The sequence below is a fragment of the Haliotis rufescens genome, unplaced genomic scaffold (genome assembly GCF_023055435.1).
Source record: "Haliotis rufescens isolate VD_foot unplaced genomic scaffold, xgHalRufe1.0.p SCAF_24, whole genome shotgun sequence".
Lineage (NCBI taxonomy): Eukaryota > Metazoa > Mollusca > Gastropoda > Lepetellida > Haliotidae > Haliotis > Haliotis rufescens.
Genome location: NW_025963935.1, coordinates 6,703,476 through 6,818,554, shown reverse-complemented (window position 1 = coordinate 6,818,554; position 115,079 = coordinate 6,703,476). Strand labels below are relative to the sequence as shown.

The window sequence follows — 115,079 nt, the reverse complement described above, 5'->3', positions numbered from 1 at the left end:
AACTGCTGTTAGTCTACCTCAATGACTATATGTCTAATAAACTGCTTTCAGTCTATCTCAATAACTATATTTCTGAAGAACTGCTTTTAGTCTACCTCAATAACTATATTTCTAATGAACTGCTTTCAGTCTACCTCAATAACTATATTTCTAATGAACTACTTTCAGTCTACCCCAATAACTATATTTGTAATGAACTACTTCAGTCTAACGCAATAACTATATTTGTAATGAACTACTTCAGTCTAACGCAATAACTATATTTGTAATGAACTACTTCAGTCTAACGCAATAACTATATTTTGTGCTACTACAGTAAACTACGGTTATAACGAACTTAAGAGGACCACTAAATTTAGTTCGTAATAACCGTAGTTCGTATAAGCACATATACAGTATATCTACAGCAAACGGACAGGGTAAAAAAACAGTTCGTTATATCCGTTAGTTATAAGCGTGTTCGTTATAAACGTAGTTTACTGTACTATTATTCTACCTCAATAAATATATTTGTAATAAACTTATTTCAATCTACCCAAATAACTATATTTCAAAATGAACAACTTTCAATCTTCCCCCAAACCTCTATTTATAATGATCTATTTTCAGTCTAATTCACTAACTATTTTTCTGATGAACTACTTTGGCTTCCAGATTAAAATCTCGAACATAGAGAAAGAAACGCCAAATTGAATTTACGTTTGTCTTTTTCTCGTAAATTACTATGCCGAGATTATTTATGCCGTCTCGTGAAAAAACAAAATGATAAAAAATATATCTATATGTGTGTGTGTACATGGCGGCATGTATTTAGTCGTAGGTTTAGAAAGCAATCGATATTCATTCAGCGATATATACATTTGACATAAACTGCCGGGCAAAAGAAAGTCTACACGTGAAAATGTACACACGTTACTAGTCTGAAAACACTAGCCTGTTCTGATATACCAATTGCTAGGAAGCATGTAATACTACCCGCATCAAATACATCGATATCGAATAATCATTTCTTTTTTGTTTAAATTTTCAAATATATGAGTGTATACTTTCTTTTGTCTGTCCTTTTATGATTTTTGTTGCAAAATATATGCAAAATACATATGGGAAAATGTCCTTATATAGCGGTAATAACGAATGGTGAATAATGATGGCCGTCATATAGGGTTTCAATACACACACAAAAAAAGAAACGCACAGGTAGTATGTAGTTTACTGAACTTGAATACACAAAAAACCCGGTATATAAATTGGATATGTTATTGGAAAATGTTGGTGGCCTGATATTCGACAAACGGTATGTCAAAACGCAGCCATTGTCGATTTGTATTGTCTTAAGCGGCTTGTGTTCACACTTGTTAAAAAATGTCATTGAGGAAAACAGTAAAGCAAGATGCACGTGAAAGTTATGGCATTCGTAACTCGTGGTTGTGGTTATAAAAAGGCAAGCATGAGCCTATAAGTTGTCATTCAATTGTCAACATTTTTCAAGTTCGAAAATGCCGAGACAGCGCTGTCGATGGGAACATCGCCATTGGCCGTATCCAAAGAGGGGAACCGCAATCCTCTGTTGCACGCCACTTCAACGTCCACCACAGCACCATTTGCCGCCTTTGTAACCGATACACACAGTTCAATTCCACTACAGACGGGCCGAGAACCGGCCAACCAAGAGTTACCGCCCCTGCACATGATCGCTACATTCGACTGTTCCACCTACGTCATCGCAATGCCACAGCTACGGAGACTGCAGGACGCATCCCTGGTTTAAGGAGTATATCGGACCAGACTGTTAGGAACCATCTTCGCGAGACCGGAATCCGACCCAGAAGAGTAGTTATCGTCCCTGTTTTGTAACAGATCCATCGACAGCGACGCTTACGTTAATGCCATACCTTAAAGTCTTGGAATTTGAGAAACTGGGGAGGAGTGTGGTTTAGTGATGAATCACGATTTATTCTTCACCGGCGAGATGGAAGACAACTCAGTGCCGATGAGATGCAGAGCCGTGATCGCTGCCCGGGGCGGTCACACGAGATACTGAGTTCAGCGCAACCTTGTGACCTCATGTGACATGACAATGAACAGATTTCAATGCCTTTGTACAATTGACAAACAACATGTGACTATCGAGATCCAAAATTTCATATTCGTATCTATGATATTAAATTAATTATTTCGTCTTTATAAGGTACATTAAATTTACTAAAAATCTACCTGTGCGTTTCTTGTTTTGCAGAGTGTATATCTTCTTCTACATTATTTAGTAACCATCGATTTTGAACGGAAATATGTTTTGGCAACATTTTTCTTTACAAACCATAGTCAATCTGTCATTATCGATGGTGTAGTGAGTGAGTTTTTAGCTATTATTTTTCTTTTTCATTCTCTTCGGAAGTAATGAGATCAGGTATTTAAAAAATGAAATATTGCTGGCATACATAATGACATATATATTCTTACACCATATGATTTTGCTCTGATACTACACTATATATTATTTATTTATTCTGTAACCTGGTATGACTGACTAACAAGCCACACGCGGCTTACGTTAAATGTGTCCAAGTACATAATCCGTAATTCAATGAAAGAAAGTAGTCAAATTACGTAAATCCTAGCTTCAGCTTGTTAAAAAATATAACAGGATTTCAGCACCCTGCTCTCAACCAAATACAGACTGAATGCCCGAGGAGACTGAATGCAATTGTGACGGATACATTGGATCTTTAATGTACCATTTTGTCGTACTAGCTTGAATATACCTGTGCCTCCTACTAATCTGAGCGCTTAATAGATACTTTGTTTAAAAAATGTATTACACAAACAGCGTGTCCATTACCATAACCACAGTTTTGATACAATAATGATATTGTGTTTATCTGTAATGGGCGAAGTCCGCACCCTATAGCATGCTCAAATCGATACATCATGGTTTTGTGTGCTCTCGAATTTCATCCTAAGCTCCCTTGGGTGTATACGACCAAAGCTGCCTTGGGAGACGCTAGAAGATTAACAGTCACATTTCAACCTCAGGCTACCGGGTACCCATTCACTGCTGGGTGAATAAAGGCATGTTTCAAAAAGTATCTTGCCTAAGGAGACACCACATGTGCTTCGGTGTGGGGCAGGACCGAATCCTAAGAAACTCTTAGGAGTCAAGCTGCTGAACGCGCTCATCCATCCAACTACTCTCCGCAACCAGTGGTACTTAATTTCGCCTGATTTGCGACGTGCTGAACACAGGATCGTCATCTAATCGAAATTGCATTTATGTTCTCGCTACAACATATCCATCCCAACGTGAACACATAAAGATATATCTTCATTGAGATCAGGTTATTGAAATACGTATGTTAAAGTATATTTAATTGCCCCTTGAGACATTTCAAAAGGTTGTCGTTTGATTTATATGCTTGGTTTGTATAGAGGTTGACAATCGAGACCTTGAACCACAAGAACTGATTTGAGTTGTCAGCTTTTATTTAGCATTTATGTGACAGCATATCCACGGCAAAGTGCATGTGTCCTTGTACGGCGACACATCCCGCCTGCAGCATGTATGACCTGACACTGACCGGCGCCTGACATGGCCTCACTCATATATTGTCTCGCGTTTATGACTGTCACTGTATTATCACCGTTTACCCGATGTCCTCGCTACACACTGGTTATATACACTGACCCTAGCAGTAGGGTAAGTGACGTTTCTCAGAGTGGCAGGTTTGTCCTGAGTCGTCCAGGAATCGGAGGTCAGGGTCGTGACCTGCTGATTGCAAGTCATCGTATCCCGGTGGATCTTTATTCATGCTATCAACCACTCCCACAGACGTCATCTAGCTGGAATATGTACTCGTACATAACGTGCATTAGTGTCAAGTATTGGAATAGTCAGGCATGAATGTAGACAAAGGTCTCACTCACAATTACCTATCAGTAAGAGAGAGCAGTTCATGGATGTCTAATTCTTTATTATGAGGAACACAACATTTTGGAATGCAAGGATGCAAAAAACATATATATGTAAAAAAACACAACAGTGAAAAAAAATATGGAAAGGTGGAAAGGCAACAAGCTATGCCAACAGTTAATTAGCGCTGATAAGTGATTAGCAATGGACAAACAGACACCAGGGCCCACTTGCACAAAGCGATCTTAGCGCTTAAGATGATCTTAACTCCCATACTTTAACATAGGCTTACAATAGTCGTAGCGCTAAGATCGCTTTGTGCAAGTGGGCCCAGGAGTTAAATTAGTACTGACTGATAATTAGCAATGGACAAACAGTACGAAAATCTGTACTTTACTGAGAGAGTGTTATCCCAAATATAACATTTGTTACATTTGACCTCTTTCTAAATGACATTGTGTGTTCATAGCTTTCGGCCATGGGAGCCATGCCAATTTACACTTTTCAGAGGGGTACACAAAGTACGTGATCTAGACTACCAGTTGTCGGACTTTCATTGCTGTTGAAGTCTCGGTGGCTGAGTGGGTTAGATCGCTGACTTTGTGTGCTGGCGATTAGGTGCCTCAGTCTGGCAGTGTGGGTTCGAACCATCCCGGACGGGACTCAACCCCCCAAAAGTACGAGAATCTGTACTTGACTAAGGAAGCGTTATCCAAACATTTGTTACAAAGGGAAGCCAGTTGGATTAATTAGCCTTGACGTGGCGATATGCGACTGACAGATGACGGCACAAATAATTTAAATCAATAAGTCCCAAGCACCGGGCAGGTACATTCCCTGTTCATGGCTGTCTAATACATATGCATTACATATAGGTGGAATATGCATATCTAATAACAATGAATACGAAACATGAAAATAAAATGTATTCACAATTAAACTGGATTTTGTTTTTAAAACAATGATGCATGTTAAAAAGAGCTATACCTGCATATCTACACATATGAGCATAGTAGCATGATAGTGACATAGGCTTGTTCAGGAATACTATTAATCACGTGTCCGCAATCTGCCCAAATCGGCCCGCTGAGGAGGCTGCAGGGACAATGACGACCTAGCGGTTTTGGGGTTGGCTGCTTGTGCCAGTCTGGGTAATAGTGCTAGCCCACTGAGACACCATGCCGCAGTTTAACACGAATACCCCACTCAGACACAATATACTGACTCCGAGCCGACCAGTCTTTGTTTTAGCCCCTTTATGCCGAGCGCCAGGGTAACAACATGTACCATCTTTTAACGCCTTTGAGTTTGACGCGGCCGGGGATCGAAACCCTACCTTCTGCTCTCCGGACGGACGCTCTACCACCAGGCCAAGGAAGTGGTATTTTAGCGGTTCTAAGTTTAAAGGGGACCAACACGGATGTGCAGAGAACCTAACTGGGTTTCAAGGTGAACTGTATGGGTTTGGACATGACCTATGTGCGTTTTAAAGGGACCAATGTGAGTTTTAAGGGGACCTATGTTAGTTTGAAGATGACCCATGTGACTTTTAAGGGGACTTATGTGGGTTTGAAGAGGACCTAGATGGACTTAAAGGGGACCTGTTTGGATATGAAGCGAACCATTTATGGATCTAGCGTGTGGTTACAGTACTAGTCTTACTAACGGTGCGTCAGAGTTTCTTGAACGTCTTGAATTATATGATAGGGGTGTTGATTAATAAGCATTATTCCAGGTCGATTATCCTTTGACGTTTACAAAGGGCAATCTGAAAACACTTCCCGACGTTGCTGCGGGTGAAACAGTTGGATTTATATGAATTACTCATACCGTAACAATACAGATATAAGTTTTAACGGAATATCTGGATACTGATATTGTCTTACATAGGGTATTTATCATCAAAATCGCTGTGCAGAGTTGCGTCCCTTGGGCACGCCAGAAACCTATGATTGTGGGTTCGAATCCCGGTTCGCCCCGATTATGTTTCTAGGTTTTTAATCACCATACCCGTGCTCGTGGGTTTCACCGAAGAGGTAAACGTCTGAGACCTGAATCACTTCGGGCTTTCCTCCCACATTAAGCTGACACGCCGCGATATAACTGGAATACTGTTAAAAGCGGCGTTAAACCCAACTCACTCACTATCATCCCAAACTGGTTCCCACGGGAGATTTCGCGCCCATGAGTAGATGTCGCTGTAATGAAATTGCATCACAATGCTTCGAAGACCAATGCGACGTCATTGTTACTATGACGTCACAATCAAATGACATCACTAATGGCTCTGCTACTGAAGCTGTTAGCAGTATTTTGTACACTTACGACACTGCTTATTAGTGTCTACAAACTGAAAAAGTTGGAAGAATGATATTGAATGATGAATAAAATCTCACCCTTGTGTCTTTTGATATCAAATATATCAACACTTGTCGATAAAAGGCAAGCCTCGGAGTTTTGAGCTTTTAACGACTCGTGTAGATATATTTGATATCAAAAGACACTTGGGTGACACTGTCAATCAATAGCGTATTCTCTGTCGTGGGGTACTAAGTCACTGTATATGCAAAAGGATATGTTCTTAACAGAAAATTGGGGGCGGTCGGGTAGCCTAGTGGTTAAAGCGTTCGCTCGTCACGCCGAAGACCCGGGTTCGAATCCAGACATGGGTACAATGTGTGAAGCCCATTTCTGGTGTCCCCCGCCGTGATATTGCTGGAATATCGCTAAAAGCGGCGTAAAACCATACTGACTCACTGACCACTCAACAGAAAATTGACAGAAACCGGCTTGCCATATTGCGATTGTCAGTTCTAGTACTGGAGGAGCAGCACCAAGTAAACCTCTTGACTCGGACGTATGGTTGTATGGAAGGTGATACTCTCAACATCTATGAGAACATTGGGGGTGAGGGAAGATGTTTAATGCCCGTATTTAGTTACCGTTATATTCCAGCACCGTGTGTAGGGGAATGTGTGAGGTGAAATGGTGTTTAACGTAGCGGCAAAGATTATTGCACTTGTAGAGCGACGTGCATGTACTACGTGGCTTTTTGTGCTACTCCGGACTAATGACGATTTTATATTGCTAGCTCACTGAGATACCATGCTGCAGTTTAACATGAATACCCCACTCAGACACAGTATGCTGACCCCGAGCCGACCAGTTCTTGTTCTAGCCCCTTAACGACGAGCGCCAGACAGGGTAACAACAAGTACCATCTTTTAACTTATTTTGGTATGACGCGGCCGGGGATCAACCCCAAGCCGACCAGTTCTTGCTTTAATCCTTTAATGTCGAGCGTCAGGCAGGGTAACAACAAGTACCATTTTTAAGGTCTTTTGGTATGACAGGATCGAACCCCGGACCTTCCGCTCTCCGGGCGGGCGCTCTACCACTAGACCACGGAGGCGATGTGGGGCATGTGCGACACACATTCCGATGCTGTTAATCATAAATGAATGCGACAAAACCCTTTTAAAATTCATAGGAAATCCCGCCTAAAGCAGAGTCGATTGTACGATTCCAGTTATATAATGAGCATGTGTTTATGAATCACTATAATGTGGGGTACTACCAGGTTTTCGCGTAAAAGAAGTGTATCCTGAAACACCGGTACTACCTGTCATAAACACATGCATAGGCAAGTCAACTGTTCACATGAAAAAACACGCGAACATAAGGTGCAATTCCAAATAGGTAACTGATGCTTCAAGTTTGGAAATTTCCTACCGAAAAACATTTTGAAAACTTTGCTGAGGCCTCAATACCGTAGCCTTGCTAAAAATGAGTCGTTCGACGCTCTTTAAATTCTTGGTAAAAAGAACATGCGTGATTGTATCTCAAAATTTGTAATATTTCAACAGCGGAGGCGAGGCTGGAGCTGCTGGAATATTGCTCGACATAACGGGGAAGTTAATGTCATTCCTCTTGTCACAGGGGCACGGGTGGCCCAGTAGTCTAAGGCGCCGCGATTCGCTGTGCAGAGTTGCGTTCCTTGGGCACGCTAGAAACCTATGGTTGTGGGTTCGAATCCGAATCCCGGTTCGCCCCGATTATGTTTCTAGGTTTGTCAGCACCATACCCGTGCTCGTGGGTTTCACCGAAGTGGTAAACGTCTGAGACCTGCATCACTTCGGGCTTTCCTCCCACATTAAGCTGACACGCCGCGATATAACTGGAATACTGTTAAAAGCGGCGTTAAACCCAACTCACTCACTCACTCACTCCTCTTGTCATACAGTCTTGTGGAGAGTGTTTTGTCTCTCTGAATCGTTATGCATGAATCTAAATATAAAGCAGGTTAGGCGGTCTCACTGACCTCCTTCATTTCTAGTTCAGTGGAAGGGAATTGGACATTTGATGGTTTTCCGATTCATATGCATAAAGAAATAGACCCGCACAATTGGTGTCCGCCCACTTCTTGCCTAAATGTCTCACCCCAAAATTTTACATTGGAGTTATCAGTGAGTGAGTCAAGCAGACACTGTTTTCTCAGTAAACTTCGGATGGCGGTTGGCCTCATATTTGACAAATTGACCTGAACCTTTACTTTTCTTCGTGGCTTGTAGCTTGTCTGCGTTGTTTCAACGCTGTTTGTTACAGAATTTCATTTAAATCAATTGAAATCATCATAATTCGGGAGAGAGCATGACATGACGCAAATCATATCCCGCGAAATCAGGAGATGAGAAACTATTGTATTCTCCACGTGGCCTCCCGTCATCTAGCTACCGTCATCTAGCTACCGTCATCTAGCTACCGTCATCAAGCTATCGTTATCTAGCTACCGTCATCTAGCTACCGTCATCAAGCTACCGTCATCTAGCTACCGTCATCTAGCTACCGTCATCTAGCTACCGTCATCTAGCTACCGTCATCTAGCTACTGTCATCTAGCTACCGTCATCTAGCTACTGTCATCAAGCTACCGTCATCAAGCTACCGTCATCTAGCTACCGTCATCTAGCTACCGTCATCTAGCTACCGCCATCAAGCTACCGTCATCAAGCTACCGTCATCTAGCTACCGTCATCTAGCTACCGTCATCTAGCTACCGTCATCTAGCTACCGTCATCTAGCTACCGTCATCTAGCTACCGTCATCTAGCTACCGTCATCTAGCTATCGTCATCTAGCTACCGTCATCTAGCTACCGTCATCTAGCGTAAATCGTAGGCACGTCCATCCTGTAAGGTGTCGAAAATAGAGTTAACGAGTTGCGTCCCTTTGTTGCGCCATGATCCGCTAATCGTGGATACGAATTGATGCCCAGAGGTCCTTGATTAACAATGACGACCTAGCGGTTTGGAGGTTGGCTGCCATGCCGCAGTTTAACACGAATACCCCACTCAGACACAATATACTGACTCCGAGCCGACCAGTCCTTGTTTTAGCCCCTTTATGCCGAACGCCAGGGTAACAACAACAGGGTATTGTCTGTACAACTACTTGTGACTATCCCTAAAGTGTAATGAACATTAAAATCTGCATCACGTCGGGCTTTTCTCCCATATGCTTCTCACACGCCGTGCTATAGTTGTTGTACTGTTCAAAGAGACATTAAACCAAACTCATTTAGTGGTGTAGGGGGCACGGGTGGCCCAGTCGTCTAAGGCGCCGCAATTCGCTGTGCAGAGTTGCGTCGCTTGGGCACGCCAGAAACCTATGATTGAGGGTTCGAATCCCGGTTCGCCCCGATTATGTTTCTAGGTTTGTCAGCACCATACCCGTGCTCGTGGGTTTCACCGAAGTGGTAAACGTCTGAGACCTGCATCACTTGGGGCTTTCCTCTCACATTAAGTTGACACGACGTGATAAAACTGGAATACTGTTAAAAGCGGCGTTAAACCCAACTCACTCACTCACTTCGTGATGTATGAGATCACCACCAGACAGGGTATGGCGCACCAGCAGGCTGTATATTTTATAACCGCTTCAATTATTATCTTTCACGTGCCTGCAAAAATATAACGCCCATAAAACCGAACCTTAATAATCCTTCTTAGTCTTTTTTATCACTTAGTCTTTTTTATCACATTCTTACATCTTAACAATTTATATCGTGTTTTGTGCGTTTAGTTTGCTTTGTGTTAACATTAGATTTTATATATGTTCATCAACATTAAAGGTGCAGTGAGTGAGTGAGTGAGTGAGTGAGTGAATGAATGAATGAATGAATAAGTGAATGAATCAACAACAACAACATCATCATCATCATCATCATCATAACAACAACGTTAACAACAACAACAACAACAACCACAACCACAATCACAATGATGATAATAATCCATTTAAATGACGCTGTCCTGGATGCATAAGCATGCTCTAAGCGGTTACACATTTAATACCCCGGTCAATCGATCAGTGTGCACAAAACAATCATTCTCAGCTCCCGGGGGAGTATACAACTCAAGCTGCCTGTAAGGCGCTAGAAGGTTAACAACCACTCATCCTACCGGGTACCCATTCACTGCTGGGTGACCAGAGGCACAAGTCGAGCCACTTGCCCAAGGAGACACCCCTTGGGGTATATTTGCTTCAGTGTGGGGCAGGACTGAATCCCCAGAAGCTGCCGAACATGGTGTCCGCGACCGACGCTGCTCAACTTCAACTGATTTGTGACCTGTCCGCTGTGCAGAGGACCACGTGCCACTACAATAAGCTTACTAATATTTACAGTCAACACTTTTGTCACACATGGCGTCTGGTTGTCGTGACAGAGTCGTTACGTAACTGACTGCCACTAAACATCGGTTAAACAGTACAGTTATGTACCTGACGGGACTCACAGCCGTGTTATTGCTGTAAAGGATGTGTCTTCAATGACAAGGTTAATCGGCCTGATTAACCTAACACACAACAGGTCAGATTGTATACACTCTTCAAAAAAAGAAACGCACAGGTCGGTTTTTAGTAAATTTATTGTACCTAACAAAGTCGATATATCTAATTTAATACTATAGATACAAACATGGAATTTTGTAGCTCGATAGTCACATGTTGTCGTTGCATATAGGCATTAAAAACTGTTCATTGCCATGTCACATAAGGCCACAAGGTAGCTCTGAACTCAGTATCTCGTGTGACCGTCCCTGGCAGCAATCACAGCTCTGCATCTCTTCGGCACTGACTGGATAAATGTACGAATTCTGTCCTGCGGAATTCAGCGCCATTCTGCTTGTAACGCGTTGGCCATTTTTGGGAGTGTCTCTGGCGTGTTCTGACGTTGACGTACACGTCGATCGAGTTCATCATAGAGGTGTTCGATTGGGTTGAGTACTCGAGATCTCGACGGCCAGGGCAAGGCCTTGATGTTGGCATTATTAAGGTAGTCTATCGTGACACGAGCTGTGTGCGGTGGGGCGTTGTCCTGTTGAAACAGAACCCTCTGGCGGTCAGTGATTGGAAGGAGGTGAGGTTGAAGATTTTGGTTCACGTAGCGATTTGCTGTCAAATGTCCCTGAACCACAACTCGTGGTGTAGGATATGGTCCCCCACACCATGCCACTACCACCACCAAAATTGTCGAATTCACGTTCAGAATGTGGGGCAAAACGCTCAATTCGACGACGATAAACACGTTGTCTTCCATCTCGCCGGTGAAGAAAAAATCGTGATTCAGCGCTAAACATCGTTTTCCTCCATGACATTTTTGAACAAGTGTAAAAACAATGCCGTCCAAGGCTTTGCAAATGGCGTTTTAACGCACCGTTTGTCGAATATCAGGCCACCAACATTTTCCAATAACATATATCCAATTTATATACCGGATTTTTTGTGCAGTCAGGTTCAATAAACTACATACTACCTGTGCGTTTCTTTTTTTGAAGAGTGTACATTGACCGGTATACGTATCTACTGTATGTTCTGTATCTCCATTTCCTTCTTTGGTATATATTCATTAAATGGCCGAGGCTAAATGGTCAACTCACTTACCAAATCACTCACTCATTCAGCGTTATTATTTGGTGATGCCTCTTGCTTTTTTAACTCATTTATGCATAGGTAAGAAATCCAATAATTGCAAGGATAAGAAAGAAACTAGGCCAGTTCACGGCCATATCAACATGCCTGATGGTAACTTTGAAATATTACGTTTCCAGAGTGTCAAGAAGGGCCCTTATCCTACCTCGTCCATTAATATTTCCACTGGCCCCAAACAGGCATTTCATATACCTCGTCCTCAGCAAGTATTCTCATTTACGATTGTCGTTCTGCGCATGTCTCACATATGTATTCCAACAAACATGTACATATAATTCACACTGGACCACGCTAGGTATTATGATATTACACAGCACATTCGCACCAATCATACTAGATTTGAGTATGACTCATAACAATACTGTACAGCTGCGCATGCGCATGCTATCAACCACTGTCTTGTCGGTTAACGTTAGAAACCTTCCTAGCTCTTGTGGCTCTGGAAACATATGGTTAATTCAGCGTCATGGCATACCACCAAACTATATTAATTGTTTTTCGTAAACCTTGAAGGACATGTACATTCAGAACTGGCATGCGCCTCTGTCATTGTCTGGTTAATAAACGTGTTATTCTTTGTTTAAGAAGCGTTTTGTTATTGAAGAATATTTATTAAATGTAAACGTTAGTAAATTCAGAGTACAACGTACAAGATTGCGTTGTAGCTCGCATGAATTATTTATTGAGACTTGCAGATATACAGGTATTCCATGTGACAACAGAATTTGTCAGTGTTGCAAATTAAAAAAAAGTAGAAGACGAATACCATTTTGTTTTTGTTTGCCCTACATATTCGGAGCAACGATGTAAGTGTATTAACAAGTTTAGCAATTCTATTTAACTTTAGTTAACTCATGTCAACAGACAATGTTATACTTTTACGAAACTTATCCATGTATGTATTTCACGCTATGAATTTTTGAAAATTGGTGCATAACAGTTTGTTTGAAATGCAATACATTCATTACTGGACATTTTGTACCATATCTTTATACCTCAGGCTTGTGTCCTTCAAGTATGCGAAGACCGCCCCCGTGGTCTAGTGGTAGAGCGCCTGCCCAGAGAGCGGAGGGTCCGGGGTTCGATCCCGGGCCGCGTCAAAAGCCGTTAAAAGATGGTACTTGTTGCTACCCTGTCTGGCGCTCGTCATTAAGGGGCTAAAACAAGGACTGGTCGGCTCGGAGTCAGTATACTGTGTCTGAGTGGGGTATTCATGTTAAACTGCGGCATGGTATCTCAGTGGGCTAGCACTAAAAATCGGCATCAGTCCGGACTAGTACAAGCAGCCACACAAACACACATACACGTGCATGCACGTCGCTATGTAAGTGCAATAATCTTGGACGCGACGTTAAACCCCATTTCACCTCAACAAAGTATGTGAAATAAATATTGATTTTCTGCTCCAGACTCGAGCACCTACAGGTCGCTGTGTACTGCTGTAAATCAAGGATATGCGAGATTATTGAATAAATGTGTGTATCATACATATTTTTACAAGTCATATTTCATGAGTATCCCCTGAAACATACATGTATCCATTTATATATTCATGCAATAATTTCTGTGTGCCTCATTATCGTGGGTAGAAACTCTTTAATTTAATGTTTTTGTGTCGGTAAATAACAGAGCAACAAAAATACAGACAATTCATCTCAACACGTCGTCCTCGCAGTGGACATTAAGAGCCCGTGAAATTCAAATTTTGACAGCTTGACAGATTACCTTAATGCATAGAGCCGTTGCATTCAAGGCTCCATGACAGGTGGTGACACATCAGGCAGACAGGTGACCTAGCTGCGCCGTCTCAACTATTTTGTATGTGCATCGTGTACTGTGAGATGAAAGACCTGCGTATACATGTTTATTAAGCATCGACAATTACATTACACATATATAAATAATGTTTCCTGAATTAACATAACGTCTTGTGATCCAGCTGACCGTTGCTTTCTGTCTGGTTTGGTCACGATTCGATTTTTTTAACGGACGGGTGGTCAAGACGTCTAAGGTGCGAAATTGCTGTGTAAAACTTTGTCCCTGGGCCTTCGTGGTTACGAATCGAGGCGCCACGGCGGGCCCAGTTGTCTAATGTTCCTAGGTTTGTCAGCACAATGCCCGTGCTCGTGGGTTTCGCCGGAGTGGTAAACGTCTGAGACCTGCATCACTTCGGGCTTTCCTCCCACATTAAGCTGACACGCCGTGATATAACTGTAATTCTGTTAAAAGCGGCGTTAAACCCAACTCACTCACTCACTCACTCAAGCAAAGTTCACATAACTTGGCATAATATGTGTCATTGAACGCAGTGTCGTGGTGGTTGTTCTTGCTAAAGCTACTGGCTTGTTCACGAAAAGATCCACTCGGGAAAATATAATTTGTGTATATTCTATATGGGTATACAGTGTTGTATTGACACATTATTTTCTTGACATAAGGACAATCTGAAAGCACTTTGTGCCAAAACTGAACAGAAGGAGTAGAATACTGTAAAAGTGTAGGGATTGATTTTAGCCCAAAGGGAGTGATCTGGGCCTTTAGTGCAAAATACGATACACGATTAGTAGCAACAAGTATGCTTATACCTTAACAGCCTTGTTTGGGCGGTCGGGTAGCCTAGTGGTTAAAGCACTCGCTCGTCACGCCAAAGAACTGGGATGGAGTCCCAACATGGGTACAATGTGTGAAGCCCATTCCTGGTGTCCCCCACCGTGATATCGCTGGAATATTGCTAAAAGCGGCATAAAACCATACTCACTCACACTCACTAACAGCCTTGTTTACACTTATAACACAACCCGATGACCCGACCTGACTAGTCTGTCATACAAACGAAGCAAACGACGAAAGCAAAACACTGCAAGTCTATTGAAGTTTTATCTAGCAAGTCTAGATTTTCTGCAGTATGGACTGTCACTTAGACATGCAGTCTTTTTCTATCATATTTAAAAGGGATATCTGTTTATTTTCAGTTCAGAGACTCAAGTTGAACAGGCTTCCGAGTGTTTTAGCTTCCATGCCACGTGGCTCACCCAAATGGCGCAATCATGGTAAGTGTAACATGAAGCAATGAACGTACGCTCACATTTTGCCACTACCTGACTATCTGAACATGTTTTCCCAGACGATTTGCACATGTCTGTGTCGAAGGTATAGATATACTTGTTTGGTAAATTGGGGGCATGGGTGGCCCAGTCGTCCAAGGCGCCGCGATTCGCTGTGCAGAGTTGCGTCCCTTGGGCACGCCAGAAACCTATGATTGTGGGTTCGAATCCCGGTTCGCCCCGATCATGTTTCTAGGTTTGTCAGCACCATACCCGTGCCCGTGGGTTTCACCGAAGTGGTAATCGTCTGAGACCTGCATCACTTCGGGCTTTCCTCCCATATTAAGCTGACACGCCGGGATATAACCGGAATACTGTTAAAAGCGGCGTTAAACCAAACTCACTCACTCACTGTTTGGTAAATGGCAGTGCTTTCTTCTTAAAGCGCTATTGTCTGGTCCGTAACGTGATGGTGTGGATTGTTAACAGGCCACCATAGCATGGCAGGGGCGCTACTGTGCAGCGTCAGACCACTGACAAACACTTACTTCGAATTCTATACTCAACAACAAAAGTCCCTTTGACACCAATATTTTAGTGTAGTTTTCAAACAAGTAATGTTTGGTTTTCAATATTGTAGTAAATTGTAGATTGTAGACGAAGATGTGTTGCTTGCATGGCAAACAGAGGTGGACACACACGCTATTGATTTGTAAATTCACATTTTGGCATGTTCATGTTTTTTTTATGAAATCACACCTTTTCTGAAGTCAGTTTGGCACATTCAATCATTTGAACACTTACAGGAGTCATTTATCTGTTGCAAACCGAAATTGTTTCAGATTTGGTAAAAAACATAACTTTGCATTCAATCTTATTCAATGTCACAGGAACTTTTGTTGTTCAGTATATATTCAGACTGTGTGAGTGGTGGGTTTTACCGGTGGGTAGGACAAGCAGGCCCTTTTGCGAACACCTGATGTCATCACTGATGCCATCATCTGCATGAGCAGATTATAGGTGTTTCGTCATCACAAATCTCATGCAGTCATCGATACTTTTGTGTGGTATCTGTAAAAACACACCCACGTAAATGACGTATCACTTGAGACAAGACTAATGTTAGATTAATGTTTATTTGTTTGTTGTTTAACGCCGCACTCAGCAATATTTCAGCTGTATGACGGAGTTCTGTAAATAATCTAGTCTGGACCAGCCAATCCAGTGATTGACATCATCAGCATCGTTCTACGCAATTGGTATACCCTGTCATGCATCAACCAAGTCAGCGAGCCTGACCACGCGATCCTGTTAGTCGCCTCTTACGACAAGCATAGTCGCCTTTCACAACAAGCATAGGTTACTGAAGACCTATTTTGCACTTGAAAATATAAAACGTCAACACCAAAGTGACATTAGGCTCGATTTTTATTAGGAGAATCCATCGGGCGTAAAAGACCGACTTATATGAACAGATCACTTAAATTCAGCGATGATCAGGTGTTGGCAAAAAAGGGTAAGCGTGTCCTGATCTACCGGTAGCACCTGCATGAACACTTTAGTCTTTGTCTGTTTCCTTTTGCCGCACAGCAACCACCCTGTCATGTCACGGCCTTTGACCGATCGAGCCTTGACCAGACAATATAGCAACATGACGGCGCGCTTACACTGTGGCTGACTTAACGAGGTAGACCTTGCTCACCCATGAGGATGTTATTACGAAAAGATGTTACTGTGGACCTACCTGACCATACATGCGAGCGCTATGTTGCCTGTACCCCCTGGGCGCTCTGGCCTCACATAAATTATTGCACAATACAGGCAATTACGGAAGCCTTTTAGCGGCGTTATTTGAAACAAGTCCTGTAGTCCTTGCCAAACTGCCCAATAGCTGAGGTATCATAAGGACTAGGAGACATTTGACCTATTCAAGGGTTTTGCCATATATTATCACTATAAGGACTAGTGGACTAAAACTGTAAGTTTCTAAAAGTTTCTAAATCTGATTTTAGGGCTATTTGGTTTTTTGGTTTTTTCTTGAAATTTCAAGTTACTAACTTGAAATTTCAAGATGTTACATGTATGTTGAAATTTCAAGATACATACAAAGTATCTTGGAATTTCAAATTAGTATCTTGAAATTTCAACTTATCTTGAAATTTCAAGTTGCTACTGCTTTTTTCATTTATCGGTGGTAATGAAAAGAATATAATCTATAATATCTATCTAAGAGAATGTAACATATAGAGCGACAGCAGCCGTCTCGGGATACACAAAGATTTCTTGCCACTAATAGATCGTTCTGTCTGTAACAGCTGTACCCTGTATCATTGATTTAAGTTCCCTCTAGGGTTAGGGTTAGGGTTAGGGTTAGAATATACACGAGACTGATTATTCTCTCCAGCTGACGTTTTGAGTTTACACGACTGCTGATTTCTTCATCCAGTTTGTGTTGCTTTCCGCATACACGTAGAACCGAACAGCTTTCTCGGAGTCATAGACCCTTTTGGGAATTGTAGAATGTGTTTCTTTGGCGGATCCTATCGGAATCGTAAATCATGCATCACCAGTACATTGCTGTTCCTTGGCTGTGTCTGTTTTTACTTCACGTTTAGAAAGCATCACATACAGGTAAGACATAACATGGGCTCATTGTGGACCATATCCGGCTTTTGCATTGGACGAGAGGTGGGTAACGTGAAAGCGAAATTAAGTTGATACGTATATTGAACTCAGAGTGAGAGCCATTGTATTAACGTCACCCCAAGTTCCGACTTCCATAGTTGGACCATCTCTCTATGAAGGTTCATATTCCAATGAACTCACACAAAGTGAAAATCAAGTCTTAAATCTGTTTGACACATAATTATACTGTCCTTCCCAAGATGGTCCAATTCATCAACGATGACTGATAAATGTTACCGCCATAGGTCCAAAAACAACGTCACGTGTCGGCCATTTTAACGTCTTGCACTTCATGTACACATACGCGATAAATCACAAAGACCAATCAAGATCGAAGAGTGGTTTATTTCATGATAAAACATTCTTCTATCACGACATCATTTTTGGAGATTCAAACATGCGCTCGAAAATTGATGACGCCGTAAATTGGACGGGACTTTATTTTTTAGAGGGAAATGTCCTGTGAGTTGTTTCCCATAGATGTAGCTTGGCTATGCGCATAAACGAGGAAGATATATGACAATCAGTATTTGGAGAAATGGTACAGATAATCGAAGCGAGGATCGTGAAAATATGCGGGAAATACCCAGCTGAATCCTCCTGTTCGTAAAATGGACTTGCGCGACATTTACGCGGCCGGATTCTATTCAGGGAGTCATCCTTTTTAAAATCAGAGTAAATATGTTTAAAGCTCGTGCATTTTATCAACACCCTTAGAGAGGTTGTACATTATGTTGACATCTCATAAAAGAAGTAAACAACTCGTGGTCGTGTTTATCGTACAATAAAACACTGCAGGGACGAGGCGGTAAAAGGTTCGATTATACCGTAGTCATTTATGCATTAAAGACTCTCAGATGTGTGGCCCCGGTTTCGTCATATATCAAACACTCGGTTAAAAGCAGATCTAAAATTATGTAACAAAACCGACCCAATATACCCTATTCCCCATTTCACAATCAAATCAATAAATGTAATTATTCAAATATTTTACTTTCGACAATAAAAGTCGAAAATAAAAAACACGGCAGGGACAATAAACTAATCAGGACTTGGCCCCTCAGGGTTTGGGGTGTTCCCAAATTGCTCAAAACTGAAATTTGGTGAGGATTAAGGGGATAAGGGCTTTGGGACTATAGTCAGTTCCTGACGGGTGAATGCTAGTTAGCTCAAAAGCTGAATCTCAGAAGCTTAAGATAGCATTTGACAGTTGAATTTTGAGTGAAGACCTATCACCTAGAAACGTTTTGATTACTAGTCGAGTGTTGCGTTGTTATTTGTGCACCTGCCACTTGAATATTGAGTGAACACCCATCACCTAATTGTGTTGTGATTAGTATAAACTTACTTAAAGTGACTAGGTATATCAACATGAAGTTACGAAGTGTAGGTCAGAACCATTATGGCAAACGCTCGAGTTAAAGTCAAGTATATTCCTAACACTAAGGATGGTAGGATATTGGCTCATGCTGACTATCAATATAAAAAAAACAGCCACAAAGACACGACATATTGGAGATTTGTACACCATATCACTGGATGTCCAGCCACGCTGAAGACGAAGAATGACGTTGCAGATATACTAGATAAGTTTAAGTACCTCCACAACCACCACGCAGACCGGTCAAAAGTAGACATTAGGGCCTTCTTAAGCAACATGAAGAGGCGTGCTTGTGAAGAAGTGATTCAAGTTACATACTGTACAAGAATATACCAATAAGCGATGGAACAGACTGAACTATAAGCCCCGTTTGTTCAGCCAATGAACAGGTACATTATATATTCACCTTAATAGAAACTGACTGTTTCTTTTGTTTCTTTTTTCATTTATCGGTGGTAACGAAAATAATATAATCATAATTTAGAACAACGGTTTTTGATAACAGCCGCTTGAGACCGTACATGAGGCCCAACAAAAACGTCTGTGATAGTTTTGGCCTATTCTTAGCTTTGGCAGAGAAGACAAAAATTATATCTACTTATGATGGACCAACAATGATGTTATAGACATGACACCACTAGCCATTGTCAAAATCACTAATGCTATAAACAAGGAGTGTACCCTGAGAGTAAAAATGATATGGACCCATTATGATGTTATAGACGTGGCATAGACGTGTTATAGACGTGGCACCACTAGCCATTGTCAAAATCACTAATGCTATAAACAAGGAGTGTACCCTGAGAGTTAAAATGATATGTGTCAATATTTGTTTGTATAACACGGATTCATTTATACTTGATCTGCAGACCCGTGAAGATCCGGGGTAGAATAGGTCTTCAGCAACCATGCTTGCCGTAAAGGGTGACTATGCTTGTCATAAGAGGAAACCAACGGGATTGGGTGGTCAGGCTTGCTGACTTGGTTGATGCATGTCATCGGTCCAAATTACGTGGATCGATGCTCATGATTTTAATCATTTCATTGTCCAGATTCGTTTATTTACAGACCGCCGTCATAAAGCTGGAATATTGCAGTGTGTGGCGTTAAACAACAAACATACAACACTTGATTTGTAGTTTCAAAATGAAAAAGGCATTGTTTATTTGTGTGCAGCGGGTTATTATTTTCTTTTGGTTTGGAACATAGTCCGAGTGAACGCTTATATATCCTGATTCTGTGGCTCACAATATTGGTATGAGTGTGCCATCCATACACGCAAGCACATGAGCGAATCTACCAACATAATTATAGGAATAAAAAAAATGTCTCAAGCTTTATGTTATAGTTACTGATTCCACAATAACCCCTTCCAATGATATGAAGATACACTGAACACTGACAAATTTCCCACCGAAAATGTTTTGTTTTCAGCAAATTGAGTTCAGATCCCGAGCGAGCCCCGGGTTGCCGTTGCGTGCTGATTCCCAAATTGCAACACAGAAATTGGTACGTATAGTTCTACATTGTCAAATCATTAAAAAAACACACACAAGATCAATGAACAATACATAAATTATACTGAATAGACAGGATTAGTGTTACAATCACAAAAGTCAACACAATGTCTCTAATATGTGCTTACAGCGATAAATACCTAAGCACTCAGGAATTTCCAGTATTTGTCACAGTTTTGTGAATTGCGTTAACATAAAAATAAACATATTATACTGACGTCTGAGATCAATAGGATAAAAATTACCAAGCCAATTTACAGCCAGGCTCTTCTCACTTGATGAAACTTGGCCAAACTGATCATCAAGGTTGAAATTAAAGTGTCAAATATTCTTAAAGTGAAACACAACACAAGTCTCTGAGAAAATGGCATCACAAGTCAGTATCTCGTGTGTCCGCCATGTGCATTGATGACTGCCGTGTAACTCCGATACATGGAATGGATGAGGCGGTTGATGAGGCCTATAGGCACTTGAGCCCACACTCTAAAGAACGCCTGTCGCAGTTCAGCTGCAGTTGTCGGCCTTGGTCGGACGTCATTCAGCCGTCTTTGAATCTCGTCCAACATGTGCTCAATGGGATTTATATCGGGACTGAGGGCAGGCCAATGCATGGTTCTGATACCATTCCGCTGGAGGAAGTCTCTTTTTGCTCTCGCAGTGTGGGCACGGGCGTTAGCATGCTGAAACTCGTGGTTGCAGCGAAGTGCCAAATGAGGTATGGCGTGTGGTCTCAAGACTTTATCAATGTAGCGAGCTACTGTGACACCATTGCCTCTCCCTGGACTGATGTTCTGGAAGACCACAGGGCCGACCCTCAGTGCAAGATCAATTCCACCCCACACCATGATGCTCTGACCACCCCTAGAGTCTCTCTCAACAACACAAGCATCCGAATAACGTTCCCCACGGCGTCGCCAGACTCTCTCTCTGCCATCTGCTGATGAGATACAGTGACTGCTCTCGTCTGAGGAGAGGATTCTCCTCCAATGCTGTCGGCGCCAATGCTGGTGCTGTGTTGCCCACTGAAGACTGTGACAGTGGAGGTGTCTGCTCGTCAATCGTCGATGCACTAATGTGTCACTGGTGTGTCCCCATGGTCTGTCGAGCAATTTCCACAGCAGTAACAAAGCGATCTTGAAGATGCTGTCACACAATCTGACGATCCTGACGTCGGTTGGTGAACCTTGGTCTTCCACTACGTGGTCGGTCACCTGTAGTGTTGGTGGTCTAGTACCGTTGCTGGAGCCTGTATATGGTCCTTATGTGGACTTGAAATGCGTTGGCTACTTGCCGGCCCGTTTGTCCAGCTTGTAATCATCCAAGGGCTTGGTGTCGCTGATTTCTTGCCAATCTTGGCATGTGGTAGGAATTCAATAACGAATGAATGTTATCCGATCTGGCTGGATTTTTATAGGGCAAGAACTGGGGAACGCATGTGTATTTCAATTTGCACGGAACTCACGTGCATCGGATTACCATGGCCGTTGCCGTGATGCGTATGGGCGATCGGTTTTATTGTCATCTGCTCTGTTATTTTATCATCAAATTTATTTTTTCTGCACAAGGTAATGTTAAGTTTTAGAAACTTTGACAAAAATAACCTAGATATTTAAATGACAACTTTTCATGCAATGTTACATGGGGTGACGAATCTTTTGCGGGTGAGTATATAATATTCAGCTCACATTAATAGTGCTTTGCTGCTCTTTAAAAATATTTTGACACTTGTTTAAGTGAGCCTTACACTAAGCTAGGTAACGTTGCTCACTGATCGTGTTTGATATGAAGGGCTTATATAATTAAATATGCATTGTTTAGCAAACTGTGAATGAGTAGATCACACAAACACAAATATTGACTTAAGTTCATTATTACAAACATATACTCATACATCGAAGGGGGTCACATATTCTCACGATATTACGACAGTGTGCTGTCCAGAAATTACTCAAATGTGTCAAGCGTCTCACGAAACAAGCACTTAGGTTGATGCATGTTATCGTATCCCAATTGCGTAGACCGATGCTCATGGACGTCAGTCACTTGATTGTCTGGTCCAGACACGATTATTTACAGACCGTCATCATCTGGATGGCATATTGCTGAGTGCGGCGTTAAACAACAAACAACCAAATACACTTATAAATTAACCTCTTCCGCGAGATCAAGAATGATTTCGTGCTGAAAACCCCACCATCATGATAAGAGACACCATTTGGCGGAGCCTCAGACGAGTGCTTGTGTTACCCAGTGCCACCAGAAGGATTAAGACATCAGGCAAACAGTTTCTCAAAATATTTGAATGAAGACATCGTTTTCGTAACTGTATGATAAAGGTTGCTTCACAAAGAATAAAAAAAATGGTACAATTGGCGAGTACTGGCCAATCAATACGATGAAGTAATTTCAGCAATATTCATGTTCCTGATCAGTATATAGTTTCTATATCACATTAGATTCATTAAATGTAAATGCGAGACCATGTGAGCGGCAGTACACTCATAACGTTGACACACATAACCACAATAGACCCGTATATTGTGCAAGGTCTGAAAACAGTGCGCGCTGCGGGCTGGTAAAATAAGTTCAAAACTAAGCCAAATAATGGCGGAGCACAGCCACAAACTATGTGATCCCCCTGGTAATCAGACCAGTACTCCGAAAAAAACCCTGATGAACAGAGACAATTGGAACTATAAAAGAGAAAGATCGATTCAACCAACATAGCGGACGACAACAAGCATGGCCCAGACACTGGCTCAGACGATATCACGCTGAAAACAAGGGTCCTGAAGGTACAGAAAAAATCAGAGAATTGATGTCCCGCGAGTACAACAAATAATGCCATAACTTAAATCAGAACACAGGTCCTCTTCGAAGAGGCGTCAACTCTACATAAGGAAAACTTGCAGTAATGGAAACTCGATTAACCAGAATAGAAAATGAGGTTCTGGGGCACGAACGCTATCAGTTACCATTCAATCTACTCTTCTATGGTCTTGACGAAATGCGAGGCGAACAATTGAAAGAAATCTTACAGTCTTTATATCTACTAACTTGAATTTGAAAAAAACAAAACAATAGAAAACTTAAACAGATTGGGTAAGCCAGTCTCTCTCGTCGACGAGACACAAAGACAGAGAGCGATTATTTAAACTATAACCATTTCGAACTTTTTGAAGTTACAACAACCTTGGTTTGGGTAAACAGGATATAGTTGAAACAGTTATTCTCCTTGTTCCCACATGCTGAATGGGAATGAATAAAGTATAACATAATGCAAATTTCAATGACTTAATCTAAAGAGAAAATAAAAGCTAGACATTGGAATGAAAGAGAAGTGACTAAACAACTGTCAGTTCATGACACCGAACAGGTAAATGTACGAAGTAGAGATGAAACACTACAGCAGCAATATGTAAAGCACAAAATAAATCAGAAGATATATATTATTTAAAGGCAAAAGTTTATTTTATTAGAACGAGAAGTAATTGTTTAAGAAGGTGAAAAGTGTATAAAAAATATATTTGAATAATTTAGAAGAATGTCACAAAGAAAAAGTAAAGATACCACAAATAAAAACTCAAAAGCGGATGAAATATCAATTGAAATGCTCCACCAACTTCATATATTCTATAAAGATCAACATTCACAACAGAAACTGAATTGGCAAATGACTGAGGTGCAAAAGGAATGTTTGGAATTTAATCTAACAGAAAAGGATTTACGACATTCATTGTGTAACATTAAAAGTAACAAGTCCCCAGGATGGCAAGGGTTGTGTGCAGTGTTTTCTCTACCTTTTTTGAGGAAATCTCAAAAAGCCTTTCTTGAATTATGTCAACCATTTCTTCCAAACATATAAGTTAACAATATCTCAAAAGAGGAATTATTACACTTTTAGATAAACACGGAAAAGACACGTCAATGATTGAAAACAAGAGACCAATTACATTGTAAAATGCATATTATACAATAATTGCAAAGCTGTTACAAATAGAGAGAAACAAGAAAGAGACTAAAGTCTCTCTTGCCAGTTCATCCTCTCAAATTGGGTTCATTAAAGGCAGATATATTAGGGAGGATATTAGATGTTTGTCAGATCTGTTGGAAATGTACGATGATTCTGAAAAAGGTATTATTGTGTCTTCAGATTTTCAATAGGCTTTTGATTTTAGGGAAAAATGTTTTGAAAAGTTCAAATTGGACGGAAGATGTGTAATTTGGTTTTCTATTTGTTATTTTTCCCCAGAAAGTTGTGTTATTAATAAAGGTAGTTCTACACAATATATTCTTTCAGTTGTATGAGGTAGGCAAGGCTGTACCTCAAGCCCATATATTTTTATTACATGATTAGAAGCCTTCAATATAAAATTATCGAACATTAATGATATACGAGGATTTGTATAGGTAATAAAGAAATAAAAGGATCTATTTTGCCAAGATACCAACTTAACTCTTAGATATATGAAATCAGTTGAAAAAGCTTTTGAATATTATGATCAAATTCGAAATAATAATACCTTGGCTGCAGAAAATCTAAGACCGTAAATATGGCCATCTAGAAATCTAACAATATACGGAGGGCTTTACTTTCTAAAGGAAAAGGCTGCTCTTGATTAATATATCGAAAGTAGTAGGATGCATGTACTATACTCAATAAGAAAGGAAATTAATGCTGAATCACTAAGATTACTTGGAATTATAAACGAGAAAGGGTTAAAATAACTACTTAAATAAACTCGAGTGATAATTGAGAAGCATCAATATTTAAATTGAAAAATATGTTTAAATCCCTATGTCTTGCATGGATTCCAAGATCTTTTTCAACAAAAGGTTGTTTGAAAATTATTCTTGATTTGCCTTTCAAAAGAGTAGGGGGATTAAACTACAGGTATTGGTTCCATCATCTTATGAATATTCAAAATCAGAAGTCCTGGACCACGCGCATATGGAGGGTTTGTTGTAAAAGCGAGGTTAGTATCCATGGTAATGAAAGCAAACAAAAGAAAAAAGAAAAAAAGCTTTCAAGATGCCCATACTACACTACTAAAGCTGGAGAAAGAAAAAAGAAAGTCAGTAATTCTATTGCTTTAGTATGCAACAAGTTAACATACTGAGACAAAGTTTGTAACGTTGTTTTTTCTTACCCTGTGATTGAGTTTCATCAATTTATTAAAACAGGAACTGCTTAACACATTCGCCAGCAAGTGCTTACATCATGGTATTCCTATATTTGTCATCGAACCATCCGTACTGCAGCACCTGTTGTCTGCCAATGAGTCGGAACCTCCCTGTATCCTGTGCGCGGCCGGAGATGTCATCTCACTGGGGGTGTTTGGAGCAGACTGGGACAAAGGGGTATGTTAAAACCATAACACATTGCAAACTTTATTGAGGGCAAAGACACTTTTCTCCATCAATATTACCGGCCCATGTAAATTGTCAAGTTGGACACCAGAGCCTTCGTAGCTCATCCAAAATGGTTCATGCCAAGAGCTCGGACTTTGTAATATGTTACCATGTTGTCTGGTCCATCTGCACTGAATTATCTTGCCGAATAGTTAATTGCTGGAATATCTTCTCATACTCAGGTGATCTTTCCATACCACTCTTGATCACTTAATAATTTACTGTTGATAATTTGATTGAGTGAGTGAGTGAGTTAAACGTTAACGTCGCATCAATATTTCAGTCATATCGTGACGATATATGTATATATCCTCATTTAAAAGAAGAAGGTATTTTCCAAAAACACAAAATAAAATTGGCTATAGATCGCCAGCAACCAAAGTCAGGCCACCATACTAGGGACCGTGGGGACTTACGAAACCTCCTCGTCCTGCTCGGTTCCGCAGCAGGATTTATACCTTTCCTTCAGTTGCTGGTGATGTATGCAGTTTTAGCCATCAATGTAAAATGACAAATATACTACTTTTACTTTTATAAGTTGGGGGGACACTAACCATCTAAGTTACTATTTAGCAGCTCCAATAAATATAATAATACACTTTTTAAATCAACATTTATGAATCAATTCCATTTCCCTTAAAAAGCACAATATAAATGAGAAATAACATTACTGGAAAGGTTCGTGGACGTTTTATAATGAAATATGTATCCCTTGTGATGGAAAAAAATCAATACAGTCAAGAAGGACATGCTTGACCGTGATTCGTTAATCATAAGTTTACAGACAACCAAATGTTTTCCTATAGACTTCTAAAGTAATGTTATAATTTTTGTTAAATAACTAAGCATTCAACAGCTATTACCTGTACGTGTGTGCACAGTTTGGCCTTAGAGCAGCAATAAAAACATAAAAAAATGACCAGCTTAGCCAGCGCCTTTTCCGAGTACAGGAAGCTAAACACACCACCCCCAGTTTTGCACCAAATGTCACCTACTTGAAAATAGCTGTGGTCACATTCAGCATAAGTCATCATGTTGAAAAAACAGTTATAAATATAGAAAAACATGGTCAGTTTTAATAACTGGATGGATGTACATTTAAAAGACATGAAAATCTTACAGAATATCCTCCAATCACAGCCTGCGGATATCTCTCGTTATGCACAAAAGCTGCACTGTCCTAACTGGTTCTGATTTGGTGTAGTAGAACCATAAGGGATACAAAACGGAGGATCCCCATCTTTCAATAAATATTCATGTTTATATCTGCTATGACCATCATCACGTTATGACGTCTTGAACTCTTGACTGACAGCCCAAGTGGGTGTAACCCAGTAGAGGGTTTAATTCCATGTAATGTCTTAATATCTACGTGGGTGCCCCACTTCTTTTGTACTAGATATCTCATGATTATAGATGTATAGCCAATGTATGGGATCAGAAGTGATATCACAGATTTGTTGAGTGCTGCTTTTGCAGAAGCATTAGCCATTGTGTTACTAATGATTCCAACATGACTAGGTAACCAACAAAAGACGATGTCATATTGGCCAGTAACAAGATCATTAAATACATATTGTTTTTAAATCAAATAAAAGAGGATTTTTACAGGACATATTTTTAATAGCATAAGGCACGAAAGAGAATCTGAAAACATTATGCACTGTTTCTATTTGGATTGGTTATTGATATATTTTAGAGCTCTTAAAAATAGCATTTGCTTCTGCTGTGAATATGGGCCTATTATCTGGTAATCTTGAAGATATTCAATCTCATTAAAATCAGATCTGAGTTTTCGCTGCCGCTAAACAAAGATCTGAGGACATACCATTATTGGTCACGTCAGAACGACCTTTCGCGAACTTTGACCGACCACTGAAACGAATAACAAGAAGTCGACATCTGCCAATGAGAAAGCAACTTTCTCGAGCTTTACGGCACTCGTATCAACCTGGCGACTTCTGACTACGCTTGAAAAATATGTTGACACAGTTCTCGATTAAAATTTTGAAAACAGAACAAACGAACAATCCTGAATGTCTTATATATGGTTGCGATTGTATGGCAGTGCTTTCCGCGTACTTTGCAACGCCTCCTCCATTCAAATGTTTATCCCACGGAAGCGAGAGTCATTTGACAGAATCAGTCGTACGGGCCGTAACCGTCGTTCGGAATATCCCGTGTTTACATTTTTTTAAGGTTGCATGATTCGAAAACGCATTCCGACTGTCACTTTCATGATCTGGTAAGCAAGGCTTTGATTGGTCGGATGAAAGATCGTTCTGACGTGACCCGTAATGGGATGTCCTCAGATCCTTGTTTAGCGATAGCGAGAACTAAGATCTGATTTAAATGAGATTGGAAAATATTATTCCGGACCCAATGACAGTGGCACTAGCAACTGTGCCACCATCCTTGGATCCTCCTGTAAATGTAGTGTCACATGTGTTTCTTAATTGATTGTATTCTTGTTGATAAATTAGTCGGTTTGTTTCTAATTTGTTTAAGTTTGGTTAATGTCAAACCTCCTTTTGACTCTACTAAATGGCCAAGGAGGCGATGATAAAAGCTGAATGGGGGCTATATCTTGAAGGTTAACATGCGCAAATGAAATGTCTTTTTTATTCTGATTCCGAGTGGTGGGATAAGAGATGATTTCTTATTGTAAATATCTTCGTAAAGACGATTAAATACTCAAAAGCTGGATATAATTTGGTTTAAAAATAATTTAGTGATGTATTGTAAAGATAACTTCAGACGGCGTTGGTCAATGGGTAGTTCCCCCGCTGCCTATGAATGGGAGAAGTTCTAAAGGTTCCAAAGCAAAGCCTAAGGCCTTGATGATGAAGAGTATCTAGTTTTTTGTAAATTACTTTTACAAGCTCCACTATAGACGATGGAGCCGTAATCAAGATTTGAACGAATCAGTGACCTGTACAAGTGTAAGAGGGTTAGGGTCTTTGAAAGGCATTTAGTAGTGATATACATAAGGAAGAGAATTATATGGATGTCAACTTCGTTATTATGAGGAACATAATAAAGTAGTTGACATTAATATATTCTCTTCCTTATGTAAGAGTGTTTTCTGATCCCTTACCCACTCTGAATTAGAAACTTCTTTCAACAAATCACCTTCAGGCATTTGCTTTAAGGTATTTTATATAAGGAAGTTAAATGGCTGTCAAAAATAGGTTCCAATAACTTGGCCTCCTTTACAACTTTGATAGGGGTGTCATTGGAAAATAGTTCAGGGTCCTTATGTGGCTTACATTGTCTGCAGGATTGTATACAATTATTTTTCTATTTCGAAAATCTGTTTCTAAAGAAACCACTTGTGAATTTTAGACAGATTTGTAACTGCCTCTCTATTGTATGCATATATTTTTTACCACGACAAGAAATATTAAGATCATCCAAGAACAGTGATCCATCTACTGAATCAGTAAACACCTTTGAAAGACTAAACATTTTAATATTAAACAATCTGACAGACAGAATTGTTGGACGCTCTGATACTGATAATAATGGCCAGACAAGGTTGAACCCTCTCGGACTTGTAATTGCCTATCTGCAAAACTGTGACATAAGATGACGTAAACGACCACAATAATATAAAATCCTTTAAATTGCCATGCTTCCAGGTAATATAGCATACTTTCGCAAGATCAAAGAAAATTTATATTGATACATTTACTACAGCAGTTTAACAAAGGATTCTAATCATACAATGATCAGTTTTGTACTATTTGTAGCTCATGTAATGAAGATACTTCACTTCAATCTCCACCGTTTGAATCAAGACTAACTTTTTTATTATTTTCCTACTGTTTCTGATATCTCTCAAACTCAGGGACGTAATTTGATGATGAAGAATATTTGGCTAAGGTTTTGCCAAATTTATTTGCATTGTCAGATTTATCAGTTGTCCCCTTCCTTAGGATGGTGTACATATGTTTTTTAACCTTGTTTTTTTAATTTTTCAACCATGTTCCACATCTTGGACGTAGTTGTGTGTAAATCAATTTTGGAGACATAGTTCCTGCAAGAAAGCCATTTATTGTGTTGATAAAACGTCGTGCCTTGGCACTAGTAGTAATCTTAACTTCATCTAAGTCCTTGATTGTTTATATTCATTATTAAACCATGGTTTACGAATAGAAGGATTTGCAGAGGACTTAGGAATTGTGAGGTCGGTAATTTCATTCAGTTAAGCCTAAAACAACTGTATGGGATCTGATACATTTCTGAAATTGTCAGGTTTTAATTTTTCAGCACATACGATTTCGTACACGGACAAATTCGCCTTTGTAAAATTCCACCGTGATCAAGGGGGTTATCATCCGGTTTTACAGTTTTGAGGATAATAGGGTAGGTTGCTTGGTTGATTGTTTAACGCAATATTCCAGCGCTTTGACGGCGGTCTCTTAATAATAGAATCTGAACCAGACAATCACTGGATTGTCTGGTCAAGACACGATTATTTACAGACCGCCGTCATATAGCTGGATTATTGCTGAGTGCGGCGTCAACCAAACCAAACCAAACCAAACCCAATAGAGGGTTATGCCAATATAAATCTCCCATCATGATGCAGGGCTAATCGTATAGATTGCTATTTTAAGAAGCAATTACATGTATGTATCGCTCATCAAGCTAAACATTTTAGGCTGAAGATATATTTTTCGTCACAGGAATCTCTCCTTCTAGAATTCATTGACCTTGATATTGTACTGAATGAAGTGACCGCTCCTGATCCCCGCCTGTTGTCCTTGGAGTGGATCACTGTCTCCAGTGTTCCTACACATTACCTCATCCGCCAGTCGGGAAGCCTTCCTCTGCATCTGGTGGTATTCTACGAACGGGACGACAACTACTGGTGGCACAGTTCGCTTGAACCCTCGACTACCTCGAACAGTCAGATCTTTCACGGATTCAACACTACGTTTGGAAACAGCGCAGGAGCATATGACAGGTACAAGACGTGTCTTTTACTACATGGGCACATTGCAACAGTCAACTCATGTGTTGTATTTATAGTATGACTCGTGCTACAAACAAATTTCAAAATCAAGTATTACATTTTGAGTGAGTGTGTGAGTTGGGTTTAACGCCGCTTTGAACCGTGTCACGGCGTATATCGCCCGAGAGGAAGATTTATTTTGCTTTGGGAATTGTGCTCAACATGAAGGGGAAGACATTGCACATGAGGGTTGTTTGACTGATTTGTAAACAACACATGTACTAACATTTATCTTTATAATGTTTGGCATTTGCGATTTATTTGTCGTTGAATATCTCATGAAAATAATGCCCTGAAACATTTAATATTTATTGTCATCCAATGGAGAGGCAGAATTAAAGCCCTACACTGGCATTTAGAAGTGATACACATAAGGAAGGGAATTTATGGATGTCAACATCCTTATTATGAGGAACACAACGTTTGGGAGTTTATACTTACTCCTTCATCAGGTAGGACAGAAACTACCGTATTCGACGTAATAAGCGCCCCGCTCTAATAAGCGCCTGCGGCAATATTTGCTAATATATTGGCTAGTGAACAATCCCAACTTGCACCCCTTCCGATTGATCAATGTACCCAAGACTTATTTATTCGCGTATATTACGGACTCCTGTGTTATATGCACCCTTAATTATGGGCAATTAAATTCTCGAAAATATATCTGTCGTGTATGATACGCCCAGAATTTTCTTTTGTATCACTTCAGGCTGTCAGCATAAATCACGAAATTTACGATCTTTCAACTCTGTTTTTTTTCTCACCAAAATTATATTCTAACGAGAGCCCCCTATTGCTAATTTTAAGAGTGCCCCGGGCGCTTATTACGTCGAATACTGTATGTTTTCTTCTGATCCTTGCTGTCTTTTTTTCATATTAAAGTTTTGTTATAGAAACTATTATGTAACTATTTTGGGAAAGGGTTATCTAAGTTGTGAAAACTTGTGCCTAATCCTTTTCCTTGTGAATTAAATATATTTAAATCATAACTAGATTCGATGTCCGACTGACGACGGTGGACGGCATATGGCTCTACCTCCCGCACCCAGTAGGGGAGTTCCTGGCCCAGATGCCGAGGTCCAAGTTCATTGAGTGTGACTATCAAGGGGCGCAGACATATCTCAGTAAAAACCCTGCAGAAAGAAATCTACTAACATTACATGGGGCAGAGGTCCTGTACCAAGCGAAGAGGGTTCTGGATCCTCTTGGCGTTCCTTTCTGGCTAAGTTTTGGCACTTGTTTTGGTGAGAGCATCTATATGGCATTATGTTACGTCACCAACCATCATTAAAGGTCCCGTCGTGTGTGTGTGTGTGTGTGTGTGTGTGTGTGTGTGTGTGTGTGTGTGTGTGTATGTGTGTGTGTGTGTGTGTGTGTGTGCAAACAAACAAATCAAACACTCGGTTCGGGTCACTTTCACCAAAATATACAGCTATACAGATGAAAGTCTAATAAGAAAGCTTCTGGATGCTTCCATAGGAACTCGATAAAAGTTTCAATATCTTGTGTGACATTCTCCGGTGGTCAGACAGGCCTGGGCCCCGTTCCACAAAGCGATCGGAGCTCCCATACTTTAACATAGACTTACGGCAGTCTCAGCGCTAAGATCGTTTGTGGAACGGGGCCCTTGGCACTAAGCTTTATGGATAATGTAAGCCGCCCGATGGCGTCATTGGAAACGCGATTGCACTCCTCCAATAACGAACGTTCCAACTGTGGACCTTGGTTTATCTGTCTCCCAAAATGATCCCAAATGTATTCTAAAGGTGAGAGGTCTGATGAACGTGACAGCCAGCGTCACTAGGGTACATTATTTATATTAAGAAAGCCCTGGATTATTCGAGCAGTGTGGGTCTGGTATTGTAATTTTGAAACATTATCGCACGTGGTTATCTTCTGACACAGGGAGTGAGTAAGTGAGTGGGTTGGGTTAAACGCCGCTTTTATCAGTATTCCACTTATAACACGGCGTGTCAACTTAATGTGGGAGGAAAGCCCGAAGTGATGCAGGTTTCAGACGTTTACCACTTCGGTGAAACCCACGAGTACTGGTATGGAGCTGACAAAGCTAAAAATATAGTAGGGGCGAACCGGGATTCGAACCCACAATCATAGGTTTCTGGCGAGCCCAAGGGACGCAACTCCGCAAATCGCTTCGCCTCAGACGGCTAGGCCACCCGTGTCCCACTGACACATGGAAGGACCCCTCGAAGAACAGAGTTCGAGACCACTGACGTTTATTATGCAGATGTTGACAGGTTTCTTGCTGCAAGTCATCGCCTTGATATTTGTGTTTTATTGTGCGGCGTCCCAGTCACGTCAACGCCAATGATGTCACCGTCAGGAAGCGGTTGACCAATCGCCACACCTTACACTGTACGGTCACACGTGGTTAACGGCACTGTGGCCTGTCCCTCCTTTTCGGATCCACCTGTATGCATATTTCATCTCGCGCTATCATAAAAAAATACTTTAAACAATCAAAATATGTTGAGTGTCTTTGTACAAACGTTTTCAGCCTGACTTCAGTTTGCCTTACTTAAGGTTTGAAACCTATTCACAATCTAACATTACGTGGATCGATAATGTGATATCAATCACTGGATTGTCTTGTCCAGACTCGATTATTTACAGACCGCCGTCATATAGCTGGAATATTGCTGAGTGCGGCGTTAAGCAAGAAACAACAGCAATATAACAGTATATACTTTCTTTTGATCGGCAGTTTATTTCATATATATAATCAAGATGTGACCAGGCTACACTTATAAGAAACATACAAATAATGAGTTTTAAGCTAAATTTCTAATACACAGATTTATGTTTTTCCTTTCCTTTCCAAAAAGCTAGTCAGTTAAAACAGCACCAATCTGATATAACAACTTGTATTTTACTGGACCTCCGTTATGCATAAGAGATTGACAGTGAGTGAGTGAGTGAGTTGGGTTTAACGCCGCTTTTAACAGTATTCCAGTTATATCACGGCGTAGATTGACAGTGAACCGGACGTTGACATTGTGCCAAAATACATACTCCAAACATTGTGTTTATCAGGTTGGTATCGACAGTGTGGTTTCATTCCCTATGCCGGTGATATAGACATAGAGATTCCCATTCAGCGCTACAGTACAGGCATCGTGCCGGCGTTTTTGGAAGCCGGATTTCAACTCCTGCATGTCAAGGGGAAGGTGAGCCTGTATGTTCTTTTTTTAACTCTTCTGTTCTTTACTGTATTTTATGGTATTATGGTTTCAACCTGTTCTTTGCCTTATTTTACGGCATTCGGATTTTAACTCTTTTTTTACGGTATTTTACGGTGTTCGGGGTTAAACTCATCCTTACGGTGCCTTTGCATGTGTTTGTGATGGGTGCCAGCGGTGGGGCAGGATACGCTCCCCATTTCGGGAATACCTAGTATCATAACTATTTGATAGCGATTCATAAACACATCCTCATGGTATCGATTATACAATTCTATTGGATAGGGAAAGGGTTTTGTTGCTTTAATTACGGTGTTCGCGTTTCAACTCTTTCTTTACGCTATTTTATGGTGTTTGGTTTTTAACTCTTCTTTACCATATTTGAGTATTTAAGTATTCTTTGTGGTATTTTACGGTATTTGGGTTACATTTCCTCTTTATGATAATGTATTTTGGTATTCCATTTCTGACTCTTCTAAATGGTATTTTGATATATTCAACTTATAGCTCTTCTACACGGCATTCGATTTTCATCTCTTCTCTGCAGTATTATATAGTATTCGGGTTTCAACTCTTCTTTGTGGTATTCGGGTTTCAACTCTTCTTTACAGTAATTTAGTGTATTTGGATTTCAACTCTATTTTACGCTATTTTATGGTATCTAGGTTTCAACTCTTCTTTATGGTAGTTTAAGGTATTCCGGTCTCAATTTTGTTAAGGTATTTTAAGGTATTCGGATTTCAACTCTTACTCCTGGGTATGTTACGGTTTTCAGATTTCAACTCTTTCTTCAGGGTATGTTATGGTATTCGGATTTCAACACTTTTTAACACAATACACGGGAGAGGAACGTCCAAACACCGCCATCCAAAGTGGAAATAAACAAATAAAAAACATGTTGACAATACGGAATCTCTGAACTGTGAATAAACCAATTCTGTCTAAGCCAGCTGTCATACAAAATCTAGCCGCCCTACATTAAATGTGTGTAGTTCTTCCCACTGACAAGGCCTCAAAAACATAACCATTGTATGTAGCATCACTATATTAATTGTTTGATCAAAGAACTTGGTACGATTGACATGAAAAATGCCAGTTATGAAGTCAGGGTGTTAACTGAGGAAGAAATCTGCCAAACTCAAGCATCATTATTTTCAATTTTTTCCTTGATGCTAAAATCTGACGACATATCTATTCCTCATTTGTACTGGATGCTAAAGCTCTATAAACATTATGGCCAGGCACGACTTGAAGAAGGAGAAGACGAAAAAGAAGTCTTTAATTTGTACCAAGACCACTGGCCCATATACAATGCATACATTTGAATTATTGTGGTGCATGAAAAAAGGTAAAGTCAGGTACAAATTTACAGATTTACGTAATATAAGTAAAATATTATTCAATTAGTAAGGAATGTTAACGTTTGAAATATCCGTGCAAGTAGTAGATTCTTTTCTCACTCCATTGTAGATTTCTGATAGTTTCGAAATGGCTTTTAAAGCTCATGGCATCAAGATCGATGTGTGCTTCGTGTATGAGGAGAAGACCTATCTATGGCTAGGAGCAACCGACGCCCTCAATGGCCAGAAGTATAAGTGAGTGTTAAAAATACGAATCTCCTACCCCATCCTGCATAATTCCATTTGTGCTTTTTCAAAACGTGTTTCATAGCTTCTAGCCTAACTATTTAAAAACTGACTTCAGTATATTTTCCTTGTGTATTGTACTGTGTTAATCTGCGTGTGCACATCTGGGTTTGTGTCCATACATGAACACAAAATAATAATATAAATATAATATGCAGCACAAGCCCCACCCACTCTATTATCAGCCACTCATGAAACAGTAGTCTTCTAGTGGGCGTGGCCTATTTTTCAGGTTTATGAATACATAAAGCACAAACAATGCTTGGTTAACCAATCAAATGCCATGGAATCACTTCCAATTATATGTATGTATACAAGACGTTTTGCTCAGTGGTTCACTGGCCTTCATTTGTAGCTTCTTAAACATTACGGGGGCGGTCGGGTAGCCTAATGGTTAAAGCGTTCGCTTGTCACGCCGAAGACATATGTTCGATTCCCGACATGGGTACAATGTGTGAAGCCCATTTCTCGTGTCCCCCGCCGTGATATTGCTGGAACATTGCTAAAAGCGTCGAAAACCATACTCACTCACTCTGAAAGATGACAGTTTGCAGGCAACACTTATGGCTGAGATGAGGCTGATGTCATGTTGACCTTTTTACCTCACTTACTCACACATGATGCTCATCACTGCATGCTACTGGGGCCTCATGCCTATTGGGCGGCCCTGCTTTGGTTGCTGGTGGTCTTTAGTCCGTTCTGCTGGTAATTAATGTTGATAGTATTTAAATACGTTATACTTCTAATAATATCACTCAGGTAGAAGGATATAAGCATGACTATTATTCCAGATACATTCTTCCAAAGTTTGACACTTGCTGGACTGACTTCATGGGTTGCCGACTGCGCATCCCCTGTCCTACTCTGCCCTACATCACTGCCGCCTATGGCAAGAACTGGAACACTTCAGTGAAGCAGTGGGACTGGAAGGGAAGCGCGGGTAACGTGCAGAAGAACGGGGTCTGGCCAAAGGAAGAATGGCAAACTGTGATACAGAGGTGGTGAGGTGAAATGGGGTTTAACGTCGCGTCCAAGATTATGCACTTATATAGCGACGTGCATGCACGTGTATGTGTGTGTGTGTGTGTGTGGCTGCCTGTACTAGATACCTACCGCAGTTTAACATGAATACCCCACTCAGACACAGTATACTGACTCCGAGCCGACCAGTCTTTGTTTTATGCCGAGCGTCAGACAGGGTAACAACAAGTACCATCTTTTAACGTCTTTTGGTATGACGCGGCTGGGGATCAAACCCCGGATCGAACCACGGAGGCGATCTTTGTGATACAGAGGACATACCAGTTGGTCAATCAGAGCTACTGTACTGGAGGTCAGCTCACCATTAAAAAGAGCAAACGAGTCTGCATGTCTTCATAAAAATATTTTTACACATGTTCCGTGTCTTCAATTCAATCTGGAAACACGACAGATCGACGAAGTTCACTTATTTAGAAATAACAAGCCTAGGCAGGAAAATAACAAATGACACATTTTCGGAACAGACAAGTATATGAGATAAATAAGTATTCGCTTCCTGCCGCCATGCCACATGGGATATCACTAGCTTATTTGTCATTTTATTTTATCTTATTTGTTTAACATTCATCAATGAGTTTAAGAGATTAAAATTGATGGAAATCAGTTACTTTTTGTATATTTGTCCTCAATTTGTGCAAAAAGCGTATGAAACAAATCTGTCTATATTTCACGCTTGCAGATAAAGTACTGTGACACTTTAAAATGTTGAAACAAATTGCAAACTTTTATCATTTTTGTGACAAAGAAATGGAACATTTATTTGGTCCATCGGGATGTAATAAATAAAGTGACACATGTTTACTGTATTCGCACGATATCCACCGTGGAAGGTATTGATTGTCATAAACATTCACATGAAGGTTGGGCTTTCTGGGTATGGCCCTTCCTCTTTTATACATGGTGGATGATTACGTTCAACAATATTCCAGCTACACGACGGCGGTCTCTAAATAATCAAATCAGGACCAGACAATCCAGTGATTGATATCATGAACAACGATCCACGCAATTGGGATACGATGACATGCATCAACCTAGTCAGCGAGCCTGACCACCCGATTCCGTTAGTCCTCTCACAACAAGCATAGTCGTCTTTATACGGCAAGTTAAAGACGTATTCTAACACTCATGTTCACGTTTGGATCGCTGATTGCTGTCATTTCGTATCTTCGTATCGTCAAGTGATCTTGTTCCATCCTCATCCTCGATCCTACATAACTTAATGAAGGCAAGAGTACAGAGGCACGATGCGTTGACACGAAGGCAAACCAACTCACTCACACTCGATCAAACGCATAAATTTATTTGACGTTACTTAACTATGAACACGTACAGGGACATAAAAGAAATCCTTTATGACTGAGTGAGTGAGTGGGTTGGATTTGACGCCGCTTTAAACAGTATTCCTGTTATATCACGGCGTGTCAGCTTGATGTGAGAGGAAAATCCGAGCTGATGCAGGTGATGCAGGTATCAGACATTTAGCCATGAGTAAGGGTGTGGTGCTGAAAAACCTAAAAATATTATTTGGGTGATCCGTGACTCGAACCCACAATCATAGGTTTCTGACGTGCACAAGGGATGCAACTCTGCAAAGAGTATTGCGGCGCCTTAGACGAATGGATCACCCGCGACATAACATTGTTCACAGTTACCAACATGAACAAAACAGTTCTTGGTGCGCCTTCCATGATATAACTGGAATATTGGCAAAAACAGTGAAAACCTTCACTCACTCATAATTTAATTCAAACTTCAAAATGTTCGAAAGAAATATGTCTATGTGATGTGCTAATGAAATGGCTTTTTCTTTTGGATAATGTAAGGGAATATTTCATATTATGACCGCCCTCGTGGTCTGCTGAATAGAGCTCTGTCCAGAAACAGGGGGTGGCGGTTCGATGCCCGCCCTCGTCATACCAAAAGATGTTACTTGTTGTTATCCTGTCTGCCGCTCGGCAATAAAGGAATAAAACAAAGACTGATCTGTTCAGAGTTGGTATACTGTGTCTGGGTATTCATGTTTGAATGCGGCATGGTATTTCAGTGGACTAGCAATACTCTGTACAAGAACAATGACCACACACGTACGCACGCACGCACGCACGCACGCACGCACACAATCATCTTTAACGCAAAAAATACAATTTTACTCCTCTGCATATAATTACATGAACAGGAGTTCGAGATGACACTTAAGACTTGTGTCATCTTGACCTCCTGTTCATGTCGAGCAAATGTTTAGTGAAGCAGAAAAGCATAAAAAAAGAATTCCTGAAGTTTAGAGACATACTCCCACCCCGAAAAATACTATATTGTTCCACTCTTTAGTAACAGCACTGCCGAGTTCCTATAGAGTTGCCGGAGGGAGGGGGTGGAGGGTGGGGATGGGGTATGCATTTAGTTCCACATGTTAGTTCTGGTGGCCAGACTCCATGCAGACAATAGTCTCCTCTCCTGCTCTATGTAGACATCAACGACCCTGGCTCGATGAGGCCGTACGTTATCGTCCATGAGGAAGTCCGATCCGATTGCACCAGCATAGGGTCTCACGAACACAACCCTAATGTGGTCCCTGTAGAACGCACCTGTCATCGTTCGGCGCTGTAGGACAAGGAGACCAGATCTGCTACCCAGAAATTATGATTGAGCCACCCCCGAAGCGGCTATGTTCGGCTACGTTGGAGTTCTGAAATCTGCTTGTCTACGCCACACTCGGACACGACGATCTGTGAAGTATGACACTAGCTCGATTCTTCAGTGAAATGTACTGGAACCCAGTCCTGGTCTATCCAACTGACGTAATCTTCAGCACAATCAAAACGTGTCTGCCTACGGGTCATTGGGATTCGAATGCATGCCCTTCGTGATCAGCCTTACGGAGACGACTATGCACTCTCTGAGTAGGAACGTTAACGTCACATGCGTTCCACAGGTCGTTTCTGAGTGTGGTGGCAGTCACGAAGTGATGACGTTTTGCTCCAATCAGGAGAAACCCGTCTTCCCTCTATCTGGTGGGGCGCTGTCAACCACGTGCATGTCGCTGGATGGCTGATTCCAACGTCTGGTATTGATTCCATTTCCTGATTACACTTTGGATGAAGCAAAAGACGTTTGCAACGTGACGTTTGTTGACCAAGTTTAAAGTATGCCAAGTTTCATCTGCTTAAATATTCGGTCATTGAGGGGGCACACGTGCATTCAACTCTTGCTGTCCTCAGTAGCAAGTGTTACTGTGCTCTCTGATATTGATGTGCAACATTTGTCACCATACATCCAAACACAGTCATGTTTACAAGCACCTCGTGCATATCGTGCCCATGACCGCATGCCTCTGTCCATTCGTTTTGAAACTGAGGTGTTACCAATCATTATGTACCAGCATATTCTAATCTTTGTGTATTGGGGCGGTCGGGTAGCCTAGTGGTTAAACCGTTCGCTCGTCACGCCGAAGACGCTGGTTGCCGTGATATTGCTGGAATATTGCCAACAGCGGCATAATACCAAACTAACTTCCTCACTCACTTTTCGGTCATAGCCCATATCGTCAGATAAACCCGGTTGTCAGCTACGCCGTTCGTCAGATACCCCATTAGTCAGCTACTCAAGTTGTCAGATGCCGCAGTTGCAGGTACCTCAGTTGTTACACAGTGGATAAGAGATGGCTTGTATATGAGTAAATGAGATTTACCTTTTGTGGTAAAGGACCAGTCCTAACAGACTTAGCTTAATCCTGAGGTTGAGATGACAAGACTGCGACAGTATACTGTTCAAAGATCAGTCCATGTATCATCTTGACGGCTCTGACTGTCGTGCATCGGTTGGCCGGCGTCCAGGAGAACGTTTTAGCGACGCTTGCGTTACTCAACGTCGTCAATGTGGAGGTGGAAGTGTAATGGTATGGGGTGGCACCACAGCTCAAGGGAGAACATACCTCATCATTGTTAATGGCAAGTAAAATGGTACAGGCTACAGGGCAACATTTTCGAGATCATGTTCTATCCTTTGCTGCAGCAGGATAGTACAATACCCGCCAACGTGTTGTACGGCCGTCCGAATTTTCCCGTCTCCCGCCAGACCCGATATTCATTCTGACGTGAAATAATAAAATGTTTTCCTCGCCACAGTGTAAAACTATGGTACGATGTGATAACAAAAATACAAATAAATAATACTACCATTGCACAAAAACCCTGGCGAGCTTGATCTTTCTTCAGCTATGTTTATCAAAAATTCGCTTCCGAAGCAAAGCGACTAGATCAAAGTGATAAATTAATTTGAAGACTTGTAACAAATAACAACTTTAAAATGTCAAGAAATAAGTTACACAATTAGAAAATTAGTTTATGCTAATGTTGCTATTATTTGTTTTACATGTTATTTCGCTCGCCCGACCTCTTGCTGATTGAGGCTGGAGATGAAAGAAAACATAAAAAATATGGACTGCCAAACAGACGTTTTAAGGCGACATAAGATTGTTGATTGTTTCTCTAGGCCCCTTCCCTGTAGAACATGGCTGGGATGAGACGCCTACGACAGGACCAGAACCAGCCGGTAATGCTATTCAGTTTTTCCAATCTTTGGTTGATATTTGGAAGAACATCCCACGGGCTCATGTGGTGTCTTCAATGCGCCGCCGCTGCCTCGCCTGTATCAACGCAAATGGTGGTCACACCTGATACTGATATTGTTGTAAGACATTCCCCAGGGACGGGGGCAGGGACGATAACTCATGGCAGAAACAGATATAAACATAGCCCTCAAAAAAGTCTAACACCAGCCCACCAAGATACAGATATATTCAGTGTATTCATAGATTTGTAAAATGGCGGAAGTTTCCGGAGAATAGGGTTCCACTGCAACATTATTTCGCAACCTGCCACGAAAATATCAAAGCATTCGCGGACCTTGTCAACAACGATGTTATATGTAAATGAAGTGTAAGTGATGTACATGAATTATTTACAGCCTGTTACAGAGAGGACCCGTATCTTGGATCAGCTGCTGTTTGACACTTCCGTTGTGCCATCCTCACATACCATCCGGTGCTCCAAACATTAGCTTCGTTATCACTTCAGGATGTGGTCATTGAGGTGATTTATCGTACAAGGTAGTGACATAGCACAGGTGTAAAAATATACCTTCATTAGTCATTAGTGTGAAGCTAGGTTGTTAGGTCACTGCTGTTTTATGTGGCGCGGACAGACCACGTGTATGTGATTAAGAAACTTTAATTTAGAAACACTATTTATAATTTACTTCAGTGTGAAAGACTGAGTATTCTGAAGTTGAGAAAAGTTATATTTTCACTGATGTGATTAACTCGTCAATCGAGACCGTTCGTTTCACAAAACGCCATTTTTCTTATTTGACCAGTGTGTATTCTTTCGCTTCCAACAGCGGTCTCCAAGTTTTCAAGAATATTTTCTGTTAATGCTGATTTTGTATATAGTGATATCTATATGTATGATACAGAATTTGTGTACTACTAAATATTTTTTGTACCTTTTGTTTATATTATTTTAAGATTTTGCAAACACGAAACTACCTTTTGAGTCTCAAATACAAGGGGTGGTAACCGTCCTTGTGTGTTAGGTAGGGAGAATTTACGATTCAAGGTTTCACATTTGTAAAAGAATAATAAAAGTTCCGGTAGACAACTTCACGAAAAGTATATAATAAATAGGATATTTCATGTGTGGAGTGAAATGCCATGTTTCTCTCATCTCGTGACGGGTGAGAAGCAGATTTTTCACAAGTGGCTACGTCATTCGTGAACATATCTCCTCCCCTACCCCGTCACGAGATGAGAGAAACATGGTATTTCACTCGACACATGAAAGATCCTCCATATATTTTTACCGATTAGATGTTGCCTTTTGAAAGAGTGGTGTTAGACACGCACGTAAAAGGTGAACAGGATCGACATTGAAAGAAGCGCGTCAAAAATATTTTGTTGTTGTTGTTGTTCTAAACATAGAAAAGGTGGTGGTGGTGGTGAAGGGAGGGTGGTGGTGAAGGGAGGGAGGGAGGGAGGGAAGAGGAGGGGGTGGGTTCTTGGTTTGGGTGGGAGGGTCGTCAAAGCAAAGGATGATAGTTGTCTTTTGGGTGAGATGGGTGGCCCTGAAAAGGGCCGTTTTGAAGAATATTACTTCTTCACCCACAAAGGGGGTGTGCTCCCTCCCTTCACCACCACCCTCCTCCCTTCACCGTCCTTGTGTGATTGGTAGGAAGAATTTACGTTTCAGGGTTTTACATTTGTTATGGAATAATAAAAGTTCCGGAAGACAACTACACAAAAAGTGTATAATAAATAGGATATTCCATGTGTCGAGTGAAATATGATGTTCCTCTCATCTCGTGACGGGTGAAAAGGATAGTTTTCACTCATAGCTACGCCACTCGATGTTACCATGGTATTTCACTCGACATATGAAATATCCTCTATATATTTTCACCGATAAGATGTTGCCTATAGCAAGAGTGGTGTTAGGTGCGCAGGCGGTAAACACCATTGCGATACTCTTACAATATGTACAACCAATGCAATAGTATTGCTTCAGTGTGACGAGTACTTCGAAGGTCCAGCAATGTAGATTTCCGGTAGGGCAGGATACGCTCATCTTTTCCCGAACTCCTGGTGTCGTCACTACTGGGTTATTGATTAATAAACACCTGCTCTTGAAAGTCGGAATCGTAAAATCGATTTTTTTATGAATATGAAAATGGCTTGGTCGCTTTGATTTACATTATGAAAGCTGAAGTCGTAGGTACCAAAGCCAAGATTCAACAGATTCTGTGGGACGCTCTTGTGAAATCGGGAGTTGCCCTTGATCGTTTTCGGACGGATAATATGAACACTACGTTGACAGTGTGAGGGGCGTTGTCCATGCAGTCAACACATAGTTAAAGGGGAAGTGTACACGCAAAAATCACTTTCTTTCTTTTTCTAAACAAAACGCAATTTTAGAATTAGTTAGTATCTGTGTTTGAAAATATACACTCATTTTTTCTCACAGTGAAAGTAGGAAGCTCACAATAGTGTTAAAATGATATGCCGTTATGAGGCCTTCGTTTTACGAGCATAATAGGCCTGAGTTATCCCCCTTAGATTATGACGTAATTGGTGCTAATTCAACTGGGTCCCTGTCTATTCTCAACGCAAAAGATATCAAGGACCAGTTTTTATGTAAAACAACATGGTCTACGACACACTCCGGCGCAGTGGTGACTCAGTATAACACAATTCTGGCTGGCATCTGAGACGCTAAAATCACAAAACTGTACCTACACCACGTGAAGCGGCTCTAACAAAGCATGATGACGTCATAATGTTTATCAATTGGCACCAATGACGTCATATTGCAAGGGGCATAAGCCATGGTGTTTTTGTTATGGAAATAGAACACTTAGTAAATGTGAAAAATATAAATCGTTTTAATGCAAAAAATATGTTAATTAAATATGATGTTTTTATATTTTTGTCTATGACACTTCTATGTTAACACTTTTAATGTGGAAAAAGTACAAGAAAAATTGGTTCATTTCCGTGTGAACTTGCCCTTTAAACATAATGTGTCCACAGGTTAAATCTCCCTATAGTAACAGTCCGTAGGGCATGCTCAACGTCTTGTAGAATCTGTCTTGTCAGCAAAATACAATTTTCGGTTCCTTCTTTCGAAGCTGCATGTTCAGAAACAGTTTTGAAATAACCTGTCATATGAAAGTATACCGAGTTTGTTTTTATGTAATTAATTGTAACTGTTGTTAATTTTGATGTCTATTTAACCTTGACTCATTTTTGCAACAATTTGTAAAAAGCAAATTGCGACTGGGTAATGTTGTGTAAAAATAAATTGGTTCAAGAAAGACTTGGTTAGAAATAAATTTGCAACCACACGTGTTTGAAATGAAGGGCCAGTGCAGTTAATTTAAATATCTAATAAAATCAGCTGAGACGTATAATTTCGTTTGCCCCCCGGTTTATCATGTCTCATGATCAGTCACAATAATCTGGGGGCACGGGTGGCCCAGTCGTCTAAGGCGCCGCGATTCGCTGTGCAGATTTGCGTTCCTTGGGCACGCCAGAAATCTATGATTGTGGGTTCGAATCCCGGTGCGCCCCGGTTATGTTTCTAGGTTTGTCAGCACCATACCATACCAGTGCTTTCCTCCCACATTAAGCTGACATCCCGTGATATAACTGGAATACTGTAAAAAGCGACGTTAAACCCAACCCACTCACTCACTCACTCTAATTAATGAAAGGTGATAATATTTGTTTGGTCCTCATGTAGATACTGATCTTTACAACAGAACAAGAGAGGTACACAGTACGACTTCATGTTGGCTTTGAATAATATTTACTGAGGCAGTTTTCCAGAATTTCACGGAAATGTACACGCGTTTCCAAGGATACATGTATTTCCCAAGCCATGTTTATTCTTTGCTTGTTGTTTAACGCCGCACTCAGCAATATTCGAACTGCATGACCGCGGTCTGGACCAGACAATCAAGTCATTGATGTCATGAGCATCGATCCACGCAATTGGGATACGAAGACATGTATTAACCAAGTCAGCGAGCCTGTCCACCCGATCCCGTTAGTCGCCTCTTATGACAAGCACGGGTTGCTGAAGACCTATTCTAACCCGGATCTTCACGGGTCACCATGGGTTGCTGAAGACCTATTCTACCCCGGATCTTCACGGGTCACCATGGGTTGCTGAAGACCTATTCTACCCCGGATCTTCACGGGTCACCATGGGTTGCTGAAGACCTATTCTACCCCGGATCTTCACGGGTCATATTACGGTAAGCCTTATGAAAACTGACCAAATTAGGTTTATAACACATACTTAGTAATTATAAATTTATACCCGATTTTTATACAATTTGTGACTCGATTAAAGCTCAAAAAACGTAGATCAATCCTTAAATAACTGAAGGTTGGAGTCCTTATAGATATGAAGAATGGTAGATAAGGAAAACCTATTACATGGCTTTGACACGATGAATGCAGGGCAATTTTCCGGCCTGTTGATTGAACAGTGTTGACCGATGAGTTGATGCGAGATCGACTTAGCAAAGTAAATTTGTGCTGGAAGTACATGTTTGGGACTGTTCGAGACAACCCTTACTTCGACACATCCGATTTGTCACATCAGAGATTAAATAATGACAATAAAGGTGAGGTGACGTGAAATGGGGTTTCACGTCGCTTCTTAGATTATTGCACTCAAATTGTGACGTGTGTTGAAGAAAATAGAAATGGAGATAGAAGAGTGTAGATCTTAAAACAAATGTCCGAAATTCTTTAGTACTTTTGCATTAATATAACAATTATCGGTAACACAGGAGATGGATAATAGCTTTTGCCTGAAAGGCATATCAATTAATTTGTATTTGTTTGTTTTATGCGACGATATACAACTCAAAGTTTGCAAAAGCGAACGTCACGAGCGAACGCTTTAACCACTAGGCTACCCAACCGCCCCCAATACATAAATGTTAGAATATGCTGGTACATAATGATTGGTAACACCTATAGGACCTCAGTTTCAGATCGAATGGACAGAGGCATGCGGTCATGGGCACGACATGCACGAGGTGCTTGTAAACATGAGTGTGTTTGGATGTATGGTGACAGATGTTGCACATCAATATCAGAGAGCACAGTAACACTTGCTACTGAAGACAGCAATAATTGAATGCACGTGTGCCCCCTCAATGACCGAATATTTAAGCAGATGAAACTTGGCATACTTGAAACTTGGTGAACAAAACGTCACGTTGCAAACGTCTTTTGCTTCATCCAAAGTGTAGTCAGGGAATGGAATTAATACCAGACGTTTGGATCAGCCATCCAGCGACATGCATGTGGTTGACAGCGCCCCACCAGACAGGGGGACGACGGGTTTCTCCTGATTGGAGCAAAACGTCATCACTTCGTGACTGCCACCACACTCATAAACGACCTGTGGAACGCATGTGGCGTTAACGTTTCTACTCAGAGAGTGCATAGTCGTCTCCGTGAGGTTGATCACGAAGGGCACACATTCGAATCCCACTGACCCGATATCACAGGCAGATACGTTTTGATTGGGCTGAAGATTACATCAGTTGGACAGACCAGGACTGGGCTCCAGTACCTTTTACTAATGAATCGAGCTGGTGTCAATACTTCAAAGATCGTCGTGTCCGAGTGTGGCGTAGACAAGCAGATTTCAGGTCTCCAACGTAGCCGAACATGGCTGCTCTGGGGGCGGCTCGATTATGATTTCTTGGTGGGATCAGCAGATCTGGTGTCCATGTCCTACAGTGGGGCACGATGACAGGTGTGTGCTACAGGGATCACATTGAGGATGTGTACGTGACGTGAGACAGTATACTGGTGCAATCGGACCGGACTTGATCTTCATGGACGATAACACACGACCTCATCGTCCCAGGGTCGTTGATGTCTACATACAGCAGGAGACCATGGCCCGCATGGAGTGGACAGTCTGGCCATCAGACCTTAGCCCTGTCGAACACATGTGGAACTAAATGCATACGGTCATGTAATAATGAAATAATCACTAACATTATCCACAAGAAAACGCCATGTCCTTCTTTCAAACATTTAAGTTTGAATTAAATTATGAGTGAGTGAGGTTTTTCACTGCTTTTGTCAATATTCAAGTGATATCGTGGCAAGGGGCACCAAGAACTGTTTTATTCATGCTGGTAGCTGTGAATTTCTTTAGAACAATGTGATGTCGCGGTTGGCCCCGTCGTCTAAGGCGCCGCAATTCTCTTTGCAGAGTTGCGTCACTTGTGCACGCCAGAAACCTATGATTGTGGGTTCGAGTAACGGTTCGCCCCAATTACTCTTAGGTTTATCATCGCCATACCCTTGCTCACTGCATCACTTCAGGTTTTCACACGCCTTGACATAACAGGAATACCGTTTAAAGCGGCGTCAAATCCAAGCCACTCACTCAGTCATAAAGGATTGCTATTATTTCCCTGTATGAGTTCATAGTTAAGTAAAGTCAAATATATTTACCCTTGTTTTCGAGTGAGTGAATTGGTTTGCCTTCGTGTCATCGTATCGTGCCTTCGTACTCTCGCCCTAATTAAGTTATGTAGGATGGAGGATGAGGATGGAACAAAATCACTCGATAATACGAAGATACGAAATGACAGCTATCAGCCATCCACCCCGTGAAGATGCGTGTTAGAATAGGTCTTCAGCTTGTCGTATAAAGACGACTATGCTTGTTGTGAGAGGACTGACAGGTTCGGGCGGTCAGGCTCGCTCACTTGGTTGATGCATGTCATAGTATCCAATTGCGTGGATCGATGTTCATGATATCAATCACTGAATTGTCTGGTCCTGATTCGACGATTATTGCTGAACGTAATCATCCACCATGTATAAATGAGGAAGGACCATACCGATAAACCCAACCTTCATGTGAATGATTATGCTTGTAGGTAGTTTCAATGCATCATTTACACAATCATTACCTTCCACAATAGATATCGTGCGAATGCAGTAAACATGTGTTTCTTTATTTATTAGAACCAGATGGACCAAATAAATTTCAAGGTTTTTTTTCATCAACATGAGAAAAGCCTGCGATATGTTTCAACATTTTAAAGTGTCACAGTACTTTATCTGCAAGCATGAAATATAGCCAAAAACAGTTTTGTTTCATACGCTTCCTGCACAAATTAACAATTATGAAACAAGTAACTGATTTTCAGCAATTTTAATCTCTTAAACTCATTTATGAATATTACAAAAATAAAATGACAAATAAGCTTGTGATATCCCTTGTGGCCTCCATCGCCAGGCGGGAGTACTACTGTGCGGTGTCAGGAAACGAATACTTATTCATCTTATGTACTTGTCTGTTCCGAACCTGTGTCATTTGTTATTTTCCTGCCTTGGCGTGTTATATCTAAATAAGGGAACTCCGTCGGTCTGTCGTGTTTCCAGATTGAATTGAAGACACGGTACATGTGTAAGATATATTCATGAAGGCATGCCGACACGTTTGCCCATTTTAATGATGAGCTGACCTCCAGTACAGTAGCTCTGATTTACTGATATTGACCCACTAGTGTGCCTTCTGTATCACAGTTTGCCATTCCTCCTTTGGCCAGACCCCGTTCTTCTGCGCGTTACTACCGCTTCCCCTCCAGTCCCACTGCTTCACTGAAGTGTTCCAGTTCTTGCCATAGGCGGCAGTGATGTAGGGCAGAGTAGGACAGGGGATGCGCAGTCGGCAACCCATGAAGTCAGTCCAGCAAGTGTCAAACTTTGGAAAAATGTATCTGGAATAATAGTCATGCTTATATCCTTCTGTACACATACATATAATTGGAAGTGATTCCATGGCATTTCATTGGTTAACCAAGCATTGTTTGTGCTTTATGTATTCATAAACCTGAAAAATAGGCCACGCCCACTAGAAGACTACTGTTTCATGATAATAGAGTGGGTGGGGCTTGTGCTGCATTTTATATTTATATTATTATTTTGCGTTCATGTATGAACACAAACCCAGATGTGCACACGCAGATCAACACAGTACAATACACAAGCAAAACATACTGAAGTCAGTTTTTAAATAGTTAGGCTAGAAGCTAGGAAACACGTTTCCAAAAAAGCACAGATTGGATTTTGTAGGATGGGGTAGGAGATTCGTATTTTTAACACTCACTTATACTTCTTGCCATTGAGGTCGTCGGTTGATCCTAGCCATAGATATGTCTTCTCCTCATAAACGAAGTATACATCGATGTTGATGTGATGAGCTTTAAAAGCCATTTGGAAACTATCAGATATCTACAATGGAGTGAGAAAAGAATCTACAACTTGCAAGGATATTTTAAATATTAACATTCCTTACCAATTGAATAGTATTTTACTTATACTTACGAAAATCTGTAAATTTGTACCTGATTTTACCTTTTTTCACGCACCACACTATTTCAAATGTACAAATGAGGAATGGGTATGCCAGTTGCCTTGGTACAAATAAAAGACTTCTTCTTCTTCTCCTTCTTCAAGTCGGGCCTGGCCATAATGTTTATAGAGCTTTGGCATTCAGTACAAATGAGGAATGGATATGTCTTCAGATTTAAGCGTCAAGCAAAAAGTTGAAAGTAATGTTGCTTGAGTTTGGCAGATTTCTTCCTCAGTTAACACCCTGACTTCATAAATGCATTTTTCATGTCACTCGTACCAAGTTCTTTGATCAAACACTTAATATTGTGATGCTACATACAATGGCTGATATTTGAGGCCTTGTCAGTGGGAAGAACTACACACCTTTAATGTAGGACAGCCAGACTTTGGATGACAGCTGGCTTAGACAGAATAGGTTTATACACAGTTCAGAGATTCCGTAGTGTCAACATGTTTTATTTTGTTTATTTCTACTGTGTTTTTTAGGAAGGCGGTGTTTGGACGCTCCTCTCCCGTGTATTGTGTAGTGAACTTTTCTTGCAATTTGTACTGCGTTTACGTTGAACACATGTATACCATAAAATACAGAAAAGGAAGAGTTGAAACCCGAATACCATAAAATACAGCAAAGAAAGAGTTGAAACCTGAATACCATGAAATACCGCAAAGAAAGTGTTGAAACTCGAATACAATAAAATACCGCAAAGAAAGAGTTGAAACCCAAATACCATAAAATACAGCAAAGAAAGAGTTGAAACCTGAATACCATGAAATACCGCAAAGAAAGTGTTGAAACTCGAATACCATAAAATACCACAAAGAAAGAGTTGAAACCTGAATACCATAAAATACCACAAAGAAAGAGTTGAACCCAAATAGCATAAAACATCACAAAGAAAGAGTCAAAACCTGAATACCATAAAATATCATAAAGAAGAGTTGAAACCCGGATACCATAAAGGAGTTGAAACCCAAATACTGTAAAGAAGAGCTATAAGTTGAATATCTCAAAATGCAATTAAGAAATGGAATACCAAAATAAATTATCATAAACAAGAAATGAAACACATATACCATAAACTACTGTAAAGAAGACTTAAAAACTCAAATATTGTAAAGAAGAGTTAAAAATAGAACACCATAAAGTAGCGTAGCGAATACCGTGAAACAGCAACAAAACCCTTTCCATATCCAATAGAATTGCATAATCGATTGTACAATCCCGACTATATCATGAGCATGTGCTTATGAATCACCATCAAATAGTAATGATACCAGGTATTCCCGTAATGGTGAGCGTATCCTGCCCCACCCGTGGCACCCATCACAAACACATGCAAAGGCACCGTAAGGAAGAGTTGAACCCCGAATACCGTAAAATACTGTTAAAAAGAGTTAAAACCCGACTGCCATAAAAAAGGCAAAGAACGAGTTGAAACCCTTTTACCATAAAATACAGTAAAGAACAGTTAAAACCCGAATTCCATAAAGAAGAGTTATAAAAAAAGAACATACAGGCTCACCTTCCCCTTGACATGCAGGAGTTGAAACCCGACCTTCAAAAACGCCGGCAGGATGCCTGTACTGTAGCGCTGAATGGGAATCTCTATGTCTATATCACCGGCATAGGGAATGAAACCACACTGTCGATACCAACCTGATAAACACATTGTTTGAGAATATAGTTTGGCACAATGTCAACGTCCGGTTCACTGTCAATCTCTTATGCATAACAGAAGTCCAGTAAGATACAATTTGTTATATTAGATTGGTGCTGTTTCAACTGAGTAGCTTTTCGGAAAGGTAAAACATAAAGCTGTATATTAGAAATTAAGTTTAAAACTCATTATTTGTATGTTTCTTATAAGAGGAGCCTGGTCACATCTTGATTATATATACTGATGGAAATGACTAAGGGAACACTTAGTTTCATACAGAGTAAATGATATGCTATCGTGGGTTCCCAGGCTTGTCTACCAAATACACATTGGCAACAAGGCACACAAATACATCTCAACATTTGATTGTGACTTGTTCTGAATTTGTATGCGCGCTATTTCAAATGTGAGTGAGTGAGTATGGTTTTACGCCGCTTTTAGCAATATTCCAGCAATATCACGGCGGGGGACACCAGAAATGGGCTTCACACATTGTACCCATGTCGGGAATCGAATCCGGGTCTTCGGCGTGACGAGCGAACGCTTTAACCACTAGGCTACCCGACCGCCCCTATTTCAATTGTACTGACAGTAAAGCTTATTCCCTATATTTGTCATTGTTCCCTTATTCGTTTCCATCAGAATATAAGAAATAAACAGCCGATAAAAGGAAAGTATGCATAGTTATATTGTTGTTGTTATTGTTTGTTGTTTTACGCCGCACTCAGCACTATTCCAGCTATATGACGGTGGTCTGTAAATAATCGAGTCTGGACCAGAAAAAAAATTGAAATTTATTTGGTCCATCTGTTTCTAAAACATAAAGTAACACATGTTTACTGCATTCGCACGATATCCATTGTGGAAGGTAATGATTGTGTAAATGATGCATTGAAAGTACCTACAAGCATAATCATTCACATGAAGGTTGGGCTTTCTGGGTATGGCCCTTCCTCATTTATACATGGTGGATGATTACATTCAGCAATATTCCAGCTACACGACGGCGGTCTGTAAATAATCGAATCAGGACCAAACAATCCAGTGATTGATATCATCGATCCACGTAATGTTAGATTGTGAATAGGGTAAAAAACCTTGGGTAAAGCAGGCTAAAAACGTTTGTACAAACATCTTTTGACTGTAAAAAGGTCTAAGGCGCCGCGATTCACCCTATGATTGTGGGTTCGAATCCCGGTTCGCCCCGATTATGTTTCTAGGTTTGTCAGCACCGAAGAGGTAAACGTCTGAGACCTGCATCACTTTGTGCTTCCTCCAACATTAAGCTGACACGCCGTGATATAACTAGAATACTCTTAAAAGAGGCGTTAAACACAACTTACTCACTTACTTACTCCCTATATCAGAAGATAACCATAGGCGATAATGTTTCAAAATTACAATGTCAGACCCACACTGCTCGACAATACAGGGTCTTCTTAACATAAATAATGTACCCTAGTGACGCTGGCTGTCATGAGACCTCTCACCGATAGAATATATTTGGGATCATCTTGGTACACAGACAAGACAAGGTCCACAGTTGGAACGTGCGTTATTGGCGGAGTGCGATCGCATTTCCAATGACGCCATCGGGCGGCTTACATTATCAATGAAGTTTCGTGCCAAGGGCCCCTTTCCACAAAGTGATCTTAGCGCTAAGACTGCCGTAAGTCTATGTTAAAGTATGGGAGCTCCGATCGCTTTGTGGAACGGGGCCCAGGCCTGTCTGACCACCGGAGAATGTCACACAAGATATTGATACTTTTATCGAGTTCCTCGAGTCCAGAAGCTTTCTTATTAGACTTTAAAGAAACCACGGGACCCTTAACGGTGGTTGGTGACGTAACATAATGCCATACAGGTGCTCTTACCAAGACACGTGCCAAAACTGAGCCAGAAAGGAACGCCAAGGTGATCCAGAACCCTCTTCACTTGGTACAGGACCTCTGGCCCATGAAATGTTAGTAGACTTCTTTTTGGAGGGTTTTTACTGAGATATGTCTGCGCCCCTTGATAGTCACACTCAATGAACTTGGACCTCGGCATCTGGGCCAGGAACTCCCTTACTGGGTGCGGGAGGTAGAGCCATATGCCGTCCGCCGTCGTCAGTCGGACATCGAATCTAGTTATGATTTAAATATATTTTATTCACAAGGAAAACGATTGGGCACAAGTTTTCACAACTTCGATAGCCCTCTCCAAAAATATACTCAACAACAAAAGTTCCTGTGACACCAATATTGTAGTACATGTATGGAATCAAGTCACAAAAACGCAACTGCTACAGAAAAGCATGTATTCCATGCAAAAGTTGACTTTTATGCAAGCCCAATGCATTTCACTACCAAAGAATGGGTATAAAAACATGTGCGTTAGCGGGATTGTATATGCACTGTTTAGCATCGTGCTGACAATAACCACTCAGAAAAACAACAAAATTACGCAATTATTCATCATTACGCAATGCCACGCCTGCCCGGCTCGCATCCCTGATCTCTCACCATTCGAGCACATGTGGGATGAGATGGATCGGCGCCTTCGACGTCAACCACGTGTTCCACAGACACTCCAGGAACTTCGAAACATGCTCCAGCAGATTTGGACAGATATCACACAGGACTTTGTGTGACGCCTGGTCCATTCCATGAGAAGAGGTGTGTTGCTTGCATCGCAACCAGAGGTGGACACACAGGCTATTGATTTGTAAATTCACATTTTGGCATGTTCATGTTTTTTTTTATGAAAACACACCTTTTCTGAAGTCAGTAGGGAACATTCAACCATTTGAACACTTACAGGAGTCTTTTATCTGTTGCAAACCGAACTTGTTTCAGATCTGGTAAAAAACAAAACTTTTCATTAAATCTTATTCAATGTCACAGGAACTTTTGTTGTTCAGTATAGTTACATGATCAGGTTTTCTATAACAAAACAATTTTAATATGAAGAAAAGACAGTGTATATACAGCAAGAAGTAGAAGGGAACATAGTTCCTTTCCTACCTGATGAAGGTGTAAGCATTTACTCCGAAACGTTGTGTTCCTCATAATAAAGAAGTTGACATACATATATTCTTGATATTCATGTGTAGCACTTCTAAATGCCAGTATGGGGCTTTGATTCTGTCTCTCCATTGGAGGACAATAAATATCAAATGTTTCAGGGCATTATTTTTATGAAATATTCAACGACAAATAAATCGCAAATGCCAAACATTATAAAGATAAATGTTAGTACATGTGTTGTTTACAAATCAATTAAATAGCCCACAAGTGCAACGTCTTCCCCTTCATGTCGAGCAATATTCCCGCAGCAAAATAAACCTTCCTCTCGGGTGAAATACGTTTAAAATGAATGAGCTGCTGGTAGATATTTGTTCTTTATAAACTGGGGAGCTGAAGGAACTACAACTCCCAGTTAATTTCATCATATGTTTGATTTTCAAAGGAAAATATCATTATTGATATCATGTAACACATTAAACTATACTTTTACTTAATCAGCACTCGAAGAATACTTCTACATGCTTTTATTTATTAACATATAATTTCCATGTAATTGACTATATTATAGCCTCTTCTCCATTATTTGACAATGTTGCAGACTTTGGTGTAGAATCTCGCGCAGATTCAGTTCACCTTCCAGTAACTATGACATTAAGAGTACCTGAAACACACCAACCCTCAAAAGAAAGGAATGATCAGGCTACTACATCTTCTTAAGTTTGTCTGGGATAATGACAAATCACAAAATTTTAGAGATCAGCTCTTTTCTGACCAAGTTCAAGATTTACTTGATAAATCAGTAAATACAGCATTGTCCAATATTGATGTAAGTATTAATTACTTAGTGGATGCCTTGAAATTAGCGGCCTCAGACATGCAAAAAAAGGTTAGAAATCCAAAGCTAAATCAATTGTGTAAATGGTATGATGCAGAATGTGAGGGTCTTAAAAAGAAAAGATGTAGGGCACTCAATAAATTCAGGAGATGTTAAGATAAGGACTCACTTAGAGAATATCATAACATAAGAAACAAATATATAGCTGTGTGCAAAGAAAAGAAACAAGAATATTTACATGATAAGCAACAATCCTTAGAAAATAACATTCATGACCCTAAACTATTCTGGTCAGAACTGAAAAGTCTAAGCAAACATCAAAAGGCAAATAATGTCAACATTAAGGATTGGTACATCTACTTTAAAGAATTATTTACTTTCACAGATACTGACCAGAGCCCTGAAAATCAGTTCCAGGATTCACAAGATAATACTCAGACTCAAACAGATACTCAGTTTGCAAATGATATACTGGATTCCCCTCTTACCAGAGATGAGATTTTAGAGAGTATACACCATCTTAAATGCAACAAATCACCAGGAATGGATCAGATTATTCCTGAGTTTTTTAAACATTCCTCAGATATCATTGCACCGTACCTTGAACTTATATTTAATGTTATATGAGAAAATGGAACTTTTCCTAGATGCATGGTCAATAGGGATACTTGTACCAATACATAAACAAGGTGATCTAAATAATATAAACAATTACAGAGGTATTCCACTGCTAAGTATATTTGGTAAACTATTCACAAACATAATAAATAAAAGGTTAGTGTTTTGGGCAGATACCCTCAACAAAATAAATGAAGAACAAGCTGGATTTAGAGAGGGCTATTCAACTATTGACAACATTTTTATCCTTCAAGTTTTAGTTAACAAATACCTCAGTGTCAAGGGTGGGAAACTTTATGTGCTCTTCGTTGACTTTGCCAAGGCATTTGACTCAGTGCAGAGACATAAACTATGGAACCTTTTAAGATCACATGGCCTCAGCTTTAAGATGAACAAACTATTAGGTAGCATTTACGAGAATATTAAGGTGTGTGTGTGAAACAATAATGAGATTTCAGAAATATTTATTAGTCAGTTAGGAGTAAGACAAGGGTGCCCATTTCTCTTTACTTTTTTCATAAATGAACTGGCTGTACAAATAAATACCAACTGTAATTATGGTGTTCAGCTCCATCCAGATATTCCACAGATATTTTTACTTTTATATGCAGATGATATTGCTCTCTTTTCATCAACAATCAAAAGACTGCAGTGTCAAATTAATGAACTTGAAAGTTACTGCAATAAATGGAAGCTAACAGTAAACATGAGTAAAGCAAAAGTTTTGGTATTTAAGAATGGAGGTCATTCAGCAAGTAAAGAATATTTGTCCTTTAAAGGACCAAAAATAGAAACTACAGGATTTTATAAATATCTTGGTGTTTACTTCAGTAGAAACTTGTCATGGCATAAACATTTGTATCAAGCTGCCTTACAAGTAAGAAAGGTCTTTGTAAGTATCCATAAGAGTTTGAAAGTTTTAGAAACCATTTCTTATCAATCATTCTTTAAAACATTTGATATTTTGTTGTATGGGGCAGAAGTCTGGGGTTTACAGCACTTTGATGTCATAGAAAAGATTCATTTATATGTTTGCAAAAAGTATCTAGGTGTTAAAATAAACACTTCCAGCTTGGTGGTGTATGGAGAATGTGGAAGATTCCCTCTCTATGTATATTCAAATATAAAAGTTATTAAATACTGGCTGAGACTTATTGACATGCCCTCATATAGATTGCCAAAAAAGTGTTATAATATGATAATAGTTTATGATAATAATGGGAAAAGAAACTGGGTTACAGGTGTTAGAGAATTACTTTTCAGTTGTGGCTTTGGTGATATTTGGCAAAACCAAAATGTGTATGCCAAATCAATGATTATACTTTCATTAACCCAGAGATTAAAGGATATTTATTTACAATCTTGGACTGCATCATTGACTTTAACAAACAAGTGCTCTTATTACAAAATGTTTACATCAGAAATAATTATGGAAGATTATTTATCAAAAGTTAATGTTAAAAAATTTCGAACGGCTCTTTCACGCTTTAGATTTTCTTCTCACGACCTTTTAATAGAAACAGGGCGCTATGCAAACATTCCTCGTGAAGAAAGAATCTGTAATCTATGTAGTTTAAACTCAGTAGAAGATGAATTTCATTTCTTATTTGTATGTCTAGTGTATTTACACCTTAGAGAAAAATACCTGCAAGCTTATTATTACAGGTACCCTAATATTATTAGATTTGTTACACTGCTGTCAAACACAAAAAGAAGTAGCTTACAAAATGTTTCCATGTACATATATTGTGTCTCTTTATACCGACAGAACTTTATGAAAGAATAATCTTAGCTGCTTGGTATTAGGAAACTATTCTGTATATACATTAAGTACACTTTTATAGATATTTGCCATTTGAATAAACTACAAACAAAAGAGTTAGAAATGGTATTTAACTATTAGGGTGTCATATGATATTGTTGGACGTGATATTACAAATGGTTTAGTATAGTTATATGTATATGAAATGATATGATGTGACATGACATGATGTGATATGATATGATAAGTGTTGTGGTGTGATATGATACATGAGGGGATATGATGCAATATGTTATGTGTATGATAGAAATTGGGTAAATACTGTTTTTTTTAGTGTACATAATATATGGCTTGCGGTCTTCCAGTGTTGAATAAATATTGATTGATTGATATGATATAAATTGGCATGGAATGACATGGCATAATATGGTATGATATGATAAGATATGATGGGACAAGCTATGAAATTGCTAATGTGTTGTGTGATATGACATGTTGAAATGTGATATAATATAGGTGTGATATATAGTACGATGGTATGTATGGTATGTTATGATATGATAATGGTATATGAAATAATACTATATAGTATGATCTTATAATAATGATACAATATGATATGATGTTATACAATATGTTGTATGATATAACAAGTTGTGATATGGTAAAATAGAAAGTATGAAATTACAGGGTATGGTATTGTACTGTATGTGTGAAATTATGTGACTGTGTTGAGATGCGATGTGGAATGACGTGAGGTGATTTGGTGAGATATGTACATAAATTATATAAAATTGTATATTCTTCAAATTGTACTATAGGCCTGTGGCCTCTTCAGTACGTGAAATAAAAGATTGAACATATAATTTCATTTGAAACATTTTATCAATAAATGAAGCTGCACGATACACAAGTGCTGATGGGTATCTTACACATACTGTCTTTTCGGCACTTCACGCGTTTCTCCCATCAAGCTGACACGCCGTGACATCGTTCAAAGCGGCGTTAATCCCAACTCACACACTCACTCAAAATGTAATACTTGATTTTGAAATGTGTTTGTAGCACGAGTCATACCATAAATACAACACATGAGTTGACCGATGCAATGTGCCCAGGTGGTAAAAGACACGTCTTGTACCTGTCATATGCTCCTGCGCTGTTTCCAAACGTCGTGTTGAATCCGTGAAAGATCTGACTGTTCGAGGGTTCAAGCGAACTGTGCCACCAGTAGTTGTCGTCCCGTTCGTAGAATACCACCAGATGCAGAGGAAGGCTTCCCGACTGGCGGATGAGGTAATGTGTAGGAACACTTGGGACAGTGATCCACTCCAAGGACAACAGGCGGGGATCAGGAGCGGTCACTTCATTCAGTACAATACCAAGGTCATTGAATTCTAGAAGGAGAGATTCCTGTGACAAAAAATATATCTTCAGCCTAAAATGTGTAGCTTGATAATCGATACACACATGTAATTGCTTCATAAAATAGAATGTTCCCAGTGATACAACCATGACTACAGTTGATATAGTGTTGAAGCTGTTCCTGTAACATGAGCAGCCACAATGCTGAAGAATCCTGACTTTCAGAAATATTGAAACGCAATTATCAGTTTCCTACGATGTGAATTCCGGGTGATAAGCGACTGGAGGCTCCACTATTTTATACGGTAGGACATCATTCATCATCCTATTTATTTAAATACTAATCTTCAAGCTGTTGCTATCTGCCTTGCACGCTGTATTTACTTTGTACTCATTGTATATCCCCCCATCATCTGCTCTTCGAGACTCTGATCTTCAGAATCTATATGATCAGCCCTGCATCATCATGGGAGATTTAAATGGGCATAACCCTCTATTGGGTTTGGTTTGTTGTTTAACGCCGCACTCAGCAATATTCCAGCTGTATGACGGCGGTCTGTATATAATCGAGTCTTGACCAGACAATCCAGTGATTCACATCATGAACATCGATCCACGCAATTGGGATAGATGACATGCATCAGCCTGACCACCCGATCCCGTTTGTCTCCTTTTACGACAAGCAAAGTGGCCTTTTACGGCAAGCATGGGTTGCTGAAGACCTATTCTACCCCGGATCTTCATGGGTCAGCATGGTTTGATGAAGACCTGTTGTACCCCGGATCTTCACAGATCCCCTCTGCAAATCCTTATATTCGTAAACCAAGGTTTAATAATGAATGCAAACAAGCAATGAATGCAAACAAGCAAAAACTTAGATGAAGTTAAGATTACTACTAGTGCCAAAGCAAGACGTGCATATAACCACAATAAGCGCCATTCTTGCAGGAACTATGTCTCCAAATTAATTTACGCACAACTGCGTACCACGTGTGGAACAAGGTTGAAAAATATAAGGCAAAGGTTATAAAAATCATCTGTATTAAAGAAGGTGATAAATTAACAACTGATAAATCTGACAATGCAAATAAACTTACGTCCCTGAGTTTGAGAGATATCAGAAACAGCAGGAAAATATAAAAGTTAATGTTGATTCAAACGGTGAAGATTGCAGTGAAGTATGTTCATTATATGAGCTACAAATAGAAGTACAAAACTGATCATTTCGTATGATTGGAATCCTTTGTTAAAAAGCTGTTGTAAATAAACAAGTAGTATGAATATAAATTTTCTTTGATCTTGCTAAAGTATGCTCTACTACCTGGAAGCATGGCAATTTAAAGGATTTTATATTATTGTGGTCGTTCACCTCATCTTATGTCACAGTTTTTACAGATATGCAATTACAAGTCCGAGAGGGTTCAACCTTGTCTGGCCATTATTATTATGTTTTTTAGATTGTTTAATATTAAAATGATTAGTCTTTCAAAGGTTTTAACTGATTCAGTAGATGGATCACTGTACGTGGATGATCTTAATATTTCTATTAATGATAAAAATATGCATACAATAGAGAGGCGGTTACAAATCTGTCTAAAAATTCACAAGTGGTTTCTTGAGAACAGATTTTCGAAATAAAAAAACTAATTGTATACATTTCTGCAGAAAATGTAAGTCGGATAAGGACCCTGAACTATTTTTGAATGGCACCAATATCAAAGTTGTAAAGGAGGCCAAGTTATTGGGACTTTGACAGCCATTTAACCTCTTTATATTAAATACCTCAAAGCCAATGCCTAAAGGTGATTTGTTGAAAGAAGTTTCTAATTCAGAGTGGGTAGGGGATCAGACAACCCTCTTACATAAGGAAGAGAATATATTGATGTCAACGTCTTTATTATTTTCCTCATAATTAAGAAGTTGACATCCATATATTCTTTTCCTTATGTGTATAAATTCTAAATGCCTTTCTAAGACCTAACCTCTTACGCTTGTACACGTCACTGATTCGTTCAGAACTTGATTACGGCTGCATCGTCTATGGTGGAGCATGTAAACGTAATTTACAAAAAACTAGATACTCTTCATCATCAAGGCCTCAGGCTTTGCCTTGGAACCTTTAGAACTTCTCCCATTCATAGGAAGCGGAGGAACTACCCATTGACCAACGCCGTCTGAAATTACCCTTACAATACAACACTAAATTATGTTCAAAACAGGCATATCCAGCTTTTGATTGCGTTTTTAATCCTCTTGACGAAGATATTTACAACAAGAAATCATCTCTTATCCGACTACGCGGAATCAGAATAAAAAGGCCATTTCATTTGCGCATATTGACCTTCAAGATATAGCCCTCATTCACAGTCAAGCATGTCCTGCTTGACTGTACTGATTTTTTTCCATCACAAGGGATACATATTTCACTATAAAACGGCCAAGAACCTTTCTATTAATGCTAATTCTCATGTATATTGTGCTTTTTAAGAGTGAGTGAGTTGGGTTTAACGCCGCTTTTAACAGTATTCCAGTTATATCACGGCGTGCCAGCTTAATGTGGGAGGAAAGCCCGAAGTGATGCAGGTCTAAGATGTTTACCACTTCGGTGAAACCCACGAGCACGGGTATGGTGCTGACAAACCTAGAAACATAATCGGGGCGAACCGGGATTCGAACCCACAATCAAAGGTTTCTGGCGTGCCCAAGGGACGCAACTCTGCACAGCAAATCGCTGCGCCTTAGACGACTGGGCCACCCGTGCCCCCCGCTTTTTAAGAGAAATAGAACTGATGCGGTATTCATTAAAGAACTTAAGTCTGAAAAAAGTTAAGGGTTTTTACCTTTTCTGACTTAAGTTTTAAGATTTGACTTAAGTAATATTGATGAACCGACTTAGGCTTAAGTTGTACCAATTTCTGACTTAAATCTTAAGACTGGGTAGGAGAAGGCTTAACTACAAGGTGTTTGACTTAAGTCAGTAAACAAAATGGCTGCCGTACCGCTAGGTCGTCGTTCGTTTCATCGAAGAAGACAAAGTCTTGTTGAATACAACGATGAGGAGTTAATACGGCAATACCGTTTAGATGGAAATGGCATTAGGTACGTAGCTAATTTAATAGCAGCTGACGTGGAGCCTGCAACTAACCTAAACCACGCACTTGATGAGATACAAAAGACGCTGATCACATTAAGGTACTTTGCAAGGGGAAAGTTTCAGTTGTGTAATGCAGATGATCAAGGTGTCACCCAGCCCACTATTTCCAGAGTTGTAAATCAGTGCATCACCAGTTGTCATCTGACAGGATTGTGAAACAGTTTGTCCGCTTCCCCCTGCAACTCGGGGACATTAGGCGTCACCAAACCAACTTTTATCACATTGCGAACTTTCCCGGAGTTGTCGGGGTGATCGATGGAACTCTCGTACAAATATCAGGCTCCAACCAAAAATGAAAATGAATATGTAAACAGACATCATTATCACAGTATAAATACGCAGCTTTTGACAGCGACGACAGAGTCATTGACGTTGCTGCTCGTTGCCGGGGATCGACACACGATTCACGTATGGTGACAAACAGCGGGATCTACCAGCTATTCGAGCGCAATGTTGTCCCCATCGGATGTCACCTTTTCGGTGACAGTGGTTATCCCTGCAAAAAGACCAGTGAAGATTTCGGGGTAGAATAGCTCCTCAGCAACCCATACTTGCCGTAAAAGGCGACTATGCTTGTTGTAAAAGGCGACTAACGGGATCGGGTGGTCAGGCTCACTGACTTCGTTGATACATGTCATCGATCCCAATTGCGTGGATTATTTTACTCGATTATTTTACAGACCGCCGTCATATAGCTGGAATATTGCTGAGTGCGGCGTAAAACAACAAACAAACAAACAAACAAAAACATACATCACCAGCAGCTGAAGGAACGGTATAAATTCTACTGCGGCACCGAGCAGGACGCGGAAGTTTCGTAAGTCCCCACGGTCCCTAGTATTGTGACTTTGGTTGCTGGCGATCTATAACCCTTTTTTATTTTGTGTTCTTGAACAATAACTTGACATCACTTGACGACATGATAGCCAATTACCCTCTTGGCTTGAACCATTTTGGATGAGCTACGAAGGCTCTGGTGTCCAATTTGACAATTTTCATGGCCCGGTAATATTGATGGAGAAAAATGTCTTTGCCCTGAATTACTTTTGCAACATGTTATGGTTTTAACATACCCCTTTGTCCCAGTCTGCTCCAAATACCCCAAGTGAGATGACATCTCCGGCCGAGCACAGGATACAGGGAGGTTCCGACTCATTGGCAGATAACAGGTGCTGCAGTACGGATGGTTCGATGACAAATATAGGAATACCATGATGTAAGCACTTGCTGGCGAATGTGTTGAGTAGTTCCTGTTTTAAAAAATATGATGAAACTCAATCACAGAGTAAGAAAAAACAATGTTACAAACTTTGTCTCAGTATGTGAACTTGTTGCATACTAAAGAAATAGAATTATTGACTTTCTTCTTACTTACGCCAGTTTTAATAGTATAGTATTGCCATCTTGAAGGCTTTCTTTTTTTTCTTTTTTGTTTGCTTTTATTACCATGGATACTAACCTCGCTTTTACAACAAACCATCCATGTGCACATGGTCAAGGACTTCTGATTTTGAATGTATTTTTCACATAATAGCATACTAAATAATATCCTTCATAAGACTTTCAATTTCAATGTTAACAAGAACTATCCCAACTTAGCATTCTTAGTTGATCTTATCACATTTGAATCGTGTGATTTGGAAATGAAACATTTCAAATTTAAGTTAAAAAAGTCATACACATTTTCTGAGGATCCATACATGTACATATAAGTTTCTAAAGACCATCCTCATAGACTCCACAGATGGTGCTATCTACACAAATAATTTGGAATAACCATTTTCTGCAAAGTACAATATTATCAAAATTCGTGAATGCCAATTCTTTTCTCTTGTTTTGCACAGGTAACTTACACATATCAGCAAACATAACCTTAAAATTAGAAGCGTTGTGAAATGTAAATGGCAAGTAACTTTACTGTTTTTCAAAACCTGATAAAACATTGTAGATCTAATTTCTTTTGATCATTTCCCCTCAATTTCTGTCAGTTTATCAAGATCTCAGTCAGGTCTTCTTGGTCTAAATGGATATAACATATTACAACCAACTGCCCTTTGGGTGGATCTTATCGTAGAACTTTAAAGTTGTACTCGTCTTCCAGTTCAGGTTTACTCATTACATGACCATCATCATAATATATATTCCTAACGAAAATAACACCCGCTTTAACCCAGCTTTCATTATAAAAAGATTTTCCATTCACAATAACCAAATTATCATTCCATAAAATTAGGTTAAATATATTATCTTTGTCAACAGTATTCTTCCATGAATTCAACAAATATTCATAAAATGATGGAACTAATACCTGAAGTTTAATCCCCCTACTCTATTAAAAGGCAAATCAAGGATAATTTTCCAACAACCTTTCGTTGAAAAAGATCTTGGAATCCATGCAAGACATAGGGATTTACACATATTATCAAATTTAAATACTGATGCTTCTCCATTATCACTCGAGTTTATTTAAGTAGTTATTTTACCCTTTTCTCGTTTATAATTCCAAATAAACTTAAGTGATTCAGCATTTATTTCCTATCTTATTGAGTATAGTACTTGCATCCTACTACTTCGATATATTCATCTAGAGCAGCCTTTTCCTTTAGAAAGTAAAGCCCTCCATATATCGTTAGATTTCTAAATTTGTGGTCTTAGATTATTTGCAGCCAAGATATTATTATTTCGAATCAGTTAAATACTGAGACACTTAACTCCATTATATACAACTTCCACTAATACATTTTCCTTGTGGGAGATTCTGAATTAGCATGGTACTACTTAGCTAGGATCGATTTTGAAACCAGTTACCTTTCGAGTTCGATAATAATATTCAAAAGCTTTTTCAACTGATTTCATATATTTAAGAGTTAAGTTGGTATCGTCAGCAAAATAGATCATTCTTTATTACCTATACAAATTCCTCGTATATCATTATATCATTACATAATTTTATATTGAAGGCTTCTAATCATGTAATAAATATATATGGGCTTAAGGGACAGCCTTAAAACCAAAAAACACATCTTTGGTCCAAAATTGAACTTTTCAAAACATTTTTCCCTAAAATCAAAAGCCTTTTGAAAATCTGAAGACACAATAATACCTTCTTCAGAATCATCATACATTTCCAACAGATCTGACAAACATCTAATATCCTCCCTAATATATCTGCCTTTAATGAACCCAATTTAAGAATATGAACTGGCAAGAGATACTTTAGTCTATTTGTAACAGCTTTGCAATTATTGTATAATATACATGTAACAATGTAATTGGTCTCTTGTTTTCAATCATTGACGTGTCTTTTCCGTGTTTATCTAAAAGTGTAATAATTCCTCTTTTTGAGATATTGTTAACTCTCATGTTTGGAAGAAATGGTTGACATAATTAAAGAATGGCTTTTAGAGATTTCCACAAAATATAACACAAAAAACTCTGCAGACACGCCGTGACATCATGGGGACTTGTTACTTTTAATGTTACACAATGAATGTCTTAAATCATTTTCTGTGAGATTTCCTTTTGCACCTCAGTCAGTTTCAAATTCAGTTTCTGTTGTGAATATTGATCTTTATAGAAGATATGAAGTTGGTTGAACATTTCAATTGCATCCACTTTTGAGTTTTAATTTGTGTTATCTTTCCTATATTATTTTTACTCTTTTCACCTTCCTCAAATTAATTACTTCTCATTCTAATAAAAGAACCTTATGCGTTTTAATAAATATATCTTCCGATTCATTGTGTGCTTTCACATATTGCTGCTGTAGTGTTTCATCTTTACTTCACACCAGTTCGGGGTTAAGAACTGACAATTGTTTAGTCACTTCTCTTCCCTTCCAATGTCTGGCTTTTATTTTGTCTTCAGAATAAGTCATTGAAATTGGCATTATTTTTTACTTTATCCATTCCCAAACAGGAACAAGGAGAATAACTCTGTTTCCACTATATCGTGTTTACCCAAACCAAGGTTGTTGTAACTTCAAAAAGTGCTAAATTATAAAAAAATTATAATCGGTCTCTGTCTCGTTTTTTGTTAAGACAATAGAAGAGTAGATTGAACCCGAGCTGATTCTTGCTGCAAGTTTTTCTTCAGTAGAGTTGACGCCTCTTAGAGGCGGACCTGTGTTCTGATTTCAGTTATGGGATTATGAATAAACTCAATAGATTTTTTTCATTTCGTTGTACTCGCGGGACATTAATTTTCTGTTTTTCTGTATCTCCAGGACCCTTGTTTTCAGCGTAATATCGTCAGAGCCAGTGTCTGGTTCATGCTTGTCCTCGTCCGCCATGTTGGTTAAAGTTGTCTCTGTTCATCAGTTTTTTTCTGGAGTACTGGTCTGATTACCAGGGGGATCATGTAGTTTGTGGCTGTGCTCCCCCATTATTTGGCTGGTTATCAGTGTCAACGTTATAAGGGTGTTGCCGCTCACACAGTCTCGCACTTGTGTAAGGCTTACTTAAGCAAGTGTCAAAATATTTTTAAAAAGCAGCAAAGCACTATTACTATGAGAAGAACAGCATATACGGAACCGCAAAAGAAACGTCACCCCAATTAACATTTCATGAAAAGTTGTCATTTAAATATCTGGGTTATGTCAAAGTTTCTAAAGGTTAACATTACCTTCTGCTGAAAAATGAAATTTGATGATAAAGAACAAAGCAGATGACAATAAAACCGATCGCGCAAACGCATCACGGCAACAGCTATTGTCACCCGATGCACGTGAGTTCCGTGCAAATTGAAATGCACATGCATTTGCTCAGCAACGGTACCAGACCACCAACACTACAGATGACAGACCACGTAGTGGAAAACGAAGGGACACCACCCGACGTGAGGATGATCGTCAGATTGTGCGACAGCATCTTCAAGATCGCTTTGTTACTGCTGCGGAAACTGGGGACAAACCAGCGACACATTAGTGCGTCGACGATTGACGAGCAGACACCTCCACTTTCACAGGTCACACGGAGGACCCATTCTGACATCACGTCATCGTCTTCAGTGGGCAACACAGCACCAGCATTGGCGCCACCAGAAGTGGAGAAGAGTCCTCTTCTCAGACGAGACCCGTTACTGTATCTCATCAGCAGATGGTAGAAAGAGAGAGAGAGAGTCTGGCGACGCAGTGGGGAACGTTATTCGGATGCTTGTGTTGTTGAGAGAGACTCGTGGGGTGGTCCGAGCATCATGGTGTAGGGTGGAATTGGTCTTGCACAGAGGGTCGGCCCTGTGGTCTTCCAGAACATCGTTCCAGGGAGAGGCAATGGTGTCACAGCAGCTCGGTACATTGATCAAGTCTTGAGACCACACGCCATACCTCATTCGGCGGCACGTCGCAGCAACCACGAGTTTCAGCATGATAACGCCCGTGCCCACACTGCGAGAGCAACAAGAGACTTCCTCCAGCAGAATGGTATCAGAACCATGCAATGGCATGCCCTCAGTCACCATTTAAATCCCATTGAGCACCTGTGGAACGAGATTCAAAGACAGCTGAATGACGTCCGACCAAGGCCGACAACTACAGCTGAACTGTGTCAGGCGTTCCTCAGAGTGTGGGCACAAGTGCCTAAAGGCCTTCATCAACCGCCTCATTCCATGTATCGAAGTTACATGGCAGTCATCCATTGTGTTGCCTTTTGTGATTGTAATGCTTATCCTGTCTATTCAGCACAATTTGTGTATTGTTCATTGATCTTGTGGTTTGTTTTTTACTGATTTGACAATGTAATTCTATACGTACCAATTTCTGCGTTTCAATTTGGGAATCACCATGCAACGGCAAACGGGGGCTCATCCGGGATCTGAACTCAATTTGCTGAAAAGAAAACATTTTTAGTGGGAAATTTGTCAATGTCCAGTGTATCTACATATCATTGGAAGGGGTTATTGTGGAATCAGTAACTATAACATGAAGCTTGAGACATTTCTTAAGTCTCCAAGTGAGGACCAAATCAGGTCAGCTACAGCCAAGACTAGAGGTCAGTGGGATATGAATGTACATATATTATTATTTCATTATTATTGTAACATAGCTTTATGTAAAAAGCTATGAGTGGCAGCTTCTGAAATTGTATAATATTGAGCTTTTGCCGTGCAGTGGTCAAAGGCGAGTGCAGTTGATCATTTCCATTCCATTCACCAAAGACTCGTATACAGATGTTGTTAGATTCTCTCAAATGCTTGCTTGTATGGATGGCACACGCATACCAATATTGTGACTCACAGAATGAGAAAAAATAAGCGTTCAGGCGGTCTATGACTACAACTAAAAAACATAAAAATAATAATGATATCATAAGCATTGATTGATTTGGACACGGTGACATGCATCAACCAAGTCAGCAAGCCTGACCGCCCGATCCCGTTAGTTTCCTCTTACGACAAGCATAGTCACCTTGTACGGCAAGCATGGGTTGCTGAAGACCTATTCTACCCGGATCTTCACGTGTCTATAGATCAAGTTTAAATGAATCCGTGTTATACAAACAAATATTGACACATATCATTTTAACTCTCAGGGTAAACTCCTTGTTTACTGCATTAATGATTTTGACAATGACCAGTGGTGCCACGTCTATAACCAATCATCATTAATGGTCCGTCATGAGCAGATATTATAATTTGTCTGCCGATGCTACCAATAGGCCAATAAGGTCTCAAGGTGTTGTTATCAAAAACTGTTGCTCTATTATTGATTATATTACTTTCGTTACGAACGATTAATGAAAACAGAAACAAAATGGTGAATATTTCATGTGACTATTGACACAATAACAAGTTGTACAAACGCACTTGTAAATAACGAACCATGTATTGTCTTACAATTGCAGTTCCATGCATAAATAACATATACGAAATATTTAGACAGTATGTTCATTTGAAAAATCGAACTTCGAAGAACGGAAGGTCCGGGGTTCGATGCCCAGCCGCGTCATACCAAAAGACATTGAAAGATGGTGCTTGTTGTTACCCTGTCTGGGGCTCGGCACTAAGGGGCTAAAACAGGGACCGGTCAGGTCGGAGTCAGTATACTGTGTCAGATTATTTATGTTAAACTACGGCTTTGTATCTCAGTATGCTAGCACTATAAATCGGCATCAGTTCGGACGAGTACAAGCAGCCACACACGCAAATGTTGCATGCACGTTGCTATATATAAAGTGCAATAAACTCAATTTCATCTCACATCACCTAAGAAATATGCGACGAATGGGAGTTGTTTATCATATAATAAAACACTGGAGGGAGAATAAACCATGGTTTAGTTCCCAGCTAGCTCAAAATCTCATTTGTTTTAGCTCAAATGCATTCAGCTGTCACGCAGGTGTTAATTGGCTGAACAACGGGGGGTTGTAGTATAGTCTGTTCTATCTCCTGACAGAAGACATAGTTTGTATGAAAAATAATAAATGTCTGTACACAATTTATAAAGACACATAAAAACAAATGACTCATTAAAGGTCAGGAACTCCATGGGAGGCAGCATCCAGATAACACTTGGTATTTTCTTGTACAGTATATAACTGGAATCACTTCTTCTCTTGCACGCTTCTTCATGTTGCTTATAAAGGCCACAATGTCTACTTTTGACCGGTCTGCGTGATGGTTGTGGAGGTACTTAAACTTATCTAGCATATCTGCAACGTCATTCTTCGTGTTCAGCGTGGCTGGACATCCAGTGGTATGATGTACACATCTCCAATATGTCGTGTCTTTGTGGCTGGTTTCTTTTGTATTGATAGTCAGCATGAGCCAATATTCTACCACCCTTAGTGTTAGGAATATACTGGACCTTCACTCGAGCGTTTGCCATATTGGTTCGGACCTACACTTACTAACTTATATTGGAGATTTTCCGTGCGCTTTCCGACTTCAGCGTATTTCGCACACGGACCCGGCCAGGCCATTTAATGTGTTTCCGAAAGGGGAAAAAGTTGTTTAGCAATCCAGTGGGGTTGTTTTAGTGGTTGCTTATATAGAATTTTGGAAATTTTGAGATTTGGAAAGAATGCCAAGAGGGTTGGGGGGGCGAACTAAGGTACCTGAGTATGGAAGTTTGTTGATTCGATTATGTGGTTTGGTTTTGGTAGTTTTTGGGGGGTTTAAATGCGAGTTATTAGTCCTGTTTTGAGTAAGTATATGCCTAAGGCTTTGAATTTGTCTATTTTATTTTGTGGGTTTAGGATTGCTTCTAGAGTAAGAGCCTTATTTAGATTGAGGGTGGTTTGTAGTACAGTTCGGTGTGTTAGGAAAGTGGATGAGTGCGTGTTCTGGGGTTTCTTGTTGTTTGCAATGTGGACAGGTTCCTGTTGCGTGTTTTTTTTTTATTTTGAGGTGGTTATTTAGGTTGGTATGTCCTGTTTGGAGTTTAGTGATTACTCTGTCGATTGTTTTGGACGGATGTAGAATTTTGTGGTTTGGTTAGGTTTTTTTTTAAGAACTTTTGGATTTGGCTATTTGAGTTTAGATATAAGTTATGCCAATTTTTGGTGATTTTTGTTTGTTGACACTTTTATTTTCTGATTTGGAGATGGGTAGGTTTAAGCTTATTTCTGGGATTTTAAGGGATAGTTTAGCTGCTTTATTGGCGTTTTCATTGCCGTATATTACTACGTGGGCGGGGATCCAAATGAATACTATTTGTTTGCCTGCCTTAGTTAAACTGAGATTTTTAGTATTTGATTTATTAGTTTAGAGCGGTTTTGGGTGTTTTTATTTTGGGGGGTTGTAGTCCACTGAACGAGTCGGTAAGTATTAGGATTTTTTGTTGTTTTTTAGATTGTTGATTATGAAGGGCTGAGTCCATGCCCATTAGTTCGGCCGTGAATATTGATTGATTGTCTGGGAGTCGGTAGGATTGTGTGGCTTTAGTTGGTTGTGTGATGTGGACTCCGAAACCTGTGTGTTTGGAGATCGGATCTGAGGATCCGTCTGTGTAAATGTGACACCAATTTGGCCAATTTTCATGTATGTATGCTAGTGTGGTGGTTTTTGCTATGTTTGGGTCGGTTTGTTTATTTATTGTGCTAGCTAGTGTTATATCTATTTTGGGTGTTTTAAGTTTTGGGGTGGACATATTTGATTTTTTACAGTAGAGGGTGTTTTCGAGCTAGGGCTTGGTTTTGGGGGCTGATATTTTTGTTTATTAGGTTTTGGATGAGGGGGTTGGATTGAGACGCGGCCCCGAAATTTAGGGTTAGATGTTCCATACGAAGATTTAGTGGCATTTCTCCTGTTAAGGCCTGGAGTGAAGTGTAGGAGGTGCCATGTTGAGTGCGTGTTATTAGTTTTAGAACCTGATATTGGATTGAGTCTAGTTATTTGCTTAGGGATTGGTTTAGGGTGTTGTATATGGCACAGCCGTAGTCTATTTTAGATCTAATTAGTGATATATAGAGTTAGAGGAAGGTGTCTTTTGAGACCCCCCAGTTTGAGCCAGTTAGGCATCTCAGCGTATTTAGATCTTTGCTACATTTAGTTATTAGGTTATTTATGTGAGCGTTCCAGGAGAGATGTTTATCGAAAATTAGTCCTAAGAATTTGGTTTGTTTTAGGAATTGGATTGGTTTGTTGTTTAGCTGGAGTTTTGGGGAGGCGAGTTTAATGTTTTTGTGTTTAAATACTATTCCTTTAGTTTTTTCCTAGTTAAGGGAGAAGCCCCATTTGTCAGCCGATTGCTGTATTTTGTTTAGAGATTTTTGAAGTAGGTTTTGGACCATTTTAATGCTTTTTGTGCGGATCCAGAGGGCTCCATCATCCGCGAATTTAGATGTGTTATTTTAGGGGATAGGCCCTCGAATAGATCATTTATCATTATATTGAAGAGTGTGGGGCTGAGGATACTGCCCTGGGGAGTGCCATTTTCTATGGGACATTGCTCCGATAGCGTTTGGTCTATACCCACGGTTATTTTACGATTGTTTAGGAAGTCCTGGATGTAGTTAATTATTTGACCTTTGAGTCCTATTTTTTGTAGTTTTTGTATTAGCCCGTCGTGCCATACCATGTCATATGCTTTGGAGAAGTCTAAGAAGATGCCTGTAGTATATTGTTTGTTGAGTTGTCCTGTTTTAATGTCCTGCTCTAAACGGGCGAGGTTATCTAAGGTTGAGTGGCCAGGGGTGAAACCGCTTTCATCTGGGTTTATGATGTTATTTTGAGTTAGGTGATGTTGTTGTCTGTTTTTAGCCATAGATTCCATTACTTTACATAAGTTTGAAGTTAAGGAAATTGGTCTATAAGAGTTGGCCTGATTAGCTGGTTCATTAGGTTTAGGGATTGGTATGACTAAGGCCTGTTTCCAGGGAATAGGTACTTGTCCGTTTTGATAGATGAGATTGTATAGTTTAAGTAGTGCCTGGAGTAGTTTAGGGGGGAGTTTTTTAATTTTTTGGTAGGAAGTTAGGTCCAATCCTGGGGCTGTGCCCTTTTCCCTGTTTTGGATGACGTAGAGTAGCTCCTCCATTGTGTAAGGGTGGTTTATTTCTAGGTTGTCATTATTTGGTTCTTTGGTGGATTTGTTTTCTGTTTTAAGTTTATCTTGAAATTTTTGGCTAAAGTTGTTGTTACTGCTCACGGCCGAAAAGTGGTTGGCGAGGTTATTTGCCTTTTCGGCGGGGTTTGTTGATTTATTAATGTTTGGTGTTTTTTATGACGTTTTAAGCCTCTAATGGCGTGGATTTTGCGCCAGACCGTTCTGGCGTCTCTACGGTTATTTTTTTCTTCACAGAATTTTTTCCAGTTTCTGGTTTTAGATATTTTGACTAGACTTTGAACTTGGTGGTTTAGTTCGTGAGCTATTTTTAGATGTTTATAGTCGCGTTTGGCTTTATTGAAGGCTAATTTACGTTTACGTCTAGTTTGTTCTATTTCCCCGTTCCACCACGGTACCGTAGGTTTGCCTGTTTTAGTTGTTTTATAAGGGATGGAGGTTTTGGCTGCTTTTATTATGTAATCTGTTAGGTTTTTATAGTAGATTTCTGGATCATTATTTTCTAATTCGTTTAAATTAGCCTGATTGCAGATCTCTTGAAATTGGTCCCAGTTAGCTTGGTTATAACGGAATTATGGTTCTTGATTTTCTGTTTGTATTGGTACGTTTTATCTCCTATGGTTATGTTTATGGGGAAGTGATCACTACCCAGTGGGACATTGTGTACTTCCCATTGAGTACTTTGGGCTAGATCTGTTGTGCATATAGTTAGGTCGATAGCCGACAATTTTTTGGTTAATCTTATCATACCTCGTGGGTTGGTTGTTATTTAGGAGTACTAGGTCGTTTGTTTCTATCCATTCGGATATTAGTTTGCCATGATTATCTATTTTATCATTTATGCTCCAGGTAGGATGGTGAGCGTTAAAGTCTCCTAGGAATAAAGTGGATTTGTTGCTTATTTGGAGCAGCTTATTTAGATCCTCAGGTTGGACTTTTTGTTCTACCCAGTGGTATATATTAATGATGTTTATCTTTTTGTTATTTAATGTGATTTGAAAGCCGTTAGCTTCTATGTTTGGCGTGTCTATCTTTATTTCTTCGTAGTTTATATCTTCCCTGTTAAATATTATTAGTCCTCCTGCGGCTCTACCTGTTTCGGGTTTGGCTCGGTCAGTTCTAACTGAGTTATAGTTTGGTAGTGTGAATTTGGATTTTTTAGGGGAATTTAGTTTCCTGAATACAAGCAATATGTGGGCCTGTATCTCGTTTAAATTTAGCTTTTAGTTGAGGGTGTGTCTGTGTCTGTGTGGGCATTGGTTTGAAAGTGAGGTGTGTTTGATGGATTTGCAGTAGATGCACCAGGGTGAGCATGTGCATGGGCAGTCTGTTTGTGCGCATTTTTTACATTTAGGGTTTTGAAATGTGCATTGGGAGACTGTGTGGTTATATTTGAGGCAGTTGGAACATTGTTTGACCTGTTTTATATAGGATTTGACTTCTAAGTTAGTGTGGGCTCCGAAGGATATGTGTTTAGGGGCTTCGGGAAATCTAGCGGGGTTTTTAAGTTGATGATAACAATTGAGGTTGGGACCGATTTTCTGTTTCTAGTTGATGTGATTCTGCGGGTACTTGTGATTTGAGGTTGAGGGTTTAGGTCTTTGTTTACGTTTGCTTCTAGGAGGTAAAGTTCTAAATCTTCAGTTGTTTCTCTTGGATTGACTCTAATTACGCCTCGTGTGTATTGCTGCCAGTTTGATATTTGTTTGATTACGGTAACGTGGAATATTTGAGTTATTTTATTGGCTGCCATGAAGGATTCTTGGTTATGGAACATTATTTGGTATCCTTTGTTGGCTTTTTTATTGTTGCTGTAGTTTATCTTTTCTCGTTCGAACCATAGTCCTATTTTGTCTATTGAAAGTTCATGTGTGATTTTCGTGCCTGAACCTGCGGAGAAGAAGTAGAGGACGAAGGTGGTGAGGAAGGCAGCCGGGAAGGGTATGGGCGATGGAGGTGGAGTGGATGTGTCGAGTTTGCGTTTTTTCGGGTTGGTGTTTTGAGGTTGCGAGTTTGCTGGTTTGGTGGGGGTGGTGTACTTACTTACTTACTTTGGAGATTTAACGTTCGCTTTCCGACTGATGCGTATTTCGCACATGGGCCCGGCAAGGCCATTTAATGTGTTTCCGAAAGGGGCGAAGGTGGTCTGTGCAACCCAAGAGGGGGGTTTTAGGGGTTGCTTATATAGAATTTGGGAATTTTGAGATTTGGAATAGATGCCGATGGGATTTGGGAGGAGAACTAAGGAAGCTGGGAATGGTGGATGTTTGTTTGTTTATGTGATTTTGATTTGGTAGGTTATTGTGTTTTTAGATGCGTTTTATTAGTTCCGTTTTTATTAAGAATACGCATAAGGCCTTGAAGTTTTCTAGTTTATTTTGTGGGTTTAGTATTGCTTCTAGAGTTAGAGCCTTGTTTAGATTGAGGGTGGTTTGTAATGCGGTTCGATGTGTTAGGTAGTGTGTGCAGTGGATGAGTGCGTGTTCTGGGGTTTCTGGTTGTTTGCAGTGTGGGCAGTTACCTGCAGTGTGTTTTTTAATTTTTTTTAGGTGGTGTCCTGTTTGGAGTTTAGTGATTACTCTGTCGATTTTTTTGGATGGATGGAGAATTTTTGGTTTGGTTAGTGGTTTGCTGAGCACTTTTTTGATTTGGCTTTTTGAGTTTAGATATAGGTTATGCCATTTTTTTGTGCTTTTTTGCTTGTTTACCCTTTTAATTTCTGATTTTGAGATGGGTAAGTTTAAGCTTATATCTGGGATTTTGAGGGATAGTTTAGCTGCTTTATCGGCGTTTTCATTACCGTATATTCCTACGTGGGCGGGTATCCACAAGAAGGTTATTTGTTTGCCTGCCTTAGTTAGGTCGTTGGAAGTATTTGATTTATTAATTTAGGTCGGTTTTTGGTATTTTTGTTTTGGAGGGCTTGCAGTCCACTTAGGGAGTGGGTAAGTATTAGGATTTTTTTTTTTTTTTTGATTATTGATTATGGAGGGCTGAGGCCATGCCCATTAGTTCTGCCGTGAATATTGATTGGTTGTTTGGGAGTCGGAAGGATTGCGTGGTTTTAGTTGGTTGTGTGGTATGGACTCCGAAACCTGTGTGTTTGGAGGTCGGATCTGAGGATCCGTCCGTGTAAATGTGACACCAATTTGGCCAATTTTCATGTACATGTATGTATGCTAGTGTGGTAGTTTTAGCTATGTTTGGGTCGGTTTGTTTATTTATTTGGCTAGCTAGGGGGTGGTGTGTTTCGTTCATGTTGATATACCTAGTCACTTTAAGATACTAACCACAACACAACTAGGTTACAGGTGTTCACTCAAAATTCAAGTGTCAGGTGCGCTAATAACAACACAACACTCGATTGGTTATCAAAACTTTTCTCGGTGACAGGTGTTCAATCAAAGTTCAACTGTCAAATGCTATCTTCAGCTTCTAAGCTTTAAAACCTACTTGCGTTCATCCGTCAGGAACTGACTATAATCCCATAGCCCTAATCCCCTTAATCCTCCCGAACTTCAGTTTTGAGCTAATTTGGAAGACCCCAAATCCTGAGGGGCCCAGCCCCGATTAGTTTATTGTTTTATTGTCTCTGCAGTGTTTTATTGTACGATAAACACGACCACGACTCGTTTATTTCTTATATGAGATGTCAACATAATGTAAGTCTCTCTAAGGATGTTGATAAAATGCACAAGCTTTAAAAAATATTTATCTTAATTTTAAAAAGGATGACTCCCTGAATAGAATCAACAGGAGGGTTAAGTTTGGTATTTTCCGCATATTTTCACAATCCTCGCGTCGATTATCTGTACCATTTCTCCAAATTACGATTCTCGTATATCTTCCTCGTTTATGTGCGTAGGCCAGCTACATCTATGGGGAACAGCTCATGAGACATTTCCCGCTCAAAACTAACGTCATCCAATTTACGAGGTCATCAATTTTCGAGCGCATGTTTGAATCTCCAAAGATGATTTCGTGATAGAACAATTTTGTCGTCAAATAAACCACACTTTGATCTTGATTGTTCATATTGATTGATCGCGTATATGCACATGAAGCACAAGACGTTAAAATGGCACGTGACGGGAGAGATTCTCGACGTTTTTTGTGGACCTATGGTAACATGTATCAGTCATCGTTGATCAATGGATCCATCTTTGAAAGGGGAGTATAATGATCTGTAAAATAGATTTAAGAATTGATTTTCACTTTGTGTGAGTTCATTGAAATGTGAACCTTCATAGAGAGATGGTCCAACTATAGAAGTCGGAACTTGCGATGACATAAATACAATGGCTCTCACCCTGAGCTGGTTTAAACATATTTTTATTTTAAAAGAAATCTGGATCGGTAAACAAGCAAATCTTGCTTATAAATACCTCTCCAGGTAATAACTTTACAACAGCTGGTGATATATATCATTATATGTAAGATAGTGCTAAACATAAACATACTAAATGCACAAATGAAATATATGAAGCCAATACAAGTTGTGTCTGTGAAATAAGATAATGCAGTTTTCCATTACTATTTGTATAAAATTAAGCTACTCGAATCTTTTGCTTTTGACAATGAAATCGTGAACTGATTTAAGAATACTCTGACTTCAATAATATAGGGTCGAAATGATCAGAAACAACGTTTCTGTATCTATTCGTGCTTGGGAATTCCTAGGGGTTCCCCAGGAATTTATAAGTAGTGTGTTAGTGTTTAAGTCATTTACCACTGTCTCGTGAAAAACGTATGAACGCCAAATTGTGTAAAGTAAAGTAAGTGTTCACTCTCCAAGTGCTCTTAAGATTAGGAACAAATACATGTTTTTAATAATAATAAAAAAACAGTACAAGGTCGACAGTGAGCCCATGTTATGTCTTACCTGTATGTGATGCTTTCTAGACGTGACGTAAAAGCAGACACAGCCAAGGAACAGCACACTACTGGTGATGCATGATTTACGACTCTGGTAGCATCTGTTGAACCAGCGCATTATAAAATTTCCAAAACGCACCCTTAAGACACAAAGTTCTTCTTTTAATGTAATGTTGAAAGGGTATATGACTCCGATAAAGCTGTTCGGTTCTACATGTATGTGGAAAGCAACACAAACTGGATGAAGAAATCAGCTGTCGTGTAAACTCAAAACGTCAGCTGCACAGAATAATCAGTCTCGTGTACCCTCTAACCCTAACACTAACCCTTACCCTAAAGGGAACTTAAATCAATGATGCAGGGTACAGCTGTTACAGATAGAACGATCTATTAGTGGAAACAAATCTTTGTCCATCCCGAGGCGGCTGCTGTCGCTCAAAATGTTTACATTCTGTTCTATGGCAGTGTGATTTATTGTTAAACAATGATTGTAACATTATGACATTCTTTCTGTTGAGATTCAGTAGAAGTTCCTTTTATTGTACTTGGACAATTATTAGTTGCCAAGACTTATGTGAAATCTGTAAGTGCATGTATGTGCATGTGCGTGTTTGTGCGTGTTCTTGCGCGTCCTTTAATGGCTGCAAAACGTCTTTGGCTAAAAACGTCTTTGGCTAAAAACCTAGGATCTCTCACACAAATTAACTGTATGTAATTTATTCCACACGAGGTATATCAAATGTGCGTGGGCGGTCGTCTTTGTTCGTAGGAAAAGCCTCCCCATCATTGTAGACTGCATCGGTAGTATAAATCACTGTGCATGTTAGATATTCTAACATTCTGGTGGAAGTTAGAAGTTGTAAGCGCAATTGATAGTAGTTATTCTGAAGCTTGTTTGAAGACACGCCATATTCATCAGGCCAGACACAACATTCTCATTTGATGTCAACACAGGCCGTTCACCTGACTAATAGAAGTTATAATCAGTTGACTGATATCACATAGCCCTGCGTTAATCTCGTCACCACGGACTTCAACGCGTGAATGGGAACCTTAATGCAGACAAACCTAATCTCGAAATGATATTTTTTTTATCTAGATAACATCAAGAGATGACACCAAGATATATTTCAATTCGATTTTTTTTTTGCCTACGGAAGCCTTTTAGGGCCATTTGCTTTATGTTTTTTTTTAAATATGATAGAAAAAGGCTGCATGTCTAAGTGACAGTCCTAACTGCAGAAAATCTAGACTTGCTAGATAAAACTTTTATAGACTTGCATGGGTTTTGTTTTCATCGTTTGCTTCGTTTGTATGACGAGCTGGTCAGGTCGGGTCATCGGGTAGTGTTATAAGTGTTAACGAGGCTGTTAGCGAGTGAGTGAGTATGGTTTTATGATGCTTTTAGCAATATTCGAGCGATATCACGGCGGGGGACACCAGAAATGGGCTTCACACATTGTACCCATGTTGGGAATTGAACCCGTTTTTTCGTTATGACGAGCGAACGCTTTAACCACTAGGCTACCTGACCGCCCAAACAAGGCTGTTAAGGTATAGAGCATACTTGTTGCTACTAATCGTTTATTGGATTTTGCACTAAACGCTCATATCACTCCCTTTGGGCTAAAATCAATCCTTACACTTTTACAGTATTCTACTCCTTTTGTTGGCTATTTGGACTAGTTTTTGAACCTGGTGGTTTAGTTCGTGGGCTACGTTTAGATGTTTGTAGTCGCGTTTTGCTTTATTGAAGGCTGATTTACGCTTTTGTCTAGTCTGTTCTATTTCCTCATTCCACCATGGTACTGTCGGTTTGCCTGTCTTAGATGTTTTGAAGGGGATGGAGGATTTGGCTGCGTTTATTATATAGTCTGTTAGGTTTTTACAATAGGTTTCTGGATCATTATTTTCTATTTCGTTTAAGTTAGCTTCGTTGCAGATATCTTGGAATTGGTCCCAGTTAGCTTTATTGTAATGGAATTTTGGTTCTTGGTTTTCTGTTTGGATTGGTACGTTTGTATTTCCTATGGTTATGTTTATGGGGAAGTGGTCACTACCTAGCGGGACGTCGTGCACCTCCCATTGAGTACTTTGAGCTAGATCTGCGGAGCATATAGTTAGGTCGATAGCTGACATATTTTGGTTTATCTTATCGTACCTCGTGGGTTGGTTGCTATTTAGGAGTACTAGGTCGTTTGTTTCTATCCATTCGGAGATTAATTTGCCATGATTATCTATTTGATTTAACAGTATTTTATTTCCATTAATATTCAGATTTTACATTAAAAAGCATTACAAAATGGAAAAAGGATTAGCAAACAGGCCAAAAAAGCCTATATTAATGCTTCTTCTAATATTGTACATTATACATGTAGATTGTAATGAAGTCTATAGAGCAGACATTAATGAGTAACACAACATGAAATAAAATGGAAAGCAAGATACCAAATGCATTTTATATTCTTAAGTTGACACAAAACTTACGTAAAGCGGTTTGTTTCAATGATGTAATTGTGAACTGATTTTATAATGTGTTCATTGTCTGAGAAAGATGAATCTTCATTGCCGTGGAGTATAGTATGTATGCTGAGCTGGTTAACAAAAAAGTATTTATCAATTCTAAACTTGGCATAGCGTGGACAAGATAGAAAAAAGTGGAAAGCATCTTCTCTATTTAGGCCACATGGACAGATGGGATTATCAATCAGAAATCTGTCAAATAAATGTGATTTTAAATCACTACAACCTAGCCTAAGTCTAGATAAAATCGACTGACATTGCCGCTGGCCATAACTAGCAAAAGATGTAAATTTGCAGTAAGCTTAGTTTCTCTAGAAATTAATTGCTTAAACCGAGATAAGGAATCTACATTTCTAATATTAATATCAAGTGCATTCCAAGCTTGTATAACAGATGGCAAAAAAGATCGATTATACTGGGATAAGCATCCTGCACTGGTCTGGAAGTCGAAGTACGAAGGTTATATCCAGTTATCCTGGATAAATTAGGTGGGACCCATAAAGATAGATATTTAGGAGTTAGCCAATTGACCAATTTGTAAAATATACATAATTTATGGTAATGTCGTCTGTCGGACAGTGAGCATAAACCCGTTATTACAATTATCCAAAATATTATCACAATAATCAAAAATAGGTAAAATAAAAGATTTGTACATGGTTTCGAGCGTTCTTCGATTTAGACGGTATTTCAGGCTACGCAAACAATTAATTAATGGGCTCTCTTTACGTACAATATATTCAATGTGTTTGTGCCATTTTCCATCTTCCTGGAATACAAGTCCTAGATGTTTATGATCACTTACTTCAGGTATAGGAATATCATTCATTCGCAGAGGTATTTTAGGACTAGGATTAATTTTAGTAGAAAATAACATGGCTTCCGTTTTGGAAGGACTAAATTTCACCTGCCATTTACTTGCCCAGTTTGATATACATTCTAAATCACTATTCAATATAGCGGCTGTGGATTCAGGATCTTCAATAATTAGAAATAAAGATGTATCGTCAGCAAAAAGTTTAATATTACTCGTTATCCCATGAGTCAGATCATTAATATAAATAAGGAATAACAGAGGTCCTAAAACTGAGCCCTGTGGCACTCCGGCTAGAACAGGTTTATAATTTGACATATAGCCATTAATTACTACAGACTGTTGTCTATTACAAAGATAACTTCCAAACCAGTCCAGAAGATTATCCCCTATCCCTGTTGACTTTAATTTAACTAATAAGTTTTCAGCTATTTTATCATCTATGCTCCATGTAGGATGGTGAGCGTTAAAGTCTCCTAGGAATATAGTAGAGTTATCGCTTATTTGGAGTAGTTTGTTTAGATCCTCAGGTTGGACTTTTTGTTCTGCCCAGTGGTAAATATATATGATGTTTATGTTTCGGTTATTTAATGTGATTTTAATGCCGTTGGCTTCTAGGTTTGGCGTGTCTATTTTTATTTCTTCGTAATTTATATCTTCCCTGATAAATATGATTAGTACTCCTGCGGCTCTTCTTGTTTTGGGCTTAGCTCTGTCAGTTCTAACTGAGTTGTAGTTAGGTAGTGTGAATTTGGATTTTGTTGAGAATTTGGTTTCCTGGATACAAGCAATGTGAGGGCCTTTATTTAGTTTAAATTTAGTTTTTAGTTCATGGCCGTGGGAGGTGAGTCCGTTGGCGTTCAACTGAAAAATATTTAGTCCTTCCATTATTGGGTTCGGGTGGTTGGTGATTTAGTTTTTAGTTTTTAGTTTATTCGGTGAGTTCTTTTAGATGGAGGTTAAAGAGGAAGAAGGGAAGATCGGTTAATTTTAGATTGAAAGCTACTTTGTGGAAGGATTTCATGCTAGCCTTTTGTGAGTTTTCACTATGCATGTATGCTAGGAGCAAGGTGAGGTATTTAGGTTTTGGGTGTTGGCTGGTTGGGAAGTTTGGTTTGTTTTAGTTGCTGTAGTGTCTATTGTTTCCTCAGTAGTGGAGACAGCTTCGTCATCAGTTAGATTAGGTTTAGCTGATTGAGTTTCCATGGGGGAGGCATGTGATGTGGAGGGTTGTGTAGGTGTTTGCGGGATTGGTATAGCTGATATTTTCTTAGTGTTTGTGTTTTGTTGTTGTGCTTGCTTGTGGGAGAGTGTTGTTGCCATGTGGGCTGTAGGGTGCTTGGATGAGGGTCGGGTCGTGTTGTAGCGGTCGTTTTGTGGTTTGTTTTGCATGCGTGGGTAGATGTTTTGGCTATGTGAGATGTGGGAGGGTTCGTGGTTGGTTGAGTGGTTGCTTGTGTGTGTGAGGTGGGTGCGGTTTCTTGGTAGGGGCCCCAGACAGAGCTGTCGGTTATGGCTGTGGTGTTTGTTTGTGGGATGGTGTTTGGGTGTGGTGTAGGGAGGAGTGGTTTGGATGCAGGTGTAGCAAATTTTCGTGTTCTAATTTTAGCCGTGTCTGTGTTTATGTGTTTGTTGGCCTGCTGGGTGAGTGTGTGTCTGTGTGGGCATTGGTTTGAAAGTGAAGTGTGTTGGGTGGATTTGCAGTGGATGCACCAGGGTGTGCATGTGCCTAGGCAGTCTGTTTGTGCGCATGTTTTACATTTAGTTTTAGGGTATGTGCATTGGGAGGCAGTGTGGTTATACTTTGAACATTGCTTAACCTGCTTTATATAGGGTTTGACTTCTTAAGTTGATGTGGGCTCCGAAGGATATGTGTTTGGGGGCTTCAGGGAATTTAGCGGTTTTTTTTAAGTTGATTATGACAATGGAGGTTGGGACCGTTTTTCCGTTTCTAGTTGAGGTTATTCTATGCGTGCTGGTGATTAGGGGTTGAGGGTTTTGGTCTTGGTTTATGTTAGTCCAGAGAGTATAACTGTAAGTCCTCAGTTGTTTCCCTTGGGTTAACCCTAATTACGCCTCGTGTATATTGTTGCCAATTAGGTGTTTGTTTGATTACCGTGACGTGGAATATTTGAGTTATTTTATTTGCTGCGTTGTAAGATTCTCGGTTAGGGAAGATTATCTGGTATTCTTTGTTGGCTTTTTTATTATTGTTGTAATTTATTTTTTCTCTTTTTAACCAGAGTCCTATTTTATCTGCCGAAACTTCTAGTGAGAGAGTGGTGCCTGAGCCTGCTGAGAAGAAGTAGAGGGCGAAGGAGGTGAAGTAGGCGGCCGGAGAGGGTGTGGGCGATGGAGGTGGAGTGGAGGTGTCAAGTTTGCGCTTTTTAGTGTTTGCGTTGAGGTGGCGAGTCGGCTGGTTTGGTGGGGGTGGTATGTACCGTGTTTTCGCCATACGTCGGGACGATGTGACCTCCCGGAAGTGGTTTGTGCTTCCGCGGGCGTGGGTGATTCAGGAGCTGGGATGTTTGCAAGTGTGTCCCTGCGGGTATCAGTCATGTTGTATAGGGTGTGTTTGAGTTTGAGTGTTTGTAGGCGTGAGTTGTAGTGAGTGGTAATGGGGTGGAAGCTGGGAGGGTTGTTTTGGGAGGTGAGTTGATTACAGCGGGGTTTGTTGGTTTATGTGGATGAGTTGTGTTTACGTGGTAGAGGGGGCTTGGGTATTAAGTTTAGGTGTTGTTTTGCGGTTTTGTGTTGTGTAGAGGGTGTTGTTTTTAGAGGTTTTAAGGTTTTAACTTATTTGAAAGGTAGCTTGGGTGTGAGTGTTGTTTGTGTGGAGTAAGCTTTGTATGGAGGCATGGATGAGTGACATATTTAGTCGAAGGAGTGGAGGTATGTATTTAAAGAGGTGAGTGGTGGGCGTGGGTGGTGAGTAGGAAAGAGTGTGGGTTGTGTTTAGGAAATGGGGGGATTAGGTGTTTGTTGTTTTTAGGAGTTGGGTCAAAAGGTGTGTTTGAGCGTTGTAATAGAGGTGAGTGGTGGGCTAGGGTGGTGAGTGGAAATGCGTGCGAGTTGTGTTAAGGAGATGGGGGAGGATAAGAGTTTGAGGTGAAAGGGTGTGAGTGTTGTTGTTTTTAAAGATTTAGGGTTTTTTGTGATTAATTGGGTGAGAGTGATGTTAAGAGTATGTGATTAATTCGGTGAGAGTGATTTTAAGAGTATGTGAATACGGATGAAAGGATAACGTGATAATTACCGATGGTGGAGTTCTCCTTGGCTGGCTAACAGGCAATGCTCTGTGCTGGCTTGGGAGGTGTTGCTCGCTCAAAGTACAAACTGCAACTGTTTTATCCGACCTACTGTTTTATCTGACCTACACTTAATAACTTCATGTTGATATACACTTTAAGTAAATTGGTACTAATCACAACACAACTAAGTGATTGGTGTTCACTCAATATCCAAGTGTCAGGTGCACATATAACAACACAACACTCGATTGGTAATCAAAACGTTTCTAGGTGATAGGTCTTCACTCGAAATTCAACTGTCAAATACTATCTTCAGCTTCTGAGCTTCAGCTTTTGAGATAACTAGCGTTCAACCGTCAAGAACTGACTATAACCCTATAGCCCTAATCCCCTTAATTCTCCCGAATTTCAGTTTTGAGCTATCTGGGAAGACCCCAAACCCTGAGGGGCCAAGCCCCGATTAGTTTACTGTCCCTACGGTGTTTTGGGGGGTTTTTTTTGCAAAAGGACTTTTATTGTCGAAAGTAATATATTTGAATAATTACATTTATTGATTTGATTGTGAAATAGGGAATAGGGTATATGAGGCCGGTTTTGTTACATTTTTTCATATCTGCCTTTAAACGTGTGTTTGAAATATGACACAGTGGCCACACACCTAAGAGTCTATAATGCATAAATGAACCTTTTACCGCCTCGTCCCTGCAGTGTTTTATTGCAACATAATATACAACCTCTCTAAAGGTGTTGATAAGATGCACAAGCTTTAAAAATATTTACCCTAATTTTAAAAAGGATGACTCCCTGAATAGAATCCGGCCTCGTAAATGCCGGGCAAGTCCATTTTACGAACAGGAGGGTTAAGGTGGGTATTTCCCGCATATTTTCACAAACCTCGCTTCGATTATCTGTACCATTTCTCCAAATACCGTGTGTCATATATCTTCCTCGTTGGTTTAAACATATTTTTATTTCAAAAGAAATCTGGATCGGTAAACAAGCAAAACTTGCTTATGTAAATACCTCTCCAGGTAATAACTTTACAACAGCTAGTTATATGTTAGATTATATGTAAGATAGTGCTAAACATAAACATACTAAAGGCACAAATGAAATATATGAAGCCAATACAAGTGGTGTCTGTGAAATAAGATAATGCAGTTTTCCATTACTACATGCATAAAATTAAGCTACTCGAATCTTTTGCTTTTGACAATGAAATCATGAACTGATTTAAGAATAGTCATGTTTGTAGAACTGCTAACTAAACTACTGCCATGTAATATCGTTTTTAAATCATACCCATTTGTGTAGAAATACATAGTGTTTCTGATATTATCGTATTTTTGACAGGTATAGAAACAGTGAATTGCGTCTTCAAAGCGATACCCACAAGTGCAGCCTGATATGTCTGATACATGTCGTCTAAACTTATCAGCGTTAAGGTCACTGCAGCCGAGCCTAAGCCAAAGGTGGACAATTTGGCATGATCTATGACCGTATTTTAAGTCAAAATTATTAATAATTGTATCAGAACGATTAATTAAGGATTTAAATTCCTTTAATGAGCAAGAATTAGTAACTTCATTGGCTAAAGTGTTCCCCGGGTTAATCGTATCCAGAAGAAAATATTTACCATAGGTCTGGGTTCTACATTTGATTGTTTGTTTGTTAGATCTATTTCTAAGGTTATAATCAGAGACTGGACTTGGAATGAGATCGTTGAGATATACAGATGTATACAGGTGAGTAAACTTCACATTAAAAAAAAAAAATATCTTTAAGTAACAAAAGACATAAGTTATTGGGGATTATTTTGTAAAAGAAGTATAGAAAGTAAGTGTCCACTCTCCAAGTGATCTTACGATTATTAACAAATACATTTTTTTAATAAGAAGAAAAAATTACAAGGTCCACAATGAGCCCATGGTATGTCTTACCTGTATGTGATGCTTTCTAAACGTGAAGTAAAGACACGCACAGCCAAGGAACAGCACAGTTCTGCTGATGCATGCTTTACGATTCCCGTAGCATCCGCTGAACCAACGCATTCTAAAATTTCCAAAACGCACCCTTAAGACACAAAGTTCTTCTAATAATGTAATGTTGAAAGGGTATATGACTCCGATAAAGCTGTTCGGTTCTACGTGTATGTGGAAAAACAACACAAACTGGATGAAGAAATAATCAGTCGTGTGAACTTACAACGTCAGCTGCAGAGAATAATCAGTCTCGCGTATCTCTAACCCTAAACGGAAATTAAATCAATGATACATGGTACAGCTGTTGCAGATAGAACGATCTATTAGTGGAAAGAAATCTTTGTCCATCCCGAGGCGGCTGCTGTCGCTCAAAATGTTTACATTCTGTTCTATGTTAAACAATGATTGTAACGTTATTACATTCTTTCTGTTGAGATTCAGTAGAAGTTCCTTGTATTGTACTTGGACAATTATTAGTTGCCAAGACTTATGTGAAATCTGTAAGTGCATGTATATGCGTGTGCGTGTTTGTGCGTGTTTTTGCGCGTCCCTTAAAGGCTGCAAAACGTCTTTGGCTAAAAACCTAGGATCTCTCACACAAATTAACTGTATGTAATTTATTCCACACGAGGTTTTATAAAATATGCGTGGGCGGTCGTCTTTGTACGTAGGAAAAGCCTCACCATCATTGTAGACTGCAATGTGTAGTATAAATCACTGTGCATGTTAGATATTCTAACTGGTGGAAGTTAGAAGTTGTAAGCGCAATTGATAGTAGTTATTCTGAAGCTTGTTTGAAGACACGCCATATTCATCAGGCCAGAAACAACATTCTCATTTGATGTCAACACAGGCCGTTCACCTGGCTAATAGAAATTATAATCAGTTGACTGATATCACATAGCCCTGTGTTCCACGCGTTGAAATTTCAAGAAAAAAAGAAAAAAACAAATGGCCCTAAAAACAAAGGGCTAGAAACTTACAGTTTTAGTCTACTGGCCCTTATAATGATAACAAATGGCAAAACCCTGATACCTCAACTATTGGGCAGTTTGGCAAGGACTACATGACTTGTGCCAATTTCTTACGCTGCTAAAAGGCTTCCTTACTTGCCTGTTTTGTGCAATAATTTATGTGAGATCAGAGCGCCCAGGGGGTACAGGCAACAAAGCGCTCGCATGTATGGTCAAGTAGCTCTACAGTAACATCTTTTGTAATAACATCATCATCATCATGGCTGAGAACGGCCTGGTAACAACTACCTCGTTAAGTAGGTCACAGTGGAAGCGCGCCGTCATGTTGCTATATTGTCTGGTCAAGACTCGATCGTTTGAAGGCCGCGACATGGCAGGGGGACTGTTGTGCGGCAATAGGCAACAAACAAAGACTTAAGTGTTCAAGCAGTTGCTACTGGTAGATCAAGACATGCTTACCCTTTTTTGCCAACACCACTGTCCTGATGTCATCGCTGAATTTAAGTGATCTGTTCATATCAATCGGCCTTTTACGCCCATTGGATTGTGTTAATAAAAATCGAGCCTGATGTCACGTTTTATATTTTCAAGTGAGATCCGGGGTAGGATAGTTCTTCAGCAACCTATGCTTGTTGCAAAAGGCGCAATGCTTGTTGTAAAAGGCGACTAACAGGATCGGGTGGTCAGGCTCGCTGACTTGGTTGATGCATGTCATCGTATCCCAATTGTGTGGATCGATGCTCATGACGTCAATCACTGGATTGTCTGGTCCAGACTCGATTATTTACAGGCCGTCATATAGCTGAAATATTGCGGCGTTACACAACAAACAAACAAACATTAATCTAACATTATTCTTGTTTCAAGTGATACGTCATTTATGTGGATGTGTTTAGACGGATACAACACAAAAGTATCGATGACTGCATGAGATTTAAAATTTGTGATGACGAAAGACCAATAATCTGCTCATGCAGATGATGACATCAGTGATGACATCAGGTGTTCGTAAAAAAGGGCCAGCTTGTCCTACCCACCGGTAAAACCCTACACTCACACAGTTTGAGGGGCTGTCGAGTAGCCTAGTGGTTAAAACGTTCGCTCGTAACGCCGAAGACCCGGGTTCGATTCCCGACACGGGTATAATTTGTGAAGCCCATTTCTGGTGTTCCCCGCCGTGATATTGCTAGAAATATTGCTAAAAGCGGCATAAAACCACACTGACTCACTCACAGTTTGAATATAGAATTCGAAGTAAGTGTTTGTTAGTGGCCTGACGCCGCAGAGTAGCGCCCCTGCCATGCTATTGTGGCCTGTTAACAACCCACACAATCACGTCACGGACCAGACAATGCAGTGACATGATAGCACTTTAAGAAAAAAGTCACTGTCATTTACCAAACAAGTATATCTATACCTTCGACACAGAAACAGTCAGACAGGTGTTATTCATCTGGGAAAACATGTTCACATTGTCAGGTAGTGGCAAAATGTGAGCGAACGTCAATTGTTTCATGTTACACATGCGCATGATTCGCCTTTTGGATGAGCCACGTGGCGTGGAAGCTAAAACACTAGGACACCTATTCAACTTGAGTCTCTGTACTGAAAATAACTCGATATCCCTTTTATATATGATAGAAAAAGACTGCATGTCTAAGTGACAGTCCTAAGTGCAGAAAATCTAGACTTGCCAGATAAAACTTTTATAGACTTGCATGAGTTTTGTTTTCATCGTTTGCTTCGTTTGTATAACGGACTGGCCAGGTCGGGTCATCGGGTAGTGTTATATAAGTGTTAACGAGGCTGTTAGCGAGTGAGTGAGTAAAGTTTTATGCTGCTTTTAGCAATATTCCAGCGATATCACGGCGGGGGACACCAGAAATGGGCTTCACACATTGTACCCATGTTGGGAATTGAACCCGTATTTTCGTTATGACGAGCGAACGTTTTAACCACTAGGCTACCCGACCGCCCAAACAAGGCTGTTAAGGTATAGAGCATACTTGTTGCTACTAATCGTTTATTGGATTTTGCACTTAACGCTCAGATCACTCCCTTTGTGCTAAAATCAATCCTTACACTTTTACAGTATTCTACTCCTTTTGTTCAGTTTTAGCACACAGTTCTGAAGCTTTCAGATTGTCCTTATGTCAAACTTCGACGCAAGAAAATAATGCGTCGATACAACTGTATATACCCATATAAAATATCTTCAAATTATATTCTTCCGGTTCGATCTTTTCGAGAACAAGTCAGTAGGTTTTAGCAAGTACAATGACCACGACACTGCGTTCAATGACACCTATTATGCCATGTTATGTGAACTGTGCTTGAGTGAGTGAGTGAGTTGGGTGTAACGCCCTTTTTAACAGTATTACAGTTATATCACGGCGTGTCAGGTTAATGTGGGAGGAAAGCCCGAAGTGATGCAGTCTCAGACGTTTTCCACTTCGGTGCAACCCACGAGCACGGGTATGGTGCTGACAAACCTAGGAACATTAGACGACTGGGCCACCCGTGGACCCTCGATTCGTAACCACGATGGCCCCAGGGACAAAGTTTTACAAACAATTTGCGCACCTTAGACGTCTTGACCACCCGTTCGTTAAATAAATCGAATTGTGAGCAAACCAGAAAGCAGCGGTCAGCTGGATCACAAGACGTTATGTTAATTCAGGTAAAGTTATTTATATGTGTAAATGTAATGTTCGACGCTTAATAAACATTGATAAGCAGATCTTTCATCTCACAGTACACGATGCACATACAAAATAGTTGAGACGGCGCAGCTAGGTCACCTGTCTGCCTGATGTGTCACCACCTTTCATGTAGCCTTGAATGCAACGGCTCTATGCATTAATGTAATCTGTCAAGCTGTCAAAATTTGAATTTCATGGGCTCTTAATGTCCACTGCGAGGACGACGTGTTAAGATGAATGATCTGTATTTTTGTTGCTCTGTTATTTACTGACACAAAACATTAAATTAAGGAGTTTCTACTCACGATAATGAGGCACACAGAAATTATTGCATGAATATAAAAAAAAAATTGATACATGTATGTTTCAGGGGATACTCATGAAATATGATTTGTAAAAATATGTATGATACACACATTTATTCAATATTCTCTCATGTCCTTGATTCACAGCTGTACACAGCACATGTAAGTGCTCGAGTCTGGAGCCGACAATCAATATTTATTTCACATACTTAAAGGCCACAAGCCTGAAGTATAAATATATGGTACAAAATGTCCAGTAATGAATGTCTTGCATTACAAACAAACTGTTATAAACCAATTTTCAAAAATTCATAGCGTGATATAGATACATTAATAAGTATATCATTTTCTGTTGACATGAGTAAGCTAAAGTTTAATAGGAAATTGCTTAACTTATTAATACACTGAAATCGTTGCTCCGAATATATAGGCAAAATAAAACAAAATTGTATTCGTCTTCTACTTTTTTTAAGTTGCAACACTGACAAATTCATCTGTCACATGGAATACCTGTATATCTGCAAGTCTCAATAAATAATTCATGCGAGCTACAACGCAATCTTGTACGTTGTACTCTGAATTTACTAACGTTTACATTTAATAAATATTTTTCAGTAACAAAACGCTCCATAAACAAGGAATAACACGTTAATTAACTAGACAATGACAGAAACGCATGCCAGTTCTGAATGTACATGTCCTTCAAGGTTTACAGAAAACAATTAATGTGGTTTGGTTGTATGCCATTACGCTGATTTAACCATATGTTTCCATGGCCACAAGAGTTAAGAAGGTTCCTAAAGTTAGCCGACATCTCAGTGGTTGATAGCATGCGCATGCACAGCTGAACAGTATTGTTGTCGATGCTGCAGTGAGTCATACTCAAGTCTGGTATAATTGGCGCGAATATGCCGTTTCGACACACGAGATACTGACTTGTGATGCCATTTTCTCAGAGACTAGTGTTGTGTCTTACTTTAAGAATATTTGACACTTTAATTTCAACCTTGATGATCAGTTTGGCCAAGTTTCATCAAGTGAGAAGAGCCAGGCTGTAAATTGGCTTGGTAATTTTTATCCTATTGATCTCAGACGTCAGTATAATATGTTTATTTTTATGTTAACGCAATTCACAAAACTGTGACAAATACTTGAAATTACGTATTTATCGCTGTTGGCACATATTTGAGCCATAGTGTTGCCTTTTGTGATTGTAACACTAATCCTGTCTATTCAGTATTATATGTGTATTGTTCATTGATCTTGTGTGTGTTTTTTTAATGATTTGACAATGTTGTTCTATACGTTCCAATTTCTGCGTTTCAATTTGGGATCAGCACGCACCGCCAACCGAGGACTCGTTCGGGATCTGAACTCAATTTGCTGAAAAGAAAACATTTTCATTGGGAAATTTGTCAATGTTCCGTGTATCTTTATATCATTGGAAGGGGTTATTGTGGAATCAGTAACTATAACATAAAGCTTGAGACATTTTTCAAGTCTCGAAGTGAGACCAAATCAGGTTAGCTACACCCAAGGCTAGAGGTCAGTGGGATATGAATGTACATATATTATTATGTCATTATTATTGTAACACAGCTTTATGTAACGTATTGCTTCGTTCAGAATAGCAGCTTCTGAAATGTACGATATTGAGCTGTTGCAACTTTGCCGTGCAGTGATCAAAGGCGAGTGCAGGTGATCATTCGGTTCCATTCAGTACCCCAAAGATTCGTATAGTGATGTTGGTAGATTCACTCAAGTGCTTGCTTGTATGGATGGCACACTCATACCAATATTATGACCCACAGAATCAGGATAAATAAGCGATCACTCGGGCTATGTTCCAAACCCCCCAAAAATAATAACCCCCTGCACACAAGTAAACAATGCCTTCTTCATTTAGAAACTACAGATCAAGTTTTGTTCGTATGTTGTTTAACGCCGGACACTGCAATATTCCAGCTATATGACGGCGGTCTGTAAATAAACGAGTATGGACCAAATGATTGACATCATGAGCATCGATCAATGCAATTTGGACACGATGACATGCATCAACCAAGTCAGCGAGCCTGACCACCCAATCCCGTTAGTTTCCTCTTACGACAAGCATAGTCACCTTTTACGGCAAGCATGGGTTGATGAAGACCTATTCTACCCCGGATCTTCACGGGTCTAAAGATCAAGTATAAAAGAATCCGTGTTATACAAACATATATTGACACACATCATTTTAACTCCCAGGGTACACTCCTGGTTTATAGCATTAATGATTTTGACAATTGATAGTGGTGCCACGTCTAAAACATCATTAATGGTCCATCATAAGTAGATGTAATAGTATGTCTTCATCTGCCAAAGCTAAGAATAGGCCAATGCTATCACACACGTTTATGTGGAGCCTCATGTTCGGTCTCAAGCTGCTGTTATCAAAATCTGTTGCTCTAAATTATGATTATAATATTTTCGTTACCACTGATAAATGAAAACAGAAACAAAATAAAAAGTCAGTTTCTATTTCTGTGAATATTTCATGTGACTATTGACACAATAACAAGTCGTACAAACACACTTGTAAATAACGAACCATGTATTGTCTTACAATTGCAGTTCTATGCATAAATAACATATACGAAATATTTAGACAGTATGTTCATTTGGAAAATCTAACTTCGAAGAACGGAAGGTCCGGGGTTCGATGCCCGGCCGCGTCATACCAAAAGACATTGAAGTTGGTGCTTGTTGTTACCCTGTCTGGAGCTCGGCACTAAGGGGCTAAAACAGGGACCGGTCAGGTCGGAGTCAGTATACTGTGTCAGAGTATTCATGTTAAACTACGGCATTGTATCTCAGTATGCTAGCACTATAAATCGGCATCAGTTCGGACGAGTACAAGCAGCCACACACGCAAATGTTGCATGAGCGTTGCTATATATATAAAGTGCAATCATCTTGGAGGCGACGTAAAACTCAATTTCATCTCACATCACCTAAGAAATATGCGACGAATGGGAGTTGTTTATCATATAATAAAACACTGGAGGGAGAATAAACCATGGGTTAGTTCCAAGCTAGCTCAAAATCTCATTTGTTTTAGCTCAAATGCATTCAGCTGTCACGCAGGTGTTAATTGGCTGAACAACGGGGGGTTGTAGTATAGTCTGTTCCATCTCCTGACAGAAGACATAGTTTGTATGAAAAATAATAAATGTCTGTACAAAATTTATAAAGACACATACAAATTACAAATTACAAATTGTCTTACAGTTGCAGGAGTTCCATGCATAAATAACATATACGACATATTTACAGAGTGTGTTCATTTGGAAAATCTTATTTTGAATAAAAGAATAACTGTGACAGACGGAGATCAGAGTGTCCTGCTTGAAACGAAATTATATCTGATAGTTTCTGCTTTTCCACGCGTAGCTTCTTCTTTTCAAAGTCAAGCAATATGTCTGAAAATATTGTTTTGTTCAACATGACATACTCTTGAACGCATGGTCAAACCCCTCTTGACCTCAACCTTATTGGTTATCAAAAGTGTAACTTGATGTTGTGTTCGGTAGTGTGTTATTGTGATATGATTTATGTTGCTAAAAGCACTTACTCACACACTCACGCACGCACGCACGCACGCACGCACGCACGCACGCACGCACTCACGCACGGTTATTTTGTTACGATTAATGTTTCCAGGGTCAAAATGTTTCCGGAGAAACTATTATTCATACAGGAAATTATACCAATGTTATTAAGATACTGGTTGTGAAAATAATATCCTTGGCAAAAATGTCTCGCTCACTCACTGATGTCTCTCTCCCCAAAGTCAGTCCCTACTCCACGATGACACTGCGAAGGGTTATTGACGCTGTTGTTGCAATATTCCATATATATGACGGCGGTCTGTAAATAGTTGAGTCTGCACCAGACAATCCAGTGATTGACATCATGAGCATCGACCCACGCAATTGGGATACGATGACATGCCTCAACAAAGCCGGCGAACCTGACCAAACGAAATATGTTATGGATATCAACCCTTTTTTTAAAGGATAAGATATCATTATACTTCGTCGAAATTAATTGTGGCCTATGTTTTCTGGGGCAACTGCATTGCGGGATATGACATCAGTCACTCACTACCTTGGCTCCTTAAACATGAATATGAAAATGAATACGCCTGAAGTGTAGGTTGTGTTCCCCTTGGGAGATGAGGCTGAAATTATAATGCACGTTCGTCCATTGACACGGAACACAACTGAGATGCGTGATGGTGGCCTCTTTTGCAGTATCAGTGCTGATCAATACCCATCACCCCTGAAACTCAAATAGACTGAGCCAACCATGTCTATTCATGCGATGCTTGTTCCCCAGGTACTGGTTGAAGTGCAAGTGCTGGGAATCACAGTCTCAAGACCGACCCCGCTCCAAGGAGCTCGTGCAGCACGTGGAATACCTGCTTGAGAAGGTGGCGGACTACATACAGCTCGACCAGTTTCAGGAGGCCGTGTATACGGTGCTGGAGCAAGGCTCCCACGACGAGAATCTATGAGAGTTATCGTTCTTGGATACGATGGGATCGCCATACGAGTCGAACTTGATTGAGGAGAAACTGTGCGTGTGCGAAGGTGATTGTGAAAAGCATTGCTAAATGACGTGTAAGCCTGCAGCAGTTGTCGTTCTTGGATAATAACCCATCGCTCTACTTATGATATTATAGCCTCGTTATCGAGATATGTTATCGTGTACAATTATCAATTATAGTAATTGATATACATTATAACTACAAATGACAACTGCAAAGTTGTATTGAGGTCAAGAGGTCACATGCCCGTAAATTAAACTCAGTTAGGAACCCAATGTCGGAAGTGATGCCGTTGACAAGTTTTGTCACTTGAAACTATCCCAGGCCATGTTTAGCACGGCTCTCCACGTGGTTGTACTGCGGGGGTTCACGGAGGAAGAACTGGAAAGGAAAGAGGAAGACAATTTATGAAAATTATTGTTGAGATCAAGTGACGGTAAGATGGACTCTGTAACAGGATCTTAAAACCGTTTTCACACGTTGGAATCACGGGTGCCGTGTGTTGAACGTCGACGACATCGTCTCTGAAGAATTTGAATAACTATCATCTGCTTAACTGATATATATTCAGCCTTATCACTGAGGTTAAAAAGAGATAAAACTCGCATTTTCAATTTCTAAAAGTGCAGTTCATTTGCATCTGGAATGATCCATTTTAAACCTACATTGACTATTACTTGTTATGTATTGTACGGGCATGGTTGAACAACTGGTGTTGTGTTCAGACGTTTCTTTTGGTAGTTTCTTCAATCACCTTCAATCTTGCATTTTTCATTGTTTTAAATAGTCGCTGTCCATTTTTTATTTTTCAGAAACACCGTGTTATGCAACTGTTAATCACATTGTCAACATACTCAGACCTCTTGACGCTTGTTGGCATGTGTTCATGTTTGACACCCCACACTAATTACACCGGGTGTATGTGGTGATGTGTGCGTTATGTAGACTGGACTGTCCGTCATGACCGAAAGGAGTGACCCACTTCTCCAGCTGGCATAGAAGACTGAGTCCTCCACACGTTCATGTCTGTAATCTATGTAACCTACACATGACATGTTACATTTCCGAGTGATTAGTCTGTATGACACAACGGGAGACCACACATAATGTCCATCATTCATCACTGTGTGTAGCAATCTTGTAATAGATGTTGTAATATATTCATTTATCATCCCGACCCAAGAAGATCCGGGGTAGAATAGATCTTTTGCAACTCATGCTTGTCGCAAGAGGGAACTAACAGGATCGGGTGGTCAGGCTCGCTGACTTGGTTGATGCATGTCATCGTATCCCAATTGCGTGGATCGATGTTCATGATGTCAATCACTGGATTGTCTTGCCCATACTCGATTATTTACATACCGCCGTCCTATAGCTGTAATATTGCTGAGTGAGGCGTTTAACAACAAACAAACATTTTTCATCCCAAAATGGCTTCTACAGGATATGTCGTTTCGGTGAAATCAAGCGATAAGACCTAGGCAGTATCACCACATTGAAATTGCATCATAATACTTTGCGGATCATTGTGTGCCCAGATAGATCGTTGATCATGTTATCAACCACTGGTTTCCTGGGCCTGACCTGAAGATGTCCAGGCAGATATGATATTCCTGTGATATTACTGACTGCGGTGTTAAACATTCATCCACTAGCTTACAGATATTCCACCGCCTCCGTGGTCTAGTGGATACAACGTCTGTTCTGAGACCGACTCAATGGTCTAGTGGGTAAAAACAATGTTTGTCCTGAGACCGCCTCAGTAGTCTAGTGGATACAACGTCTGTCCGGATACCGCCTTCTTGGTCTCGTTGATACAACGTCTGTCCGGAGACCGTCTCCGTGGCTTAGTGGATACAACGTCTGTCAGGAGACCGTTCCGTGGTCTAGTGGATACAACGTCTGTCCGAATACCGCCTCCGTGGTCTAGTGGATACAACGTCTATCCGAAGACCGTCTCCGTGGTCTAGTGGATACAACGTCTGTCCGGATACCGCATCCGTGGCTAAGTAGATAGAACGTCTGTCCGGAGACCGTCTCCGTGGTCTAGTGGATACAACGTCTGTCCGAAGACCGCCTCCGTGGTCTAGTTGATAGAACGTCTGTCCAGAGGTAAAAATATTTACCCGTATCTTATTAATGATGACTCAATAGAATCCGACCTCGGCATTGTCGGTCAAGTCCATTTTATGCACAGCTGGATATTCCCTGCATATTCACACAATCATCACGTCGATTGCCTGTACCTTTTCTGTCATTACCGAGTGTTATACGGTACTGTTTATGGCGCTAAAGCTTTCAATTTTTTCTTCATTTTATTCAGTAAGTGACATTATTCCCTTTTAATGAATTCATAAATTTTTCGGTACTGGTTCGAGATATTGTTCTTATAATATTTACTTTTATGTATGATTTATTTACTTGAAATGTATATTTCTTTTTACAATGGACCTTAGTACGCAAACTGTTCTTCTTTGTTATTCTTGTTTATATCATACTTGAATGAAATTGTTTCAACGGTAATCGATTTTTTTTTTTATCCATTTCCTTGTTTGTGAAAATTGCAATTTTTTAAAAAAGATTTAAAAAAATGTGTTTCAGCTTTATGACAAGCACACAGTCTGAAACGAATTTTGCCCCTTTTCGTCGGCGGGGATTGCGAACAAATACGTGTACGTCCCAAGTGTTTTTGTTGAAGATATACCTTCAACGCCAGCAAATAACCAGTCTCGACCTTTCGTCGAAACATAGATCAATGTTTCTGATTTTATGGCAGAAACATCGACCCAGTTCAAGTAAGTATAAAATTTCAGCGCCAGGGAATTACCAGTCCCGACTGGAAGCTGACTAAACTGATGATCAGTTGGCCACAATGTGCCTGCACGGAACTTCATCATGCCATCAACTATTGGCACCAATTAAAGGGAAATGTGATTCGGCAGAGGTATAATTGAGTGAGGCGTAATACCTTGAGCACTACTCTCCGTCCTCGCGAAATATTATACTCTTCAAAAAAGTAGGGGGTCAAGAAATATTTTACAGTTTTGATTTACTTCAAAAGGCGACCATACTTGTCGTAAGAGGCGACTAACGGGATCGGGTGGTCAGGCTCGCTGACTTGGTTGATGCATGTCATTGTGTCCCAATTGCGTGGATCGATGCTCATGATGTCAATCACTGGATTGTCTGGTCCAGACTCGATTACTTTCGGACCGCCGTCAATATCGACCCACCATGTTGATGACTGACCCTGTTCAGGGCGTCTCAGGTCAACGACAAGAGTACAAGATCGATTCATCTGAAACCAGGCTCTTCGAAATCGAGTCCAAACTTGATAGGAGTGGTTCTGGTCGTGTCTGGTGACGTCAAAATGAACGTCAAGTCAACGTCAACTTGAGACTTCATGACAGATTTGTCGGTGGATTGGCTACGGTCATCACTAAGACTGAGCGAACCCCACATCATATTGTGCAAGGAAGTGTCACTGGACAGTACTATCGGGACATACTGACACCCTTTGTTTAATCTGTTTGCAGAGGAGTGGGACAGACTCTCTCAAATCGCCACTGGCACGAATAAATACAGAGGCGTTCTTTCTGATCATTTAGGTCCTTTAATCTTGAACTCAGAGAGAACAAAACGAAGAAATGCACATCCAAACTATCGTAGTATCGACTGGATCCGTGTCTTGATCTACAGTGACAGTCTACAGCAATATATGCATTTACCTTAGTATCTATTGGACACATCTTTACAATCATCTTTCAATGATCGGCCATCAGTGATGAATAACGCTAATTACAGTCACAGGTTCATGAACAACGTCGGAAATCTCTCCCGTTACGTTTGTCGTGTCGGCCATTATGACGTCACATCCTTTGTTATGACGCGCCGTCGTTGTGACTGACTCACTTACTGAGGTAGTTCTTAACAGACCATTCTTATTTAATGAGGATATTATTTGAATACATTTGATGTGAAGAAACTACAAAAGTTTTTCCCGTAGAGCATGTTGAGCATACATACGCTCATGTCACCTCTCGTTTTGAGGAACTATTTTATTCCGCGGTACAGATGGTTGTTGTATGGCTGTCAGTATAAACATGGGGTCACACGTACCAACTATAATTTGTATACATATTGATCTACACCACTTGAGTTAAACAATAGTTAGTGTTATAAAAAAAACATAAGAATTGACTTTCACTTTGTGTGAGTTTATTGGAGTATGAACCTTCATAGTAGTGTTTGTGTGTTTGTTGTTTAACGCCGCACTTAGCAACATTCCAGCTATAGGACGGCGGTCTGTAAATAATTGAGTCGGAACCAAACAATCTACTGATTGACATCATGAGCATCGAGCCATACAATTAGGATACGATGACATGTATCAACAAAGTCAGCGAGCCTGACCACCCGATCCCGTTGGTTGCCTCTTACGACAAGCATAGTCGCCTTTTACGGCAAGCATGAGTTGCTGAAGACCTATTCTACCCCGGATCTTCACAGGTCTCGAACCTTCATAGTGTTAGGGCCAAGGTCCGACGTTCATACAGTTTGGCCCTCACTCTATGAAGGTTTATACTCCAATGAACTCACAAAGTGAAGGTCAATTCTTTAATATAGAGATGCAAGAAAGATTGGTATCACATACTATTTTTTTGACACACAGATGAGTATCATAATATTGGATGTATATCAGTTTTTTTATTCGTATTCTTTGTGTTTGTGTCCTGTGTAATGTGCATACGCTGTGGACATACATGACAAACACACCTTTCTCAGTACGTTCATGCGTGTCTGTTTACAGAAGGGTGTCTGTTTACAGTAGAGTGTCTGTTTACAGTAGCGTATGTTTGTAAACGCTTCAGTCAACGCTTCAGGTGGACTTGTCCACAGAACAAGTCGGGCGTTCGATGAGTATTGAGTGGAATCGATCCGTGTTCGATGTCGGTGAACGTGATCAGTAAGGCAGTGAACACAACGTGAAGACGTGAAGTTCAGTTCAATTTCCAATCAGACGTCTACAGCTCAGCAGAGAAAACCTTGAACCTCTCCGCTATCCCATTTATCCGGATCAACTGATCTGTATCTGTGAACAAGACGAAACGCAATCTTTTCAGAAAGAGCCAATCGTGTATGCATACAGTCAACAAAAAAGGGTGTCATCGACTGATACATAATGGCTTTCAGATCTAAATACATCACGTGACACTAATACATGACACAAAATGACAAGATTAGTTCCATTGCTGTTTAAGTAATTAATACAAGCTTGTAACGTACAGGCAGAGAAGGACTGTAGTTAATTCCCTCTTCCCTAAACGACCCATGTCGACCAGTCCTTGTTTCATCCTCTTAATGCGGAGCGCAAGGAATTGGAGGTTTGATGTGGCCGGGAATGGAATCACAGTATTGTCCGCTCTCTGGGCAGATGCTCTGTTAACTAGACCACAGATGCCGTCCATTATGAAACAGACTTTTTACTTAAACGAAAGTTTCTATACTAGTTCCTATATTCTTCTAGTATGTATATATACCCGTGAAGATCCGGGTTGGAAAAGGTTTCCAACGGTCCCTGATTGTTGTAAGAGGCGACTGACGGTGGCCAGACTCGCTGACTTGGTTCATGCAGGTCATCGTATCCCAAAGTGAGGTGACGTGAAATGGGCTTTAACGTCGCGTCCAAGATTATTGCACTAATATAGTGACGTGCATGCAAGTGCGTGTGGCTGCTTGTACAAGTCCGGACTGATACCGACTTGTGCTAGTGCTAGCTTACTGTGATACCATGCCGCAGTTTAACATGAATACCCTACTCAGACACAGTATACTGATTTCGAGCCGACTGGTCCTTGTTTTAGCCCCTTAATGCCGACAGACAGGGTAACAACAAGTACCATCGTTTAACGTCTCTTGGTATGACGCAGACGGGGATCCACGGAGGCGGTCTCGTATCCCAATTGCCTATGGCGATGCTCATGATAATGGCATTTATTGCCGCAACTCTAAATCTGCCCAGTGAGTGTCGGCCGCGTCTTTAGACCAATGAGGACGAAAACAACTTGTATGTCTCGTCGTTACTACTTAATTACTACTTACTCAGCTATATACTTGTTAGTATTACATAGAATCCAGAGCAGACAATCCTGAGATTAATATTTTGAACAGAGATCCACACCGTCAGGGTACGATGACACGCCTTCAACCAAGTCACAGATTCATTTGGTCGGCTCTTTCAACCAGCCAGTATTGCTGGGGCCCTATTCTAACCTGGAACCCCCACGTGGGTCATCCATACAAACACTGACCTAGAGAGGGCAGCAGAACCCAATCGGGCCGACGTTTCTACAGAAGGTGGAAGGCAGGCACTTGTTATCACAGCTTATTGGGTAGTACCGGGGCAGGTTGAGTCGCTCTGCGACGGTCTTACAATCCATCTCCTTCGCTGCTCTGAGTCCCCACAGGAAGTCCAGAAGGACCATGAACCTCGAGGGTCTGCTGGGGATTCGGGAGAAGAAGGGCGGACCACTGAAGCTGCTCCGTCTACCCAGGAGGACAGGAGGACGAGAGGGAAGGTTGGGACCTGTGGGGTAGTACGCGGCTGTAGGCCGTGCTTGGACCTGATTGGCTGGGGAGTTGAGCAGCTGCCAGTTGATTGGGAGTACCATGTTCCCCTTCAGGGGTGGTATTTGGTTTGGGGTTGTCGGGGTATTTTGTCCCTGTAAGGGCGATCCAGCTGATTGGGGGTACCCGCGCCAATATTGTGGAGGGATGATATACGGAGGTCCAGGGTAGGGCTGATATTGGCTTGGAGGGGGTAATAACGGTGCTGCCCCGGGGGGTAGAAAAGAAGCAGAACCGGGCGGTAGTATTTGTAACGGTTGACCTAAAGATAGGACTGGGTTGGGAGGGGCAGCCCCGGGGTGTAGGTAATGAATGTTTGCCTTTAGGGGAAAGCCTGCAGCAGGGTTTGGTGTGTAGAGGGGTGCGCCGCCTGGGAGCAGATACGGAACCAGTGCCCCTGGAGGAGGCTGGTGCGGTGGTTGTTGACGTGGATGGGGTGCGCCGATACCTGCAGATAGGCGTGCGTTGAATGGAGCGGTAATAACTGGAGCTAGATGGGCATTGACTGACGCGGCACCGTGAGGGAGGGTGGCAGGGTTGGAGTGGGCGAGAGGGAGGAGGGAGCTACTCGGGGCGCCGAGAGCAGGAAGGAGGGACCCGCCCTGGGGAGGAGGGGGAGCTACCCTCTGCGGCTTAGGAGGGGGGTATGGGTCCGGTTGGGGGAGGTAGTCTGGACGCGGAGGGACATCTCCCGTGCCGGGGGATAGGAGACTCACTGCACCTGAAATGGCAGATGACACAGACGCTTCATCCATCAGGCTCCCTGGGATGCAACAACTTTATTTACAGTGTTGAAAACAATATTAATATTTTCAGAGTTATCAAATGATTGGACCTCAAGCTACATGACACGTTTTGTTGTAGTAGCTGATAGTGTATTTTCAGTTCCATATATGACAGAAATTACAAAGCATTTGAGTACTTGAAATTATCAACTATTATCAAAGATAAATGTAAGGACATATAAGGGCATCAATAATTGAAAAGTAATACTAATTAGAATGACATTGGCCATGAAAGGTTATAATAATTATAAAACATAGTTACTGTGACACTGACCCTGAAATGCAATAATACCAACTGTGCCATTGGCTATGAAAAGTAATAATTATACCTGTGACATTAGCCATGAAAAGTAATAATAGTTACTGTGATATTGGCCATGAAAAATGATAATAATTACTATGATATTGGCCACGGAGAGTAATAAGAGTTACTGTGATACTAAAATATACTAATATTTGCCAAGGAAACGTAATAATAATTACTATGATATTGGCCAAGGAAAGGTAATAATAATTACTATGATATTGGCCAAGGAAACGTAATAATAATTACTGTGATATTGGCCATTAAAAGTAATAATAATTACTATGATATTAGCCAAGGAAACGTAATAATAATTACTGTGCTATTGGCAAAGGAAAAGTAAAAATAATTACTGTGATATTAGCCATGAAAAGTCATAATAATTACTGTGATATTGGCCATGAAAAGTAATAATAGTTACTGTGATATTGGCCATGAAAAGTAATAATAGTTACTGTGATATTGGCAAAGGAAAAGTAAAAATAATTACTATGATATTAGCCATGAAAAGTAATAATAGTTACTGTGATATTGGCCATGAAAAGTAATAATAGTTTCTGTGATATTGGCAAAGGAAAAGTAATAATAATTACTATGATATTGGCCATGGAAAGTAATAATAATTACTGTCCTATTGGCCAAGGAAAAGTAAAAATAATTACTAGGATATTGGCCATGGAAAAGTAATAATAATTACTATGATATTGGCCATGGAAAGTAATAATAGTTACTGTGATATTGGCCATGGAAATTATAATAATTACTGTGATATTGGCAAAGGAAAAGTAATAATAATTACTGTGATATTAGCCATGAAAAGTAATAATAATTACAGTGCTATTGGCCAAGGAAAAGTAAAAATAATTACTGTGATATTAGCCATGGAAAGTAATAATAATTACTGTGATATTGGCCATGAAAAGTAATAATAATTACTGTGCTATTGGCCAAGGAAAAGTAAAAATAATTACTGTGATATTAGCCATGGAAAGTAATGAAAATTACTGTGATATTGGCCATGGAAAGTAATAATAGTTACTGTGATACTAAAATACAAAATATGGATGACATAACTTGAAACGGAAATATTTAAAGGTTCTTCAACTCCACATTCGACGAGGAGAGGCATCGAAAGGGTATTATTTAATTACATAAATTCAATGCTATTTAAAGAGGAAGTGGAATAAGCGTCGATACCATTTTCGAAATAAAGAAACTGTATCATGTGTTACGAGGCAGGACCATGATTGATTGATTCTTAAATGCCATACTCACCAACAATCCAACCATATGTTCACCTGATCCCTTAAGTGAGAAGTAGCTTTATTTCAAATTAAAATCGTAGGCTCAATATAGTGCAAACGTAGTGCAAAACTATGTAAAAAGCTGGTATTAACGTTTCAAACTGGCATGTGAAAATCACTTTGAGTCTACCAAAAAAAAACTTTTGTCCGTCATATTAGTCATTTTACCATACTCAAATATATTATTAAACATAAGATAAAGGTCATCCATTTAAACATATCCGATACCGTTCATGGTAACAACATTAACGAATACCTTCCCTTATATTTTACACCTCGTCCATTATAAAAGCAAAACTCCATGTACAAATTGTTTTAAGTCGATGAAAAGTGAAAGGACTGTTAACGTACTTTTGTAACATGGCGGTTGTATTAAATCAACAACGTTCATTAGAATTGTCATATTTCATACCAATGTTAAGCAGCAAACATAGTTAACATTTTTCCGTATAAAATAATTTTCAGGCAAGTGAAATACATTATATGCATCAATACCGGCAGTGGGATTGGCTGACTCCGATAGATCCAACAATAGTCGTCATGAAAACATCATTTTACATATACCGGCTCGCAATTCGGTTTGTCCCGGAATAGCACGAGTCGGTCACGAATGATCTCATCAAAGCCAACATACGTACACTCATATACTACTTTCCGGTAACCTACCTGTAAATATGGTCAGTAAAATGACAACAACCCTCAGTCGAACCATGTTTGCAGTCTCCGTCGGCAAGGCATCTGCAGTAAGATACTTTTTGGGAGGAGACAGACTTATATAACCCGGGTTAAGGGTGGAGACATTCCTGTCAAGTGCGACACCACTACCCCTTGAATGATGAATACCACTCCGCCCCTCTTGTGACGCGATCATTTTTAGGTTCTGTAGCCGTCATGCATAAAGTAATCAGTTTGCAGGGAAGCATTACCTCAGGTTGTTTTTGATGCACCCCTGTGAACTGACGTGAGGTAGGGGAACGGTGAAATGTTGTCACGAAATAGACGGCTTTTTATGAGCGTGTGCATCATCACGCGTGTGTTGTTTTCAAGACTTGTTGTCTGGACAAATTAATTATGGAAAAAACACATCCCAGAAATAACTTGTTTACACGTTTATGATTATCCTTAAAAAATCTTAATAAATCTGTCATAAAATTGGGCTTCGTGCACATATATGTCGCCTTGACAAAAACAGGTTGTCCTTCTAAAATTTTACTTGTAATATGCACATCTGCGTTTAAATGCAGGTCGTATGCCAAAATAACAATAACTTGTACTCAATAGTAGAATAGGTCTTCGGCAACCCATGCTTGCCATTAAAGGCAACTTTGCTTTTGGTAAGAGGCGACTAACGGGATCGGGTGGTCAGGCTCGGTTGATGCATGTCATCGTGTCCCAATTGGTAGATCGATGCTCATGATGTCAATCACTTGATTGTCTGGTCCAGACTCGATTATTTACAGACCGCTGTCATATAGCTGGAATATTGCTGAGTGAGGCGTTAAACAACAAACAAACAATCCAAAAAATAATTGTCCACTGGGCATGTTGGACGTCTTGAAGAAAATGAGTTGTGAAATATACATAAATTTGAATGACTTTTGCTTTCAGAGAAAACAGTTGCTTGTTTTGAAACAGCTTGGATCATTGTGTATTTAAAATGTACTTACGAAAAATGCCGGCGTATGCCAAATGTCCTCGTGTCCATTCATTCATCAAGCGTCCACATTTCATGTCATCATAATTACTTGTCCAACATTCATCTGTCATCACTAAATTATAATATTTTCAGAAAATGTTGTTCAGGGTTATTTTTATTACACAATAAATGTCCGTCAAGGATACCACGTGACAACTGTATATGACATCACGTGTCAGATGTGTGAGTGACCCAGATATCCGGGCGTGTAACACTACACAATGACCAGGCTGTGCACAGCAAAACATAATAATTAACATGCGACCTGCAGCTATACACGTTGTCTGTATTCGTGTGATGCACAATTCATGTCCTGGAGGTCATAAATTATTACTTTGCCTGCGGAGGCACCGCTAGCTAAGTCGTTGATGGCGCCACATTTCACTGTGCAGAGTTGCGTCCCTTAGTCGGACCAGAATCCACTAATCATACATTGAGTATAAGAGTGTTGTCCTATGACGTTCCATGAGGATAATATTTCCAAAAACATGTTTTTCTAAAAAAATATCACAAAGAAACTACTTGATATTGAAAATGGCAAATGAAAAAAGCAACACGCGACCAACAAACATATAATGTATATTTGATTATTACATGTAAAGGGGGGTATTTAGGTTACGTTTCAGCTCTTTAGAATTAGGGGGGGTCAAAACTTTATATTGAAAATGGCAAATGAAAAAAGCAACACGCGACCAACAAACATAGAATGTATATTTGATTATTACATGTAAAGGGGGGTATTTAGGTTACGTTTCAGCTCTTTAGAATTAGGGGGGGTCAAAACTTTATATTGAAAATGGCAAAAGAAAAAAGCAACACGCGACCAACAAACATATAATGTATATTTGATTATAACATGTAAAGGGGGGTATTTAGGTTACGGTTCCCCCCCCCCCCCCCCCCCCCCCCTAGAATTAGGGGGGGTCAAAACAAATACCATAATTAACAAATTATCGTGATGTCAAACACAATCGTCACGTGGTTTCTTTGACGGATATTTATTGTATAATAATAATAATGTGTGAGTTGGGTTTAACGCCGCTTTTAACAGTATTCGAGTTATATCGCGGCGTGTCAGCTTAATGTGGGAGGAAAGCCCGAAGTGATGCAGGTTTCAGACGTTTACCACTTCGTTGAAACCCACGAGCACGGGTATGGTGCTGACAAACCTTGAAACATCATCGGAGCGAACCGGGATTCGAACCCACAATCATAGATTTCTGGCGTGCCCAAGGAACGCAACTCTGCACAGCGAATCGCGGCGCCTTAGACGACTGGGCCACCCGTGCCCCCAGATTATTATGACTGATCATGAGACATGATAAACCGGGGGGAAGACGAAATTATACGTCTCAGCTGATTTTATTAGATATTTAAATTGGGAAATTAACTGCACTGGCCCTTCATTTCAAACACGTGTGGCTGCAAATGTAGCTCTAACCCAGCCTTTCTTGAACCCATTTCTTTTTACACAAAATTACCAAGTCACAATTTGCTTTTTACAAATTGTTGCAAAAATGAGACATCAAATTTAACAGTTACAATTAATTACATAAAAACAAACTCGGTATACTTTCATATGCCAGGTTATTTCAAAACTGTTTCTAAACATCAATCGGATCAAACAGGTAAATATCCAACAGGCACAATGGGTAAACATCAGTCGGGTCAAACGGGTAAACATCAATCTGATCAAACGGGTAAATATCCATAAGGCACAATGGGTAAACATCAGTCGGGTCAAATGGATGAGCATAAATCGGATCAAACGGGTAAATATCCAACAGGCACAATGGGTAAACATCAGTCGGGTCAAACGGGTAAACATCAATCTGATCAAACGGGTTTATATCCAACAGGCAAAATGGGTGAACATCAGTCGGGTCAAACGGGTAAACATCAATCGGATCAAACGGGTAAATGTCCAACAAGCAAAATGTGTAAAAACATCAGTCGGGTCAAACGGGTAAACATCAATCTGATCAAACGGATAAATATCCAACTGTCAGGTAAACATCAATCGGATCAAACGGATAAATATCCAACTGTTGGATATTTATCCGTTTGATCCGATTGATGTTTACCCGTTTGACCGACTGATGTTCACCCATTTTGACTGTAGTCGCTTACATGTGCAATAACATCTGAGTTAAGTAAGAGACCAGTTCAAAAGCTCGATATCAGATAAAATACTTAAGTTTTGAGACATAATTCCCGTCCACCGAGAATAAAAGTGAAATTATTTTTGGATTATGTTCAACATGTGGTTTAACGACTTCAAACTGCAGGACTCCATTGGTTATTTAATGTTCAAAGATCGCAACACTCGAAAGTGCTTGTACTCAATTTTGGTAGTTTGTTTGTTGTTTAACGCCGCACTCAGCAATATTCAAGCTATATGACGGCAGTCTGTAAATAATCGAGTCTCGACCAGACAGTCCAGTGTTTGACATCATGAGCATCGATCCACGCAATTGGGACACGATGATATACATCAAGTCAGCGAGCCTGACCACCCGATCCCGTTAGTCGCCTCTTACCACAAGCATAGTCGCCTCTTACGGCAAGCATGTGAGAATAAAGACCTATTCTACCCCGGATCTACACCAGTCGCTTGGGCACAAGTTATTGTTATTTTGGCATACGACCTGCATTTAAACGCAGATGTACATAATACAAGTATAACTCAGAAGTACAACGTGTTTTTGCCATGGCAACATATATGTGCACGGAGCCTAATTTTATTACAGATTTGTTAAGATTTTTTAAGGATAATCATAAACGTGTAAACAAGCGGCTTAAAATTGGTATGAAATATGACAATTCTAATGAACGTGGTTGATTTAATACAGCCGCCATGTTAACAGTGCTTTCATGTTTCAACGACTTAAAACCGTTTGTATATGGAGTTTTGCTTTTGTAAAGGACGAGGTGTAAAATATAAGGGAAAGTTTTTACGATGAACGGTATCAATCATTAAATGGATGACCTTTATCTTAAATGTTTAATAATATGATAAAGTATGGAAAAATGACTAATATTATGGACAAAAGGGTTAATCTTCACACTGGTAGACTCAAACTGATTTTCACATGCCAGTTTAAAACGCTAAAACCATTTTTTACATAATTTTGCACTACATTGAGCCTACGATTTTAATTTGAAAAAAAGCTACTTCTCACTTAAGGGATCAGGGGATCCTATGGCTGGATTGTTGGTGAGTGTGGCATTTAAGAACAAGCAATCAATCAATCATGTCCAGTCTGGTAACACATGATACAGTTTCTTAATTTCGAAAATGGTGTTGACGCTTATTCCACTTCCTCTATAAATAGCATTGTACCAATTTACTTTTTGAAGACTCTCCTCGTCGAATGTGGAGTCGAAGAACTTTTAAATTTCCGTTTCAAGTTATGTCTTGCATGTTTTGTATTTTAGTATCGCAGTAACTATTATTACTTTCCATGGCCAATATCTTAGTAATAATTACTACTTTCAATGGCCAATATCACAGAAATTATTGCTACTTTTCCTTGGCCAATATCCTAGTAATTATTGCTACTTTTCCTTGACATACATCACAGTAATTATTGTTACTTTTCCTTGGCCAATATCCTAGTAATTATTATTACTTTTCCTTGGCCAATATCACGGTAATTATTATTACCTTTCCATGGCCAATATCACAGTAATTATTATTACTTTTCCTAGGCTAATATCCTAGTAATTATTGCTACTTTTCCTTGGCCAATATCCTAGTAATTATTACTACTTTTCCTTGGCCAATATCCTAGTAATTATTGCTACTTTTCCTTGGCCAATATCACAGTAATTATTATTACTTTTCCTTGGCCAATATCCCAGTAATTATTATTACTTTTCCTTGGCCATTTCACGGTAATTATTATTACGTTTCCTTGGTAAATCACAAGGGAAAACTCCAATATATGCAAAAAAAATTGTTTGATAGGCATTACTTAGAAGTTGGCGGATGACAAGATAGACACAATTTTATGGATAACAACTTCTTTAATACTGTAAAAAGCGACGTTTCGGTATAGATCCTTATACCGTTGTCAAGATAGACTGAATGGGGGACATAGTGCAGAATATATATAGCAAGTGGAGGATTATCTCACTCATGTATGCCCTTGTTGTTACTGTTAATCCTCTACTGTTAATCCTCCACTTGCTATATATATTGTCCCTATGTCCCTCATTCAGTCTTGCTTGACAACGGTATAAGGATCTATACCGAAACGTCGCTTTTTACAGTATTAAAGAAGTTGTTATCCAAAAAATTGTGTCTATCTTGTCATATGCAAAATATACAATTTGTATATATGGTATATCCAAAAATATACAATTTTGTATATATGGTATATCCAAAAATATACAATTTGGTATATATGGATAGATTTTACCACTGCTTCAGTCAGTTTCTTCTTACTGGGTTCTCACAATATGTGGTTAATATTGAAATGCATGTGATAAATATACTTTAAAACAATGTTCATTATGACAACTATATTTGGAGTGTTATGAAATAATTGGCATTTATTCATGTTGACAGCATTTTACATAATAAAGAAATAGAAGATTTCAGCAGACTTTTGTAACAGTTAGATATCTAATACGTCCGCCTACTGTTTACAAATAAGATTATCTATACATACAAGTAGTTCAGAGTAGTTTTAAACAGTGACGGTAAAATAAATTTATCGTGAATAGCGGCAAATATGAATATATACAATTTAATATATATGTTACTGTTATGTCATGGTATGTTGATTTTGAATTTAAAATATTGCTTGATATTGTTTGCCAAACAGTTGTATGCACTGTCCATCGTGATACTTCTACTTAAGTGTATAAAAAAGGATGTTTGTTACATGCGTTCATTGTAAACAAGGATTAGTGTGACAGGATAACTAAGTTTGTCATCTTGTATAATAGTTTATCATTTATAGAAGAATTGTGTCTTGAACGCAGCATGGCCACATATTTACACTATTCTTTCATGTCATGAGAAAATATATTTCTATATTTCTCGATTTTACACTTTTCCCTTTCCTCTGGACATATAATTATTATTCATTTGTTGTTGCTACTTTTTAATGATAAGGATGGTGTAAAAGAGTGGATAAATAGAATTTAAAGTCATTAGGAGAAGCTCTAGGAAATCTTGCAGGGAAAGCTGCATCTGCACTTCATGGTATATTAAGAAGTATTGTATCCTGGCTCTAGACTTTATTCGCTGAGACTGCTACTTAGCTTAGTCAAAACTATGTATCCAAATCATGAATAAACCTGCCGCAATTCCACCAAAAGTGTTGTTTTCTGATCGATATGTTGTTGATTTTGAGTAACAATATGTGGTGTTTGTTCAATTACTGAACGTGGTTGAGATGTTACTTCTGTGTTTGGCTGAATTACAGCAGATGGCTGTGGTTTGACTAGTCCTGTCTCACCCGTGCTTGGGTGAGTTATTAAGACAGTGTTCATATCTGAATTGATATCTAGTGTTTGTTTATCAGAAGTAATTACAATTTATTATCATAACCTACCACTTGAACAATCTTAAGTTCCATGTTACTTGGTGCTATATACAGACCTGTCCCAAAAACATAGTCTACTTTACCACCAGCATACTGTAGAGCATCTTGATATGGGTTGTTGGCCGAAGGTGGATCAACAGGTGACGAAATAGCACCCTCTACGTTTCAGCAAACTGCTTTTGTGCAACAAATGCTGCGAATCCACCAATGATGTGTGTACGTGTTTGCGCCTGAGCCCCAACAACAGCCCATACATCAGTTCTGACTGAGTCATTAAGTCTTTCAATACCGGGGTGAGTAATAACTTCTGATTTATCTAAAATGAATTCCAAGCATTTTCAGCATCTTGTGGTTGCTCAACCTGTTGAACAGCGAATACAACTCCACCCTCAAAGTTCATATGATCATCTCTCCACTCGTTACTCGAGAGAGCAATGTCCTATCGAAGCCAACCACCTTTCAATAAACTATTGCTAACTTCTTGAACAGAGCGTGTGCCACTGTATGGGATACCAAGACCATGATTAACTCCATGCAGACGCCAATCTAAATGTGTTGAAATAGCAATTTCACCATACATATGTTCATATGCCCACTGATTGTATTGATTATATGATGGATTCCATCCTGTGGTAATGGTTGACTTATATCTGCAACGATACGTCTAATCTGAGTATAATATAAGGATTTTTAAAACAATTCAACATATTGTTGATGTGAAACTCGTCAAAAGTGTTCAAAAGTCCCAATGGTCATGGATACTCGTTATGTGTTTTATGTCATGTTCATGTCGTCATTTATGTCAATTAGGCAGGCACATTCTTGGTATTAATAATCGTGTATATGTTCAAACAATTTTTGTTTTCACATTGTCAATTCAATTTGAAGGAACATTATCACGGCCCCAAACGTGAACGTTCACTTCTGCCTCAAGTCTGTAGACACATTCTGGTTCCACTAGACGGTTACTGTAAAATAACTTGGTTTATCAGGGTTGTGTTATGTACTCCAAGTTGTGGGGAAAACTGATGAAACATATGCCTGACATAATGAAAGCTTGCTGATCCTTTGTTTCTCGTTGTACTAATGACTATGTTTCACTGATTGTGGCCAAATGATAACAGCAGCCTCTGTCCCGCTCAGGGACAAACATCAACACATGGAGGTCAGGAAGTTATGTAACCGTCAAGGCAATGAGAGACATGTGGTTGGAGGAATAGCCTTGATGTGGACCTACTGACCTCATGATCAGTTTGACCAGAATAATTGGAGCGCCATTTTATCTCATTTTGCTGTTAACATTCTGTTTAAATATGTTTGTCCTATGAAGTAAGACGACTACGTCACTATAATTTACAAGCTACGGGTAATCGGGCCACAATAGATAGATCTCATGTGTTAACAATGAAGACCATACACAAGGAGACAGTCCTTGGTTAAAGAATAACACCCGCTGCAAAGACCTTGACGTGCAACTTGTGTGCAGATGTTTCTACCACTACATATTCGTGTAACACGCATTTAAGAAACAAAATCATATCTGGAAGATTATTTCGGTATGAACTGCATGTCACCATGATACATGTCAACTTATGAAAAATCGTCGAGTAATATGTGTGCATAAAGTTAAACTGAAGCAATTTGAAATAATACCACATATATTGTTTAGGTTTTAAGTCTATGTTGTAGTTATGAATGTAGGACACTGAAATATAAATGATCAGTCAGGCGTTGTGAAGGGTAAAATAATTTTGAACAAGAGGTATTTTACTGGATTTTGTTTCCAAGATAATTAATATACATCACAAATATTGTCATAAGGACAAAAAAAACATTTTAGCCAAATATAGGAAGAGTAATCCATGTCAGCATCTGTGCTATCGGTGTTTATGTAAGTTGTTACAGTGGATTTGTACCACAGCATGAACTCAACAGATCATTATTATATCCTAGTGTTTTTTTAGAGTTATTCAATCTCGTGTTCCTTTTTAAAACTTACAAGGTTCTTGTAAACTCACACACACAAACAAACACACATACGCGCGCGCACATACACACACAAAATTTGAACATACCACAGCAACATTGGCAGAGCCGATTGCAATTTTAACTATATCCATATATTAAGTGAGGACAGGTCGTTCACCCGAGATTCCCATAGACGACTACAATCACATTGCAGAGAAGTGTTAGTTTGCTAAAGTTTGATATAATTCCTTTTATATTGATGCATATTCGTATCAGATAGACATGTATTTTATCCGTAGAAAGGCGGTCAAGCCTACCGTACAATTCACAATTACAATTAATTTATAAACTACCTCCGAACAAAGTGAAATGTTTCATCCTTTATCCTTTCAAAATTGAGGAGCCCCCATGACGTAAATATTTTAAAAAATAGTTCTCTTGTCTCTGTCCAACAATGACATTGTCTTATTTATCATTACTTAAATTGAGACAATGTTATCACAAGGCCCATCTGCTTACTGGGATAGATTACAGCCTCGGATGAAACAAACCATGACCGGTATTTTCAAAATTGTAGTTCTTAGTTTGTATGGCCTCAAAGCAGTGGCTCGGGGGAAATTCGAAGCCCGTAATAAAAGAACATGATATATCAATAATATGTGTCTTGGAGTCAGATATGGATCTATGACGTGTTATTGTATTATCGTATGGTAATATAAGGTATTATTCTTTTCATATCGAAACCAGAATGATTTTGTTGTTATGTTAGTATCAAAATAATTTAGATATTAGTATCAAAAGTAATTTAAATGTAATGAAGACTTATTTAATCACTAATCTCCTGGTGTTTATAAATATAAGATAACGAACATAGGAAATCCTAAATGTTTCATATATACATTAAAGAATGTCACCAATTGTAAAATCATGATTAAAGTAAGCATCAGTTCTAAAAATTGGAAATAATATACATTCGAGCATAAAAAGTTTACTATCTTCAAATGGGTCTCCACATGGACAAGACGGATTGGGGAAGATTTGCCATTAGTATCGCCCTACCTTATTTCACAATTGCAAGTTGTCTGTTAAGATACTTAAATTATATGAACTATATGATCGTTTATGATACTGTGCCATAGACTACATGAACACACAACAAATGTTAAGTAATATATGAAGGTGATTTCATGAACATCATTTTATTCACAGCTTATTCTGTTCAGCTAGTTTAATTCCAACGGAAATGTTCATGCATCAATGTTTTATGAAGTTATGTACAAACGTAGATTTTTACCCTTGGTAAATGCATATAGCTGTACATCTTCCGTATTTGCAAACAGACAAAACGATTACTTGTTACACTGAAGCAGATGACATCTTTACTACCTTTGCGTTACAAAAGAAACTAAGCATATTCTATCCCAGTAGATGGAGAAGAGGATAATCCCATCGTTGTTTGGTCAGTTAAGAGAACTGTTACATGTGAATCATTTGCCAGACATTCTCATTCACAACAATCCAAACACGAATTTAAATATTATATTTACTAAATAATGCAGCCATTATATATGATAAATACGTCAATTAGAAGTGAGTCGCTCTAACAGAACAGAACTTTGGTTGATAAGGACATGAGTCAACAATCTACGTCTTGTTTTATTAGATGTAGAACACAAAAACACAAATATTGGTATTCGTCACCGATGTCTTTTATTATGTAGGATACATTGCCACCAGCCTACTCTAATTGGCATATAAAAGTCAGCCAAGGTTCATCTTCGTAGACTATAGTTCCATCGATCGCGACGTCGATGTTACTTTTATCTACGTAGATGATACATTTTTTTAGACCATGGCCCTAATACGCTTCATCAAGGTAGCAAACATGTATGAGATAAATATATCAAATCAATACCTAGCATACTTGATATGCGTGTTTTAGTGCTGACATTGATTTAATTTTGTTGATATGACATGTCATTTTAATTGTTAGTGCTGTAAATAAACATATGAGTAACAGTTTGTGGTGTTCTTTCCTTACTGGCTGATAAATGGGTGAAGAAAGGGCTGAGTCCACTTAAACCGTAGGTAACAGGCATGGTATTAGTAATGAAT

The 115,079-nt window shown here is 39.7% G+C and overlaps 3 protein-coding genes across 3 annotated transcripts; 1 reads left to right on the top strand and 2 right to left on the bottom strand.

Annotated features, from left to right (window-relative positions):
- Positions 1-25,123: 25,123 nt before the first annotated feature.
- LOC124113523 (ribitol-5-phosphate transferase FKTN-like) lies at positions 25,124-36,890 on the top strand. The gene is made up of 6 exons (XM_048401897.1): positions 25,124-25,882; positions 30,625-30,905; positions 31,947-32,197; positions 34,008-34,141; positions 35,624-35,748; positions 36,591-36,890. The coding sequence occupies exons 3-6, from the start codon at positions 32,023-32,025 to the stop codon at positions 36,802-36,804; spliced, it is 648 nt and encodes a 215-aa protein (XP_048257854.1). The 5' UTR covers positions 25,124-25,882; positions 30,625-30,905; positions 31,947-32,022; the 3' UTR covers positions 36,805-36,890.
- An 11,623-nt stretch (positions 36,891-48,513) lies between these two features.
- On the bottom strand, positions 48,514-86,370 carry LOC124113518 (ribitol-5-phosphate transferase FKTN-like). Its single transcript, XM_046473903.2, has 8 exons — positions 86,109-86,370; positions 67,954-68,028; positions 63,278-63,454; positions 58,827-59,098; positions 53,337-53,587; positions 51,328-51,461; positions 49,557-49,681; positions 48,514-49,167 (listed from the first exon to the last, which is right to left on the bottom strand). The coding sequence occupies exons 1-8, from the start codon at positions 86,217-86,219 to the stop codon at positions 48,951-48,953; spliced, it is 1,362 nt and encodes a 453-aa protein (XP_046329859.2). The 5' UTR covers positions 86,220-86,370; the 3' UTR covers positions 48,514-48,950.
- Positions 86,371-99,409: 13,039 nt separating this feature from the next.
- LOC124113546 (vegetative cell wall protein gp1-like) lies at positions 99,410-104,628 on the bottom strand. Its single transcript, XM_046473940.2, has 3 exons — positions 104,409-104,628; positions 101,034-102,070; positions 99,410-99,814 (listed from the first exon to the last, which is right to left on the bottom strand). The coding sequence occupies exons 1-2, from the start codon at positions 104,611-104,613 to the stop codon at positions 101,034-101,036; spliced, it is 1,242 nt and encodes a 413-aa protein (XP_046329896.2). The 5' UTR covers positions 104,614-104,628; the 3' UTR covers positions 99,410-99,814.
- Positions 104,629-115,079: the final 10,451 nt, after the last annotated feature.

Excerpts from the sequence above, each read along its gene's own strand:
- LOC124113523 (XM_048401897.1), top strand. The coding sequence starts at position 32,023 with ATGCCGAGGTCCAAGTTCATTGAGTGTGACTATCAAGGGGCGCAGACA. Across the intron at positions 32,198-34,007 it reads AAGTTTTGGCACTTGTTTTG|GTTGGTATCGACAGTGTGGT; the intron begins GTGAGAGCATCT and ends TGTGTTTATCAG. Across the intron at positions 34,142-35,623 it reads TCCTGCATGTCAAGGGGAAG|ATTTCTGATAGTTTCGAAAT; the intron begins GTGAGCCTGTAT and ends ACTCCATTGTAG.
- LOC124113546 (XM_046473940.2), bottom strand. The coding sequence starts at position 104,613 with ATGATCGCGTCACAAGAGGGGCGGAGTGGTATTCATCATTCAAGGGGT. Across the intron at positions 102,071-104,408 it reads TTTACTGACCATATTTACAG|GTGCAGTGAGTCTCCTATCC; the intron begins GTAGGTTACCGG and ends CTGCCATTTCAG.
- LOC124113518 (XM_046473903.2), bottom strand. The coding sequence starts at position 86,219 with ATGCGTTGGTTCAGCGGATGCTACGGGAATCGTAAAGCATGCATCAGC. Across the intron at positions 63,455-67,953 it reads AAATTGAAACGCAGAAATTG|GAACTACTCAACACATTCGC; the intron begins GTACGTATAGAA and ends TTTTTAAAACAG. Across the intron at positions 49,682-51,327 it reads TCCTGCATGTCAAGGGGAAG|ATATCTGATAGTTTCCAAAT; the intron begins GTGAGCCTGTAT and ends ACTCCATTGTAG.